This window comes from Argopecten irradians, chromosome 4, assembly GCF_041381155.1.
Source record: "Argopecten irradians isolate NY chromosome 4, Ai_NY, whole genome shotgun sequence".
Classification (NCBI taxonomy): domain Eukaryota; kingdom Metazoa; phylum Mollusca; class Bivalvia; order Pectinida; family Pectinidae; genus Argopecten; species Argopecten irradians.
Genome location: NC_091137.1, coordinates 48,217,290 through 48,361,468, shown reverse-complemented (window position 1 = coordinate 48,361,468; position 144,179 = coordinate 48,217,290). Strand labels below are relative to the sequence as shown.

Genomic DNA, 144,179 nt, shown 5'->3' with positions numbered 1-144,179 from the left:
CTGTATATTATCTCCTGATATCTTAATATTAAACTGTAGCTTGTTTAAAAAAAAAACATCAATATCAGCCCTTCCTTAGCATGAAAGCATAAAACCATGGTTTAAGAGAAATTATAAATAAACTTTCTGCATGCATGATGAGATGTACTTGTTTTATATATCACCATGTTTTGTTATTTTAGTTTTACATGTAGCATTGTATGTTTTAGTCGGTTATAGTATATGGACAAATGTTGAAAAAAAACAATACTGTATTCGAATCAGCATGGTTTCATTCTTTTTGAGTCCTATTCTAACACAATAAATTCTCTTCAAGTATAATTTCAAATGAAACATTTTTGTTTTGTCACAAATGTTCTGAAAACCTATTGAAGAATAAGAAACTTGTAGCTTTTAGCGGTTTCTAATCTATCTTGAATCTCGCAGCAGAAACAAGATTTATGTGCACATTATTACCGAGATAGGATTTCGAGATTACAAACCAGAACCTCTGACGGAAGTGTCATCCATTTCATTTGTAGTAATTCATTAAAACTGCGATTTAATCTTTCCGAAACTTTCGAAAGCTGTCAGTGATGTGAGAATCATGCGATTCAGAACTGTAATTAGCAGTTCGACCTGACAAATACTGCACATCTACCGCGACAAATCAGGTCGGTAGCGGAGGCTGGCAACGCCATATTCTTCAGGTGTCTGTTGATTTATTGATATAGTCAAAAACGAAGGTGTGACGCAGGTGTGGAGCGGAGAGCGGCGAGAATTACGTCACACTAGAGGGGGATGATTTGGACCTGATTAAACAACTCAGCTCCATTATCTGTCAAAAACGACACTTTTTTTTCTAAATGAGTTCATCTGTTTCAGAGAAATATTGCGTGGCTTGCGTTATGGATGAGAATAACAAAATGTATTTCACGTATTTATTAAAAACGAATCCTAAATTAGATACCACATTTTTGTGTTTTTATTTTCAAAACAAATTGCCATATGTTTCCCTCATATTTCATTTTATATCAATGCTGAATATACCGTATAACAGGTAATGTTCGTGGGTTTAAATTCTCGCGATTTGAAGAAAAAAAAACGGTTTTGAATTTTCGCAAAAAAATCTTACTACATGGTTATACACCAACCATTTCACGGTATTTCGCGGTCCATATTTTTGCGATTCTATCACTGTCCCGCGAAATCGCGAACATATTAATTCTGCGGAAATAACCGGCTGTATGGTAATGCCGTGTAACAATACGTCCACTTATATTATCTCTAGTTTCTTTTTTCAGGAACAAAATCGATCATTTAGTTATAAAAGAAATGTCCTATTGCTTAACTATCAAAATGCTTTAGAAGAACAAATTCATACAACCACTATATAATTATATAGTTGGCTATAGTGTGCATGGCTTTGAACAATTTACATTTTTCAATATACATCCGCGTATAAAATAAGAACGTCTGTGTGATAGATAAAATAATGCGAAAATACATTCAATTGTGTCACAAGAAAAATGTAAAAGTGTTCCATTTATCCTTTTTATCACTAGAAAAAATGTAAATAGTGTTCCATTTATTGCCGGATTAAGTGTGTGCCGTTCAACAACCTATGTACCTCCATATATACATTTAATATATATTCAATTATTATGTAGAATGTACGTGCGAGAGATAAAATAGTATCCGGGTATAATTAGTTTTATGACTAGAAGAAATATAAATAGTGTCTTTGTATTTTTATCTATTTTTTGATGTATTTATATCATGAAGATATGTAAAGCGGATATGCCAAACGGCGTTCACACACCATTCTTAGAATTCATTGCCATTCTATACCCTTACGTCTGGGTATTAATAAATAATAACTACCCATGCCTAATGTGATTAGTCTTTACTTCGCCGTCGCGTTAAATGCAGCCAGTCATATAGCAGTAATTATGATCTCTGAAACAGCTTACAACAAATATGGATGTGTACTGTAAAGGGAAAACTGACTTATGTATTATACATAAGAGGTTGGAACAACGATAACTGTTTCGTGTAATATACATATCTTAATTCACATTAACACCGCGACGAAAAATTTGCTCCGTATCTTTCAAGCTAATTAGTGACACTTTATGGATCGTGTTTTTAATTTATGCTGTAAATATCTGTCTGTATGAATTATCGATAAGGTTACAAACGAAGATAAATTGAAGAAACCAGACATGTCATAACCAAGCAATAATTGACTTAATGTCCATATTAATAACACGTAAGGGCTGTTTGTTTGTGTAAATATATGGAACATAATGATGGTAAACGTAGTTGACAAGGGTGTAGAAAAAGTACTCAATTATTCGTGTAATTCTAGGAGAAAACAGCAATATTTGCATAATTATTCTGAACATCCCATTTCCAAATTAAATGTATCTTTGTCTGTGTTCAGTTAAAGCGTCATTCTTTTAACTTGTATAAAGAGGGATGTGACATATTACAATGTATGTATTCGGTATATTGTGTATTTGCAGGAAAAATATCTTATTATGTCATATTAACAAAGGTAAAATATGTAAATAAAACTGACTTATGCCTAATGGATCTTTGGTTTAATTAGTTTAACGTCCTATTAACAGCCATTGTCATTTAATCACGTGCCAGGTTTGTTAGTGGAGGAAAGTCGGAGTACCCGGAGAAAAACCACCGACCAGCGGTCAGTACCTGGTAACTGCCCCACATGGGATTCGAACTCGCGACCCAGAGGTGGAGGGCATTTGCTTATATGTGGAGGGCATGTGGCTAATGGATCTACATGTATTTAATAGTTTAATTTTCGATTATGTTGAGAATACAAATGACTAAATAATAAGAAAGAAAAACGATGTCGTCAACCTCGAGGTCACCAGTTTGAAGCTACTCACACCATGCACTCACCGTAAGTCGGCTGTTTTCTCAGTTAACTACGTATTAATCAATTACAATTATATATAAATCTAGATTGTTTGTTGTTTAATACTATTTCAAAGAACACAAATGAGATACAAGAAACAAAATGTTTTGTACAGTAAAATGTAATCCCACATACAAACATTATTACTAAAATAAATGTATTTTTTTTTTACATCAAATTACATTGCTCTTAAATGTTACTAAATATGCATTGTGAAATATATCAGTTATATTGCAATGGCGTAGTGTGGTCATGTGTCTGATTTGGTCTCAACAAGTGTTTAAGGCAGAAATATGCTGATTTAGTGATAAGCGAGAACATGATTAATTCAGCCTACAAAAATGAATGAAAATTATGATTGAAGACAACTAAGAAAAATATCGTCGAAATATTTCATATAAAAACATACTGCAGATACCCCATCGTAGCTTATATCTTTACTAAAATATTAGAAGTAAACACTATATATTTTGATAACAAAAATATATAATGGTTAGCTGTAGCTCAACTATTACCGGAGTTAAATCTAATAAGGGCGGAAGATAAACTACTGTTAGGTTTAATAGCTGGCGCGTTAGGGAAAGATAAAAAATATTTAACGTACGTAATAAAACAGGAATAATCAATAATCGATGGAAAAATCATTCGAATAAATTATTCTTCCCCTTTTATCGTATGATCGTTAGAGATTTATTATTGTCTAATAGGATCTGGGCCTCAAAAGAAGGGACTTCTTTAAGCCGTCCAGTATGCCAGCTGGTCATATTGTTTTCTATTCAAAAATAAAATTTGAATCAAGTACCAATGAATATTCCATTACGGTAAATGGGGCTTGAATTTGGTGCGCCAATATTAGCGCAGTGGAGGAGTGATCGCTTTTTATAGAATTAATGCCCGAATTATCTCCCAAGAGATCCATGAATTTCATTTACGGTTTTTTGTTGCCCAGTAAGTGGAAAATAACACTATTCTGATTAAATTATCAAGATGAAGTGTCCTGCACACATTGTCCAGTGAACAATGGAATGGTCTGTTGTTTACCGTTGTCTTACCTAACCCGGCTTGATTTAGGAATCTGGTCTTATACACGTGATCGTATGATAGAATAACAATTCAATTTGTGTGTTGTGAGGGACTATTTGGTCTCAAAGCTACCTCAGTGACTTTGGTTAGAGGGTATAAACATGATAACAGGAAGATATGTAGATATAAAATACCGTTAACCACGACGTTTAATGTAATCAAGTCAAGCAAATTATATTAGTAACATTCCCGTCCATGACGTGTCCATCATATCTGCAATTTTGAGCTTTTTACTAAACCATATTCGTCTTCAAACCACGAGGTTTATTGACCAAAGCTGATGTTTTACTTCTGATTGTCCTTTTTAATAAATAGATGAGCAGTTATTACAAATTAAGATAGTTAAATGTGCATAACGCCGTGTTTATTAAATCGATTTTTAATTTAGAACGAATAATGTTGTTTTAATCGTGTAATGAAGCAGGCAGGGTTTTTTTTACCATCAAACCTGTGGTCAAGAGTAAACAAAACTAGAGCAAAATGAAGCGTGTTCAATCCCTAAAAACAATTCAAATATAAGAGGAACCGGAAGTCGCTTAGTAATTATAGACACAATGTTAAAATGATTAATGTAAATTAAACAAAATTTTTGAACACTCCCAGGCATAATCAATAAAATATATATATAAATTTTCTATCGTAAAACTTTTATTATTTTACAATTAACGTGTATTTCAATTATAACATGAAGATGTGTCAAAAATTCAGCAATAATGTTAAGCTTATCTACATTGTGTAAAGAAGTTCTTCTTATTTCATAATTTCAGAAATGAACTATAAAAGTTTCGTTCAAATTCCCTGAAGTAGTTTGAGATATATGGTTTTAATGACATTCAATATTTTGTATACAAAATACATTTCATGGTTCAGTTTACACACAAATAAATCAAGGTTGGTGACTTTTGTTAATTGTCGACAGGCAGTTATGAAAGTAAAAATATCTTATTTCATTGTACATGCATTTCTAAAACTAAATAAAATACTATATTTTCGAAAAGGAAATTAAATTGATTAGAAAGATAAAAAAATATTCATCATTTCTTGCGTTCACATGACTATATTTTCACGCAGACTTTCTCAGCTAGGTGACAGCCGACCGTATGAGATATGGCGATTTAAACAATATACCAACATCTCCAATATCCGTGAAGGAAACTTTCATCAAATTAACAAATGTCTAGAGGCAGTGTTAGTGTGATGGTAATGAAAATGTGTTCCGTCAACAACTGGCCACGTGTTAGTGTCGAGCAGAGCATTAGCGGGAATTGCTCGTGCGCGAGTTGCGTGATGGATCCGCGATTTTACGGCAAATCATAAAATTTGCTGTCGGAGAAATGGCAATCTATTAAAAACAAACGTGAGCTGCCATCGGCCCTTCCATTTGAGCGAGAAAATTTTAAATCTACTTTTATTACGTATGATTAGTGATTTCACTCAGAGACAGTTTCGTATAATTTGATATACAATGGAATACACACCTTTCTAGAAAATACTTTATTGCCACAATACATCTTGAAAACGAAACCCCTTTCTATTTTTTATATTGCTATGCTGTAAGCATTAATGTATTTTTTTATTTGAGAATATTGTTCATGAAAGATACTAAAAATTGTTGCTTAAGAATATTTTTTTTGAAAATTACGATAAAATGTTAAACTAAAAATTGTTAGTTTACTGACATGTAAACCGTTTTTCCACTTCGTTATTTCCACAAATTATCGCACATGTTAATAACAAATAATTTGTTTACATTGTCCGGAAGAATACCATGTTAGAATGAAGTCAATTAATCTTAAGTGTTGCGTTTACCGACAAACGTGCTGCTAATGGACAACCACCGCCTCACACGTGACCCTTAAAATGTCACTTGATATCTTAATCTCGTTTCGGGCATTTAAATAAAGTGAACAGAATTACCATTGTTTGATAGTGTATATATTGAGGAAACCCAATGAGGATGTCTCGTGGCGATTCATCCTTCTTTCATAGCCATACAAACATTAGCAATCTTACACTTCCCTAAACGTTTCCGAGTTATAGTAGAGAGCCGTTTGACAATGCTTTCATTTGCAAAATGGTGTTGTGCCTTCCTGTCACCTTACTGAGTCCATATGGAGCCTTTTTATGTGCTGAGGTTTGTTTGAATTTGTAATAACAGTCGTTAGTGATCAAAGGGAAGTCTAAAAAGGACAAAATATATATTTCTTTCATATTTTGGTGGCCACGTCGTTAAGGTGTCACACAACTATGACAGCTAGCCCTTCACCTTTGGGCTTCTGTTCCAATCCACAGTGGGCAACGACAATACATCTTTTATTTTCTTTTTTTTAAATGTTCTATATTCTCAATAAAGATTGATGGTTTATCATTGCATGATGTTCTTAAATAACCTTGGCCTGTTTAGGATAATAGATTTTATTACATTTAATATAAGATGAATAAATGAAAAAATATATAATGAAATGTAGAAAAACGTTTGCAGAGTTTTTTTGGATTCTCTTTGCTTTGCTTACATTCAAGTGACAGACAAGGGTTCTCCCTCAGTAAGATTAGATTAACCTAGAAACTCGCATATAGGTTTCACACGTTCTTTCTTTCTTCACGATTTAGATGACACAGCTAATCGTATTATGATAAACCGTACATCAAAATTTAGTTCCGTTGGTTGTAAAAAATATCAGTCGCCCACATATGTACAATACAGCGAGTTCAAGTATCGCTCCATAAAATCACAATTCTTTCGCTTTGCACTATCTAATCATTATATGTCATCCCGGGAACTTTTTTTCCAATTACGCAAGCTATGAAATATACATAACTCCACATGAACGGTGAGCTGCATATATACCCTAGCTGTCATTCCAAGGTCGACTATCCGTCAATATGGCCTCGAAATGTCCTTTTTACCATCTTCATATACTCTTAATGTCACTGTGAGTGGTAGTGTTGCCGAAGGTGCTATGTTATTGGTGACCCACATACATGAGAAGATATCTTCTGTTGTTGAATATTTTTGTTTACATTTAAGAATGCGTAATTGTCAAAATTAAATTGATTGAAAAATGAAATAAACATTAAATATAGAATAAGCATAACATGTAGGGAACTATAAGGATAGCGTTACAACAATGGAAGAACAGAAACCGGAAGTGAATTATTTTATTGCTCTATTTTACCGGAAATAATTATTTTACATCTTAATAATGGCTCTGCATATGAAGTAGATTTCATACATATGATTTAATGATATCTTCTCTCTAAAAAAATACAGCATAAACGCCGACTCATTATTTAAATCCTAATGCGAAAGAGCATGTGCCGATTTTGCAAGTAATAAACGTTATGTATTCAAATGGAAACGAAAGAGAGTTTTTTTTATGCTTGACATGGTTATCCGTGGTTGCTAGGTAAAAGATTATAAGACTCTTTCATATGTGGATATGAAGGATAGGGATATTCTACCCGAGGGTCACAAAATGTAGTAAAATCCGAGGCTTGCCGAGGGATTTGCAACAATTTGTGATCCCGAGGGTAGAATATCCCTATCCTTCATATCCACTTATGAAAAAGTATTTTTCTTTCATAACTCGACGTTTTATTGCAATTTTACAACTTTCAACACAAATTCCGTTGTTTGCATCTTTTACAGTAAAATCAGTCATATTTGTGATAAAAACGTCAAAACTTTACCGAGGAAATAGAGATTTTGTTGACGCCGTGACGTCACGAGGCTTAATTGCATGGCAGCCTCAGGCGACATGAGTGTATTGCTCTGGACCAGCCAGTAATACACGTGTACGTATGAAAGAAAACTTTCTCTTTTACCGCGGTAGAGAAAAACAGCTCATACGCGCTTGACATTGACGTCATTGGTACATGCGGAGACTACTGCCAAAGACGATTTTATTTTGTCTGTATTTTTCTTTACAATATAGGTGAAAATAATCAAACATAAGCCTCGGGTTGACCAGCCAAAATCTTTCACTCGAATTGAGATATCCCTTTCCACTTGACAAACCCAATTCTCTTACCCCGGACAGGATCAGGATATCCGCAATTTTACCGGTGTGAGATCTATCTCACAATAGGGTAAAGATAAGCTACACGAGACTTGTACACGTGCTCACATAGGGTAAGAGAAAAATAATCGTTTACCTTCTTTGTGTTAAAGCAGAAGGCTTTGCCTAGTGTTTTGAAACCTGAAGAATTGTATACCGAGGGTTGAGATCTCCTATCCACGTCAGGTTGTACTGTATATCTACGTTAGGTTGTACTGTATATCTACGTCAGGTTGTACTGGATATCTAAGTCAGGTTGTAATGTATATCTACGTCAGGGTGTACTGTATATCTACGTCAGGTTGTATATCTACGTCAGGTTGTTGTATATCTACGTCAGGTTGTACTGGGTATCTACGTCAGGTTGTACTGTATATCTACGTCAGGTTGTACTGTATATCTACGTCAGGTTGTACTGTATATCTACGTCAGGTTGTACTGTATATCTACGTCAGGTTGTACTGTATATCTACGTCAGGTTGTATTGTATATCTAAGTCAGGTTGTACTGTATATCTACGTCAGGTTGTACTGTATATCTACGTCAGGTTGTACTGTATATCTACGTCAGGTTGTACTGTATATCTACGTCAGGTTGTACTGTATATCTACGTCAGGTTGTACTGTATATCTACGTCAGGTTGTACTGTATATCTACGTCAGGTTGTACTGTATATCTACGTCAGGTTGTACTGTATATCTACGTCAGGTTGTACTGTATATCTACGTCAGGTTGTACTGTATATCTACGTCAGGTTGTACTGTATATCTACGTCAGGTTGTACTGTATATCTACGTCAGGTTGTACTGTATATCTACGTCAGGTTTGTATACTGTATATCTACGTCAGGTTGTACTGTATATCTACGTCAGGTTGTACTGTATATCTACGTCAGGTTGTACTGTATATCTACGTCAGGTTGTACTGTATATCTACGTCAGGTTGTACTGTATATCTACGTCAGGTTGTATATCTACGTCAGGTTGTACTGTATATCTACGTCAGGTTGTACTGTATATCTACGTCAGGTTGTACTGTATATCTACGTCAGGTTGTACTGTATATCTACGTCAGGTTGTACTGTATATCTACGTCAGGTTGTACTGTATATCTACGTCAGGTTGTACTGTATATCTACGTCAGGTTGTACTGTATATCTACGTCAGGTTGTACTGTATATCTACGTCAGGTTGTACTGTATATCTACGTCAGGTTGTACTGTATATCTACGTCAGGTTGTACTGTATATCTACGTCAGGTTGTACTGTATATCTACGTCAGGTTGTACTGTATATCTACGTCAGGTTGTACTGTATATCTACGTCAGGTTGTACTGTATATCTACGTCAGGTTGTACTGTATATCTACGTCAGGTTGTACTGTATATCTACGTCAGGTTGTACTGTATATCTACGTCAGGTTGTACTGTATATCTACGTCAGGTTGTACTGTATATCTACGTCAGGTTGTATGTATCTACGTCAGGTTGTACTGTATATCTACGTCAGTTGTACTGTATATCTACGTCAGGTTGTACTGTATATCTACGTCAGGTTGTACTGTATATCTACGTCAGGTTGTACTGTATATCTACGTCAGGTTGTACTGTATATCTACGTCAGGTTGTGTACTGTATATATCTACGTCAGGTTGTACTGTATATCTACGTCAGGTTGTACTGTATATCTACGTCAGGTTGTACTGTATATCTACGTCAGGTTGTACTGTATATCTACGTCAGGTTGTACTGTATATCTACGTCAGGTTGTACTGTATATCTACGTCAGGTTGTACTGTATATCTACGTCAGGTTGTACTGTATATCTACGTCAGGTTGTACTGTATATCTACGTCAGGTTGTAGTGTATATCTACGTCAGGTTGTACTGTATATCTACGTCAGGTTGTACTGTATATCTACGTCAGGTTGTACTGTATATCTACGTCAGGTTGTACTGTATATCTACGTCAGGTTGTACTGTATATCTACGTCAGGTTGTACTGTATATCTACGTCAGGTTGTACTGTATATCTACGTCAGGTTGTACTGTATATCTACGTCAGGTTGTACTGTATATCTACGTCAGGTTGTACTGTATATCTACGTCAGGTTGTACTGTATATCTACGTCAGGTTGTACTGTATATCTACGTCAGGTTGTACTGTATATCTACGTCAGGTTGTACTGTATATCTACGTCAGGTTGTACTGTATATCTACGTCAGGTTGTACTGTATATCTACGTCAGGTTGTACTGTATATCTACGTCAGGTTGTACTGTATATCTACGTCAGGTTGTACTGTATATCTACGTCAGGTTGTACTGTATATCTACGTCAGGTTGTACTGTATATCTACGTCAGGTTGTACTGTATATCTACGTCAGGTTGTACTGTATATCTACGTCAGGTTGTACTGTATATCTACGTCAGGTTGTACTGTATATCTACGTCAGGTTGTACTGTATATCTACGTCAGGTTGTACTGTATATCTACGTCAGGTTGTATGTATATCTACGTCAGGTTGTACTGTATATCTACGTCAGGTTGTCGTATGTTATATATCTACGTCAGGTTGTATATCTACGTCAGGTTGTACTGTATATCTACGTCAGGTTGTACTGTATATCTACGTCAGGTTGTACTGTATATCTACGTCAGGTTGTACTGTATATCTACGTCAGGTTGTACTGTATATCTACGTCAGGTTGTACTGTATATCTACGTCAGGTTGTACTGTATATCTACGTCAGGTTGTACTGTATATCTACGTCAGGTTGTACTGTATATCTACGTCAGGTTGTACTGTATATCTACGTCAGGTTGTACTGTATATCTACGTCAGGTTGTACTGTATATCTACGTCAGGTTGTACTGTATATCTACGTCAGGTTGTACTGTATATCTACGTCAGGTTGTACTGTATATCTACGTCAGGTTGTACTGTATATCTACGTCAGGTTGTACTGTATATCTACGTCAGGTTGTACTGTATATCTACGTCAGGTTGTACTGTATATCTACGTCAGGTTGTACTGTATATCTACGTCAGGTTGTACTGTATATCTACGTCAGGTTGTACTGTATATCTACGTCAGGTTGTACTGTATATCTACGTCAGGTTGTATATCTGTATATCTACGTCAGGTTGTACTGTATATCTACGTCAGGTTGTATGTATATCTACGTCAGGTTGTACTGTATATCTACGTCAGGTTGTACTGTATATCTACGTCAGGTTGTACTGTATATCTACGTCAGGTTGTACTGTATATCTACGTCAGGTTGTACTGTATATCTACGTCAGGTTGTACTGTATATCTACGTCAGGTTGTACTGTATATCTACGTAGGTTGTACTGTATATCTACGTCAGGTTGTACTGTATATCTACGTCAGGTTGTACTGTATATCTACGTCAGGTTGTACTGTATATCTACGTCAGGTTGTATATCTATGTCAGGTTGTACTGTATATCTACGTCAGGTTGTACTGTATATCTACGTCAGGTTGTACTGTATATCTACGTCAGGTTGTACTGTATATCTACGTCAGGTTGTACTGTATATCTACGTCAGGTTGTACTGTATATCTACGTCAGGTTGTACTGTATATCTACGTCAGGTTGTACTGTATATCTACGTCAGGTTGTATATCTACGTCAGGTTGTACTGTATATCTACGTCAGGTTGTATATCTACATCTACGTCAGGTTGTACTGTATATCTACGTCAGGTTGTACTGTATATCTACGTCAGGTTGTACTGTATATCTACGTCAGGTTGTACTGTATATCTACGTCAGGTTGTACTGTATATCTACGTCAGGTTGTACTGTATATCTACGTCAGGTTGTACTGTATATCTACGTCAGGTTGTACTGTATATCTACGTCAGGTTGTACTGTATATCTACGTCAGGTTGTACTGTATATCTACGTCAGGTTGTACTGTATATCTACGTCAGGTTGTACTGTATATCTACGTCAGGTTGTACTGTATATCTACGTCAGGTTGTACTGTATATCTACGTCAGGTTGTACTGTATATCTACGTCAGGTTGTACTAGTTGTATATCTACGTCAGGTTGTACTGTATATCTACGTCAGGTTGTACTGTATATCTACGTCAGGTTGTACTGTATATCTACGTCAGGTTGTACTGTATATCTACGTCAGGTTGTACTGTATATCTACGTCAGGTTGTACTGTATATCTACGTAGGTTGTACTGTATATCTACGTCAGGTTGTACTGTATATCTACGTCAGGTTGTACTGTATATCTACGTCAGGTTGTACTGTATATCTACGTCAGGTTGTACTGTATATCTACGTCAGGTTGTACTGTATATCTACGTCAGGTTGTACTGTATATCTACGTCAGGTTGTACTGTATATCTACGTCAGGTTGTACTGTATATCTACGTCAGGTTGTACTGTATATCTACGTCAGGTTGTACTGTATATCTACGTCAGGTTGTACTGTATATCTACGTCAGGTTGTACTGTATATCTACGTCAGGTTGTACTGTATATCTACGTCAGGTTGTACTGTATATCTACGTCAGGTTGTACTGTATATCTACGTCAGGTTGTACTGTATATCTACGTCAGGTTGTACTGTATATCTACGTCAGGTTGTACTGTATATCTACGTCAGGTTGTACTGTATATCTACGTCAGGTTGTACTGTATATCTACGTCAGGTTGTACTGTATATCTACGTCAGGTTGTACTGTATATCTACGTCAGGTTGTACTGTATATCTACGTCAGGTTGTACTGTATATCTACGTCAGGTTGTACTGTATATCTACGTCAGGTTGTACTGTATATCTACGTCAGGTTGTACTGTATATCTACGTCAGGTACTGTATATCTACGTCAGGTTGTACTGTATCTACGTCAGGTTGTACTGTATATCTACGTCAGGTTGTACTGTATATCTACGTCAGGTTGTACTGTATATCTACGTCAGGTTGTACTGTATATCTACGTCAGGTTGTACTGTATATCTACGTCAGGTTGTACTGTATATCTACGTCAGGTTGTACTGTATATCTACGTCAGGTTGTACTGTATATCTACGTCAGGTTGTACTGTATATCTACGTCAGGTTGTACTGTATATCTACGTCAGGTTTGTACTGTATATCTACGTCAGGTTGTACTGTATATCTACGTCAGGTTGTACTGTATATCTACGTCAGGTTGTACTGTATATCTACGTCAGGTTGTACTGTATATCTACGTCAGGTTGTACTGTATATCTACGTCAGGTTGTACTGTATATCTACGTCAGGTTGTATATCTACGTCAGGTTGTACTGTATATCTACGTCAGGTTGTACTGTATATCTACGTCAGGTTGTACTGTATATCTACGTCAGGTTGTACTGTATATCTACGTCAGGTTGTACTGTATATCTACGTCAGGTTGTACTGTATATCTACGTCAGGTTGTAATGTATATCTACGTCAGGTTGTACTGTATATCTACGTCAGGTTGTATATATATCTACGTCAGGTTGTACTGTATATCTACGTCAGGTTGTACTGTATATCTACGTCAGGTTGTACTGTATATCTACGTCAGGTTGTACTGTATATCTACGTCAGGTTGTACTGTATATCTACGTCAGGTTGTACTGTATATCTACGTCAGGTTGTACTGTATATCTACGTCAGGTTGTACTGTATATCTACGTAGGTTGTACTGTATATCTACGTCAGGTTGTACTGTATATCTACGTCAGGTTGTACTGTATATCTACGTCAGGTTGTACTGTATATCTACGTCAGGTTGTACTGTATATCTACGTCAGGTTGTACTGTAATCTACGTCAGGTTGTACTGTATATCTACGTCAGGTTGTACTGTATATCTACGTCAGGTTGTACTGTATATCTACGTCAGGTTGTACTGTATATCTACGTCAGGTTGTACTGTATATCTACGTCAGGTTGTATATATCTACGTCAGGTTGTACTGTATATCTACGTCAGGTTGTACTGTATATCTACGTCAGGTTGTACTGTATATCTACGTCAGGTTGTACTGTATATCTACGTCAGGTTGTACTGTATATCTACGTCAGGTTGTACTGTATATCTACGTCAGGTATTGTACTGTATATCTACGTCAGGTTGTATTATCTAAGTCAGGTTGTATATCTACGTCAGATTGTACTGTATATTTACGTCAGGTTGTACTGTATATCTACGTCAGTTGTACTGTATATCTACGTCAGGTTGTACTGTATATCTACGTCAGGTTGTACTGTATATATCTACGTCAGGTTGTACTGTATATCTACGTCAGGTTGTACTGTATATCTACGTCAGGTTGTACTGTATATCTACGTCAGGTTGTACTGTATATCTACGTCAGTTGTACTGTATATCTACGTCAGGTTGTACTGTATATCTACGTCAGGTTGTACTGTATATCTACGTCAGGTTGTACTGTATATCTACGTCAGGTTGTACTGTATATCTACGTCAGGTTGTACTGTATATCTACGTCAGGTTGTACTGTATATCTACGTCAGGTTGTACTGTATATCTACGTCAGGTTTGTACTGTATATCTACGTCAGGTTGTACTGTATATCTACGTCAGGTTGTACTGTATATCTACGTCAGGTTGTACTGTATATCTACGTCAGGTTGTACTGTATATCTACGTCAGGTTGTACTGTATATCTACGTTCAGGTTGTACTGTATATCTACGTCAGGTTGTACTGTATATCTACGTCAGGTTGTACTGTATATATCTACGTCAGGTTGTACTGTAAACTACGTATTGTATCTACGTCAGGTTGTACTGTATATCTACGTCAGGTTGTACTGTATATCTACGTCAGGTTGTACTGTATATCTATACGTCAGGTTGTACTGTGTATATCTACGTCAGGTTGTACTGTATATCTACGTCAGGTTGTACTGTATATCTACGTCAGGTTGTACTGTATATCTACGTCAGGTTGTACTGATATATCTACGTCAGGTTGTACTGTATATTCTACGTCAGGTTGTACTGTATATCTACGTCAGGTTGTACTGTATATCTACGTCAGGTTGTAACTGTATATCTACGTCAGGTTGTACTGTATATCTACGTCAGGTTGTACTGCATATCTACGTCAGGTTGTACTGTATATCTACGTCAGGTTGTACTGTATATCTACGTCAGGTTGTACTGTATATCTACGTCAGGTTGTACTGTATATCTACGTCAGGTTGTACTGTATATCTACGTCAGGTTGTACTGTATATCTACGTCAGGTTGTACTGTATATCTACGTCAGGTTGTACTGTATATCTACGTCAGGTTGTACTGTATATCTACGTCAGGTTGTACTGTATATCTACGTCAGGTTGTATATCTATCTACGTCAGGTTGTACTGTATATCTACGTCAGGTTGTACTGTATATCTACGTCAGGTTGTACTGTATATCTACGTCAGGTTGTACTGTATATCTACTCAGGTTGTACTGTATATCTACGTCAGGTTGTACTGTATATCTACGTCAGGTTGTACTGTATATCTACGTCAGGTTGTACTGTATATCTACGTCAGGTTGTACTGTATATCTACATCAGGTTGTACTGTATATCTACGTCAGGTTGTACTATATCTACGTCAGGTTGTATGTATATCTACGTCAGGTTGTACTGTATATATACGTCAGGTTGTACTGTATATCTACGTCAGGTTGTACTGTATATCTACGTCAGGTTGTACTGTATATCTACGTCAGGTTGTACTGTATATCTACGTCAGGTTGTACTGTATATCTACGTCAGGTTGTACTGTATATCTACGTCAGGTTGTACTGTATATCTACGTCAGGTTGTACTGATATCTACGTCAGGTTGTACTGTATCTACGTCAGGTTGTACTGTATAATCTACGTCAGGTTGTACTGTATATCTACGTCAGGTTGTACTGTATATCTACGTTCAGGTTGTACTGTATATCTACGTCAGGTTGTACTGTATATCTACGTCAGGTTGTACTGTATATCTACGTCAGGTTGTACTGTATATCTACGTCAGGTTGTACTGTATATCTACGTCAGGTTGTACTGTATATCTACGTCAGGTTGTACTGTATATCTACGTCAGGTTGTACTACGTCAGTATATCTACGTCAGGTTGTACTGTATATCTACGTCAGGTTGTACTACTGTATATCTACGTCAGGTTTGTACTGTATATCTACGTCAGGTTTGTACTGTATATCTACGTCAGGTTGTACTGTATATCTACGTCAGGTTGTACTGTATATCTACGTCAGGTTGTACTGTATATCTACGTCAGGTTGTACTGTATATCTACGTCAGGTTGTACTGTATATCTACGTCAGGTTGTACTGTATATCTACGTCAGGTTGTACTGTATATCTACGTCAGGTTGTACTGTATATCTACGTCAGGTTGTACTGTATATCTACGTCAGGTTGTACTGTATATCTACGTCAGTTGTATACTAAGTTGTACTGTATATCTACGTCAGGTTGTACTGTATATCTACGTCAGGTTGTACTGTATATCTACGTCAGGTTGTACTGTATATCTACGTCAGGTTGTACTGTATATCTACGTCAGGTTTGTACTGTATATCTACGTCAGGTTGTACTGTATATCTACGTCAGGTTGTACTGTATATCTACGTCAGGTTGTACTGTATATCTACGTCAGGTTGTACTGTATATCTACGTCAGGTTGTACTGTATATCTACGTCAGGTTGTACTGTATATCTACGTCAGGTTGTACTGTATATCTACGTCAGGTTGTACTGTATATCTACGTCAGGTTGTACTGTATATCTAAGTCAGGTTGTACTGTATATCTACGTCAGGTTTGTACTGTATATCTACGTCAGGTTGTACTGTATATCTACGTCAGGTTGTACTGTATATCTACGTCAGGTTGTATATCTACGTCAGGTTGTATATCTACGTCAGGTTGTACTGTATATCTACGTCAGGTTGTACTGTATATCTACGTCAGGTTGTACTGTATATCTACGTCAGGTTGTACTGTATATCTACGTCAGGTTGTACTGTATATCTACGTCAGGTTGTACTGTATATCTACGTCAGGTTGTACTGTATATCTACGTCAGGTTGTACTGTATATCTACGTCAGGTTGTACTGTATATCTACGTCAGGTTGTACTGTATATCTACGTCAGGTTGTACTGTATATCTACGTCAGGTTGTACTGTATATCTACGTCAGGTTGTACTGTATATCTACGTCAGGTTGTACTGTATATCTACGTCAGGTTGTACTGTATATCTACGTCAGGTTGTACTGTATATCTACGTCAGGTTGTACTGTATATCTAAAAGGTCAGGTATATCTAGTACTGTATATCTACGTCAGGTTGTACTGTATATCTACGTCAGGTTGTACTGTATATCTACGTCAGGTTGTACTGTATATCTACGTCAGGTTGTACTGTATATCTACGTCAGGTTGTACTGTATATCTTACGTCAGGTTGTACTGTATATCTACGTCAGGTTGTACTGTATATCTACGTCAGGTTGTACTGTATATCTACGTCAGGTTGTACTGTATATCTACGTCAGGTTGTACTATATATCTACGTCAGGTTGTACTGTATATCTACGTCAGGTTGTACTGTATATCTACGTCAGGTTGTACTGTATATCTACGTCAGGTTGTACTGTATATCTACGTCAGGTTGTACTGTATATCTACGTCAGGTTGTACTGTATATCTACGTCAGGTTGTACTGTATATCTACGTCAGGTTGTACTGTATATCTACGTCAGGTTGTACTGTATATCTACGTCAGGTTGTACTGTATATCTACGTCAGGTTGTACTGTATATCTACGTCAGGTTGTACTGTATATCTACGTCAGGTTGTACTGTATATCTACGTCAGGTTGTACTGTATATCTACGTCAGGTTGTACTGTATATCTACGTCAGGTTGTACTGTATATCTACGTCAGGTTGTACTGTATATCTACGTCAGGTTGTATATCTGGTTGTACTGTATATCTACGTCAGGTTGTACTGTATATCTACGTCAGGTTGTACTGTATATCTACGTCAGGTTGTACTGTAATCTACGTCAGGTTGTACTGTATATCTACGTCAGGTTGTACTGTATATCTACGTCAGGTTGTACTGTATATCTACGTCAGGTTGTACTGTATATCTACGTCAGGTTGTACTGTATATCTACGTCAGGTTGTACTGTATATCTACGTCAGGTTGTACTGTATATCTACGTCAGGTTGTACTGTATATCTACGTCAGGTTGTACTGTATATCTACGTCAGGTTGTACTGTATATCTACGTCAGGTTGTACTGTATATCTACGTCAGGTTGTACTGTATATCTACGTCAGGTTGTACTGTATCTACGTCAGGTTGTACTGTATATCTACGTCAGGTTGTACTGTATATCTACGTCAGGTTGTACTGTATATCTACGTCAGGTTGTACTGTATATCTACGTCAGGTTTGTACTGTATATCTACGTCAGGTTGTATATCTACGTCAGGTTGTACTGTATATCTACGTCAGGTTGTACTGTATATCTACGTCAGGTTTGTACTGTATATCTACGTCAGGTTGTACTTTATACTACGTCAGGTTGTACTGTATATCTAACGTCAGGTTGTACGTATATCTACGTCAGGTTTGTACTGTATATCTACGTCAGGTTGTACTGTAATATCTACGTCAGTATATCTACGTCAGGTTGTACTGTATATCTACGTCAGTTGTACTGTATATCTACGTCAGGTTGTACTGTATATCTACGTCAGGTTGTATATCTACGTATAGGTTACGTATATCTACGTCAGGTTGTTACTGTATATCTACGTCAGGTTGTACTGTATATCTACGTCAGGTTGTATATCTACGTCAGGTTGTATGTATATCTACGTCAGGTTGTACTGTATATCTACGTCAGGTTGTACTGTATATCTACGTCAGGTTGTACTGTATATCTACGTCAGGTTGTACTGTATATCTACGTCAGGTTGTACTGTATATCTACGTCAGGTTGTACTGTATATCTACGTCAGGTTGTACTGTATATCACGTCAGGTTTGTACTGTATATCTACGTCAGGTTGTACTGTATATCTACGTCAGGTTGTACTGTATATCTACGTCAGGTTGTACTGTATATCTACGTCAGGTTATACTGTATATCTACGTCAGGTTGTACTGTATATCTACGTCAGGTTGTACTGTATATCTACGTCAGGTTGTACTGTATATCTACGTCAGGTTGTACTGTATATCTACGTCAGGTTGTACTGTATATCTACGTCAGGTTGTACTGTATATCTACGTCAGGTTTGTACTGTATATATCTACGTCAGGTTGTACTGTATATCTACGTCAGGTTTGTACTGTATATTTCTACGTCAGGTTGTGTACTGTATATCTACGTCAGGTTGTACTGTATATCTACGTCAGGTTGTACTGTATATCTACGTCAGGTTGTACTGTATATCTACGTCAGGTTGTACTATATATCTACGTCAGGTTGTACTGTATATCTACGTCAGGTTTGTACTGTATATCTACGTCAGGTTGTACTGTATATCTACGTCAGGTTGTACTGTATATCTACGTCAGGTTGTACTGTATATCTACGTCAGGTTGTACTGTATATCTACGTGAGGTTGTACTGTATATCTACGTCAGGTTGTACTGTATATCTACGTCAGGTTGTATACTGTATATCTACGTCAGGTTGTACTGTATATCTACGTCAGGTTGTATGTATATCTACGTCAGGTTGTACTGTATATCTACGTCAGGTTGTACTGTATATCTACGTGAGGTTGTACTGTATATCTACGTCAGGTTGTACTGTATATCTACGTCAGGTTTGTACTGTATATCTACGTCAGGTTGTACTGTATATCTACGTCAGGTTGTACTGTATATCTACGTTCAGGTTGTACTGTATATCTACGTCAGGTTGTACTGTATATCATACGTCAGGTTGTACTGTATATCTACGTTAGGTTGTACTGTATATCTACGTCAGGTTGTACTGTATATCTACGTCAGGTTGTACTGTATATCTACGTCAGGTTGTACTGTATATCTACGTCAGGTTGTACTGTATATCTACGTCAGGTTGTACTGTATATCTACGTCAGGTTGTACTGTATATCTACGTCAGGTTGTATTGTATATCTACGTCAGGTATCTTAGGTAAGGTACTGTATATCTACGTCAGGTTGTACTGTATATCTACGTCAGGTTGTACTGTATATCTACGTCAGGTTGTACTGTATATTACGTCAGTACTGTATATCTACGTCAGGTTGTATATCTACGTCAGGTTGTACTGTATATATCTACGTCAGGTTGTACTGTATATCTACGTCATGTTGTACTGTATATCTACGTCAGTTGTACTGTATATTCTACGTCAGGTTGTATTGTATATCTACGTCAGGTTGTACAGTATATCTACGTCAGGTTGTACTGTATATCTACGTCAGGTTTGTACTGTATATCTACGTCAGGTTGTACTGTATATCTACGTCAGGTTGTACTGTATATCTACGTCAGGTTGTACTATTGAATATTAATGAGTGCTTATTTTGTTATGAAGATATCACTTAACCTTATTTGCATATGTCCCCAAATAACGTTATTTTATTCTGGCCTTTTTGTAGATGATTAATTTGTGTGCTCTTTATATGAAATAAATACAAGGATTGAATTGCATTCAGCTGGCAATTATTGGAGCATGAATGCCTAGTGGTCAACGACAAATTTAATGAAGTATTGTTTACAGGTATCCCTGATGGTGCCCCGGACACTGTACAGATGTGCTCAGCTCACCTTTGACAAGAAACATGGATCCCGTCAACATAGGCTTCGTACTCTGTAGCAGAGTAATCGCATCAGGACTCATAGCCCCGTATTGTGAATACTACTGAATGTCTAGCTCATTGGACCTGTAAGGTCGCACCGGTTTATATCCAGACTGAGCCCCAACTAATTACAGGCTAATTAATTAGGCTTATTTTACCCATGTAATTCAGTGACGATTGTGGGCATGTTTCTGATCGCTAGATCCCGTACCTTAGTTCGTCCAAATCCCTCTCAGGGTCTGTGTTTTTTGTTTGTGTCGATCCTTCAATGCGATACAAAATCTCCAGCCAGTTTGGTAAAATATCATACAACATAAATATGACGTCTATGAGGTAATAATATCCCGTCAAAATGTCGTTTGGTTTTGGAAGAGATTTCATATATATAATCTCCAAATACGTTAAAATGATGTTTATTGACAATGCTATAGATAACAATCGATATAAACGGATTCTGGTGAAAAGTTTGCCTTTGGTTTTATAATGGTTGGACACTGCAATGTAGCATCCTACACAGGCAATATGTCTTCACGTGAATTTCATGTAAACCGGGGCAAAAAAAAGTGAATTTCGCGTGAATTTTAGATGAAGAAATATTGCTTGTGCAATGAAGACAAACCAAAACTGTCATTAATTTATGGAAGAATATATGTCCAGTTTTTCATTTAATTTATATGACGAAAGATATTTCATAAAACCTGCATGTACTCTCTCTCTCTTTAGTTTTTTTGTTTTTTTCTTCTTTTATTTTATTATTATTCCTTTCTTTTATTTTTTGGGGGAGGGGGTGGTGGTATATTGAAATTGGTATATGAAAAAAGTGTAAATTGGATTTATCACACTATATCTTTAATGTAGGTTTCGTCAGGCAAAAGTTCCGGTTAGTACATAATATATAACCTAAATTGCGAGTCAGTTCAGGAAAAAAAGCGAGCTAAAATAAAAGGTTCGTTACGTTGGTACTATTAACCACAGGGAACTGGCAAGATTTTTTTTACCAACAGTATATTTACTATATATATATACTGTTGGTAAAACATTCGTGTCAGGTCTCTGCGCTACTAATGTCAATCGTCATTTGTTTAAAGGGAGATAACTCGTCGATAAACCATAAAAGATAGGATCCATATAAAAAAATGTCGGGTTAATTTGTAAACTTCCACAACTTACAACAAGCAATAATATATGGATAGATAATACCAACGGAAATATGCTTATGTCTTTAACTTTTGTCTAGAACTGTTCAAATCGCTCTGACAGTAGTGGTTTACCTTATTAGGTGAATTGTTTTGCCTAAAAATCATTTTATTGCCTCCTCAGTGGTTATGTACTTCATTTGTTTAACGTGCGTGACTTTGGCTCGGGTATGGCTACAGAGTACATACTGTACCTGCTTAATCGTATTGATCAACGATTTGTAATTACAACGGTATCAATTAAAATTCTTAACAATGACTTGGAATTTGTCAATATATTGGGTTAAATGTTTCATAAGAAATGTAGAACAATACATTTATGCCATATTTTACTTTTTGGTTATGTAAAAGAATTAGCCTGAGTGAATTGTTCCTTTAAGAAAATGTAAAATCTTTGTGTAATAATGCTGGTGTTGTTTGTTAATCAAATGTCAATTATGTGATCATATTACGATTGACTGAAACAACTAACGAACAAATTTGCGACCAATTGAGAATAAAATCATACAATTCTGAATATAATGATAAATTGTTTCTTCCATCTAGCAAACATTAAAAATATGGAGCTAGAAAATAGCAGTGAGCCTACTAATATCGTGTACAATTGAAGGGAAATAACTCGTGGAGCCTATTCACTATTCCTCTCGGTACACTTCGTGACGTTCACATTTGTCATTTTTATTTATTTATTTTTTTCTTTTTTTACATTGTTAAAACGACAAATTGATATCAATTTAACAAAGGTTAAAATAAGAAAAGAAATAAAAATGAGAACAGGAAAGATTGCATAGCTACATTATATATATATAAACTTCTGAGTGAAAATTGACCGATCGCCAGGTGTAATATATACACATCTCGTGCTTGCAAACGCAAGTGTAGCTATTCAATTAGGGAACAAACATTATAGTGTAAGCAATACAAAATGCAAAGTCACGTGCGGTTTGATTGACGACTGGCGATCCATCAAACATCGTCTATCTACTCCATGAATTATGGTAGGTAAATCTTGGTACCCTATCAATCCCAGGTAAGAAAATTATATGATTAAAGTTTTCCTTTTTGTCATTTCTGTAACCCCGGCGATAGTTACGTCAATATGTCTTATATATTACCGAGGGGTCAACAAAGGCAAAATACAATGAATTAAAAGTCATGTCATTGTAAATGGCCCACTACCTTTCCGAAACGACTTTAAATTTTTAAATTGGGAATGTAAAATGAAATATATATATATATATATTTTTTTAGAGTTTCTTTAGTTATTAACTTACCGTTAATACTACACTCATCATCATCATCTTCTGAATAATTTAATTAAGATGAATGAAATGTTAATTTTCATAACGCGGGTCGTCTTATGTTTCCCGCCGTCGTCCTAAATACCGCGCGGTTAAATATCACTGCGCCAGACGGCAAAACAGGAAAATGAATCTCCATAGTAATCATATATTACGCAGGAAATCTTGCATATGTTTGGTGTTATTACCTCATCTTAGGCGATCGATGTGTATTTTTATAATAATCTTATTATTGATGTTTTCAGAAACCTTTATATTTTACTTCGGAAAGGTAGTGGGCCTTTATATCTGTTACGTAATACCGTAACAGCAGGATTGACTCAACATGAAATGATTTAAAATGTTTTTTTGATTTATTTCAATCTTGAGCCGATACAGCAATATGAATCGTTATATAGATACACTATAACTTTATATATATTATAAACTGAGTTTAAATTCCTGAATAAATCTGCTGTATAGATATTAACAGTGTGACATAGGGAAGGCATCTGAAAAATTTCTCACTAATCTTATCTTCAATAATGATCCTCAAGAAAAACAGGTTATGAAATACCTAAGGATAAGACACGTGTTTCGTTCAAACGTCATGACTTCTTTGATAACAATTGATCAATACTCATTCTAATTTGTATACAGAGGATATAAAAATGTATGTATGCTTGTGTTTTGATCATATAAGTGACCCATTCAGCCATGTCATACGGCCAGCTCATAAACAACGTAAGATACATGAACTCAGCTTAATGTATACTACGTCAGGTTGTACTGTATATCTACGTCAGGTTGTACTGTATATCTACGTCACATGTATATCTACGTCAGACAACTGTATATCTACGTCAGGTTTGTACTGTATATCTACGTGGGTTGTACTGTATATATCTACGTCAGGTTGTACGGTTGTACTGTATATCCGTCAGGTTGTACTGTATATCTAACGTCAGGTTGTATATATATCTACGTCAGGTTGTACTGTATATCTACGTCAGGTTGTACTGTATAATCTACGTCAGGTTTGTATCTGTACTGTATATCTACGTCAGGTTGTACTGTATATCTACGTCAGGTTGTATATCCTACGTCAGGTACTGTATATCTACGTCAGGTTGTACTGTATATCTACGTCAGGTTGTACTGTATATCTACGTCAGGTTGTACTGTATATCTACGTCAGGTTGTACTGTATATCTACGTCAGGTTGTACTGTATATCTACGTCAGGTTGTACTGTATATCTACGTCAGGTTATACTGTATATCTACGTCAGGTTATACTGTATATCTACGTCAGGTTGTACTGTATATCTACGTCAGGTTGTATATCTATCAGGTATCTACGTCAGGTTGTACTGTATATCTACGTCAGGTTGTACTGTATATCTACGTCAGGTTGTACTGTATATCTACGTCAGGTTGTATGTATATCTACGTCAGGTTGTACTGTATATCTACGTCAGGTTGTACTGTATATCTACGTCAGGTTGTACTGTATATCTACGTCAGGTTGTACTGTATATCAACGTCAGGTTGTACTGTATATCTACGTCAGGTTGTACTGTATATCTACGTCAGGTTGTACTGTATATCTACGTCAGGTTGTACTGTATATCTACGTCAGGTTGTACTGTATATCTACGTCAGGTTTTACTGTATATCTACGTCAGGTTGTACTGTATACTGGTTATATCTACGTCAGGTTGTACTGTATATCTACGTCAGGTTGTACTGTATATCTACGTCAGGTTGTACTGTATTTCTACGTCAGGTTATACTGCATATCTACGTCAGGTTGTATTATCTAAGTCAGGTTGTATATCTACGTCAGATTGTACTGTATATCTACGTCAGGTTGTATTATCTAAGTCAGGTTGTATATGCACGTCAGGTTGTACTGTATATCTACGTCAGGTTGTATGTATATCTACGTCAGGTTGTACTGTATATCTACGTCAGGTTGTACTGTATATCTACGTCAGGTTGTACTGTATATCTACGTCAGGTTGTACTGTATATCTACGTCAGGTTGTACTGTATATCTACGTCAGGTTGTACTGTATATCTACGTCAGGTTGTACTGTATATCAACGTCAGGTTGTACTGTATATCTACGTCAGGTTGTACTGTATATCTACGTCAGGTTGTACTGTATATCTACGTCAGGTTGTACTGTATATCTACGTCAGGTTGTATATCTACGTCAGGTTGTACTGTATATCTACGTCAGGTTGTACTGTATATCTACGTCAGGTTGTAATGTATATCTACGTCAGGTTGTAATGTATATTTACGTCAGGTTGTATATCTACGTCAGGTTGTACTGTATATCTACGTCAGGTTGTACTGTATATCTACGTCAGGTTGTACTGTATATCTACGTCAGGTTGTACTGTATATCTACGTCAGGTTGTACTGTATATCTACGTCAGGTTGTACTGTATATCTACGTCAGGTTGTACTGTATATCTACGTCAGGTTGTACTGTATATCTACGTCAGGTTGTACTGTATATCTACGTCAGGTTGTACTGTATATCTACGTCAGGTTGTACTGTATATCTACGTCAGGTTGTATATCTACGTCAGGTTGTACTGTATATCTACGTCAGGTTGTACTGTATATCTACGTCAGGTTGTACTGTATATCTACGTCAGGTTGTACTGTATATCTACGTCAGGTTGTACTGTATATCTACGTCAGGTTGTACTGTATATCTACGTCAGGTTGTACTGTATATCTACGTCAGGTTGTACTGTATATCTACGTCAGGTTGTACTGTATATCTACGTCAGGTTGTATTATCTAAGTCAGGTTGTATATCTACGTCAGGTTGTACTGTATATCAACGTCAGGTTGTACTGTATATCTACGTCAGGTTGTACTGTATATCTACGTCAGGTTGTACTGTATATCTACGTCAGGTTGTACTGTATATCTACGTCAGGTTGTAACTGTATATCTACGTCAGGTTGTACTGTATATCTACGTCAGGTTGTACTGTATATCTACGTCAGGTTGTATATCTACGTCAGGTTGTACTGTATATCTACGTCAGGTTGTACTGTATATCTACGTCAGGTTGTACTGTATATCTACGTCAGGTTGTACTGTATATCTACGTCAGGTTGTACTGTATATCTACGTCAGGTTGTACTGTATATCTACGTCAGGTTGTACTGTATATCTACGTCAGGTTGTACTGTATATCTACGTCAGGTTGTACTGTATATCTACGTCAGGTTGTACTGTATATCTACGTCAGGTTGTACTGTATATCTACGTCAGGTTGTACTGTATATCTACGTCAGGTTGTACTGTTTATCTACGTCAGGTTGTACTGTATATCTACGTCAGGTTGTACTGTATATCTACGTCAGGTTGTACTGTATATCTACGTCAGGTTGTACTGTATATCTACGTCAGGTTGTACTGTATATCTACGTCAGGTTGTACTGTATATCTACGTCAGGTTGTACTGTATATCTACGTCAGGTTGTACTGTATATCTACGTCAGGTTGTACTGTATATCTACGTCAGGTTGTACTGTATATCTACGTCAGGTTGTACTGTATATCTACGTCAGGTTGTATATCTACGTCAGGTTGTACTGTATATCTACGTCAGGTTGTACTGTATATCTACGTCAGGTTGTACTGTATATCTACGTCAGGTTGTACTGTATATCTACGTCAGGTTGTACTGTATATCTACGTCAGGTTGTACTGTATATCTACGTCAGGTTGTACTGTATATCTACGTCAGGTTGTATATGTATATCTACGTCAGGTTGTACTGTATATCTACGTCAGGTTGTACTGTATATCTACGTCAGGTTGTACTGTATATCTACGTCAGGTTGTATATCTACGTCAGGTTGTACTGTATATCTACGTCAGGTTGTACTGTATATCTACGTCATGTTGTATATCTACGTCAGGTTGTATATCTACGTGAGGTTGTACTGTATATCTACGTCAGGTTGTACTGTATATCTACGTCAGGTTGTACTGTATATCTACGTCAGGTTGTACTGTATATCTACGTCAGGTTGTATATCTACGTCAGGTTGTACTGTATATCTACGTCAGGTTGTATATCTACGTCAGGTTGTACTGTATATCTACGTCAGGTTGTATATATCTACGTCAGGTTGTACTGTATATCTACGTCAGGTTGTACTGTATATCTACGTCAGGTTGTACTGTATATCTACGTCAGGTTGTATATCTACGTCAGGTTGTACTGTATATCTACGTCAGGTTGTACTGTATATCTACGTCAGGTTGTACTGTATATCTACGTCAGGTTGTACTGTATATCTACGTCAGGTTGTACTGTATATCTACGTCAGGTTGTATGTATATCTACGTCAGGTTGTATATCTACGTCAGGTTGTACTGTATATCTACGTCAGGTTGTACTGTATATCTACGTCAGGTTGTACTGTATATCTACGTCAGGTTGTACTGTATATCTACGTCAGGTTGTACTGTATATCTACGTCAGGTTGTACTGTATATCTACGTCAGGTTGTACTGTATATTTACGTCAGGTTGTACTGTATATCTACGTCAGGTTGTACTGTATATCTACGTCAGGTTGTACTGTATATCTACGTCAGGTTGTACTGTATATCTACGTCAGGTTGTACTGTATATCTACGTCAGGTTGTACTGTATATCTACGTCAGGTTGTACTGTATATCTACGTCAGGTTGTACTGTATATCTACGTCAGGTTGTACTGTATATCTACGTCAGGTTGTACTGTATATCTACGTCAGGTTGTATATCTACGTCAGGTTGTACTGTATATCTACGTCAGGTTGTATATCTACGTCAGGTTGTATATCTACGTCAGGTTGTACTGTATATCTACGTCAGGTTGTACTGTATATCTACGTCAGGTTGTACTGTATATCTACGTCAGGTTGTACTGTATATCTACGTCAGGTTGTACTGTATATCTACGTCAGGTTGTACTGTATATCTACGTCAGGTTGTACTGTATATCTACGTCAGGTTGTACTGTATATCTACGTCAGGTTGTACTGTATATCTACGTCAGGTTGTACTGTATATCTACGTCAGGTTGTACTGTATATCTACGTCAGGTTGTACTGTATATCTACGTCAGGTTGTACTGTATATCTACGTCAGGTTGTACTGTATATCTACGTCAGGTTGTACTGTATATCTACGTCAGGTTGTACTGTATATCTACGTCAGGTTGTACTGTATATCTACGTCAGGTTGTACTGTATATCTACGTCAGGTTGTATATCTACGTCAGGTTGTACTGTATATCTACGTCAGGTTGTACTGTATATCTACGTCAGGTTGTACTGTATATCTACGTCAGGTTGTACTGTATATCTACGTCAGGTTGTACTGTATATCTACGTCAGGTTGTACTGTATATCTACGTCAGGTTGTACTGTATATCTACGTCAGGTTGTACTGTATATCTACGTCAGGTTGTACTGTATATCTACGTCAGGTTGTACTGTATATCTACGTCAGGTTGTACTGTATATCTACGTCAGGTTGTACTGTATATCTACGTCAGGTTGTACTGTATATCTACGTCAGGTTGTACTGTATATCTACGTCAGGTTGTACTGTATATCTACGTCAGGTTGTACTGTATATCTACGTCAGGTTGTATATATCTACGTCAGGTTGTACTGTATATCTACGTCAGGTTGTACTGTATATCTACGTCAGGTTGTACTGTATATCTACGTCAGTTGTACTGTATATCTACGTCAGGTTGTACTGTATATCTACGTCAGGTTGTACTGTATATCTACGTCAGGTTGTACTGTATATCTACGTCAGGTTGTACTGTATATCTACGTCAGGTTGTACTGTATATCTACGTCAGGTTGTACTGTATATCTACGTCAGGTTGTACTGTATATCTACGTAGTCTACGTCAGGTTGTACTGTATATCTACGTCAGGTTGTACTGTATATCTACGTCAGGTTGTACTGTATATCTACGTCAGGTTGTACTGTATATCTACGTCAGGTTGTACTGTATATCTACGTCAGGTTGTACTGTATATCTACGTCAGGTTGTACTGTATATCTACGTCAGGTTGTACTGTATATCTACGTCAGGTTGTACTGTATATCTACGTCAGGTTGTACTGTATATCTACGTCAGGTTGTACTGTATATCTACGTCAGGTTGTACTGTATATCTACGTCAGGTTGTACTGTATATCTACGTCAGGTTGTACTGTATATCTACGTCAGGTTGTACTGTATATCTACGTCAGGTTGTACTGTATATCTACGTCAGGTTGTACTGTATATCTACGTCAGGTTGTACTGTATATCTACGTCAGGTTGTACTGTATATCTACGTCAGGTTGTACTGTATATCTACGTCAGGTTGTATATCTACTCAGGTTGTACTGTATATCTACGTCAGGTTGTACTGTATATCTACGTCAGGTTGTACTGTATATCTACGTCAGGTTGTACTGTATATCTACGTCAGGTTGTACTGTATATCTACGTCAGGTTGTACTGTATATCTACGTCAGGTTGTACTGTATATCTACGTCAGGTTGTACTGTATATCTACGTCAGGTTGTATATCTACGTCAGGTTGTACTGTATATCTACGTCAGGTTGTACTGTATATCTACGTCAGGTTGTACTGTATATCTACGTCAGGTTGTACTGTATATCTACGTAAGTCGTGTACTGTATATCTACGTCAGGTTGTATGTATATCAACGTCAGGTTGTACTGTATATCTACGTCAGGTTGTACTGTATATCTACGTCAGGTTGTACTGTATATCTACGTCAGGTTGTACTGTATATCTACGTCAGGTTGTACTGTATATCTACGTCAGGTTGTATATCTACGTCAGGTTGTACTGTATATCTACGTCAGGTTGTATATCTACGTCAGGTTGTACTGTATATCTACGTCAGGTTGTACTGTATATCTACGTCAGGTTGTACTGTATATCTACGTCAGGTTGTACTGTATATCTACGTCAGGTTGTACTGTATATCTACGTCAGGTTGTACTGTATATCTACGTCAGGTTGTACTGTATATCTACGTCAGGTTGTACTGTATATCTACGTCAGGTTGTATATCTACGTCAGGTTGTACTGTATATCTACGTCAGGTTGTACTGTATATCTACGTCAGGTTGTACTGTATATCTACGTCAGGTTGTACTGTATATCTACGTCAGGTTGTACTGTATATCTACGTCAGGTTGTACTGTATATCTACGTCAGGTTGTACTGTATATCTACGTCAGGTTGTACTGTATATCTACGTCAGGTTGTACTGTATATCTACGTCAGGTTGTACTGTATATCTACGTCAGGTTGTAATGTATATCTACGTCAGGTTGTATATCTACGTCAGATTGTACTGTATATTTACGTCAGGTTGTACTGTATATCTACGTCAGGTTGTACTGTATATCTACGTCAGGTTGTACTGTATATCTACGTCAGGTTGTACTGTATATCTACGTCAGGTTGGTACTGTATATCTACGTCAGGTTGTACTGTATATCTACGTCAGGTTGTATGTATATCTACGTCAGTTGTATATCTACGTCAGGTTGTGGTTGTACTGTATATCTACGTCAGGTTGTACTGTATATCTACGTCAGGTTGTACTGTATATCTACGTCAGGTTGTACTGTATATCTACGTCAGGTTGTATTGTATATCTACGTCAGGTTGTACTGTATATCTACGTCAGGTTGTATTATCTACGTCAGTTGTACTGTATATCTACGTCAGGTTGTACTGTATATCTACGTCAGGTTGTACTGTATATCTACGTCAGGTTGTTATATCTACTACGTCAGGTTGTACTGTATATCTACGTCAGGTTGTACTGTATATCTACGTCAGGTTGTACTGTATATCTACGTCAGGTTGTATATCTACATCAGGTTGTACTGTATATCTACGTCAGGTTGTACTGTATATCTACGTCAGGTTGTACTGTATATCTACGTCAGGTTGTACTGTATATCTACGTCAGGTTGTACTGTATATCTACGTCAGGTTGTACTGTATATCTACGTCAGGTTGTACTGTATATCTACGTCAGGTTGTACTGTATATCTACGTCAGGTTGTACTGTATATCTACGTCAGGTTGTACTGTATATCTACGTCAGGTTGTACTGTATATCTACGTCAGGTTGTACTGTATATCTACGTCAGGTTGTACTGTATATCTACGTCAGGTTGTACTGTATATCTACGTCAGGTTGTACTGTATATCTACGTCAGGTTGTATATCTACGTCATGTTGTACTGTATATCTACGTCAGGTTGTAATATCTACGTCAGGTTGTACTGTATATCTACGTCAGGTTGTACTGTATATCTACGTCAGGTTGTACTGTATATCTACGTCAGGTTGTACTGTATATCTACGTCAGGTTGTACTGTATATCTACGTCAGGTTGTACTGTATATCTACGTCAGGTTGTACTGTATATCTACGTCAGGTTGTACTGTATATCTACGTCAGGTTGTACTGTATATCTACGTCAGGTTGTACTGTATATCTACGTCAGGTTGTACTGTATATCTACGTCAGGTTGTACTGTATATCTACGTCAGGTTGTACTGTATATCTACGTCAGGTTGTACTGTATATCTACGTCAGGTTGTACTGTATATCTACGTCAGGTTGTACTATTGAATATTAATGAGTGATCATATCTAAGTCAGGTTGTATTTTATATCTACTTCAGGTTGTACTATTATTTTATTCTGGCCTTTTTGTAGATGATTAATTTGTGTGCTCTTTATATGAAATAAATACAAGCATTGAATTGCATTCAGCTGGCAATTATTGGAGCATGAATGCCTAGTGGTCAACGACAAATTTAATGAAGTATTGTTTACAGGTATCCCTGATGGTGCCCCGGACACTGTACAGATGTGCTCAGCTCACCTTTGACAAGAAACATGGATCCCGTCAACATAGGCTTCGTAGTCTGCAGCAGAGTAATCGCATCAGGACTCATAGCCCCGTATTGTGAATACTACTGAATGTCTAGCTCATTGGACCTGTAAGGTCGCACCGGTTTATATCCAGACTGAGCCCCAACTGATTACAGGCTAATTAATTAAGTTTATTTTACCCATGTAATTCAGTGACGATTGTGGGCATGTTTCTGATCGTTAGATCCCGTACCTCAGTTCGTCCAAATCCCTCTCAGGGTCTGTGTTTTTGTTTGTGTCGATCCTTCAATGCGATACAAAATCTCCACCCAGTTTGGTAAAATATCATACAACATAAATATGACGTCTATGAGGTAATAATATCCCGTACAAATGTCGCTTGGTTTTTGAAGAGATTTCATATATATAATCTCCAAATACGTTAAAATGATGTTTATTGACAATGCTATAGATAACAATCGATATAAACGGATTCTGGTGAAAAGTCTGCCTTTGGTTTTATAATGGTTGGACACTGCAATGTAACATCCTACACAGGCAATATGTTTTCACGTGAATTTCATGTAAACCGGGGCAAAAAAAAGTGAATTTCGCGTGAATTTTAGATGAAGAAATATTACTTGTGCAATGAAGACAAACCAAACTGTCATTAATTTATGGAAGAATATATGTCCAGTTTTTCATTTAATTTATATGACGAGAGATATGTTATAAAACCTGCATGTACTCTCTCTCTCTTTAGTTTTTTTTTTTTTTTTTTTTGTGTTTTTTCTTCTTTTATTTTATTATTATTCCTTTCTTTTATTTTTGGGGGAGGAGGTGGTGGTATATTGAAATTGGTATATGATGAAAGTGGAAATTGGATTTATCACACTATATTTTTAATATAGGTTTCGTCAGGCAAAAGTTCCGGTTAGTACATAATATATAACCTAAATGGCGAGTCAGTTCAGGAAAAATTAAGCGAGCTAAAATAAAAGGTTCGTTACGTTGGTACTATTAACCACAGGGAACTGGCAAGATTTTTTTTACCAACAGTATATTTACTATATATATATACTGTTGGTAAAAAAGTCAATCGTCATTTGTTTAAAGGGAGATAACTCGTCGATAAACCATAAAAGATAGGATCCATATAAAAAATGTCTGGTTAATTTGTAAACTTCCACAACTTACAACAAACAATAATATATGGATAGATAATACCAACGGAAATATACTTATTTCTTTAAAGGGACAATTCAATCTAAGAGAACATTAAAATTTGTACATATATCGGAAAAAAACAGTTATGATGGAAATTAGATCAGTCGGTTTTACTGTGATATGTTAGAAAAGCCCATGGTGGTGAAATGCGTTTGAATTTTCAAACTCACTTGCTGTCCGCCATTACACATTGTGGTCGAACATCTTGTATGCCGAACCCTGTCCCTTGTTCGTAGAGTAATGCAACTTTTGTCTAGAACTGCTCAAATCGCTCTGACAGTAGTGGTTTACCTTATTAGGTGAATTGTCTTGCCTAAAAATCATTTTATTGCCTCCTCAGTGGGGATATATATATGTACTTCATTTGTTTAACGTGCGTGACTTTGGCTCGGGTATGGCTACAGAGTACATACTGTACCTGCTTAATCGTATTGATCAACGATTTGTAATTACAACGGTATCAATTAAAATTCTTAACAATGACTTGGAATTTGTCAATATATTGGGTTAAATATTTCATAAGAAATGTAGAACAATACATTTATGCCATATTTTACTTCTTGGTTATGGAAAAGAATTAGCCTGAGGGAATTGTCCCTTTAAGAAATATAAAATCTTTGTGTAATAATGCTGGTGTTGTTTGTTAATCAAATGTCAATTATATCATCATATTACGATTGACTGAAACAACTAACGAACAAATTTGCGATCAATTGAGAATAAAATCATACAATTCTGAATATAATTATAAATTGTTTCTGCCATCTAGCATACATTAAAAATATGGAGCTAGAAAATAGCACTGAGCCTGCTAATAACTATAAAATGAGTGAAAGAAAAATATCGTGTACAATTGAAGGGAAATAACTCGTGGAGCATTCATAGGAAACAAAATAAAGGTATATTCATTATTACTCTCGGTACACTTCGTGACGTTCACATTTGTCATTATTTTTTTATTTTTATTTTTATATTTAAAATAAGAAAAGAAATAAAAATGAGAACAGGAAAGATTGTTATAGCTGCATTAATCTTCTGAGTTAGTTAAAATTGACCGATCGCCAGGTGTAATATATACACATCTCGTGCTTGCAAACGCAAGTGTAGCTATTCAATTAGGGAACAAACATTGTAGTGTAAGCAATACAAAATGCAAAGTCACACGCGCTTTGATTGACGACTGGCGATCCATCAAACATCGTTTATCTACTCCATGAATTATGGTAGGTAAATCTTGGTACCCTATCAATTCGAGGTAAGACAATTCTGTGATTAAAGTTTTCCTTTTTGTCATTTCTGTAACCATGGTGATAGATACGTCAATATATCTTATATATTACCGAGGGGTCAACAAAGGCAAAATACAATGAATTAAAAGTCATGTCATTGTAAATGGCCCACTACCTTTCCGAAACGACTTTAAATTTTTAAATTTGGAATGTAAAATGAAATATATATATATATTTGTTTAGAGTTTCTTTAGTTATTAACTTACCGTTAATACTACACTCATCATCATCTTCTGAATAATTTAATTAAGATGAATGAAATGTTAATTTTCATAACGCGGGTCGTCTTATGTTTCCCGCCGTCGTCCTAAATACCGCGCGGTTAAATATCACTGCGCCAGACGGCAAAACAGGGAAATGAATCGCCATAGTAATCATATATTACGCAGGAAATCTTGCATATGTTTGGTGTTATTACCTCATCTTAGGCGATCGATGTGTATTTTTATAATAATCTTATTATTGATGTTTTCAGAAACCTTTATATTTTACTTCGGAAAGGTAGTGGGCCTTTATATCTGTTACGTAACAAAGTAACAGCAGGATTGACTCAACATGAAATGATTTAAAATGTTTTTTTTTATTTATTTCAATCTTGAGCCGATACAGCAATATGAATCGTTATATAGATACACTATAACTTTATATATATTATAAATTGAGTTTAAATTCCTGAATAAATCTGCTGTATAGATATTAACAGTGTGACATAGGGAAGGCATCTGAAAAAATTCTCACTAACCTTATCTTCAATAATAATCCGCAAGAAAAACAGGTTATGAAATACCTAAGGATAAGACACGTGTTTCGTTCAAACGTCATGACTTCTTTGATAACAATTGATCAATACTCATTCTAATTTGTATAAAGAGGATATAAAAATGTATGTATGCTTGTGTTTTGATCATATAAGTGACCCATTCAGCCATGTCATACGGCCAGCTCATAAACAACGTAAGATACATGAACGCTTAATTACTACAACATATGTGATGTCCCATGTAATAACGACAATGTTATCAAAATTTGATGAAGATCGACATATGCCACTATTTAAAGACTCGTGGCATATGAAATTATTGAACTCGATTAGTAAACTTCATATTACATTGCCACTCATGAAAGATCCCCTATACTTATAAATATTATTTTGTGCGCGATAAATAATTAAATGTTGAAGATCGTTTTGTTTTTGTCATATCCACATGAACTTGTAAACAAACCAATTTATTATTTGTGTGTCTAGATTTACTGTTGTTGCTCTTTAATGTCTATCCCTCTTAAAGACGATGTCCTTCGTTTTCAAATTCAAATTGAATTATGGTCAATATTTAATGGAAAATAGTTATCATTTTCTGGAGAAATGAAAATGCTCTGTAATGTTGAAATCCTTTGAAGGCTAAATTCTACATTTGAAACTAATTGATTGTACATACCAAATAAAAGTTCTATACACGGTGATCACTAATATGATAGTACACACAGCTACACATTTTTACTTCAAACGCGACTATAGAGAATTTATAATTACAGGCTATGTGATCTATGCAAACAACAGGTATCAACTTACGTATTTTACAGAGGAAATTAGCTCATTCGTTTCAGAATTGATTACCAAACACATATCTTTTATTCGAACAAAATGAAGAGTTGTCGAGTGTTAATTTATCTTATGAGTAGTAGTGTGCCTTTATAATGATCTCGTGATAATGATGGGTCTATAAATCTAACAAATGCTCGTTCTATTCAGTTATGAAATAACGATAACCCCCAGGAACCTTTTCACTCATTCACCCCTCAAAATTCATAATGAACTGTTCTAACGTTTGAAGCAGAAGAGCTCAAATGTGTCTTCAGGGGTGAATGAGATTATGAGTGCTCTGTTAGTCTACCATGCATGTTCTCTAACCTCTTTTTACTCTAGTGTCGTACTTTTTATGATATCCATTGAATCGGTATTTTAATCATATTATTTACAAAAAAAATCAAAGTACAACTTTTGTAATGATTTGATATTAACCTATCAACTCTCTTACTGTCATGACGCTGGTTGAAATCATAGTATGTCAAAACTGATGACGTTATGTCAAGTTCGCGACATGGTTTGTTTTATTTTTTGCAGTTGCAGATGCTATTCAAGGGCCCAGTTTAACTTAATGGAGCCCATTTACATAAAAATCTCCAATAGGAAAGCATTGCTTACTAACAGGAGTTAAGGAAACAGCTCGAACCAATTAAGAAGCCTTCCTGCAATGCTTGTTTGTTTGTTTGATTAATTAACGTCCTATTAACAGCTATGGTCATGTAAGGACGGCCTCCCATGTATGCTGTGTGTTACGTGTATGTTGTGCGAGGTGCGTGGTATAGGAGACTGCGGTATATTCATGTTGTGTCTTCTTGTATAGTGGAACTGTTGCCCTGTTATAGTGCTATATCACTGAAGCATGCCGCCGAAGACACCAAGCAACATACCCCACTTGGTCACATTATACTGACAACGGGCGAACCAGTCGTCCCACTCCCTGTATGCTGAGCGCTAAGCAGGAGCAGAAACTACCACTTTTATAGACTCCTGCAATGCTTTCCTATGGAGGAATGTTCATGAATCTGGGCCAAGTTTGGTTTCGACATTCCAAATTTATGTCCTTGATTAATGGTTTAACCATAAAATTAAAATAAAATAAAAACATACACGTGAAAATTTATTTAGTTGATTGGTTTAAGTTATATGTGCCATAACTGGGTGGAAACTTTGACGAATTAGTTTTTCTTCATTAATCTATTGAAACCCTCATGTTTGATGACTTAAACTGTAAAATCATTAAAATGGACTGATATACATGTATGATGCCTTATAAACGTTAGTTACAACACAGAATTTATGCACTGTAACATTCTTGTTATTTATGCCTGGCGTATGTTAAGATGGACTATATACCTGCAGATATCACTTTACAACTACACTGTAGAAATGACACTGTACACCACAACTTGACTCTATAGTCTGATCGTATGTACTCACTGCTACTCTATAGATATGAATATAATGATTTTTGGCAGAACTACCAACATGATTTTCAGCTTTTACTTTTACATGTACCTGTAAAATAAATCCTATGCATACTGTGTATTGATATTCTCAAAATGTTGGTAAATGTTTGGTGTTGAATAAAATATTAAAAGCTCTTTTTGATGCACGAGTATGACAATTACGGCACATATAACTTTAACTGAATGCTTAGCACATAAAAATGCATGCAAAAACAATATTAAGAGAAAAGAATATGGGTCATTGCAACAATATATCCTGTTTACTAAAAATAAAAAGTAGTCACACTCTAAAGTTGAGAAAACAAATTGAAATGTGTTCTATATTTTCTTCTTCACAATAGTTAATGAATTTGAAAACAATATACCTTGTTCACGAGAATATATAAAATAAATACTTTAAAATTGAGAAAACAAATTAAAAACTGTTTTCCATTTGCGTCTTTCAAAATTAGAGAGTTATTGCAGTAATTGTGTATAATAAGTAAATAATTACAATGTGTAATTAACATAATTCTATTCTTAATGACTGGTTGACAATAGTCTGTTGTGTGATGAATTACATTATATATACCACATAACGGCTAACCATTGTGTGTGTGCTGCGTGTTCAGTGGCCACTAGGATAGAACTCAACAAATGGAGAACATAAAAACTCATTACGATAAGACAGACATCTAAATGAAGCCCATGTGTGCATTTTTAATTTTCTTTTTTTTTATAATTTTATCTTTTTTTTCCCAATCACTTATATGAATATATAGACATATATTGACATGTAAACTCACTCATATTCGTCACCATTATCATTCTCAATATCAGTAGTTGTTTATTTGTCCATTCTTAATTTCCTGTTACTTATTATACATTTATGCTGAACCCGTACATTAAAAGTGTATTACTGACACAAACACACAAACAAACGAGAAAGAGGAGAGATGAATTGTATTCTATAGTTATCAATACAGTCAATGTCTTAGTCAGTAATATAACATTTAAGAAAGGAAATTTTGTATGTAACAGAAAAAAAGATTCGCCAAGAAAGCGGCATTATGTATCATAATTGCATTATCTACCAATAAATAGCACGTGTATAACTCTTTCTATCATAATATTCATAAAGTACTTTTAAACTTCCCTTATATAATAAATATCCCAAATGAATATTACCACGGTATTATTTTTTTTAATTATGAATACAATCATCTATTACATTCACAGGGTGTGCACAATACACAATTATGTGTGTGATGAATCACTGCAAATCTTGATATGTATAGATATACATCATGTATAAAACTTCTAAAATTGTATTATGAACGGGAAATTTATAAATCATTGTGTCTTCTTTATAGATTTATTATGTAGTGTAGCTTGTAGATAATGTAATAATCTGATATCTAAGTATACAATATCAATTTTACATTACCATGCATGTACATTTACATGTCAAAATATATGGAGAATTACATAATTCATTATCCAAAAAGATAAATATATTGCTAATAAAATGCATTTTTAAAGATCGTTGGATTTCATCATGTTTCATACACCATCCTTAACTTAATATCAAACACCAAACTATGGCCAGTTGCCAAACTCCCGCAGAGTTAAAATAGGAAATGAAAAATGAAATGTATGTTAAAGTTTGTCAAAGAAATACAAAGTAATGTTGTATACTGCATTGACGGCATAGGCTTGGGTATAGAAGAATGAGAAATGTTGGAAGCAGATAAGAGATCATCCTTTTACCAGCAAATATAAAATTATATGAAATATTTACAATTGATGGTTAGCCAGATGTTATATCCATGCTATGTGCCTAATCAAAAACACTGATAAATCATACGTAATACTCTGCCAATGCACATCGTATAATTGAGTTTCACTTCGCATTAAGTCCATACTTTATAATACAAACGATTATATCAAGCCTATATAACCGTCATTTCGCAATAAAAATATTTCTGAATGGGCATTAGTCTATCTTATATATACGGTTTTACTGTCACGAAAAGTATTTTCTCTGCAATATCTTAGACAAAAGGGGTGATAAATAATACTTTTAAATTATAAGATTGACAATAACTGTCATTTGAAATTGCTCTATCGGTAATGTTTGTGAATAGTTGATTGAGGAAAAATTTTAAAAAATATATGATAAAACAATCAGGAAAAAATATTTAGAATTTAAAGAAAACATGAAAAATATTTCTATGATCTTATCCAACGGTCAGCCTTAACTGGACCATTATAATGACGTCTAGTTCGATCTTTACAGACTTAACGTAAGCAAATACCTACTAATAACAAAATGTACATGATACCTTGTTGTCAGCTTTATTTCACAACTTGCTAAAGAAACAATCAATAATTTAATCCTTACAGACCCATTAAATAAACATCATTAAATGAAATATATATAAATATATCATTAAGGTGAAAATATGTTTAATATGGTGCCTGGTTTACCTGCAAACCCGTTAAGTATTGTGCTTTATAAAACCGTTCGGTGACGTGTATAACTCCCATACTGATAGCCTTGTTACCGTACAGATCGATATAGATTACGTTTATCGCAGTCATTTATTAAAATAGGTGCGTAGAGTTGTATACCAGTAAAGGAATTCATCAGCTAGTTATGATCTTAAATCGATGTTCTTATCTGTTTTTGGATTTCACATTACACACATTTTCAATAAGTGCAACACATTACTTCATACGTTTACAGTGATTCGGATTGGGGCTAAATTGAAGCCATTTTGCCAGTACTCATTCAAAATGTCCTAATATTTTTGAAAATCCTTAATAATTCCAATAGAGAATGTCATAACAAAATGTTGTAAAATCCTAAAAATGTCCTTACGATTTTTAAATCAATCTGAAACACTGCGTATATATATACTGCTGTCGATCCGCATATTATGGCGACTTGCATTGTGTAGCACAACTTCCTCGGAACTAGCCTCTAGCGGTACTACAACTGCGCATTCTGCTGGTATACGTATGAGAATAATAAAGTCTTTTTACAATTAAGTCGACTTCCTGGGAACTCCGGGAAGACGGGCGGCTACTTCGTTTTGGGGCCGCACCTGCGCTCTTGCACCGCTGAGATTCATCTTTTTCACGAGAGAGCATGCGCTCACGACGTGAAGACGGGTCAGCAGTTTTTGGCCGATACAATCTTTTTACTATCTCATTTATTTGTTCTTTATCTGCTCCTCGAAAAGCTGGCGCTCTGGGAAGGCTGATATTCAGTTCTGGTACAAACTCGTTACAGCGTCGTTCTAAGCTGAATCTCTTCATCTGTCGTTCGAGTTTGTCCTGTTCTCTGACGGCGACGATTCGGTTTGGGATCCGCTTGCGTCGGACGATGGGTTCCTTATAATCACTATACAAGTGTTTAATATTCATGTCATTTATCTGGTGATACGTTGTACAAAAACCTGCCATTTTAACAAGATTTCATAAATTCCTGCTATAATATGTTTCGTGTATAACTTAACCACTTTTCGGAAATCGCAGAACGTTTACATACCCATGCCAATCCAGTTCATACAAAGGTTTGCACGAAAGTCACACATAGTAAAGCTCATCCTTGAGAATAATTTTGATGGTCATACGAAAACTCTCTCCATAAAATACTTCAAAATCAAATTCAGACACAAAATTATATTCCTCACTATATCGAAATCAATATATCAAATTCCATTCGATTATACTGGTATATGTCACCTGTGTGTCTTTCCGGATGAACAAATTACGGGTCCACATGTATAATATTGTCTTCGCCGGAAACCAACAGTATCCACTACGACCTACCCTGAAGCCATGTAAGGCCACAGCTGATAATCTGAAGCTTTTGTGTTAGTCCTGTAACCATTGGGTAGAACAAACAAACCGAACTTTCAAAACATCAATACACTTAAATTGGTCCGTTGTATTTGCCTGTGTATATCAATAAAATGGGAGTATATTTTCCGCCCGTATGCTCCGGTTAATGCCTACTTACTGGAATCAAGTCATTCAGGTATGCCGTAAAGCTCTTTATGTTTTCATGTTGGATTTCATTTCACCGTGTGTATTGTTAGTGTGTTACAGGGGTATGGTGTGCAGGGTCGAGTCTAAAGTCACCACCAGTATCATTGACGCTATACTTTATTAGGTGTACGTACCAACTTTAAATGAACACCATGTGGGTAATGCATTCCTTAAAGGCGTACTGTTTGTTTACTTAAGTCATAAAACAAATAAAGGCTGAACAAACGAATGGTCATTTTCATCGAAAAGTTTCGATGTAATCTTGTATAACTGAATTGACACTAATTCGCTGATTTCCACATTTAGTTTTACATTTGTTATAGATATATATATTTTCGGTTATCTCAACATAACTCTTTCGGTTATGCTACAACCAAGATGAAATTGGACTTTTATGTTGACTGTAGCTAACCAAAAAACGGATGAAATGAAATCAAAGGAAGATGTTTTGTTCAATGGATCATTAAATAGAAACTCACCAATCTCTTCATAGACTAGTCCAAATTTAAAGTATGACATACGTAAGATGTACAAAAAGAACTATACAGGTTAACAGTAAAAGCGAAAATAAATAAAGTTGACATAGAAAGTTACAATTCCACTTACTTTTCTAAGTCAGGTGATTCAAGAAAAAGTTAAAGAATAGAAGTAAAACTTTTGATTCCTTCTCTTTACAAAATAGTAAAAATCCGCTTGGATGACCGTCTACCTAAATTATCATATCAAATGATCATGACGTCATTACTTCACTGATGTCATAATAGTGTTATAACAAGTGCGTCTTATGCATTTTTTTTGACATTTGTTTGTTTGTTTGTTTAATTAATTTACGTCCTACGGCCTCCCATACATGCAGTGTACAGCGTGTATGTAGTGCGAAGTGATATCATATTGACAACGGGCGAACCAGTCGTCCCATTTCTTTAAAGCTGAGCGCTAAGCAGGAGCAAAAACTACCGCTTTTATTGACTTTGGTGTGCCTTGCCAAAGGGAGAGAACCCAGAGCCTACCTCACATGGGCGAGTGCTCAACCAAAGGCCAAAGTTGAGGCGTTAGGAAGAAGAAAGTAAGGTAGGAAAAAGGTAAAGGATAATATCCTAAACTGTGTCATTTTTACGATCATGCAATAGGGGCAGCAGGTACAATTCTTTCGCCATACCTTCAGAGCCATTTTTCCCACGTTATATCTGTTACAATTACAAAAGTCGCCTCTACAACATCGACTTGTGTGCCTTTAACCTATGGTGTTTGATAAAACATATTTAACGTTATACATCCGGTGTGATATTGGTATAAATTAATACGACCTTTGTACTACCGAACCTTCGGTCGAGTTCTCGAGGAAAAAAAAGACATATCGATTTCCGGTATTTCACGCCTCCCATATTTGATGATCTTGCTGATACGAGATACTTTTAAAACTTACCAGTCATGGCTCTAAAAGAAGACCAATACATGTGTTTTATTCTTATAATTTCTGGTACAATAGGTAAGTTTAATGTAAACGCGGAGTAACCTTCCTCTAACGATTATAGTAAGTATATCTAAACTGCTTCAAAGCTGACCTTCAATGTATGCTAGCAGATCAAAAGTGCATAGAATATCGTGTTAAAGCTAATATCGATACCATGAGGTTCATTTTCATTTCACACGTACTGTTTGATATAAATTTCATATTCTATTGCTGTCGATGGCCCAGCTAATGTCCGCGACACAATGATATACCATAGTAAAGTGAAAGCATTATCTAATACCATAATGTGTCTGAGCTTATATAAAAAACTTTAACTTATGGAGCTATTACACGAAGTCAGATTGTACTATCATCAAAATCTAATGTCCTTGTTATACCATAAATCCCATATCCAAGTTAATTACAGTGGCACCCACTTAATTTGAAATAGATTATATTGAAATACTGCTTAATTTTAAATAAATTATAATACCAGTTATATTGAAATGTGGATAACTTGAATAGATTTCCATTCCCCAAAGGCATTGATATAACCGGCTTCCACTGTATTAATTAATGCAATGACCGCTGTACAGCCCGTAATATATTATATTTATTTAATTTTGAAGGGTAGGGGGAGTCATAATGCTGTTGTACTAGGCTTTCAAAACCGACGTTACATTGTACGAAACGCTACGGAAAAACTTGATTACTGTAAACGTATTTCCGCGGCTACATATTTTCGCGTTTTAATGTCTAACTACTGTTTTGCGTAGATTTTTATTTTGCGGTTTTATGGGTCTACTTTATACATTATTGTGACTTGTTTTGCCTATGACTTACACCGCGATTTTTTTCCCACTCGAAAAATAAGGATGTTCATAGTATGATGCATTTTTCGTAGAAGTTTGTATAATGTGTCAATCAGAAGAAAAAAAACAATGGAGCGGTAGGCATTGTATTATCACTGATTTCCTCACGAAGATAAACCTATCGACCTGAACAATTGTGAGATGTCGAGATATGCACAATATCAATAGAGCACATCATTGTTAGGACAACAAGAAAAGTGGTACTGTTCGCGATGTGAAGAACACTCGTCTTAAACGTAATTTACTGTTAATAGTATTTAAAACATAAATACAACATATATTTCTTCATCCATATATTATATCTGCAATTCAGTTACCTGTTATTATAACGATTGAAAATATCAATATTAATAGTATTATTTATATTATGAACTATTTAGTTTCGTAATTTAGTTGCTTTAGTTGATTGTGTTTATGACCTTACATATTTACATGTAATATCTTTTATACATGATTTACAAGGATATTATTATGTTATAGGAACCTTTACGATAACAGAAATTAAATTTCAGTCACCAACAGAGATATCTTGTAGTCTAAGGGAAATAACTCCTGAACTGCTTAACAGATTTAAGTATAATACTATGTATAAACTATAGAACTATAAGTTTACAGACCATTTTGTAGTTCAGATCACGATTCAAAATTATTCTCGTCATAATATGAACTGTTAAAACGTTTTCATTTTTGTGATTCCTTTCGATCATCGAAAATCCCTCGGTTGTATCAAACCTTATGACAAATTGCTTTAGAGGATTGAACAGACAAAATGTCAGACGTAATGCCTTGCTAAACTAAAATGCATTTTTATTTTTTTCTGAACAACTTAAGTCACATTTGTAAGTATGAAAACAATAATTCGTAATTGTATTGGTTTGGATGGAAGTTTGGGTGGTTTTATTAAAAAAAATTGTTTTGTTAAAGTGAACAGTCGGGCAAGGATGGCTAAAGTCGGTAAAAATGGTGTGAATGTATCCAGTATAATTTCTTATGAAATAGAAAAATAAAATCTCTCGCCAAAATCTGTCTGCGTACGAAGAAATTAATTTAAAGTACAGGAATCCTAAAACGTCCTCCCGGCTGACTATGTCCGTGGTTACATTTACACGCAGCCTCGCTTTCAATGCTTTCAACTTTCCTTTACTTTAATGGTCCGAACTGGGAAACGTAAGCAGAACTTGGCCGTCGTATTAATATGTGAGAACATTTGGAAGGCCGATGAACGCATTTAGACTGGTTTTCTTTGCCGACTATTCACTTTAAAATGACTTTGTGTTATAACCTAGTCAGCATTGATATCAACGGGTTTAACCTACATAGCTTTACCACATTTTGCGTTGTTCATTTTGATCTCTCAAAGCATAATAAAATAGACTTTAAAGTTGATAAATTAATGATTTACCACCATAACAGAATAATATTATTATATTTATATAAATTTAATATTATCACTAGAAGCCTGGTCCGAACGGTCAATATAGACAGAGTTTACATTTATATAAGGAACTCAGGCTAGTGTATTCGATAAGAGGAACATTAGCTGTATAATTTTAACAAACAGTCACCGTACCAATTACACACGTGTCTTCATTCATTCCAGCGGCTTACATATTATAGACATATTTTTAGACACCAGGGGATCTAACTCTTCCGTCCATGGACTTTAATTGATTAAAGATCATACGAGTATTATTTAGTGAACATAGCCGAAAGCAATATTAATTATTGTACCGTTCCATAGAATAATATACTTCTATCAATACAAATGCCATTCGTGTTGTTAGAAATTGTGTTTTTCATGTTGTAATAAACATTGTGTATACGTTTTAAATTTGGAAAGATGTTTTTCTAGCGTGGACAAGGTTTAACCTTAAGGATGATATAAGAATAAAAGCACAGAAAAAGAACATCAGGAAATTTCCTTTGTGGTATAACACTAATTTCACTATTGGTGGTAAAACTGTTTTTATAAGGCTTGGTTCAATAAAAACATTACTACACATAGTAAATGACTTGGTGAAGAATAGTGAAACACTTATTTTTTTTATAGTTTTGATGAATTCATACAAATTTATCAGCTTCATACTATTTTTTTAGAATATCGGGGTTTATTATCTGCTATCAGAAAATATCTGAATGAAGGTGACTCAGAAAATGTCAAATAGATTTTTTTTTATTCCTACAAATATAGAATATTTCATGAGGAATGTTAAAGGCTCAAAGGATCTGTATAATATATTGACAAAACTAATATTACTCCTACAGGAAGGAGAAAATGGGAAGACTTAGTTCAGTTAAATCATTTGACATGGGTTGATATTTATAAAAATTCCCTTTACAGTAACGAGAAATTCTAAGCTTCAGTGGTTCTAATATAGGTAAGTACATCATACCTTGACCACAAATTCTTCCATGTTTAAAATAGGATTGTCTGCCTCGCTCTTGTATGTAATCTATGAGTCATGGTATGCGTGTAACTTAGTCTATAAATGTATATGAGAGTTATACTATTAATTGGTGGAGTGGATTACTAATGTATCATAATGCATACAAATTAAGCTTTACAACAGCCTACTTTTTGGCAATATAATTAATTTCAAAGTAATATGTCTTAATGTAAAACAAAAGACATTTATAATATGTGTTAGGAAAAAAAGTTGTGTGTTGTTTATATGTAATATAACTCTGCTTGATAAAACCTTGGAAAAATGAAATAGATACCAAAAAATCCACTTTACATGTTCAAATAATCATTGTATATATCACATGTCAATGGCGTATTATATACACCATACAACCAATTACTCATTCAATAAAGTTACTTCATTCATGGCAATTCAATCTATATAATTCTATATAAAAACTTATCTTATCACGAGGACTTACAGTGTATACATAGCTACCATCGAGACTGTTCACTGTAATATATTTTGTTAATGTTCCGGGTCAGATTTGCCCTAACCACCATACCAAACCTACCCCATTCCCCTTTTTAGATTGTAACAAGTATATCATGACGCGTTTTGTCTTTACACTTTGAAAAATCTGTTCTTTATTATTTTCATTTGGCATACAAATAATCCTTAATTCTTTTTATTTTATTGTCGATAAATACACAAAAATCGCTACAATCATGCCAGAAGAACAAATACTCCAGCCTTGCTAGAATAAATAGTTTGTACAATACACATGTTTGTAAGTTATTCAATCAGAATGTTACAAAGTAGATTTCCGTGTATTTGGATAAACCTCAAAATTGTTATCAATGTTTAACCGACAATGTACGGCTGGCAGGTAAAGAATAGAACCCCTTCCTTAGTAAATGTCCTATACCTACTGAACAATAGCTGTAATATGTATTATTGAATCTTTACATAAACCCAGACTTTTGTATAGTGATAATTGTTACCCAACTAAAGGCCCTTTTATCATATCAATATCTTTTAAAACTATTTTTGTGCTACACTATAAAAGAAAATGTACTGTTAATGTCATGTCGATAATTTGAAATAATTGTGCAAGGTCATGCTTGACATTGAAATACACATCAGGTATACTACTGTATCTACAATTTAAAAAACTTTTCCATACCATTCAAAGTCACGTACAAGGATACTTATGTAGATACTTATGTACGTAAATACATGTGTATATAAGGCACAAAAGCAGCATAACATTTCGATCGCTATTATTTAAAACTAATATGAAAAGTTATAGCATGTTTCAGTAGGTTAGGCTTTACAACGTAAATTACGTATATCAAAATAATAAATTGTGCTGAAATGGATCATTTGGGACCCTAGAAAAGTTATCTTATTAATCAGGTGGTCTTTTTACAGAGGTGGTGGCTAGGGAAGGTTTTACAGTATCTTGACATTATCTGTTATCAAAACATATATATGATTGAAAAAAATAATTAGATTGTCTCTTTATTTTAACTACATTGCTGATGACTCATAGCCAGCTGTTATGTAATGGCAAATAAATGACATTTAATGCCATGAATGTTTAATAGTGTGAAGTACCTTATGTAAATACTTCAATGAATATATAACAGTAATTTACAATGATAATAAAAGTGCATAACCATACAACTATCGAGTAGGCTGTAAATTTCCGGCCTCAACATGGGTCGGAGAGCCATCCTACGTTCATCCTTACAAAATTTACCTACTCTATCATGGACAATATTATATTTACGCTACTGAGAGTCATCTACCTCCCACGATATAGTACTAGAGCGATCTGTGTGTATGTACGCTCTTTCCCATAACACGGGGTCCTGACATTGGACCTTTCTAGGGTAGTTCACTCTCCTACAAATCGGTTAAATCAGACGCGTATATCCAGGAATTGAATTTCTTAGGCCAGTGAAGCCATTTCACGTAGTATTGTTTGTTTTGACCTTTTCCTTTTGTCTTCAAAATGGTTTCCACTTTCCACATGTCGTCGTCCCTGACTCCCACTTTCTGTAGTTCAGACTGGTAGAAAGTCCCTTTGATCTCGTCCCCATCATAGTCTTTGACTCTATATAGAGGTAGACCTCCTCGAAGTACCTTTTGAGAAATGGAGAATATCTCTCCGGTCCATCTTTGATCATATTCCCTTGTGAAAGGATTCTTCAAATGAGTCAATCTCACTTTATCTCCAACCTTGAATTTGAACGGTTTACGAGTCTTCTTCGTTTTTGTCGACACAGGTTGTTTTTTTCGGCCAATACATCCTCCACCAGATAGAAGTTTCCTTTGTTTCGGTTACATTTGCCGGAGCCATACCGATCGTCCGGTGATATGACTGATTGTAGCTATCAGCAAACGACTGTAGTTTCTTTACGTACTCGTAGTTTCTATTGTGTGTGAAATATCTATACAACCTTGTTTTGATAGTCTTGATGACACGCTCGGCTACAGCAGCTTTGGTTTCGTTTTGTGCGTATAGATGCGTGATACCATATCGATTTAGTAGAGCGTTAACGTCCTTGGATCTAAATTCTTGGCCCTTGTCACTACGGATACGACTGGGTTGTCTCCCTTCGCTGAGAATGTCTTGCAGTGCCTTTGACACAGACGTTCCCTTCTTGTTTTTCAGTGGCCTCAACCACAAGTATTTTGAGAACACATCAATCACGACAAGTATATAAGAGTAACCATCGTTTTCACTCTTAAATTTGACCATGTCCATGAGGTCAGCAGACCACTGGTCGTCGATGCCAGTTACGAAAATTTTGTTTCGTTTGAATGGATGTCGGATTGCTCTCTGCAGGCTGTAGGGGTTCTTGACGTTGTAACCATTTTCTTATCTTATATTTACTTATGACGTATTTCCCAGCTTTCTTTACGTATCGATACAGCTTGTCTGGTCCAGAGAAACTCCCTGCATTTGCGGGATTGAAGTAAATGTCTTTTAAATAGTCTTCCCAAGACGACATCCTTCTTCGTCGAGTACTAAACTTTATAATGACGTCATTAAGAAAAAAGTCTATTTATATCAGTTTTCATCCTTTTCAGATTCTTCATCATCATCGCTATCTTCTTCCTCCTCATCTTCATCACCATCACTATCTTCACCATCCCACATCTCATCTAAGACATGACGGTTCTTTTTAAGAGCCATCTTGATTGCCTTGCGATCGTCATAACCATCGTCTATGAGCTCCGTGACATCGTTCATGACCTTTTCGTGGATCTTACCATTTTGTAGCTTAAGAATGGACATAATAATCGATCCATAATCTTTGATAAATTGATCCATATCTTTGACTTTCATCTTTTCCTCTGTTTTCGCTTTGGCTTCGTCATCAGACATGCCTTCATTTACGTATTTGTCATACTTTTTATTCCATTCTTCTTCGTTTACAGAGTTTGCTTTTGTCATAATGGCATTAAAAACCACGTGTTCTTCACTTTCATTTTCTTCGTCTTGTGATTCTAAACTCTCTAAAGACAACCATTTCTTGACCACTGGTTCATTCTCTTCATTTGATGGTAGCTTCCTTTTTCGGGAATCATTTTCTGGACACCATTTCTTTACGTGTCTCTGTAAATCGTGAACGTCTTGAAACATGATACCACAATCGTCGCAGGCCGACATATTTTCTTGATCTGGTAATATCTGCTGCTGCTGCTGCTGCTGCTGCTGCTGCTGCTGGGTATACGTCTGCACGGTCGGAGTGTCAGTCTCAAAATGATCGTTGATGTGCTTTGTTGGTCCTTTTATAGACCGCTCGGAAAATATGCCATTGCGCATGCTTGATGGTTCGGGTGTTGATGGTTTTAGATCGATGAGTAGGTAACCATAAAGTTTATCAGTAGCCTCACTAAAATGTCTCATCAAATATTCATGATTCCCAGGGTACATCTGTCTTGCAAGAGTCATGACCTGCTGTTTGTCGATAGGATTGTTGAATAGCACTAAGTAGTGACAATTCCTCCTCTGTGTTGGGTCTTTATTGTAGTAAAGGTTTTGATTGATAGCCAAAAACGGACAAATTTCTGTGATGACTCCCCTCCGTAAATAATTCGTTGATACGAGGATCTTTGCTTGCTGTCGACATGAGATCATCCAAGATCACCAAGTTTCTCACGTTTGGACTAATGAAAGAATCCTGGTCTAAATCCAACGGAATCCCTTGGATGAATTCTACCGCTGGTGAAACCGTTGCTTTGATGACATCATAAAGTGGCTGCCACCGTTTGTAAAGCCATAAAATACGCTGAGGAGGTGGTGATAGTTTTGTCATACAAGATTGAAGCAGTGTTTTGACAAAATAAGTCTTCCCACATGAGGTCGGTCCCGAAACAGTTGCGGTAAATGGATGTTTAAATACAAACTCTTGATGCTGCTGCTGCTGCTGCTGCTGCTGCTGCTGCTGTTGTTGTTGCTGTTGTTGCTGCTGCTGCTGTTGCTGTTGTTGCTGTTGTTGCTGCTGCTGCTGCTGTTGCTGCTGCTGCTGCTGCTGCTGCTGCTGCTGCTGCTGCTGGGTATTGTTCTCTCCTTCCATATGTTTATGTTTTATGTGACGTTTTAAATCATGTGGCCAGATATATTCACTAAAGCAAATTTCACACTGGTGCTTCATATCGATGTGTTCTCGTCGGCGTCCAGATTACTAAATGAGAGTTTTACAGTTTGTCCCTATATATATACCGTGTCAATTGCATTGTGGGTAAAAATAACTCGACCAATTATAATAATATTTAATATTTATAGTCCCTGTTAATGAGACGGAACACAAGTCAGGGACCCATCTTGTGTCCATCTGTACGACAATCTATAATGGACAATGTATATTTACAAATAGTCGAGAGTCATCTACCACCCGAATGATGGTACTCGAATAATTTGTGTATATGTACACCATTTCCCATCACACTATGTCTTGACATTAGACCTTTCTTGGGTAGTTTACTCTCCTGATATTCTCCAATGCCCGTATGCATAACTAGTGATGCCATCGGCAAGCAAATATCGTTTGTCGTCGAATGGCGAAAGGCCTCTTTTGGTTAGAGATACATTAAAAAGTTGCTGTTTGTAACTTCTGATCTGGTTCTTTTTTGACATTATGATTTTCTTTTGCAGAAGGCTTTCTTTGTAGTGCTCGAAACGGGTATGGTTTTCGATGACATATTTTTTTATGCCCTTCGCTTTTTTCGATTCTACGTTTGTTTCTAACATTTTCCCATCTTTTTCTTTTTTACAATTGTAAGTGTAGGCATACATTTTCGCTTTTAATCCAACAAAAGCATGAATCGGGTTCCCAAAGGTTTCGTCCTTCATTTTCCCTAATACCTTTTTATTTTCCATGCTGTAGAGAGGATGGGATGTGCAATATTCTGAGGTGTCAAACAAATGTTTGTCTTCCGACATATCTTGATAAATGTCCTCTGTCCTGATGACGTAGGCCAAACTGTCGGTATCGGTAAAGAGGAGACGTGCATTGCATCCATATTTTCGTTTCATATAATTATAATGAAAGTCATACATCAATGTTTTGGAGACATCGAGAATACTGAATCCCACGTATATAGGTCGGTTCAGATATAGTTTTGATTTTAGCATGTGGACACCAACCAAATCCTCCGAAAAGATCCTAAACTCGTGGAAAGTTGGTTTACATGTTAATTTCATGGCCTTCTTCTCGCTGTTGACGAGTTTAACATCCATTCTCTTCCTTAAATTTTCCATGGTCTTCCCAAAAACGCTATTATTTCATCAGCTTATAGAAATCTTTTTCGAAGCTGTTTCGCGATTGCTTCCTTTTTTGGGTGTTGTAATCAATATAAGGCTTCAGCCAAGGCGACTGTTTGAACACTAATATTCTGTGAACATTTGTAAGCTTCATGCCAAGAGAAAGATATTGCTTCAGATTTCGATAATGTATGACATAATTCTCCTTGTTTTTGAGATTTGGTATGAGTTTTTCGGATGAATGATAATGATCTAAGCAGTCATGCTGATTTCCGCAGTCTCCTAGATCCCGCCATAATGTTTTACTGTAGTATGACAAATCATCCTTTCCTACAGTTATTCGTTCAGGAGCCAAGGGGTATTCATTGTGTATATCATGGAGATCTGTTGAATACTCGAGATTTACTTCTAATATGTATCCCTCACTTGCGTCATCCGGAACTGTCGTGACATCAAGCTTGTCTTTGTCGGTATCACTCAGCCAGAAAAAGTCATGAGTGGGTAGGGATTGAGACATGGCCCATCCATACAAATTGTTTGCATCTAAGTAGGTGATGTATTCTTTTGGTTTCATTGGATCATAACCTGGTACGTATGGGTTGTTTGCCTCTGCAAACCGATGACTGATCATGGATATACCCCCTCGCAAGCCTTTTTCGATAAACAGATGTTGATCGATGTCTGTGAGTAGCTCTAATTGAACTCCCGTCATTTTCAATGCTGCTTGCCACGCTAACCCAGGGGCGGTGTAAAAAGTGAGCTGCATCGAGCCCGTATGACTCCAGACATAGATTCCTAAAGTTCTCAAACACATCGGCGAGCCCGAGCACATCAGTTAGCACGTAGAGATCCGAGTATTCTCCAAGATTGTTTATTCTAAATGTTTCCCATACTCGGAGAGCGTGTTCATACTTTTCATTAGATATGTCTTCTCCAGTCAGACTGCTCTGGAATGCTTCTTTTGGAGGAAGACTGGCTTCCTGAAACCTATGCGGACCATCGAAATAGTCATAGGGATACACCTGTTTTTGTAGGAGAAGTTCTATATCCTCTTCACCAAAATGCTGTGTCATGTGTTCAAACTTTTCTTTACCGTCTGCGGATAAATTCACGATGAGTTTTTCCAGTGATGTCCCCATAAACTGAAAACTGTCTATGAAGTCCATACAGCCCATGGAGAACGAAATGTATTTCTCCATATTGTTGGGTATACATTTGATCTCTTTATCACACACCTTTCCAATGGCCTGCATGATTAGATGGGAATCGTAACCGCGTAAATTGTGAAATACAACCGGAATGCGTCCCGTGAACTTAAAGTTGATGTTGCACTCGTTGTGAGCAGCTCCCCCTAAATTTTCCGGTCACGTGACAATGGTCCCTTACTCTGTCCTCACCTAACACTTTTCCGCAAATGTGACAGTTAGTTGCTTCATCGAAGGCTTGCCAGTCAGTCCCCGTCATATCCATTGGCTCGACGTGTTTGAACCTTTGCTCTATTTCTTCCTGTTCTTTTAGCATGCATTCAACAAACCTTTCCGTGACATCTGGTCCTCTGTAGACCACGGGTTCCTTTGATGTTTCTTGTATGAGCCCTACGACTTTATAGGCGAAGCTGGATGGTACATGATGTGTGGTTTTCTCCGTGTGGGATTTGTCTGGGTCGACATCACATCTCTTTATAGGCACCTGGAATGACTCGAAATCCGCATATATAATGTAAGGTACCTTAAGCTGCTTTCTCATATCCTTATAGAACAGCCACTTGTCCTCTTCTGTTGGTAGTTTAATTTTTTGAGTACCATGCTCTCGGCAGTAGGATATGTGATCTTCTAAAATTCTTTGTTTTGTAAATCCTTGCAAACAGTAGATACAGAAAAAGTGACGGTGACTGTCACTCTTTTGATTGTTTAACAGACGATTCAGATCTTTAATCCAACAAAAATGTGACTTTCGTCCATCTGATATCAACAATAAATCGACGTGTCTCTCAAACCTTTGCTTTGTCACGTGGATCGGGAAAAGCGAATCTTTTTCGTATCCTAATACGCTGATGCTGATTTTGTTCAGTGTTTCAAACTTGGTGATGTCGGCTACTTTGACGGGAAAAGTAATGCCTGTGAAATCGAGTTCATCCTGGTGGATACTGTATTTACTGACTCGCTGGGAATCTCTCTTGGCCGAGTGTAATGCAGCAAGCACTGACCACATGAAACATTTCTTGTCTTTGTTTTGAACGTTGATGATGGCATGCTTTGATCTCAGCTTGATCGGTAGAGGGATGTAGCTAGAGCCTTTAAGAGGTTTATAGCGGGCAAAGTGTATCTGAATTTGAATCACCTTGTCCAATGTCCAATTACTTCCCTGACGTTGGTATTCGATGAAGGAACTTTGCATCTTTCGGATAGATTCCTTCATACCTTCATCTATATCCAATGGCTTTAAAGTTATTTGACACTTTCCACGGAAATGTGGTGTGACGTGCTCCACTGTTTCTCCTTTCGGTTTTGACAGCTGTACTTGTATGGATAAGTACCACTTGACACCTCCACCGACAACAGCTTGCTCTATTATCTTCTTAATGGGATCGTATTGTTGTTGTATAAAAGTAGTTGTGTCTAATTTAGCTTGACTCTCGGCAGGAATGGCTACTACTTTGAAGGTTCCCCCGAGCGCTTCTTCGGAGCATGCATCATTCTGTTGGCTATCATCAGCTTGCTTTACAGCAGCCTCTGGGACTAAAGGTGTGTTGTTCTCCTTGTTGTCCTGCCCGCCTATTTGGTTTGATATGTGACTTTTCAAATGCTTGCGGTACTTGTCATTTCTCCAAAATGATTTTCCACAACAGGTATGCTGAGGTTCACCGTGTATCTTCTTATGTCTTGTGAGTCTATCTTTTCGCCCAAAGTCTTTATCGCACACATTACATTTCCATTTCTTATCTCCATGTTCGGCCATATGTCTGGTAAGAGTTTTTTTGTGTTCAAAAGATTTATTACAGTCATCGCAAAACCATTTCCCCTTCTTAGCCTGAATATTATCGTGATCCATAGCTTTCCTTTTCTCCATAGTTTCTACAATAACAAAATATACCGATAAGCTCCCTACGATGTATCCTGAATGAATGATGTTTGAAAATTACAAGCCCGTCCATTTATATCCTACAAATCAATGACGTCATCCCCTCAATTTGATTGGTTAATATTTTTCAGATACTATTAGTATTAGTAGATTTTTTAAGCTTACATACGTGTTTTAACGACTGATTAAAGGACCGGAGTCCTATGGCGTTCGTGCGAAGAACACAGACTACTGTCACCAGTAACTGGCATCACCCAATGGGTCCACATGAATTATTGGTCGGAAAGAGCTTCCTGGATATCGCGGGGACATGTCACATTATAGCGCCCTCTTTCCGTTGTGGACTTGTGACATCGCCCTAATCCAGTACACCTAATTCATGCGTGACAAACACCTCAGTTGTTCTAATTACTTAATATCGAATTATAATTTTATGTTTGATTAATTCCTACTATGCAGTATAATTGTGTCTGATTAAAGGACCGGAGTTGATCTTGGATGATCTCATGTCGACAGCAAGCAAAGATCCTCGTATCAACGAATTATTTACGGAGGGGAGTCATCACAGAAATTTGTCCGTTTTGGCTATCAATCAAAACCTTTACTACAATAAAGACCCAACACAGAGGAGGAATTGTCACTACTTAGTGCTATTCAACAATCCTATCGACAAACAGCAGGTCATGACTCTTGCAAGACAGATGTACCCTGGGAATCATGAATATTTGATGAGACATTTTAGTGAGGCTACTGATAAGCCATATGGTTACCTACTCATCGATCTAAAACCATCAACACCCGAATCATCACGCATGCGCAATGACATATTTTCCGAGCGGTCTATAAAAGGACCAACAAAGCACATCAACGATCATTTTGAGACTGACACTCCGACCGTGCAGACGTATACCCAGCAGCAGCAGCAGCAGCAGCAGCAGCAGCAGATATTACCAGATCAAGAAAATATGTCGGCCTGCGACGATTGTGGTATCATGTTTCAAGACGTTCACGATTTACAGAGACACGTAAAGAAATGGTGTCCAGAAAATGATTCCCGAAAAAGGAAGCTACCATCAAATGAAGAGAATGAACCAGTGGTCAAGAAATGGTTGTCTTTAGAGAGTTTAGAATCACAAGACGAAGAAAATGAAAGTGAAGAACACGTGGTTTTTAATGCCATTATGACAAAAGCAAACTCTGTAAACGAAGAAGAATGGAATAAAAAGTATGACAAATACGTAAATGAAGGCATGTCTGATGACGAAGCCAAAGCGAAAACAGAGGAAAAGATGAAAGTCAAAGATATGGATCAATTTATCAAAGATTATGGATCGATTATTATGTCCATTCTTAAGCTACAAAATGGTAAGATCCACGAAAAGGTCATGAACGATGTCACGGAGCTCATAGACGATGGTTATGACGATCGCAAGGCAATCAAGATGGCTCTTAAAAAGAACCGTCATGTCTTAGATGAGATGTGGGATGGTGAAGATAGTGATGGTGATGAAGATGAGGAGGAAGAAGATAGCGATGATGATGAAGAATCTGAAAAGGATGAAAACTGATATAAATAGACTTTTTTCTTAATCACGTCATTATAAAGTTTAGTACTCGACGAAGAAGGATGTCGTCTTGGGAAGACTATTTAAAAGACATTTACTTCAATCCCGCCAATGCAGGGAGTTACTCTGGACCAGACAAGCTGTATCGATACGTGAAGAAAGCTGGGAAATACGTCATAAGTAAATATAAGATAAGAAAATGGTTACAACGTCAAGAACCCTACAGCCTGCAGAGAGCAATCCGACATCCATTCAAACGAAACAAAATTTTCGTAACTGGCATCGACGACCAGTGGTCTGCTGACCTCATGGACATGGTCAAATTTAAGAGTGAAAACGATGGTTACTCTTATATACTTGTCGTGATTGATGTGTTCTCAAAATACTTGTGGTTGAGGCCACTGAAAAACAAGAAGGGAACGTCTGTGTCAAAGGCACTGCAAGACATTCTCAGCGAAGGGAGACAACCCAGTCGTATCCGTAGTGACAAGGGCCAAGAATTTAGATCCAAGGACGTTAACGCTCTACTAAATCGATATGGTATCACGCATCTATACGCACAAAACGAAACCAAAGCTGCTGTAGCCGAGCGTGTCATCAAGACTATCAAAACAAGGTTGTATAGATATTTCACACACAATAGAAACTACGAGTACGTAAAGAAACTACAGTCGTTTGCTGATAGCTACAATCAGACATATCACCGGACGATCGGTATGGCTCCGGCAAATGTAACCGAAACAAAGGAAACTTCTATCTGGTGGAGGATGTATTGGCCGAAAAAACAACCTGTGTCGACAAAAACGAAGAAGACTCGTAAACCGTTCAAATTCAAGGTTGGAGATAAAGTGAGATTGACTCATTTGAAGAATCCTTTCACAAGGGAATATGATCAAAGATGGACCGGAGAGATATTCTCCATTTCTCAAAAGGTACTTCGAGGAGGTCTACCTCTATATAGAGTCAAAGACTATGATGGGGACGAGATCAAAGGGACTTTCTACCAGTCTGAACTACAGAAAGTGGGAGTCAGGGACGACGACATGTGGAAAGTGGAAACCATTTTGAAGACAAAAGGAAAAGGTCAAAACAAACAATACTACGTGAAATGGCTTCACTGGCCTAAGAAATTCAATTCCTGGATATACGCGTCTGATTTAACCGATTTGTAGGAGAGTGAACTACCCTAGAAAGGTCCAATGTCAGGACCCCGTGTTATGGGAAAGAGCGTACATATACACATATATACATATTCAGATCGCTCTAGTACTATATCGTGGGAGGTAGATAACTCTCAGTAGCGTAAATATAATATTGTCCATGATAGAGTAGGTAAATTTTGTAAGGATGAACGTAGGATGGCTCTCCGACCCATGTTCATTCAATCGCGACGGGGAAAATAAAACATGTTGGTAAATATATCACCTCCTTGTTATTCGTTATGTAATAATTTAAAATGATGCAATCATTGCCGTTATCAATAGATGGATTACCCCATGACGATATAAAATAGATGGGAAAACCCATATCGATTAGAACCCCCCTCTTCCCATGACGTCATCGATCGGTACCCCCCTCTTGAAGGGGGGTGCCATAGGGAGGTGCCAGGGGGTGGTAAGGATTATATAGGAGGTGCACTGAGTGACCCTGCGCCAAAACCGGTACTTTTGTACTACTTATCGAGTAGGCTGTAAATTTCCGGTCTCAACATTACTTTTTAAAATCGTTTGAATAGGACGTATATGTTTAGGTAGTGTATTGTCGCTCTCCTGGCCAGTGAATTGTAAACGTATTACCCTAATGTGCACTAGTATTACTGATGATATAATTGACCCAGTAAATCGAGTGATATGAAAGGTAAAACTATAGTCTAGTTTAGACAAGGTAAATTCCGAATCATATAATTCCATACAGTATATATCTTAATTATATACATACTTATATTTTTATTGAAAGCAAAACATAACACTTCGCTGGATTATATTACTGAAAATGAACAATCGATGTGGGAATTGAGATATATTTTTCATACAATTCTACTTAAGAACTACTTTCCTTGTCTATATATGTCAATAGGAACTGGATGTTGTTCTTGAGTCTAACTACTGAATTCATATCACTTCGAATACATTAATTAACGACAATATTTTACGTATATATATTATGAACATTAATTATGTAGGTCATAATACCCTTATAAAGGTACCATCCTCTACCTTTCGATATTGTGTATTGAACATTTAACGCGAACCCCTCGAGCTTCTCTGCTTTCAACTTTCCATTAGACTACGGTGTCGTTTTAAGTGGCTCGGTAATGCAATAGGTTTGAGTGTATCTTAACAAAAAGATTTGAAAGTCGGTAATGGAATAGTCACGATTATCTCCCAATGTTAGTGAATGTAAATCGGAACATTCGGCGACTATACTTTCAACGTACAATTATTACTAGTACCTGTTACATTGCCAACCATACACTAATTATGTGGAATACCTATGCGGGATACTTTAGACCAATTCATATTAGCGACGATTCGATTTGACGTTTTTATCCATTTTAAAGACTTTTTCACATCGTTTTCATTTTTTGGGATCTTGAATTCTAAAATGTAAGGTTTTTGTCACTCGTTAAATACACGAAGTTCAATCCCAAAATTAAAAAAAAACAAAAAAAACATGATGTACAATATAGATTTTTGTTCAAAATATTTTCACAAGTGTATTCAATAATTTGCCAGGGTCAGTGATAACAGGTGCAAGGGTATTACAAGCTAAATTGATCATTTATACGCTAAATCTTAAAAGAATCATTTGGGAATCGTAACATTTATTATGGAATATTATGGAATAGAAAAGAGCAATGCGTACATAAACTGCAGTAAAAATCAGTGAAAGAATAGTGCACAGGCGCTACAATATCTTACGGAATACACATTGTTTATTTCACAAAAGTCACACATGTAATTCGGACTTGTAACCCCGGGTTCGATTACTAGTAGTTATAATTACATGTCGGAACAGCTCGGTCACCGGTACCTCCCTTATGATTCAAAGTGTGCAATTAATAAATGTAAGGTTGCTGTCTTTCCTCATGTAGTTACTTTAATCAAAATGTCTCCACTTTCTTCTTTACCTCTCTTCTAAAGCTATGGTCATAATTGAAACATGACACAGATTTCTATGAAAATGATTATTACTCCTTTATCACTGTTTAATTGAAATGAAAAAAACACCATCATATTTTATATTTTCTAAAGAGAAGTCAAAATGTATATACATGTACATATAAGCTGGTACAGTAAATTTGGTTTTGAATCTGACCTCATATGCATAAAAATAAAAATAAATGAAATGTGGAAATAACTCATAGGTGTAGAAAGCGCTTGGGCGTGTCTCGTATACCCTATGTGCACCGTGATGTGTACTCGATAGCAGCTAGTAATCGCTGTGGATTTCAATCCATGCCAAGTATGTCAGGTTGTGATTAGTATATGTTAATTACATTATATACCTGTGTGTCCTTAGGACGTGTGTATTACCACTCATTCTACCTACCTAATCCCTCAAGGGATATCTATTACCTCACGGGGACGAATGTGGTACTACAGAGAATATACAGTATGCTATACTAATATGGGACAATACTATACGACGTTGCATAGGAAAGAGGGACACGAAGAAATTTAATAAAAAAGAAGAGAATACACAGCAAGTGATAATCATTTGTGACAATAAAATGTAACTTTCTATAGGACAGAGAGACAGGATTATATTTTATAAGAAAACAGAGGATACACATTCCAATCATTAACAGAAATATGCTCAAAAAACCTTAATGTCATTGACAATTCATTCATAATTAGCCTCATTTATACTTTAAATTCATGTAGAAGCAGTACACAATGATAATTATCCTCCCCTATATAGCACTACACAATGATATGGCTAGTTATCACACCAACCATAGTGTGCATCTTTTAATAAATCGTATAAGAACCCATTATTTTTGTTCGTCTTTTGGATGATAGTCCGAAAGCATTTTTTTCTGTAGTTATACAGCAACATTTTCCAAACTTGAACTTCAATAAAAACACTCCATCTAAGACTGATCAGTATTTTCTTTTGATCTATGATGATATCGATTGTATTTATCGATTCCTCAAAAAAAGTTTGTTATTGAGGGTATTCAAAAACTAAAAAAATACCACGACAGAAATTAATATTTGTAACGTTATGTAATATATCAAACAAATATGTCCCCAGTCACGTTCGAGAATAATAATAGAACTAATCTTTGCTAGAAGCTTTAGGCATAAAAGACCTATCAATTCACAGTCGTAATTGAACGAATTGAAACCTAAAAATAAAAAGAGATTTGCATTTCGATAGTATGGAGGTATACCTCAAGCTAAGTTTTTATTTTGATGGCTTAGTCATCATCTCAAAAACGCATTACAAAGACAGCGGTAATTCCTTTCATTATTGTTATGATAAATGAACATCCGAAGTGCAAACCTGCAAGACATTAAAAAGCTATTATGATGGTATCAGGTGTACCATTTAGGTCTCGAAGGGACAGTATTATTTGCTTAAATACCCACAACTGATAATTAATAATCGATAGAAATAACATATAAAACTTGTCATACAAATATATATTTTAGATCGGAGGGCATTTTGTAGAACGCCACACACCATTTTAAGGATTAGTTTCCTTTGTACAGTCGCATGTACAGTTTGTGTATTGAATAGTCGCCTATTATCGCCAGTTCCGCCGCCAGACAACTTTTGGTGTCCGTGAATCGAGGTAAAGGCCAAGATCAATGTTGACAGTACGAACATTTGTAGTTAGCTATTTAAATTAGTGGAGCAAGGTGTACGTTCGTTATATGTGTGTTGAACATTTGATAAGTAAACTCTGTCTGTGTGGTTACTCTCAAGACTTGTGAGACGAGTGAAGGTGTCGCACACCAGGCTATCTTGTCACTGTCGATAATAAGACGTTCGGATCACCAATGTGTTTATTGGATAATTCTATCGGAATGAACAATATTTGCTGGAAGTTAAACAACAGTCATATACAAAGTGAAACTTAACAGAACAGTTCTAATTTAAATTCACCTTTCTTGAAAACTTAATACATACAACACAAGGATAATGTCATTTTGTGTGTCGTACGGAAGATTAACTGGAAGTAATATTAAACATATTTATTCTACAAAAGAGTTCAGGCCTAGTGTTAGACGTGTCCCAAGAATATACAACCCGCCTCAATCTCGCCATCTCTCGGACAGTTATCTCGCTGCTTCTCTTAAGAGAAGACTATATGCAGACGATGATGAGTATGGTTACATCCCACGAGCACCAGCCTTCCGACAAGTCTCCGAGGAGGAAGTGAACAATGTAGTTACCAGATTAAGTCAACCAAATCCGATAAAAGTAAACCCTCGGAACTGTAAGCAATATCAACGGGGATTCGCAAAATACAAACACGAGGAGGAGGATCCGCCCGAGGAGTGTCTAAAGACCCCCCGCGAGGTCAAGGACATGGTCGCTAGGTTACACGCTCCTAGTGTGTGCAGGAAAGTCCATTATCGCCGGGCAACACATTCAGCCAACTATGAGGACGATTTCGAAGAAATGCCACCCGTTTCTGACTAGTCTATTTCAAACAATTCATGTTGTTGGATATTGAATTACTATGGTGCGATTATAAATGCAATGATTCCTTATTGACAACAGTAAAGTTTTAAAATCAGACTTGGTGAAAGTACGTGCATGGCTTCTCTACAAGATACAGCATATATTTAGATGTCACATTTTATCCTGGGAAACGTGCTCAGTTATATTAGATTTGTCATTCCTATTATTTTTTACAGGAATTAAGCGTATAACATTTTATGGTATGTGTGTATATGTTGGTCCCGTTGTTTTCTTCGTTATTTTCTGTGCAACAGTTTCGTTTCTTCCTTTTTCCCCAAAAAATTTTTTCTTCATTTTATGTTTCTAAACATAAATATAAATCAATTAACCTATTTAATATCGATGTAATAGTTTATTAGTTCAAATTGACTTTTCGCTATCAAACGCAATTTATGTTTGAATTTCTCAAACTATGATATATGATATATACATGTAAGATTTATTCATGTTAGATTTAATAAATATGCCCATATTCTACTATGAATGTAGTGAAAAAGACACGGGAGAGGTACTAGGATAATTGACTTATTGACTGATAAGTGACTTTTGAAGTCATCTTATGGGTTTTTTTCGTTAATTGTTTTTCAAACTTGCAATATTTTGACTACAGCGAGACTTAAGGGTCCTGTAGGAGTACATTATATACAACTGCGAGGATAATCCAACCAATCCCCCCTAGTTTGTCATTCCGAGTGCTTATTGAATAGAAAGAGGTATACTGGATGAATATTATTATCATTATTCGTTTTATGTCTGTGGGTTGCATGATATATAATTAAAAGGTGTTTTATTATTTTATACGGAAATTACTTTTATATCTAAACGGATATTGACATTATTTCTATTTATTTATTTATTTTCTGAAATATACCTATGTAATTATACAATTTATAAAGCATATGGATACAATTATAATTTTCTACAAAATCATTTTATGTTACGTTGTGATTTGTTATAATTGATTGGTACACAGACTAAATATCTTCAAGTCAATTTGACATCAAAATATTTGACCTGAAATTCACCTCAAATCTCCCTGAAAATAATTTGAAATTGAGATCAATTTCATATAAAGAAAACTTCAGGTCAAATCAAGGTCAGGTTTTGACATTAATTGACCATTGTGCTCTTTCAATTGAATTTGTCCTGACCAATTCCACATGAAATTTACCTGAATTTACCTGAAGACTATGTTAGATATCTTTTGCAATGCTTCGTTCGCAATCAAACTTCGTAGGCAGTTATAAGTATGGAGAAAATCATGAGTGAATAAAACGGGTTTATACCGAAGCCAGTAAAAGAATTTATATGCAATACGATTGAATTACTAATACTGTGTTTTGTGCGGTAGCTGAGATGTCCAGTTGTCTGACATACATGTACATATACATTCTACACTTCTCGCTCACATTTGGATCGTGAGCTCTAAATAGGTAGTAGGTTGCTGATTTGTCTCAGCATACTCTCGTCTACCACTTAAAACTGTCCTGAAAATTAAAAACAAATTACCCACAGTTTCGTTTTGAAGGCAATACTAGGTTGGGCTAGTTAAAACAAACAGACTATCAGCATCTGTTTTAACAGTTTCTTTGTTTTATTTAAACGCACGGCGACACAAATGTTTAGTTTCAGTTTTAAACGACCACATCAACTAACGATATTGATCATAAACTACTGTATGTTATAACAAATCATTGCTTTAGCTCTATCTTGTAATCTATTTATAACACCGATAAAACATCTACGTATGATAATAGACTGACCTATGCCCAGTATCAGCTTAGTCTATATCAATTTACTTATGTGTATTATTCAAATGTATTAAAGTTTCATATGGACAAGTAAATCTAAAATGTTTGGATAGTAAATATACTCGTTAATGGAGCATTAATGATATTTACCTATCACCACAAGCTCTTCACCCCAGGGTCAATAGGTAGAAAAAAAACACATGGCAGTTGCTGACCACAGGTACTCAGTTTTGCACGACCACATCAACAAAATATATTGATGATAAATTATACATACAATCAATGTGGTACGTTTATTGATATTAATAGCCTGACCGTTGTCTCCCTAGTTTATGATAAATTGCTTATGTGTGTTATTCAAATGTATAAAAATTTGATATTGACACAAATAAACGTAAATTGTTTAAATAGTAAATATACTATTTAATGGACCGATGATGATATCTATTATTATATCTTAAATCAGAGATTTAAATATCCTTGGTTAAATGTACAATAACATTGTTAGTAACCATATTCAATAGAGCATACCCTTTGTGCAATTATTTAGAGCATACCCTTTGTGCAATTATTTCATATGAGACTATATTATACGGGTGACGTCACTGGATATAAGGCAAATTATTGTGATAACTTGTGTCCATTGATACAAATAATTCATATACATGTAATTGATTTCGTTACTCTCGAATGAAATTAAATCTTGTCAACATATGAATTATAAAAATAAAACATGCGAGAAATCTCTATAGTGACAAAATATAAGACATGCTGAAAAAATATATGTTATGTGAATTGCATTTTAAAATAATTACTCCAAAAGACCAAAGCAACGTTAAAACATGAATTTAAAAATTGATTTAGGTTAACTATAACTTTATTTCTGCTTGTTTAATATCAAATTACTTTATTTCTGCTTGTTTAATATTAAATTACTTTATTTCTGCTAGTTTTTATATTAAAATTACACGTACTTTATTTCTGCTTTTAATATAAAATACTCTGCTTTTTAATATTAAAATACTTAATTTCTGCTTGTTTAATATTTATATATAGATGATGTTATATCACTATCGTACCACCTCATTATTCACGTCACACAGTAACAAATGTAACTTTGATAAAGGCATATTTATCTAACATGTCATTAGTACGTACTCGTTCTTATCATCGCCTACCTGAGCGGGTAATGTAAATCAATTAGGTGTTTTTATCAATTAAGGTTAATTAATTACCTGTAGAGATCACATAAGTTACCTGGACTATTTCTATTAGGGTTATCTACTCCGGTCTCTAGCTAGGTACTTACGATACGTAGATAAATCTCAAGAGATATTGCATGGTTAAAATGGTATAGGAAAATGTATGCTTATTAATTCTTTCGTTATGAGACCATATAAGACCAATCAAAACCCGGCAATTAAAAGCGTACTCATTTAGCCTCCTTTAACAGAGATATATTCATCTTATCTGAGTCGTGACTGGCTCATTACAGTACTGGTTTATCTAAACTTCATGTTAAACATAGTCATAGTCAGCATGATAATTGAAAGAATATATATCAATTTGTTTTTATTCTTTTTTAAATGTCTTTCAGATCTTATCTCTTAGCTTAAAGTTATATGTGTCGTAAATTTCATACTGACGAATCAATGCGAGCTTTCAGAGTATTCTTCACTACCGAAAGTTAACATTTTGAGAATTACTTAGGCTTTTTGTTTTAATTTTTACACAGACAAAACAGACCTCAAAAACGGATTTTGGCAATACTGCCAAAAGTCATCATAATTACGTCCAATTTAATTAAGATTAGACCTATATTTCCGCTTAACTATGATGCTTTACAATACTCTTCAATACTGTACAATACTTGAGCGTATTGTAGAATATCACGTTACAGGGCTCATTTTGGTTAGATTGAATTGCAAAAGGTACAGTGTAGTGAAATGAGTACATATAGTCAGAACATCAAACGAAATTGTAGTCTTTCACTTCATTTCACATTTTACGGTGTTGTTAGTAGTTTTAAGGTGACTCTTGCATAATGTGTTTATCTAAACATATAAAATACCTAAAATCAAGAACTTTAACTATGAAAAAACAACTGTTTATAAGGCAAAATACCTGCTTGACCGTGCCTTTGAATGTTTTTTGTAACTTCATTCATCATTTTATGGTTTTCTATTGCATACATAACTTAATTCTTTGTTTTGTCAATGCTGGATAAATGGGTTCACGTTAAAGATAGTGCCGTGGATGGTTTGGCTCAAAGGAGAACGAGTATTAGTAGTTGCGCATGAAATTTGGCTGAGAGTATAAACATTGTTTTCAAGTTTATTGATTACATCAAAGAAATATAAGAGAAAAGATGACATACTTTTTTTTAGGAAAACATAAAAAAGAAGTGGTTTAAACCATAATCTTTATAGCTTTTAATTTTTACTATTAATCTGTTTATCCGGTAATAAATTTAATTTCATAATTACATTTTTTTTTTGAGATTATTTTTCTGTAAACCAAAATAATTGTACGTAAAATATTATGATCGCTTACATAGAGGCGGCATAATCTTGTGCCAAATTGAACTATTGGAGATTGATGCCGTATTAGTACATGTACTTGATTGAGTTATCTAAATTACATAGACATTATAACCATTATTCCCAATAGCTTTTGGTTTTATGAAGTCACAGACAAAACGGACATTCATTTTCATAGATGCTTCTATCACGAATGTCCTTCTATATTTTGTCTATGAATGCATAAACCCAAAACTATTTTGAGAATACCGTTTAAATAGATGTGCTTTAATAATTAAAAAATGTTTATGTCCATGATTGATTATGTGTGGTAGACATTTTAAAAGGGACACAACTCAAGTTTCATTATTGAATAAATCAAGTAAAAACGAAACACTGAAAATGGTATAGTGACAATGTTTTGGATCAACGTAAAAATTACAAACTATCAACCGGAAATTTGTTAAATTATTTATTTCAAACATACCACAATAAGAAATTTTGCATGAATATCCATATTCCTGCAATTACACAAACAGACATGTACAATACTGTAGGGAGTAGCTATATGTATAAAAATCTTGATAAGATTGATAACGTCAGTTTAATATTGTTAACGTATTACTACGAACTTATCCATTTCAAACGAGTATCATAATGTCAGTAATTAACTATCACACAGGTTTAGTATTGGCATAACTCTATTTCTAATGATTTCTAATGATGAAAGCAGAACAAACTACCTTGGTGATATGAGAAAAGCACCACGTAAATCTTTGTGATCCTTGAGACAACGGTAAAAACATGGCTATATCTAAAACTCGGCAATATATCTGACACTTACGTTTCCTATCTCATATACTAGACAGATGAATCATATGTAAAAGGAGCGGGTTATTGTGGCATGCATGTACATAGTGTTAAATACGGTCTCCGTCGCTGAGCTGACGGAGCATGCTTTTTTCCACAGTCAGTAGAGTCCTAGTTTTTTACACCGGAGACCGGGGTTCGATTCCTGGTCTGGGTAGTCGACAGAACTGTATTTGTTCATGCACTTATAAACATATGATTTTATTTAGTTACATTGATTTACGATAGTTTTATAAAAACAACTTAATGTGTATTTCTCGTAGTAATGTACTTTAAAGGTGATACAAAACTAAAATTTAAACTATGGATATCATTTAATATATCAATTAATGTCAATCACCGGGAAATGAAAAACGTTCTCTCCATGTAATATTTACAAATTAACATCAATATAGTCGTCACCACAGAGTTGCGCTGGCGGTGTGTTGATTGCTAGAGAAACCCTAGAGGAATCGCCCTCCTGTGAAGACTGTCGGATATAAGGTAAAGTGTTTTGTTGATTAGGATCACTTAAGTTACCATTTGGTTCAGGAGGTAATTGGAAATGTTGGTTATCAGAACGACAAGTTTCATCAGTATCTTTTTGCAAGTGGTCATTGTTGATTGGCAAACAGCGATCCAAATTAATGTTTTGAATCAAGTCGGATGGATTTGATCCACTGGCACTCTCGATTTGTTTAGATTTGTCATTCTGTGGACATGACACAGAGTTTAAAACAGTTTCATCAACAGGCACAAAATACGGATTATCAAACACTTCATCTTCATTATCTATAATCATGGACTGCTCCGACTGATGCCAGGACGAAGTCGACTTCCGGGCACTCTCTAAAATGCTTCGACGTTTTTTCCTCTCTTGTTGCACAACCATTTCCTTATCAGAGACTGGCTCTGGATCAATATAAGGATTCGTCTGCGCGTCATCATTTTCATCTTCCATTGGTGGAATATAATTTGAATCTAACTTAGAGTATGCTGGCGGGAGCTCAGCATAAACATGATCTGGCGAAGGACATCTCGCTCGTCGTTCTGGCGGTTGGAGGTAAGCGGGATTGATTATGTAGTCTTTTTCAGTTCGACCAGTGGACGCTACTGGATGACCTACAGCACCCACAGTGTTCTGGTTCATATTGTACTGGTTCGGAGCTACTGTTGGTGTGTTCATGTTGTGTATAGTACTCCAATACGTGTGATCCTGGCGCTGTGTTGGTTTGCTACAACAGAAAATAACCTTTCATCGAAGTATATCGTTACAATTAAAATAATTACTTAATATTATGTGATTCATGGAAACGTGAATCCGACATACACTGAATAGAGTGGTAGGAAGTTTTATTTTAAAATAGTTAAATTCTGTAAAGCCATGCAAGGAAAAGGGCGATAACTCATGGACGGAACATAATGATATTCTTTATAACTATATATATATATTTCTCTCATTCGTACAGTAAGTTTTATATTGGCTGGTCTAGAGCAATACACTCATATTTTATAATTCTCTTGGAAAAGCATATATATACAGTATATCACATCTATTAATAATATGTATACATAAATAATTTATTTAAACGGATTCACCTGGAATATTGAGTTTACAGGAAAAACCAAGAAATTGCAATGAATGTCACTCATGGGCAAATGGTTTGCGTCAATAGACAAGTGTCTACATTCTTACCGTTTCCTTTTACACACCCACATGAAGACGATGATGGAGATGAGGATGATAAGGACTGCAGCTGCCACAACCCCGGCGATGGTGGGAAGAGACGATGTGTCAGTGGGCGGAGAATCGACTGTGTGTAAACAATGGTCTATTATTGACACTCGAAAAATGACGGGAATGTTACATATTGTTACTTCACATGTTGCTGAGAAGACAGCTTTAAGTTGAAAAAGAAACTCAAAGTATTAGCCCTGGCTCTGGCATCAAAGCGTTTACCTACTCCAGGTTTTAGTATACAGACAGAAAATAAAGCGCTCCGCTTTGATGCGAGAATCCACAACTAAAATGATTACCAGTGAGAAATGTCACATGATATTTCAACGTATTCTTCTTAAGGCCAATAATTTCAAACAAAAAGTAACACAGAACAAAATGTACCTATTTCTTATTGGTAAAAGATCTGTGGACTATTAACTTACCTAGACATAAATTGTTTCGCTCAGTTGACCAGATTCCAGTCGGTAGACAGGTAATGGTATCATGTACTGGGTTCTTAATGTATCCAGAATTACACGTATAGCTACAGCTCTCACTTACTATCCCTAGACAGAAGGACGACATCAAACCATTGGGTATTGTCTTTCCGCAGGTTACACCTAAAAACGATTACCATTACAATTCCACATAAGATATACCAATTACACCTAAAATGTACCATTAATAGTATGCCTAAATAAAATATACCATAAACATTGTACATGCACCTTAAATATACCATTAACTTTACACATAAAATATCATACTTAACATTGCACCTAAAATATACCATTAACATTACACCTAAAATATACCATTAATTTACACCTTAAAATATACCATTAACATTATACTTAAAACATACCATTAACATTACACTTAAAACATACCATTAACATTGCACTTAAAACATACCATTAACATTGCACTTAAAACATACCATTAACATTACACTTAAAACATACCATTAACATTGCACTTAAAACAGACCATTAACATTACACTTAAAACATACCATTAACATTGCACTTAAAACAGACCATTAACATTTACACTTAAAACAGACCATTAACATTACACTTAAAACAGACCATTAACATTACACTTAAAACAGACCATTAACATTACACTTAAAACATACCATTAACATTACACTTAAAACATACCATTAACATTGCACTTAAAACATACCATTAACATTACACTTAAAACAGACCATTAACATTACACTTAAAACATACCATTAACATTACACTTAAAACAGACCATTAACATTACACTTAAAACATACCATTAACATTACACTTAAAACAGACCATTAACATTACACTTAAAACATACCATTAACATTACACTTAAAACAGACCATTAACATTACACTTAAAACATACCATTAACATTACACTTAAAACATACCATTAACATTGCACTTAAAACAGACCATTAACATACACTTAAAACATACATACCATTACATTCACTTAAAACATACCATTAACATTACACTTAAAACATACCATTAACATTACACTTAAAACATACCATTAACATTGCACTTAAAACATACCATTAACATTACACTTAAAACAGACCATTAACATTACACTTAAAACAGACATAACATTAACATTACACTTAAAACAGACCATTAACATTGCACTTAAAACAGACCATTAACATTGCACTTAAAACAGACCATTAACATTGACAAACTTAATAACACTTAAAACATACCATTAACATTAACTTAAAAACATACCATTAACATTACACTTAAAACAGACCATTAACATTGCACTTAAAACATTACACATTAACATTGCACTTAAAACATACCATACCATTAACATTGCACTTAAAATTATACCATTAAACATTTACACACTTAAAACAGACCATTAACATTCATTAAACAACCATAACATTAACATTACATTTTAAAACAGACCATTAACATTGCACTTAAAACAGACCATTAACATTGTACTTAAAACATACCATTAACATTGCACTTAAAACATACCATTAACATTACACTTAAAACATACCATTAACATTACACTTAAAACATACCATTAACATTGCACTTAAAACAGACCATTAACATTGTTAAAACATACCATTAAACTTAAACATATACCATTAACATTACACTTAAAACATACCATTAACATTGCACTTAAAACATACCATTAACATTACACTTAAAACAGACCATTAACATTGCACTTAAAACAGACCATTAACATTGCACTTAAAACAGACCATTAACATTACACTTAAAACAGACCATTAACATTGCACTTAAAACATACCATTATCATTACACTCAAAACAGACCATTAACATTGCACTTAAAACATACCATTAACAGTAACGTTAAAAAGCAAAGTGTAAGGTGTTTTCGTCACCTTTGTAAACCGAAGACACTGGTCTTAAAACATTAGGACATAAATAAATTCGCACAATCAGCATAATGACTACGTCAACGACACAGAGCAGATATAATAAGCACAATAATATTTTAGCACATTAGTTTTGGAGCAATACTTTTACATGAATTCTGGGAGATAGAACAAAGTAAGTATATATCAATCTTCATTAAGAATACTCACTTGATCCACATGTCCGTCCGTCAGGTTGCAAGTGTACACCATCCGCACATGCGCACGTCTTCCCATTGTGTGTTGGAAGACAGAAAACCGCGCATAAGCCATTGTTAATACAAGCAGCATTGCCTTGAAAAGAAAAATGTACATCGCTGTATTAATACATAAAAATATGTAACTTTCTAATGAATACTCTAGAAATGCATTACATATCAGAGAAACATTTAGCAATGACTTAACTTTAAAGAAAATATCAGACTTAATATAAATTGTATATACTATAACTGGACATTTTTAAATCATTTTGGATTACGATACGAGAAATACTTGGTCAATATTGTGTAAAATGCCATTTCAAACTGCTCGACCGGATAATTTGCTCGTTTGTGGTTTTTATTGTATGAACTTCAAAAGATTTGAGCGATAGTCTACCTTGCTGCTGTTGTCCTTGGTAAATATGGAGGGAAATGACGTTGCCAACTTCTGGAGTACTATTCAACCAAGGTATATTGGATCCAGTGTTCTTGTCGATCTTCATAATATTTCTACAATGTAATATTTTTGTGAAAATGATCAATGTATTGCATTTAAAGACGGTTGAAATAAGTAAAATGCATTTCTTTGTAATTGTTTATTTTTTTCAAATTAATGCTAATATCATTCATCATTATCATCATCATAAGCCATTTTGAGTTTTAAAACTAAACAAATACTTGTACTACTTAATATTCACTTTTTTTAGAATATTTCGTCAACTACAGTCCGTATGACGATGGTTCTAAAACATCCAGGTTGTATTTTGATTACCAGTCTCACCTTGTATTTCTACCTGTGTAATATATGACGTCATTGGCTAACACTATGTCCGTGAGGTCTGTACTCTGTATCAATGTACCCTTGTTTCCCAAGAGGTCCGTGTATCCTATCCCACCGTACGCCGCCCAATAGACTTTTTCAGCTATACAGCAAATAGAAAACTGAAAGTCTGTACACCTTGTCGTTTTAAAATCAAACTAATGATATTATATTTATTATGGCATTATAGTAAAATAGCAAACGCAAAATAGCAAAAAACATAAGGAAAAATATGATAATTAATGTACAAAAATCAAACGAATGATATTAGATCTATATGTATAATGGCATTATAGTAAAATAGCAAGCACAAAATAGCAAAAAAACATGAGGAAAAAACATGATAATTAATGTACAAAAATCAAACGAATGACAGTATACATATTAGAACTTGATAATGAAGTTAGCTTTAACAGCTGGGTTATGTTGCAGCTATTTGGTTTGACTGCGCGTGGCAAATATCATGCTATGAAGTACGATTTCAGTGAGAGGCTGGGAACCTCGCTTTATATGAAAAAAACAGTTTCAAGTCTGATTTATTTTCTTTATTAGCACGAAAGTTTTACAAAGGGGACTTTTATATTTGAATTACCTCCCTTTGACCAGATTGTAATCATATCACACACAAACACAAATCATACTTGCGAAGTCCATGGCGAGTCCCTGAGGATGATACACATCAGATACCAGAACAGAGACAGCCGTTCCGTCCATGAACGACCTATATATGGCTCCTTCAGCTGTCGGGCCGTCAAAGTCTACTCCGCTCCAAATTAACAATCTAAAATATAACATTACGTTACTTAGTGATTGTTGAAAAATGTTGTAATACGAAAACAACGAGAAAAAACAAAAGGTTATATCGAGCTCAATCAAACATTGGCGAAATATTAAAAATTAAACGATGACATCACACTCCTCTAACCTCTATTGGGCCTCGTTCCAACTGTCCAGGATTTCAGAGCCAATATATATGTATATTATTATATATAATATCCACCTTCCAAGCACAGAAATGATGCTTTTCAGTAGATTAATGAAAGATACCTACGCCTTTTTAGGATAAATAAGGAGTCCCTGCATATAATCGGCGGTGCCATCGGTCTGGACCAACACTTTGTCGTAAACACGGTCCTCAGTAGCTCGTAATACTCCTAGTCTACCGTCTCTCACAGTAGTATCACCAGAGGCTGATGTCGTATAGTACAAATTTCCAGTACCAGCATCATAGGCTAAACGTTCTGGGTATTCTTGTGCTGAAGTAATTGATTTATGAGCTAAATGAGTAGATCTATTGAAGTTGAAAAACATAATTACAGTTATGATTTAAGCATCGGTTTTCATATTTTTGACATGCATTGGTGTGTAATATACATGTACATCGGGTGGTCTAAAGACTTTTAGACAGAAAATGTTGTCGTCTGTAGAGCTACAATTGGTACCTATTACTGCTAATGGAGCAAAGTAATGGTTTTGTAAACCATTATTTAAAAGTTTGCATGCATTTTATCGTACTTGTTTTACATCGGTTACCTACTAGGCAATAAAACTGAACCATATAAAATATCAAATTCTCAGCGAGAAATTTTGTTTTTTTCATATACACATATGAAGACCTTTCCGCAGTGAATTTATACAGCAAGTCTACAAAGTATGAATTTGACGTTTTGTGAGCGGTACGGTAGATATTAAGAATGGTAGTTATGTTTGTTTTCGACAAAAATAATATATAAATGCTTGTATACGCACAAAATAATTGGAAACCTACAAAAAAAGTATAGAAAACTGTGCCCGAGTGATTTCCGGAGGCACTGCTCCACTAGAACACATAGGGACCAATTCGTACCCGGCCGAAAGGTATATTTTTGACATGCATTGGTGTGTAATATACATGTACATCGGGTGGTCTAGCATAGCCAATGATGCGCGATAGCGCACCATGATAGATATGCTAGAACACCCAATGTATGTTACACACTAATGCATGACAAAAATATGACAACCAATGCTTAGATTTACATTTATATAGGCATTCCCTTTATAAAAAAGGGGGTGATAAATAAAGTATGAATATAAAAGTTATAGGTTTGTATAGTGAAAAATATCATTAGATGGAACAACAAATGATTTGGCGGGAAAGGGTTGAGTTCTTGTAACTTCCAGTGTGTTGTCACGGACAACGGACTTAAAAATAACAGTGGATGAAATATTCCCATCGATTAAACGAGATATACAACCATAAGCACAACATTTCAAATATTTTTGAAAGAATATATTTCCATATTGATCCATTTTCATAATATGTTATATTTTGGAGGGAATTATCGTACTGATGTAAAACCCAGTCATTTCTTGACCTTTTAAACTCGGTTTGTAGTATTATTATGTCAGAGCCTAACTACATGTACCAACGTTAATACTGGAAAATACCATGGTATCAACATATAGATACTGTGCAGTAGTAATGTGAATATAGAACAACAGTATGATGGAAATTTACTATTTCAATACAGATAAAGTAATTATTTATGCCAATGGAAATGCCCCTTACAATGTACAAGAAAACAAAGAATTACATAATTATACATACAAAATGTTAGAATAGTTTGGACATCTGAACCATCCAACTTTGCCCTCTTTATGGATTGGAGATTAGCCTCTGTCCAATAAATATAGTGATATATATGGTCGTAGACAGCATCCACTGGTCTATCTACTGGTACATCCAGAGCCAGAAACTCGGGGGACGGTACAGGGCCCAAGGACAGTTGATACAAGCGGGCGTGGTTTAGGTCTGGGAGCAACAGAAACTCATTTGTCAGGACTGGCTCTGAAATATACGTATTGGCAATGTTCATGCGCAAGTAGTGATGTAAAAGTATTGTGTTTAAAAGGTACAAATAACAAAAACTTTATATTATTTTTTCTTTTCTTCTACAATTTATAACTTGGTATCTATAAATCCTATTTTGCATGATTATTGAATGCAACAATGAAGACACACAACCAGAATATTAAGAATATATCGCAAAGCAATATTAAAAGACAAAATGATATAGGAATAATGTAAGAACACATATTGAGACTTCAGTTTTCTTGACTCATTCTCACCTGGAATTTCATAATGGACTGGTCTATATCTCGGATTAAGAACAGTCTAAATGTGTCTTCAAGGGTAAATCAGTACATTTGTGATCACACATTCTTATACTTACTGCTTTTGCAGGATGTTTGGTCTGGTTGGAGTGTGAATCCAAAGCTGCATGCACAACTCCTTTCTGTGTCAGACGTTGGAATACATATATGAGAGCAGCCACCATTCAACACAGCACAGGGTTCTGTGTATAAAAAAAAATATAGTTTCCTGTACATGATTGTACCGATTCTACAAAATATCATATGATTGTAACACCAGAAAAAATGAAACAGGAGTAACGGAGGTTTTCATCATCTAGGAATCCTTTGAGATATTATTTGTGCATGATTATGCTTTAAATGGTTTGAATGTCGTTTTCCTTTCATGTATAGTTTGTATTGTTATTATATTGACTACAATTGTCATTTTGCGGCCATGTTGGATTTTATTTGTTCTCTTTTTATTTTAACTGTTTTTCTCAATTATAAACGTCATTCCCTTTCATTGTTGTATCTCATTTGTCACATTTGAACAAAAAAAGTTTTGTCATTTGATTTCATTTTGGTTAAAATTCACCGGCCGTTTCCGCTATCTTGCATTGATGACACCATTATTGGACATGTTTCGGAGTTTATGTTTCCCGTTGATTTCGTGATCTGTGGGTTATAATTTGAATTCTGAAGACAAGCATTGCTTCCTTAAGATGTGTGTCTCTAGGAGGGGGTGTACTACCCCGACTAATACAAACCTGGTTGTGACTGTTGCAGAGATTTATCAAATACTGCCATCCCCGTAATCTCTCCAAACCCGTCGACTTCGTGGGCTATAATTTCGTTGTTTTCCATGGACATGGTGTGGATATGGGAATTCTCAAAGGTCCGCCAAACAACGTACATCTGGTTTATAATAACGTAATAATTAGTGACAATGTAGCAATGTTTGCAATATTAATGTTGTAACCCGCAAACAAATCAGAATGTCGACCTTGCCGTGGTGATATAATGATTTTCTTGTTTAGTTATCTTTGTCTCCAATAGAAGATATATCAGATGTGAGGATTTTTCATTTACATTATAGTGAAACTTTGATAATCTGGACACCTTCATGCCCAGCCTAATATAAATAATCCGGAGTTTTCCCGACTGACAACTCTAAGTCAAATTGTTCGCTCTAGTTTACGGTTATCCGGTCGATGATATTTCTGTCCTAATGAGTTTTGCGGAGTATTGGCGTCCGGATTTCAAACCTTATTGATGTTTTATCATTACAAATATAAGAAGAAAAAATTCGAACGATATCTGTTTGTATTTGAACAGTTTTCTTTTTTAAGTAGAGATTGTGTCCCCTTAATTGATATTAGCAGTAGAATGCAGGAGTGACCTTATAGACAATCAGCTGTGAGTGATAGTGTGAGGCTATCGTGCTGTGAGTAAAGACGTCACTCCCATCGCCTACAGAACTCTTCAGGACCCCGTCCTCTACCCAGTACAACCTGTAACCCAACAAACAGATGTTAGGAACCTATGTGAGACATCCCCAAGGATGCTAAAGAACTACATACTGTATAGTTGTTAAGTTTCGGGACAATTCAGTCTAAGAGAACATTAAAATTTGTATATATATCAGATAAAACAAGTTCTAATGGAAATTAGATCAGTCAGTTTTACTGTGATATGCCTGAAACGCCTATGGTGGTGACACGTGTGTGAAATATTCAAACTTGCTCGCTGTCCGCCATTACACACTGTGGTTGAACTTCTTGTATGCCGAACCCTGTCCCTTGCTCGTAAAGTAATGCAACTTTTGGCTAGAACTGCTCAAATCGCTCTGACAGTAGTGTGTTTACCTTATTAGGTGAATTGTCTTGCCTAAAAATCATTTTATCACCTTCTCAGTGGTTATGTAGTTCATTTGTTTAACGTGCGTGACTTTGGCTCGGGTATGGGTACAGAGTTAATATTGTACCTGCTTAATCGTATTGATCAACGATTTGATATTTCAACGATATTAATTAAAATACTTAACAATGTCGTGGAATTTGTCAATGTTTTACGTTATATGTTTCATAAGAAATGTAGAACAATACATTTATGCTATATTTTGCTTATTGGTTATGTAAAAGAATTTGCCTGAGTGAATTGTCTCTTTAAGTTTCGTGGGTTTACAATTTCGCGATTTACTGTTGGGAAAGCATTTGCGAAGAACTATTTTTTGCGAATCTTCTTTGAAGTGTTTGAAAGCGTCATTTACATGACAATGTTTGATGTCTAAACTTTACTTTTTGGAAAATTTCGCGATGCATGAAATTTTGAGAATTTGGGTTAATCCGTGATTTAAGTGAAATTAAAACACCTTTAAATATTAGCTACTTTCGAGTACTTTTCATTACGTTAAATAATTGATCATTTATCTGGAACTTTAATATATAAAAAATATTTCATTTTCGATCTTTAACGAGATGATTTTAAAATCAGAAATTTCTTAAAATATAAATTTATGCTGAACATTTATTTTCTTATATGTGATTTTGCAGTATATACGGCCTCAACACAAGTGTTATTTCATATATCTTCAACAACGTCGTAAGTTCGCCATACTAGTAACCTACCTGTGTGCTGAACTGTCGTAGAACAAGGCTGTTAGAGAATTACTTGTAGATACAACAACAGAAGGAGCCGAGCTGCCATCCATAGATACCGTTTGTATTGAGTAATATGGTGTACCCAATCCCGATAACCAATACAGCATTCTGTTGTTAAAAGAATCTCTTCTAAACAACACAGTGGTACATGTTACAAACACTCATCAACAGAAACACACAAAACCAAAAGAGACATCTAATTTCAAATGAAGGGAGATAACTCCAATATGATAATTAAAAAAAAATAAAGAGAGTAGCAGACAACAAAAATACAACTATTTGTTTGTAAAATGCATATCTTGAGATGATCATTCATTTACTGAATCAGTTCACTGTTTAGACTTATGAAAAGTTTTTTATCAATAAATATATAGAATAAATAGAAAATTGTTGAAAAAAAAATATTTATTGATTTGTTGTCACTGATAATTAAAGTGAGTTGGCTATCGGTTGATAAATTATTGTCATTGTTGTAATTGTTTTTGTTCGACATCGACTAAATATTGATTATGTAAAAGTTCCTATTCACCTGCTATGTGGATCTACTACTAAATCTGACGGACTCCGTGTACTCAGTCCAAGTTCACTTGAAGAGAGTGTGTCCACGTTCACAAGTTTAATGTTCGTTGAGTCCTCTTCAGCCCAATATAAGTTTCGGCCTACCCAGTCATAGGCCAAACCTGATATCAACAAAGTGCGACAAATGATAATATCATGTTATAATTGGTCATCTCATAACTTTAATGTACATTTTTATCATCGATGACCAATATATTATGTGAATAAAGTCTATATTGGTGACATAACACCGAACCACAAGATACAACAGACAGTGACAATAGACATAGCAAAAATAGAAGAAAAAGTCCGATAGTTACTAACTACCCTCCTTATACAAAAGTCGTAACAAAGAGAGCAGATAGTTTTCGATAGTCTAGTACTAGCTACCCACTTCGTACTGTTTCACTAGTTTAGATGGTTATTTGTTTACTTTTTGTTTTAATTAATTAAGAATTGATTGTCATATTGTACATATATTTATGTGAAACATATATTTAGCAACCGCTGTTGGACATGTTGATCACCTTATATAGGTTACGATCAAATGCATGTCAATTTACATGATTAAGATAAGATAACTGAAATATATATAGATTTCTGTAAACAATTTTATAGGTGTAATATAGCCAGCCTCGTACTCACAAACGTACGTATTTCTATTCAATGTCGGAGCAAACATCGTAGCACACACATTACAAAATACAAAGTCACGTGCGGTTTGATTGACAGCTGGCGATCCGTCAGTTATGATAACGATTTATCCATATTTTAACTTTAACAGTGTTAATCAACTGTCGGCTGGTAATGGAGCAAGCCGGCAAATCACTGTTATCACGTCATAAATCTATTGACCACACAAGGGACTTAATGTTATTGCACAGAAGTATTATGCAAACCTTTGGGTTCGAAGAGATAAGGAACATTAGAAAACGTACAGTGTTTGTGTTTGAATTTGAGGAGTTTTGTACTCATAGCGATTTAAGTGATATTTTGCAATCTTATACATGCATTACAGCTTTATAAAGACCGCCTGCATTTTAAGACCAATTCATAGGGTCCCAAATGGCAATTTATTACACAATTTGTTGGTTCTTTTTGTTGGTCTTTTTAGAAATGTTTGACTGGTGTTCTCAAGAGAAAATCGATACCAAAGATCTTACCTGTTACTGTCCCTGTCTGTGTGAGCGATAGTGTACTCCCTGATAACAGACTGGCAGCAATAAGATTCCCTGATCCAGTGTCGGCATAGAACGCAGTACTGGTCGCAACATCCACAGATAAAAACTTCAGATTACTGAGGTTTTCTAGGAAACAGGAGTGAGGCTTCGGTAGGGTTGACATCAACTCCATAAAGTTTATCATACAGATGTGAGTGTAATTTCCCAGTAGAAGGCCTTTAACTGGTAAATCGTCGTTAGCTGCGAGAGAATATAAAAGTTAAATAAGTTTTATAACAATTTGTATATCAGAAGACCTATTATTATTAAACTAGAATAAAACTCATCAGCTTTTGAGAAAAAACCAGATCGCTCTTCGGTAGCTCTACTCACCTACACATAGACTATGCTTTGTTATCTTAACGATGATACATTTGTTAACTACATTGTTCTAGTGGTCGAAATAGTGGTTACTTAAATGTCATATGTCATTTGTAGTGAGTGAAGTGGTATTTGTATGTCTTTCTTTGTAACTCTTTTATATTGTTTTGATTATTTGTGAGGAATATGAAGAATATGAAAAAATAAACAGAAACTCTTTTTATCGATATCTCGAAGTATTCCTAGTTTGCATACGTGGAATTACACGGATTGTTATAGTTCTTACCTGTACACGATGTTCCGTCCGGCTGGAGGGTGAAACCATCCTTGCACAGACAGGCAGCTCCGATGGGATTCGGAGCACAAAAGTGTTGGCATACCATAGACATACATTTGTCTAAAATTAAAATAACACATAGAAATAAAGACAATTAAAATAACACATAGAAATAAAGACAATACCATATTTCGTGTATGTATTACTGAAAGTATAGCACAATGTGACAGTTTTAGAAACTGTTCCGTTGTATATCGGGTAACTATGACATAAATGTATCATTGGTACTGGTAGACTATTTGTAAACAGTGGTACGTTTTTAGAAAAGAAGCGTGTGCAAAGGTTAAAAGGTCACACGCGCAAAGTTAATATGCACGTCTTGCGGGTGTCAATGTGCATTACACATGCATAATTACTGATAATGTGACGTCATTTGAGTCTCTGCAGTCAAGCACGACAAATTGGATATTGCTTTTGATTTGGTAGTATAGGCACATGTTTTTTACATTGTTAAATATTGTTCCAGGTGTTCAGATTTCACAATACACCCTAGATGATTTACGGAGGCTTTCCTCCACCAACAAACCTGGCACGTCCTTACATGACCCTGGCTGTTAATAGGACGTAAAAATAAACAAACCAAAAACCAAATTTACGGAGGAGGATGACTTGCGTTGCGCGTATGCCATTGTATTGTATTATTTATATTGACCGAAGTATCTGGACCGTATCGGGCTACTCCCATATAAAATAATAAAGAGTTGTCGGGGTTAAAATAAGATAAATGTTTTATGTTCGGTTGAACAAAGTGATTTAAAATATAATAGTTAATAGCAATCATCGAAAAGAGTCATTATAAGGACTTTTTTTCATAATAATTAATAGCTAACACATCACAAGATCAATGGCATATGCACCTGTCGTATGGATAAAAAACAAAACATAACGGTGTTATATCTGACAATATATTCCGATCAACGAAAGACGATACCCATGAACATTTCATCTTATAGAGTAACCTGTCGTAAGTGAATTATGATAACAATAACGATAAAATCTACACTTACCTATAACTGGTGGCTTGAGAGATTTATCGTATATCTCCAGTCCGTAGGGTTGTCTGGTATATTTCTCTGAAATGACATCCTCGTCAGTTCCTTTGTACTTACATATCAATAGATCCAGAAAGTCTTCCGTCACACAAACGTGGGTCTGAAACCATCAGGTTATATTAGGTCTTTATATTAGATGTATGAATGGTTAATTATCATAAACGTTTTATATATGGCATTGTTCCGATAAAGAATGTGTTAGACCCATTCAGTTTCGTAAGCTAACGTGTTATCAGTTATCTTAGTGAAGTCCAAGACTGTGTGATGTGTATCTGTACATTATCATTGCCTTTCTGAATTACAAAAGATCTCACATCAGACACCCCATACAGACTAACGAACCAATCTTCATGTTTTCTTTATTACTTAGTACCTATAGACGACAATGGGGTCTAGATTTTGGCCCAGTTTCACAAACATTCCTTAACTTTAAAGAATCCCTTAACTTAAAATTCTCCATTGGAAAGTGTTTTAAGGATTTTAAGAAATGTTCTTCGACTGAATATTTTTCCTGAACTTTTCCTGTTGGGAATTTTAAGAAATCCTTAATGTTAAGGAACGTGCCCAGGTACATCGGCCATACATAGGCAATTGTTCAGCAGTACATACAGCTGACCATTAGACAGTGGCAAGGAAGACCACATATATTGCTTTCTATGTTAGTTTTATATATATTAATCATATGTAATCGTGTTCGTTTTGTTTGTCTTGATAAAGGGGCAGATCGCCTCGAAATATTACAATTTTGTTTTGTCCACACGGTTGGAATTACTTCCTTGTCCCACATTTTATAAATAATACATACTTGATCGGTCATGATGTAGGAGAAGTAATTATTATTTCGACGATGAAATATTTCCCTGTTTTGTCCGTCGTACGAGCAGCGTTCGATGGTGTTTCGAATTCGGTCCGTCCAGTAGATGCGTTTTTCTTGGATATCAGTGGAGACGTCACCGATATTCAATACACTTATGAATACGATCACTCGTCGTCGTTGGCCGGATAGGTCTGCTCGCTCTATTCTGTGAGATCCTTTGAAGGTGTCGGACCAAAACATGTAACTGTTGGAAATCAGGTTTAAATTAAAATTTTGTTTCAAAAGTTTGCCCTTTGATTAAATTAATTAATTAATTAAAATTATTAATTAAAACAGCATATTACCATATTATAGGCGTGTTATAACATTTTTATTGTAATTAAACATTTGTAACTAAATGACTTTATAAAAACTGTATATAAAATTCAATGTAAGTGAACCTTTTTTAGCGACCACCTCTATATAAAGACCACCTGCATAAATAAGACCATTTTCAAGGGTTCCAAACACATTCAACACATTTCAACTTGTGTATAATGACCACCTGACTATAAAGACAATTTCCTCTCTCCCTTGGGTGGTCTTTATTGACAGGTTTGTCTGTCCATTATTCGCTTACACAATTTAACGTTTTAAATGTTGTCTTTTTTGTTTTGTTTCGTAACAATAATGTAATATAATGCTTACCCTGAGGTTGGGTCCACTGTGATTGATTTCGCCGACTCCATATTTGTATCCAGTAGAATTCTACGCATGTTATTCGAACTCGCCAAGTTTATAACAAAGATCAATCCAAGGAGGCCATCAGTACAGTATAGATTATGGGATATCCAGTCCAAAGCAATGTCGGTGTTAATGGACCGTGACGCATGATAGACAAGTACCGTCTGGCTGTCTTGTGGGGACGAGAAAGGTGACATCAAATAGATACCTTGGGTGTAGTAATCGTAGAAGTAAAGAGTATCATTCTCGGGGTCAGAGGTCAGACTGGTGATGGTGACTCCTGGTAGACTGAACGATGTAATTTCAGGAGTAAGTTCCGAATGTATGGAGAGTTGTTGGATTGTCCCTCGGTATGTATATAGCGATCCATTGTTACTAGTGGAGGCTTGGAAACTAACAATCAGTGCCTCTGAAAAAGATAAAATGGTATTACTGTAATAGTACTGACATGTGTTTTAGCGGTTGTTTAATTTTAGCGCTTTCGCGTTATCTTTGAAGCGTTAATTCATGTGCAACGCTAGATTTTTTAAAAGATCAAACCAAAAATAGATTTCTGGAAATCCCCTTGTGGGTTTCGGAGCATGCTGACTGGGTATTAATTATTAATGGCGCATCAGTTTCAAATGTTTGATATGTGGGTATATGTAGATGTGAACTAGGTACAGAAATTATGGAATTCTTTAAAGTCTGTTTCTGACAGGGAAGATAATCAAGATAGGGATCTTATGGGAACTTTTGTGTAATTTTAGTGCGGAATTCAACGAAAGATTGAACCCCCTCCCCCTCTATAGAACCACAGAATTGCGATAATGTACATCCGCGCTAGTGAATCGCAATTTACATTTTTCGCACATTTGCGACGACTGGGATAAAATAAGCACGTTAACAGTATTAGATATCTCTCGAAAGTTTAACATAGTTAAGTCAAATATGCTGCTATTCGTTATGCTGATCTCTGTTGTTGTATGGAAATTAGAAACTTACTTCATCCACATTTATTCAGCTTAAAGCGCTCTATGTGAAGACAATAAAATTTTCATAAACCAGTTAAACACCTACAAGTTAAAATGCTTGATGTGACTATATACATATATGTGGATCACATCTTTAGCGCTACACCTGTTTGCGTCTTTTTTTTTTTCTTTTTTTTTTGAAAAGTTGTGTGATGCTTTTTTTACTTGAAAATAAAATGATTAATTTATTGCACATGTTGTAATTAATAAAGTTTTAAAATTATGACTTAAACTCTATCAGGATGTAATATCTTCAACTTGAAGGTTAGTAGTGAGAAATATCTATGCAAGGTTTGAATTACGTCACTATTGTCAATGTGTTATGGAATTTATTTACAGCTTTCTCCTCCTTTTTGTGTGTATGGAAATTACAATACGATTGAAGTATATGCATATTAATATTAACTTCATTAGTAGGGAAATTTTCTGTCACATGCAATGATTTCTAGGACAAAGACTACTGGGTCACATAAATAGTCTGATATCCAATGGTTTCGCTCGTGTAATATTGTTTGCATATGTCTATACCCGAAGCTATTTACATTGCCTTTGCGGAGCAGAATGTATTGTGACGTCATAATAGAAACAACAATGTGACGTCTGGAAAAAATAATGTTTGGACTTCCAGACATTTCTTTATGAATTTAGTGATAAAAATTATTTTTAGTGTAGATTTGTTTTAGTAATGTGATAAAAATTACCGTAAATATGTTCATTTTATATGTGATTTTATGAAACTCCTAACATATCTGTAGCTTTAGGCAACACTAGGTGTAACACCCACATTATATGATGAATCAATAGATTAATGCCACATGGATGTTTTTAACAACATCTTAAAAACGTAATAAAATCCTCCTACTAATTGTGTACAAGGTTACACTAGGTATTATATATATTCACAGTATGTGCTCTTAATAATCTTTTAGAGTCGACCATATGAACGATTTCACTTGGACTGATCACAACTCATCTCAAAGATCAAAGAAATACCGGGAACAAGTATAATAATAATGTACAAGTTTGAATATGTGCATTATAGGTTTAGGATAAACGCTTTATTAGTGTTTCTATTATTTGTGTTGCAGGTCTGGAAAATCATACATTAAACAAAATAAATTCTTCATGAATATTGAAATTAAATAATTAAAATTTTGGTATAGCGTCAAAAAACTTTACTGACAATACTCATCCAGCATTTCTTTCCTTTATTGCATGTAATCTTACACAATGTGCCTGCTTTGTTACACTAGTATTAATGGTATCGTCAGTCTCTGCCTTTGTCTATATTTGGTCAATATATCCTTCTCACAACCGACAATAAATAACTCAGTTTGATAGAAGGTTATTACAAATGCAATCGATGATAATAGTTTGAATCTAATTTTTGATTTGTTGCTATTTTAACGATGATGATAATACGTTCTCTTGTTTATTTATTTTTTTTTCAAAATTTGTGTTATTGTTTTATTCCTTTTCTCTTTCCCTCTTTTGTGTCCTGCTTTAATATCTTCCCTATCATTCGAGACCATCGAGTATATCTTGAAAATGAATCACGCTATTGACAGTTTTCCGGGAACATACTTAAATATGGCTTTCAGAACTAAAATGTTTTCTTTTTAGACATATTTTTGTGACGTCACTCATGCGCTTATCAAAACGATAACCCCTTTTCAGCAAAACAATATTGAGTCCCAGTGGGCAAATCCACTACGATCGCCAGAATGATATAGTATGCTATGATATATATTGACGTTTCTAAGGACCCCATATAGTGATGAACCTTTACACATGTTTCATAGAATATATTTTTCTTCTTTTCGATATAAAGTGTTTTTATATCTTAAAGTATTCGATACTGAGCAACATTTTTTTTTCATTTGATACCTTACAGAAAAATGAAAAGGAATGTAGGTTATACGTAAAATGAAATCTGATAAATATCTTAATAAATATCTTTACATAGTGAGTAGAGTAAATTTGACAGAATTTATTAAAATGACAAGTTTTATGGGTAGGGACCAATCAAGCACCAGTTAGTACCATCTCCGTTACTTTCACCCACTGAATATACTTACGCATTTCATTTAATGTTTACTATCCAGCAAAAGGCTTTTAAACAATAAGGAGTGGATGTTATGTACACGTTCTATCAGTACAGGTAGCATTTTAATCAAATATTCCTCTTAGGAAAGTCATTTCTATAAATTGCAATGATAAAGCGTTTTCGTATTCATCGAGTACAATATGTAAATTTAACGTGTTACTAACACGTTATAATTCACAAATCGATTACAGTCCTTTTCTTAATCATACTGTTTGATTCTTTTTAAATGATATTTAAAATTTATCCAGTTGAAAAAATAATGCACATAAATGCTGATTTGCTACGTGAATACGGGCAGCACAAAGAAAACTCCATTGGTAAAATCAATTTGTCAGTACTATACATGTTGGGCATTCAAACTGTATGGATCGACTCAGGTTTCAGGATATCATTATGTTATCCTAGGAACACCATGTTGAATTTAAACTGTGAATAGAACCCTTTCTTAAGATTTGAGAAGACCGAACAATACTTTGCCGCATGCATTGGTTCCGAGAACTCCTTTCATATTTTAATGCAGTTTTTAATGCATGTACAACCAAGGTACCGATACGATAGAACTAGTCTTAAGTATACATTGTTATTATTCTGACATGCGAAAAGTGGTATATAAAATTTAAAAAAAAGTAAACTGAACACATTCTGTTAAAAATTATCTAATTTGTTTTCCTTATATATTTTCGTTTTATGTTGATTGTAAGTTGTAAATATGTGTCTCTATACACTGTTTTTTGTAAAGAGACTAAATAAAAAGTTTGAAGAGCCGCCAAGACATGTCGAAAGCGCTCAAGGGTGTGTCGAGTTTTCTTTATATGAATATTTATACTTAATAATGTTCGGTTTCATGAAATAACCATTAAGTGCAGAAACATGCAGATCTTGTTATGATAAATATTTGTATGTGTTATTTATTCTGCAATATAACTGGAGAGATGTATAGTGGATTTGAATTCGTATTGAATTCTTTAATGAAATATTGTGCGTACGTTTGGTTTCTTTCACACATAGCCACCGAATATGCTTTATCAGTTGAAAGCTACAATTCAAGGTGGATAAAGCTCTCTTTCTCATTATGTATTATCATTTTAAAGTTATAAGTCTCTATTTTATACTAGTAATATTTTGCGTGCTTATATATCACTTTTAGTTTTAACAGTAACATTTAATGTCCCGAAATATACACGCTTTTTATTAACTAAGTTATATTCAAGTACGCCTAAGCCATGTATAGACATACAAATCATCATTAGTTTAAACAAGGGCTTACACCTTATCTGAACAAAGTATCCAATGTAAATGAGTAATAATTTAAATAAGTTTGTGCCTAGATACTAGAAATATCATATACGACTATTGAACATAATATCACTGAAGAGATCGACGAGTACGAAACATCATTTTCGTCCCATATATGAGATATTGGTGTTATGATCGTTTGATCCCTTGATCGGTCGACATTATACTCAATCTCATCACTTTTTGGATGAAAGGAAGTTTTTACACTTCATATTAGGGACGGATTGAAGAGCTCAAACGAGGCATAGACGATAAGATTTATACAACGTATATTTAGTATAAAATACCTTATGGCAATACACTCACCTTGCGCAAAGACTGCATTAACATTCAGAACGAGGACGAACCCGGTCACACACCAGGACAGTGCCATCTTGCTTGTCCACTCGTAGTGGCATCAAGGAAGTGAATTAAAGTCTATGTCGAGAGTGTATTGACCGACGTAAAGGAAAATCAAACAGGGTGGATCAGTAGATACACCTGTGTTCAGTGTTCAGGGCGAATGACTCTGTGACACATATATTTCACACAACGACAACAAACGTTCGGGATGAGTTGATAATAAAGAAGTTGGCGTCTTCACAAACACATATGTTCGGCTGTCAAGGTTCACTTTCGTTATTAAAATGTGTCTATTATATTATGACAACATGTTGAGTTAGTATAGTTATACTGTACGATGTTTTTGCGCTTAGTGAAGTTTGAAAGTTTTCTGGTGTTTTGCCTTGATATGTTAGTCATTCAAGCTTCTACACCTATCATATCTATAAGGGAGTTTTAGGACACACATATTAAACTTGAAATCCTTACAAACCGTCTCTGTATAAAGACACCTGCTTAATAAGACCATTTTTCGATGGTCTCCATTGACCAATTTCAACACAATTCAACCTGTATATAAAGACCTTAAAGTAAATGGTCGGGCTACAGTAGGCTAAAGTCGGTAAAAATGGTGTTAATATATCCAGTATAATTTCTTATGAAATAGAAAAATAATATTTCCCGTCAAAATCGCTCTGCATGCAAAGAAATTAATTTATATTATAGGAATACTAAAACGTCCTCCAGGCTGGCTATGCGCGTGTTGACATTTCCACGCAGCCTCGCTTTCAAACAGTAAGGTTCACTCAATATTGAACTGTGCTATATTCACACGGGGCTTTTCCAAAATTTCACTGGTCAAAACTGGACAATGTAAGCAGAACTTGGCCGTCGTTTTGATATGTAAGGACTTTTGAAAGGAAAATGAATCAATTTAGACTGGTTTTCTTCTTCTGACTATTCACTTTAAGAACAAGTTTCCCTCTATCTCTTGAATGTTTTTTTATTGAAAAGTCTGCCTGTATAATTAACAGTATTGTACAAATAACTGGATTAGTTATCCGACTCTCAACATGAACACACATTTACCAATATTGACTTTATTCCTGAAATAGATTACAAACTTTTGCTACCGACAAATCAACTCAAAATAAACTATGCACTCGCCTGACACTGTGTCGTAGACGGGAAGGCTAGCCTTTATCAGCTTTATCCTTAAATATGACCTGGATGATAGAAAAAAAACTCCCATTTTCACATTGTAATATGCACATGTTGCATTAAATGATGATAAGGAAAGGAAAAAGTTAGTTGAGTTATCTAGCTTGTGTTGCGCTGCGTATACATGTACGCGTTCAGAGTTGAAATGAAAACCTGTTTCAGGGCTGTTACATGTACTGTATTATCGACGTATAATGACACCAGTTTATTAAAGGGAAAATGTTCTTAGAAACGATGGCCGAAATAGGATTCACTAATATAAAAATGTCATATTAACACGAATTTGTTTAACTTGTATTGTCAGCTTTAAGATCTTAAATAAATTGAAGTCTAACATTCGTCACTGCTTATTTGTCATCAATACAAAGCACATGTGTTCTCATATTCACCAATACGAAGTATGTAACCGTGTGTTTTTTTTATTAGATACGTTGTGATTTTCCATAATTCGTATTGGTTACTACATGGTCACCTAAGGTTCAATATATAGTATATCGACTCCGTGTACCCATTTTTAGATGAACTTTATTGCTCAAATGTTGGGCTCTTCACGGCGACGTCCTATGACCGTTGTTTTTTGTTGTTGTTTTTCTGTGTTTTTTGTTTTTTTTTTTTTTTTTTTTTTTTTTTTTTTTTTTTTTGTTAAATTAATATGCACATCAAATAATTCTTTTGACACAGTCGTCGAAAAAACTTCATATCTAATATAAGAACTAAAGGACCTTTGGCTCGGTTCATATGGTGTTAAACTGCTCTGAACGAATATAACATGATAACATCAAGCTACGCCCGCGGTTTTCATTCAATTCTTCCGGGGTGGTATAACATCATATGAACCTCAACAAAGGTCCATAATGGAATTTGTTACATGAACAAACCACGTGAAACTTTCCTAAAGTTAATGTTTTATTCACATCAGTGCAATCGTGTAACCATTTCAGATTTCCTGCAAATAAAACATTTTTGTTTGAGATATATTGAGAATATTCATAAGAGTAAATAATTGATATGGAAAGCATGAGTGATTTGCCTGAAGTATTTGATAACCTACACGAAATAACCTGTTAGCAGTTGTTCAAATGCTGATATGGTTAATCACAGTCCAGTATACTACAATTTTCAAGTCAAGGCAAGATTATTTCTTACCTACATTTGTATTTTCTACCTACTGTGTAAAATCTTTTAAATGCAAAATTTAGCGAAAAGCTGCGTGCATAATGTACTTTTAAACTTTACGGCGCATTTTATTTAAGATATAATAGAGTTTTGACAGCCTCTTGAACTCCTGACGGAAGAAGAAATCTATAAATAAAGATGATACCTAGTTAGGTGCTTGTAGGGTCACACGTGTTTTGGTTACATCCGGGTTCCGTACAACAGTGTCCACATAATACCTCGTGGTGAGCATATGGGTAAATCCAGCCATGCGTGTGGGGGTCAAAGTTCGCCGAGTGTATACATGCCTTCACCATGGAAACGAAAGAATTAAAATTAGACACTTCCAGGAAGACATGTGTTTTGATCATAGATTCATGCACCATATGATAAATAATTGTCTGATTCTGACCTCTTTTACGGTTTTACAGTACTATATCCGAATACAGAAATGACCAAGCAATGAAGCGGTTTATCGTTTATGCATGTCTACGTCGAATATAATGACATGGTTAAGCATTCTTTCATTAATAGGTGCTTTTTGAGAGTTAGTTCTCTTTATACAGAGCACAATTAAATATGATGTCGCTTAGCCTCACTTTGACCTTGAGCTGAGCGTTCGTTCCTGTCAGAAAGGCTCTAGTATAAAGGAGTGGGACGAACGGTTTGTCTTTTTTTAGAATAATGTGGCCAGATGTGTGCTTACTCTGTGTCTCGGGCGACATGCTTCAGTGAGATAGCACTAAAACAGTTCCAATAGCAATACACTGCATACACCGAGGACCGCTTCGCTGTATAGGACACATTTCTTATGAACTTAGATTTACATATTTATGCATTGAATATGAGAAATTCAACGTATAATTTCGTAATCGTTAATGATGCATCGATTACGAAGATATGTTTTCTTGAAAACTCCTGGTTTAACATCATACTTGGAAAACACTTGTCTAAACAATTAAATGTACAAATGGCATTTGTTTGTGCCATAGATCGTGATTTCACGGTCCGGATATGGCACGAGTCATACAATTGTCATCCTTTGTCATTTGTATTACGTAGATTATATATTAAAGAGTAGATATTTTCTTGTTTTTAAATGTGAATCTTTACTAACTTATGCAGCATTTTATTTTCGCTACGACATGATTTTGAAATATTCTTGCCTTCATGGCGATTTTGTTACAGTATCCGATTTAAAGCCATATGGCTCTACTGTTCATGCCATTATTATGATTTATTTATTTATCTATTTATTTATTCGCGGTGATTATTTTCCGCGATTTCTTATCAATCGCCTGTAAAATAATCCGTACTCTAAAATAAATCGCTCTCGAAAATAAATTGTTTCGCAGTATAATGTATGGCTTGTTTATATATGTGAAGATAAAATCACCCCATGTGAGGCACATCCTAGATGGTAGTATTTCCCTCCGTCAGGACCAGTATAGTAGGTTGTGAAGCATTCCTGTAATCAAAACAGACCTCATCAATACAAATTAACAATTATTATGTAGTAGGTTGTGATGCAATCCTATAATCGAAACAAACCTCATTAATAAAATTAAGCGATGACGTATAATATAATAAGTTTTAAAACATTCTTATAAAAAAACCCAGACCTCATCAATACAAATCAACAATGAATATTATGTAGTAGGTTGTGAAGCAATCCTATAATCGAAACAACCCTCATTAATAAAATTAAACAATGACGTATAATGTAATCAGTTGTAAAGCATTCCTATAATCAAAACAGATCCCATCAGCACAAATTAAACAAGGAATTAATGAATACACAAATAGAAGATTCATTAAACTTTTATATTCCTACTGAACAGTAAGTGATTTTATAAAAACTATATGTCAATAACGACAGCTTATAAATAAATATGAATTACAAAGATGATGATAAGACTAGAGGATAGAACTTTGAATACATCTGGTTCAATGCCACCTTCCTGAAATACTTAAATTCTACTCATATCGTCTGCTGGCCCTCTTCGATCCGCCATGTTGTTTCGGAAGCGTTTAAGTGTCATTATGTTTCAAAGCTTCTGAATGACAATGAATCATCCACGGATTTTTTTATGTTTAAACGACGTTAACCAATGTTCCTTTCTCATGACAAGTTTAATTGATTCCTAAAATTTGCAGTTCAACCAAATGAGATTCATTATAAAATTGTTATGACGGAAACGGAATTTGGGCAAAAACGGGCAGGGTCAGATAGAATTGGACAAGATCGGGGTAGTAAAAAGACAAATATGCAATGTATGTAACTGAAGGTTATCAAAGCTTTAATTATATCAAATTATTTAATTTTTTGGTTCAAATTTAATTTGCCTTTCAAAAAGAACGGCATATGCAAAACAGAATTATTGACAAAAGTTAATTGATTCAGTGTATCTTGCTGTAATACTGAAATAGAAGATATTAATACACATGTATCCAAAAATCAATCTTACCTTTTTTCGTATATTGGTTATATACTCAGACCCATGTTAGTTTTACTTATGCTCAAACTATGACCGATTTCTCAACAAATCTCTGGTTTTGTGTGGTTGAATATAAAAAAATTTCTTTACTTAATCCTTTCACCCATCCTTTTTCTAACAAAGCACTATATAATAAGCACTGAGAACTCTTAGAAATAATCAGTATTGTCATATTGCTTACTATAAGCACATTGTATTTTGTATTTCTGTATCCAACCTATTATGACATGTAACTTGCACTGTATCGTTATTGGGTTGAATAAAATATTGTTTAAACCAGATACTGAAATACTGATTATTCAATTTTAATGCATAGTTATAAAAACGAGTCAGTCTCATAATCAGATTTACATAAAGCGATCTGAAGGTCGTGAGATCGATTCTCACCAGTTTAAACTAGATACTGAAATACTGATTAAGTAATTTATGCTCATTGATGAAGTATATATTTTGTCTTTGAAGTACGAACAAGTGATTTCAGTGAAATTGAACATTGTAACAGCGATTATAAACATATTATGTTATCGACTTTTGTTGTTTGCTGGGTAGTTTTTTGGGGTTATTTTTTTACATTATGAAATAAATTGAAGATGAAAATGTTCGTTATACAATATTTTATTAAAAGAATATAAAGAAGCAAGGGAAGCCTTTCTGCAAAGAAACGCTTCGTTGATATATGCGTAGCACTATAAGAAAATATACGAGTTCCATTATTGTGTTCCAATAAGGAGACATAATGTATTATATCATCAACACAATTTAAGGAACAAATAGAAAGAAAAAAGTTAACATAAATTAAGGCAGACGCTATAGGTCATACTGTTATTGTGTATATAGATATTGCAAAATGATCTGCTCTTGTAGGCAATTATTGTTTGTTAGGTCATGCATGTCGTGATGTCAGATTTTAATCAACTTGTTGGCAATTATTGTTTGTTATATCATGCATGTCGTTTTTTCAGATGTTAATCAACAAACATCAAGATCAATACCAACATACATGAGTAGACACATATTTGAAACACCGTGATACTCTTTGTTTAATGAAGATTAAAGGTATATTCAATGAGTTCTATCATGTTATTTACCAAACCTTATGCAGCGATGTATCAATCTAGTCACCCTTCACTTAAATCCAAATTAATTACGATACACTGAAGCCTAAAATCTGAATTTATTACGTTACACTGGAGCCTAAAATCCAAATAAATTACGTTACACTGAAGCCTAAAATCCAAATTAATTACGTTACACTGGAGCCTAAAATCCAAATTAATTACGTTACACTGGAGCCTAAAATCTGAATTAATTACGTTACACTGAAGCCTAAAATCTGAATTAATTACGTTACACTGGAGCCTAAAATCTGAATTAATTACGTTACACTAGAGCCTAAAATCTGAATTAATTACGTTACACTGGAGTCTTAAAATCCGAATTAATTACGTTACACTGGAGTCTAAAATCGTAATTAATTACATCTGTACGTTACACTGGAGCCTAAAATCCAAATTAATTACGTTATACTGGAGCCTAAAATCTGAATTAATTACGTTACACTGGAGCCTAAAATCTGAATTAATTACGTTACACTGAAGCCTAAAATCCAAATTAATTACGTTACACTGGAGCCTAAAATCTGAATTAATTACGTTACACTGAAGCCTAAAATCCAAATTAATTACGTTACACTGGAGCCTAAAATCTGAATTAATTACGTTACACTGGAGCCTAAAATCCAAATTAATTACGTTACACTGGAGCCTAAAATCCAAATTAATTACGTTACACTGGAGCCTTAAATCCGAATTAATTATGTTACACTGGAGCCTAAAATCTGAATTAATTAATTACGTTACACTGGAGCCTTAAATCCGAATTAATTACGTTACACTGGAGCCTAAAATCCAAATTTATTACGTTACATTGGAGCCCAACATCAGAATTAATTACGTTACACTGGAGTCTAAAATCTGAATTAATTACGTTATACTGTCTAAAATCAAAATTAACATAAAAAACGAGTCATTTTGCGTGCTAAAACACCGAACATTAATACCAGTCTCATACAATTTGTAAATAGAAAAATTATTTTTTACTTTGAACATAACCGGTAGCCATCAGCAGAACAGTTCCAAAAATATCTGCAAACAAGAACGTCCAAAAAAAGAAAAGGTCTAAAGCAGATACAACATCGCTCCATTCGATGTTTTCGTCTGATTTTTTGTCGAAATGATTTGTGTCGTCAAACTCCTTTCCGGGATCCATTCCTTTCGTACTGACGTCGGAAACCTTTGCAGATTTTGGTTTTACATTGATTGTGGTAAGTCTAGTTCTCCTACACCGCTGTCGGCAAAGAATTACTCTGCTTGTCTTCAGTAGAAATTTCAGCCATTTTGGAATTGGAAAACTTTGTGCGTCTCTGTAGTTGATCCTGAGTTGCACAGCCGTTATTATGGTGATAAGTGTGCCCATCACAACCAGGAATACCAAATATTTACTGAGTAAAGATTGACTCGAACTCGCCGGAAGTTGCGCACTGACAATGGTGATAAACACTGCAAACGCCAAGAACATTGTTATGCAGAATCCCATCTTTTCCCCACTCTCGACCGGAATCACGAACGTAAATACAGCCAGAATTGAAAGCAGTAGTACGGGTAACACAAGATTGTATATGATATATCCTGGTTTCCTCCTAACGTGAACAGTGAATCGAACAACTGTCTCGTCTGCAGCCGTTATTTCAGTTTTAGATGACGTTCTGAGCAAATCCCACTCTCCATTTTCCTGATACTCTTTAAGGCTTACACCTGTTTGGCCCCTATGGATTAATATGTCACCAACTAGACTCGTCCAGATTCCTATTTCAATGTCACAAATCTGCTCATCAAAAGGGAAGTAAGTGATATCGATGTTACACTTTGTTTCAAATACTTCCGAGGGAAACCATTGCACTTCACCATCATATTGAACATAAGTCAAAATCATATCGTTTCCCAACTCTTTCATTTTACTGTATCCATTGACCAAAGCAAGGTCAGGTTTCCATATCTCACTCTGGGGAATGTAAAGATGATCAATGCCGTTATAATATCCAGGGTGCCATGAGAGGTAGTAATCTCCCCATACCATATGTAGATAAACAGCTGATGTCATCTTCTCCTTAACCTCATCAATGTCGGTTACACTGACCAAGAACATATTAACCCATAAAAGCGTGGGAAGCGAGTGGTTGTAACTAGGACGGACGAATTTGTTGTATCCGTCGATGGTAAACAGTTGCGTCATTAGCTGTTTGACGTCATCAGCGGTCTGACAAGAGCCGGTGTGACAAAGAATGGAAAAGGCTAATATCAGTACATGTATATTCCTACATGCCATTGTCTCCTTGTATCTAGATGAGAGTGAGCGGACGCTTCAGTTCTGACACAGACCGTGTTCTGTTGCTGCACCAGCCGTTGTACCCACTAGACCTGTTCGTTCCAGTGATATAAATGTCTGTCTAACACACAACCTCGATGATTTAAAATTCTAATTAAGTAATTGTATCAACAACATTTGACTAAAACGACTTAAACAATGAGGATCGGTGATTGTATTGATTCCTGCCATGAAAAAAATATTAGCAAAGACTGTTCCAGTATCATATTTCAGACAGCAACTACAAAACAAACAGACGCTCTCGCTGCATTTTGAATTTTCCTGGGTATTATATTTACCGATTGTTTACACGATTTATGGGGTTACTCGCTAATGAATCCATTGTTATCTACTCATTATTAACCATTATCCAATACTGTTACACAAGCAATAGGGAGCGATACCAACCCCCTCACCTCACTGCACCATAAAGGTGTGATGAATCGTGTCATGAATAAGTAAACAATGCTGTTACATATAGTTCACCATTATCCCGTAATTGATATAACAGATAAACGTGCTTACGTTAGTGCAACCAAATCTAACGCAAAATTGATTTTGAACAAGCTATCGCAATGGTGAGTTCGTGCATTCATAATACTATTTTTTTTTAAATTGCGTTTTCAAAGACACGCAGAAAATGCAATTAGCGCAAATTGATTTTAGCTGAAAATTTCTATCGCGAAATGCGCTAAACTTTTATTACTGTGTTAACATGAACATTCACAGTACGTCTAATGAAAATAAAAATGATAGAGAAATGAAGATTTTATAACAGTTATAAAAACTTACATGCTGACTCTTTGAAAGTAGAAATTAAGAGAAATCAAAGATATTCATCTACGTAAACTCGACTAAAGTAAGATAAAATGCATGTAGTTATTTACAATTAAGATCAAGTAAATTTTGTTGTTGATATAATTGAAATCTTGATACAAAACCAAGATATGATATAAACACTTAAAATCGGGTATATACTTTGCTAAAGGCCCACTACCTTTCCGAAGCAAAATTTAAAGGTTTCTTGAAAACATTCATAACATTAATAAGAAAATACATATTGGTCGCCTAACATGAGGTCAGTACACTAAACATATGCAAGATTTGCTGCGTAATATATGATTACTGTGGAGATTCATTTCGCTGTTATGCCGTATGGCGCAGTGATAGTCAACTACCGCGCGGTATTTAGGACGACGGCGGGAAACTTAAGACGACCATTTGCAACTCTATAAAATTATCGATCATCATTTTACATTCCCATTTTTAAAAATTTAAAGTCAATTCATATTTTCCCGAATGATCACAATATTTTTATTTATATAATAAGATAGGAAATGATTTTTTTCAATGATTAATCATAACGAGTTTTGTATGTCCATGTAACGACCGTGTGGCCGTGTATTTTTCTGCTCCTCTTATATTGTGTCATCCTCAGTCCCAGATGCAAATCCTACTTTCGTCCATTTACGCCATGGGGTCAAAGGTCACATTTCCTGCGGTATCATTAATGATTCATCACTCAAATTCACCTCATTTGATTAGTTCCGTCATGTGTTGATCAATCGAAAACATGTGCATACTTGTTGTGTACTACGATTTGAACGTGGCACCGCAGTTACGTCTACAAAGGTTTAGTACATGATAACTACTAGGAATGCGATTGGATAACATCCATGGTCTATTTTGCATCAGTTCCCTGTCCTTCTTGACTACGGGAGACTATACCTGACTACGGGAACTATACCAATGTATATTCCCCCGGGAATGGAAACTGTTCTCCTATAGTGTTGTCTGGCGAGATTTAGTCCCCTCGTCTTCGACTCGGGCACTATACCTCGCCACACAACACCATAGGAGAACAATTTCCTCTGGAAAGGGCCATAATAGAATATTAACTCATACACCGCACTAGATATGGATTTTATTCTGCCTTTAAACATGATAGGGTCTCGATATCATGAATATTTTGCAGTTTCGCTTACTCATCTACATGCATGGCCTTTTTCTTGGCGCGCGATTTAATGAATATTTATAAGAAAACCACAGCGAATACGACCTTTGTGCCCAGAGGTAAATGAACGACAGTGCGGTTTGCATTCGGGACGAAGATCGCCAACGATCATGTAGCTCGGTAGATCCAGAGCAACCGGCTTATATCGCGTGTTCTGCGTTCGAACATCGGTCTAACCGTTCAAAGTTCTGTTCAACTAATTGGACTAATTCATATATCACGTGATACCCGATAAAGTTTGTGCGGGACTAGTACCTCCAGTAGTGATGGAGCGCATGTTGATGGAACGTAATTCTTTGTAATCTTCCCACTGAAATGACGTTAGCGCAAAACATTATCTTTTGACGTCATTCCAGCACCAATAGAAAAAAATAGTCCCGCACAAACGGTATCATGTATCACGTGGTACGTGAGTTAGTCCCATTTACCTTTCCATGGGGACAGGATAGCATATCCGTGCAGTCATGTGGCGAGGTGGCATGGAAACAGTTGTAGCAGTGATGGTCATTATGGTGATCGCAACATACCAAACCTGTAATACAACAACGCACAATTATTTTTCCAGGCGCTTAGACACCGCGGGAATTGATTGCCGTAGAATATTCAAATCAGGTACAATCATTGTCTAAATCGTAGATGCGTATCGCCGTGACAAGGTCATTGGGCAGAAGAAATAGAGAAATTGTTTTGATTTTCCAGCCTTTTCTTGGTGGGGGGATTTTATGGTAATCTTGAGCTACTAATACCATTTAATCTTTATTTTTATTAAAAAAACACCTTATATCACTGCAAATTAGGGATCGAGGTTGACCTTTAACGGTGTTCCACAAAATACACACCCGGTGTACGGGGAAATAAATACCTGGAATATTTTCCGTGATAACAGTCACTTTGTCAGCTCATAATCACGTAACATAAACCCATATTTGGCTTCGTTAAACTTTTATGTAAATGAAGTCAAACAAAGTATGGGTATATCGTCAGCCATTGTTATCCTGCACGTGTTCACGTTATTATTTTTCATAATTGTGCAAAACAAAATATGAATATAATATTATTTCTCACAGATATCATTTTTCCTCAGATTATCGTGCAATTTGCTGTACAAACTTGAGGATCATCTGTGTTTATTAACGACCAATAGTGTTGACAATAAACATGATAGTTTGTTTGATGGTTAAAATATTGTCGACCTAGAAATGCAGGAAAATCCTTAACACATTAATATTCAACACTGACGATTACAACGCACATATTGAAATGAATTTACGATATCAGTGCTTCAATGAAAGCATGTCAGGACAACATAAAAGGTCATTCCAAATATCAACAATGATGCTCCGATTTATTATGTTAGGACCTTTATTCATAGGGACTTAAGCCCAAAATAAGTTGATCAGCCTTCATATGCTTATTGGTGATTTCATAACAATGATCGGTTATATAAAACGTCAGGAAAAACGTGGGAAGTACTAACCAAAACATTTTAAAAATAGACTGTCATACATGTATTTTATTTTCGGGTAACACGATACTGTGGACCTTTCGTTTTCCATATTTTTAGAATTTTTTCATATTTAGGATCGCTTCCATATTCGTTTTAAAACAATTAGTCTTCATTGGAAAGAATGATATAAATCGAAAGTCAAATGGAAGTTTTAATCCGACGGGGCCTCGTGAAGGGAAATTCTTAATTGCGCATCGCACCTCTGTATATAACGCAAGTATAAAGTGGAAAGTTGTTCACGTCTCTTCCATTGCAGCGATCCGTCTATATTTACAATTTTTCCAAACTGCGCGCGCTACCAACCCTTATCACATTGTCATATTCGTTTTACTGTTGTTAGAATATCGAAATTTGATTGTGAACTCGCTTCATCTACGCTGTCGACCCGCCATTTTGTTATCATTCACTTAATATGGACAATGCATTGTGGGAGGTCATGAAAGTTCAATGTTACATGTACTATAATTTATTCTTATCGCACTCAACTTACAAATCCCGATCGGACCGATGTATAATATAGAAAGAGGGTATTTCCTTTTTAATTATTTTATTCGACATATTTGGACAATATTTAGTATGTATTACTACATGTATATGGTACGGTATCTACCTCGTCATAAATATATCTTTTTATCAAACTTACAGTGTTTATTTATGTTCATGCCTGTTTCTCACAACTATACGTTTTGGACTTAAGTTTGTTTCGAGAAATCGGGGCCTGGTGTTTAATTAATATTATTTGAGCATTTTATGAATTCTTTATGTTGATCATCAATAACTAACCAAAAATTAATATGTATGTTTTTGTAAAGTCAAATCCGGACAAACTAATGGAAACACTTCTTGCTACAGATACTCGGGAGCACTATATAGCATAATTGGAATTATGTAACATTCTTCTCCTGTAATATGTAGATTCCGTATTATTTGCCATTTACAAGCATATCAACAAATCACATTGTTGCAGTTTTAATTACTCGTGATGTACATTATATATTTCGATTTTTTTCACGTTAAACGCAACTATTTAATATGTTTGTTTCTAAATATCGACAAAAATTATAACAATATTACTTACCAATCAGCACTCCAAACAACACACATGTAAGTATACTGGACATTTTTGGTTATGTGAACGACTTATCTCCTTATCAGTTGTGACGTTCTTAATGCCCTATTCTCTTGTCACGACCTCTGTTCTGATGTTCTGGTGACGACGGTTCACGCAATGATATGATTTTTAATCAGATTGACATTGGCCAGGATTGAGTTCGACATTGGAGTCGCCGGGCAGTGATGGTCCACTCTAAAGCGACCAGGTTGTATTTAGTATAACATTGGAGTCCGCGGGGCAGTGACGGTCCACTCTAAATTGACAAGGCTGTATTTATAACATTGAAGTTGCCGGGCAGTGCCGGCCATTCTAAATTGACCATGCTGCATTTACTATGATATTTGACAATAGTCGTAATTTTGAATATATCAAGTACACATACAGTGTAGAAGGTAAAGGTCACACCAAGATCACATTACTATTTAGCTAAAACGAGCAGAATCTGCCGCTTGCTTAAAACATTACAATCTCACGCGATGAGATGAGGTCGAGTAAAGCAATACATGTTCGTGTCACCTACCGAGACAAATTCGGTCTACAAATGCGTATTCTAATTTATATTCCATTAAGACCTTACACAATATATTTTTGAAGATCTATTTTACATGTATATAGATTACTATCCACCGATCATTTGTATTTTGTCAATTTATATTCACCGCGAGTCATTTTGTGTTTAAGTACTTAAGATAATATTTATAAAGAAATTATTTAACAAGATAAACTATCTTTTAATGTCCAGTTTAGCACACTGCCTCTCTCGGTGGCGATATTTACAGCGGTTGGTAGTATCAATCACAAGTTCACTAATAAACATCCTTGATATGCCAGGGGTTCCGGTCACTGACGACATGTACACCCCTGGAATATATCATAGTAAAACTGGAGGCAATAGAAAAGGTAATTTAGTCCTTTGAACACATCAGAAGAGCCGTAATAAGGTACACCGTGGTTGACTGTGACGCTTTGAAATTGGGCGTCACTCTCTCTGTAGTCTTCAAAGGATTTTTTTTGCTAACAATAAGCATGTGATTGGTTCAAGCTTTTTTCCCTCTGAGCCGCCTTCAATTTGACAATGAGATAGATATCGCAAGTGATCGCAATCCCTGGAGTATCGAGAATGGCTAAAAGGGTGACAAACTATAAACTCTATGATATACAATGTACGTTCATACATGGATGTCGATATAATAAGGAGATAAGAGTTTCCGGAATTATTTGACAAAGAAATAAAATAACATAAATCAGACGCTAGACATCGTAATAAATAATATTCAAGTTACTTAATTCAAAGTGTGTTGCTATGACAGTGGATGTAATGAATGACAATAAGTTAAGTTAAATCAAATGGAATCTATTCTGGTTCAGGATTGTGAACTAATTACTTATTCGATTATAATTAGACATCTTCAATTTTGTCTGACACGGAATACGACACCGACACCGACAAGGACTTCGAAATACGGGGGCGTTTGGAAATGTATTTTAATACACCGTATCCATTATGTTTACATTGCGTATTTATCAATTACGAACCTTTCTTGAAGTCAATACTACCAGGGTGGCGAATCAAAGGTCCTTTTTTATATTAGATATGGAGTTGGTTTTTTTTTTAATGTGCGTGTTACTTACATGAAAAACGATGGCCATAGGATATCACCCTGGTGAACTCCACGTTTGGTCAATGGAATATGGACGGCTATGGCGTCACAATAGTACATACTTACGTAATACTACGAGTTTATATGCTACATATCTACGTCCACGTGACCAAATGTTATTTGATTTAATCATATTTTATTGCAAAATGTGCAATGGGATTGGGCACAAGTTATAAAACTTATATAAAGCCCGTTCCCAAAAATAATAAAACATTCAAATTACATAGACAAGATGGCATTTACAAGAAAAGATATACATAATATATAAAGTTGTATTTGAGACAGAGAGAGAGGGAGAGAGTGAGGGAAGAGCGAGAAAGAGAGAGGTGGGGGAGGGACAGAGCTATTTTATAACAAGTATGCTCCTCAAGGTGTTAGTTTCAACTCGTAATATACTATTATTTTAAAATCTAAAATCTACCCCTCCGATAAAGACGACAGAATTTCTAAACCTCTTTTCTTAACTTTCGACTTCTCAATGTTCATATTATCCGGCTTCGGTTTGTCTTTCTCCTTGTCACTCTAGGCTTTCTTTGAATATTCGTTTCTCTTCTGTCGTCAGTATCGGAGGGTTATACAAATTTACTTGTAAATACAAAACCAGTAAGGAAATATTTGATAATAATAGAAGGACGAAGTTAAAATCTATGAGTATCTTTGATATATTCCTGAGTGTGCATGAAGATTAATTCATTTTCTTGTGTACTTAAGTTCATATTTCCAAAAAGTAATAAATTGACAGAGAGTGGAATAAATGAGTTTAGCTGTCCAAATAGAATGATTCTTTGGTCATTATATGAATTACAATTAAAAAAAGAAATGCTGTGGATCTTCAACTGGGAAACCGCAGTGACATTTTTGATCTGTTACAATTTTTGCTCTGAATAAATGGCTACGTAATGAACTTAAACGATTTCTTAAGTATGTATATATAATGGTTAATTTTAAACACTCTCTTAGTAAGTTAAATGACATAAATAGTCCCTCGTATTATTTGTTTGGAGACAGGAAAACTAATATTTTGCATGCTAGATATGAAATGAAGAGATAGAACGACAACTCTGTTACAACAGAGTTTTCGTTCTAGAACGAAATGTTAACACGGCTAAATAAACCTATCAACCCGCTTATTTTCGCGATTTGTGTAATAAGGAAACTAACCGATATATTTTGCTGAAATTTTGAATGTAAGTTAATCTCAGCGTGATCTATCGATTGAAATAATCGTGTCAGCTACGAAAATTCATTAAAGGTGATATTTTTTAGGTCAAACAGGCAAAAATCGGCATTTTGATCACTGGTTTCTGTTTAATTCGTCCTAGTGAAATAATTAAAAAACTTAACAATCTGAGACTCTACATATAAATAGTCCTTGTAATTCTGAACAAAACGGTATGTCTGATTTTTGGAAATGTTACATACAACGACCCCAATACAGTCTTGAATAATGGTGGTATTTCGCAGGTTCCCGGTAAATTTCCACAACAGACGAGATATTTCGGGGTCCCAGGCGCCTTCCTTCGGAGCTATTCTGAACGATTGGACCGGCAAATGTACCATTTAAAAATGAGTGATATTTATGAAATTTTCTGTGGAACTAACTAAAAATCTTAAAATGCGTAAATAATTTATGCACTGATCATCACATTAATGTTACAAAATGCGCTCAAAAAGTGCAACAATGAAATGGAGCTGTGTGCACCGTCTCGAATGCACAAAATCATGGCGCAGACTATCGCGCCCCCTGTGAGGAATGTGTATTGTTTGTATCCGGTTGAGTAAAAACGTTGAAGCCGCCTTGATGTTCAAGTTAAATCCGGCATTATCAGGTAAGTAATTGTTCATTTTACTTGTTATAGACATCAATATCGTTATCGGTGGATATTAGTATTATCATATATATTTGATTGTTTTTGTAGGCCTGAAATATAACGTTAGGTAGGCTACTGTTTACAATCTGTTTATGATCATCATCGCGAGTGACTGTCTGACAACAGGACCATGCATGCGTTCTAAATCGTGGCTTAACAGCACGTAAACTGACATTTGTACTGCCTTTGAGGCTTATGCCGTTTGAATATATGTATCTCCTAATATATTGTTTGATCATATGATTAAATTGCTAGTAGTTAAACCATAAAGTAATGCACATATCGTTTCGTTAGTGCGTAGACTCACGTGTAGCGTACACACACACACACAGTAGCTTCGTTACATGTCATTTCGGTACATGCGGAAGTCTTTTCGGTATCATAAAGTAAACATGGCGAAATGACTTTCAGAAGGTACCGAAACGCCTTTAAGTAATCTGAATATTAGACAACTAAAGAAAACAAACCAGAAAAAATAGTAACAATGAAGTTTGACAATGGATATGATCAACATTATTACATGTAGATACATGTACATTTGTATGCACTGCAGTTTTACATGACACATAATAATTGCTTAGGCTTAAGTTACTGTACAGACTGGGTGGGTGAGGTCAATAATGTTAACAATGAAAATTCATTTCACAATTTTGCTGTGTTGTGTATAGTGATAGTCAACTACTGCGTAATAATTAGGATGCCGACAGGAATCTTCAGATTGACCCGCGTTGTGAAAATTAGCATACCCCGGTACATGTATAATATCACACTGACCCATTTAGCAATGTTATATACGGTCATGTCATAAATGTTGTAAGACGAACACTATTGTGGCGTCGTAGATATTAATGACGTCTGTGATGTTGTATGATTATCTCGGTCGAATTCAAGCCTGATTTCGCCACTCTTACATAAAACAGAATTGAAAGTAATCCAAATTTTGACCCAGAGCTTAAGCCCTGGCTATTCTCTCAAGGATTCAATAGGTCTAGAGTTAAATCAACAATGTTCAAGAAAATTTGTAAGATTTTTCCTTGTAAAGGAAGTTGTTGATATCTTCTTGGTGCCCCCTGTACTCTGATCTGGTGGTCATTTAATACATTTATTGAGGTCAAGGTGCGCTTTAAACTAAGCACCATGGATGCCCTTTTTTCCTGTCAGAATTACTAAAATTTTGACTATGTTTTGATTAATACGAGTTATGTGATGAAAAGAATCTTACACTCATGGCTACATCATTTGAAATTTATGAAATTTAAATTGATAAAAATTGATATACCACGAGCCTTTAAGGATATTTTGACATTTTATTTCCAAGATAACAACAGTTTTTCTGGGTTTTTTTAATATCATACAGTATCTAGGTAAAAGGCGACCTAGTTATAACACTCACTATACAGTAGTGAATGTCAAACTTGTAACAGCCTCATCAGTTTTAAGCATTTTAGAAACAGATAAATTTTGAATTTGAGAAATTTTTTCAATTTTTTTTCTAAATCAATTTTTTTTTTTTTTAAATTAATAAATTGAAAGCTATTTCGGTTAAGGTATAGACTTTTAAATATATGTATATGATTTGCTTGCTCTTGACATTTTTTTCATCTGTAATGAATAACACTTGGAAACAGTAACTATTTTAAATACTAGTACCTACATGTATATACAAAAAAATGTGTGTATATATAGGTAATCTTCCTCAATATAAAAAATAAATATGCTGTGTTATCTATTCATGTAAATGATTAATAAAACAAAAGAGAAGCATGAAAGGTATACCAGGTAATTCATTTCTGCGTATGTATAAAAGCTACAAATAGATCCTTAATGTGATGATTTATTTAACTGATTTTCATATCCTTCAACAGTATCAAGGATTTAAAATAATTTAATTACCTGGTACCATATGTGTTCCAATTCGGATGTAGAACAGAGTTCTCTTTTTTTATTAGTTTAACATCCTATTAACAGCCAGGGTCATTTAAGGATGTGCCAGGTTTGATGGTGGAAGAAAGCCGGAGAACCCGGAGAAAAATCAACGACCAGCTGTCAGTACCTGGGAAATTCTCCACATCGGATTCGAACTTGTGACCCAGAGGTGGACGGCTTGTGGTAATATGTCGGGACATCTTTACCACTCGGCCACTGTGGCCCCACGAATAGAGTTCATATAAAAGGTCTCATAAATGTTATGATAATTAGAAAGATTGGCACTTATTAAGTTATATAACCCATTACCCTAATTGCCAAACATGAAATTCCAATTAGCATTATACATTTCCAAGGCATTTGTTGATTAAAGCATATTATATTGTTAAATATCTTATGTAAGTATGATCAGATGCATGTACATTTGTATACCATCAAGGGTTGAAAATGACAACTGACTTAAAAGGGTACGTGGGTTTTTAATTAAAAACTTTATATTCTTTAAATATTCACATGAACAGTTTTCATTTGGATTGGATAAAGGGAGGTAATTGGCTTATTTGTTTATTTTTTAAGGTATTTTTTCTAGCAAAATGCTCAATATCACTAAAAGAATTTGCGAAAACAGAGAAATGTATGTTTTGTTATGGATTGAGTATTCGGTCAGACCAATATTGTCTATATTATGACAATTTTTTTTATCTACATGAGGAAAAACAGTTTCTTATTGATAAAATGGGGGTAGCAGAGACTTTTACATGATTATTCGTGTATATACATGTATACATGTAAGTACATGATATTTTTCAAATCTTTGATGCCATGTCATTATGAAACGAAATAGTCCATATTAAATGAATTCTGGTTATTTTAGCTTGATTATAGCAGTAGTTTTATTTTGTTTTTTTTTTTCTCTGTAAAAAACTGTTTAACATTTCTTGTTCTCTAAAATGTATGTGTTTGTAAGAGAATGAGTGTCCAGCTAGGCGATATTGTCTATTATTACCAATTTTTTTACTTATTTTTCGATAAAATGGGAGTAGCTAGCAGAGACTTTTACATGATTATTCATGAAAATGCATATTCCAGGCAGCAATAGCAATTATGATGAACTCCTTGCTTAATTGTATGTCATAGGGACAATTATAAAATGCCACATTCTTTTATTTAAGAAATACCTTTACTTAAGAAAAGAGCCTGCTCAGAGTAATAGCCTAATCCTTCTCCATACGCCAGGGGTTACTATCACTGACATACTATCTATCCCTGCACTATTTCATATTAAACTGATCGCCAGCTGTCAATCAAACCGCATTGTTTGTTTCGACATTGAATAGAAACACAAGTGTTTGCGGGTAGAGGCGTGGCTATATTACACCTGACAAATCGGTCAATGAAACTGCAGGCAACAGAAGACACAGGTAATCAGATCATTTAACGTACATCAAAGAAATTGTATAATGTGGTTCACTGCACATGTACATATGTGTTGGTTTGAAGTTGGGTGCCACTTTCTCTGTAATCTTGAAAGGAAGTCTATGCAGGACTCAGTTTTGAAGTCACCCGAGATGACGTCTCCAGTGACCTAATCTAATTTTGCGGAGATCTTTCATTGCCAAAGGTCAATCAAATTTTGAATTATATGGTCTCCTAGGGACCTGAGGGGTGGGGCCAAAAGGGCTCAATTAGGCTAAAAGTTCAACAATCTTCTAAAATTCCGGAAATAGTGGACTCAAATACTCGTCACAGATGGATTCACGTTTCCCCCTGGGGAGGGGGTCAAGTTTACCCCCTAGGTAAAACACATTTTTGAGCATTATTTGGTCATTTGTAATAGAAAATGAGTCAAATGTTGTCAGAATTATCAGTTTGAGATGGTCACACGGGTCAAATAGACTAAAATCCTGATATGACTTCAAACTCTGGTATATTTTCCATTACCTAATGAAATTGGTCCCTTTTAAGAATAACAACAAGAGTTATCTCCCATTTCTCTTCTCTTCATTTCATCCGCGACACTCCTTCAGGTGTCGCCCAACTAGTAAGAACTAATTCAAGTTCTCTAAACGATGACTTATTTCATGCTAATTTAATTGATTTCCAACTTTGTCATTGTAGACATTCTATTGAAAATGCTTTTCACTTTTTTTTTGAATTGCAATAAGTATGTAGATCAGAGAATAAAGTGGTACCGTGAGTTAAATGACTTCATCCCACTGGACCTTCAGCTGATTTTACATGACAGTCAAGAATTATCTAAAGCAGACAATGAAAAAATATTTCTGCACACTCAGAAATATATTAATGATACAAAAAGATTTTGATTTTACATCTGTAGATTCTCTATCACCTACCTCTTTCTATTCAAGTTACAATTGTGCAAGCCTTCCTATTTTTTTCCAACATATCTCTCTTCAGTACTCGATACATTTGATATATTGTGTAGTCTTTTTACCTACTTTAACTTTATCAAATACTGCGTCTTTTATCTTTCTCGACTCATATGACACTTGCGACACGGAAATATCAGAAGGAAAGGAAGAAACAAAGTGAAGGAAAACCATGGAAGGAGATACGATGAACATTGATAAGCCGAAAGTTGTGCGTAGTGGATTGTGTACTTGTGCCATCTGGGTCGAGAAAGATCATTCACACAGTCTTAAACAATGCTTCTTTTTTTAGTGAAAATGTCTTAACTATAATTTATGATAATATAAATGAAGGCCTCTGTCACATTCTTTTCATATACCTGCACCTTCTTACATCCTATCTTTACCCTTCCCTTATCCACACTTTCACAAAATATACTATTTTATTGTTAATGTCATCTTGTATAATTTTGTAAGTGTTACCTAATATTGTATGGAAAGGGCTTAATATAAGTTGGAAAAACTTGTGCCCAATCCTATTGTACATATTTGATACAATACAATATGTTTAAACTAAACATTAATTGCATCCCAAAAAAATCCCGCTGCACTATATCCTATACGGAATGAAGTACTGGGCCCGGCACCATAAAACTATTCTCAGACAGATTTTTTACTCAAGTATATGATTTTCCATAGGTTTGAGGAAAAATCTGTCTGAGAAAATTTTATGGTGCCGGACACTGATTGCGCATGCACTAAAAATAAAATATTTTTTTGTTTGTTTATTAGACATACATATATATATACACACGATTAAACACCAATTATTGTTCAAATAATGAATATTATTTATGCTCTGTCGGCGGTGGAGCATCTTTAAAGCACTTTAAATTCGCTGTAATATAATGTGAACACTGCAGATTTGAAAGAACTATATGTTCCTCAACTTCAGATTATCTTATTTTCCGTAATGCTTTTCTTTTGGAATTTAGAGTTCAAGGATTCCATGAAGCAAGGAATGTTTGATTTAGACGATAAAATTTTAATAAAATGGATTTCCAACAATATAACGCCAACCTTCATACAAAATGAACTGCACATTTCGACATCTGCTGGGAACTATGTATATCAATGGTAGATATTTTGGCGATCGACGGACTACTTTTAGCTGGCAGATACATTAAATTCGATTATTTACGATTTCTAAATATTACAGTTTGCGGTACAGCTAAAGAGAATGGTCCTATATATCTAGTTTACACGTTACATGTATCAGTATTTTCTCTAAATTAAACTGGAAAATGGCCAGTGTGTATGAACGGGAGTCTTAAGAAGGTGATGGTAAGTGTAGTATTAACGGTAACTTAATAACTTGTGTGTCTCTAAAAAAATATCAGTTTCGTTTTACATTCCCATTTTAAAATATGGCGTTTCGGAAATGTAGTGGCCCTTTAGATTGTTACTTTATACAGTTTTGCTTTGATTGAAAGGCCCACTACCTTTCCGAAACAAAACTCAAAAGTTTCTTCAAAGCTATATTAACATCACGATACATATATCGATGGCCAAAGATGAGGTTACAACACCAAACGAATGCAAGATTGTCTGCTTAATGTAATCTAACACTGAAGATTTATTTCACTGTTTTGCCGTCTGATGTAGTGATTGTCAACTAACATACGGTAATTCGGACGACGGCGGGAAAGATAAGACGACCCGCGTTATAAAAAATAACATTTTATGCCACCCGAGTAGAATCTAAAATCAATGCTACGTCCTCGATCGGTGACCGCCTTATATCCCTACGGCCCAATAGTCCGAAGGCCCAATAGTCCGAAGGCCCAATAGTCCTAAGGCCCGATAGTCCGGAGGCCCAATAGTCCGAAGGCCCGATAGTCCGATAACAGATAATGTATCTGGAATTTAAATGCGATCAGTACCCAAAATGATACAAATATTTATAACAGTTTTCCATACAAAAATCTCTGCAGTAAACTAATCTGCCTATTTAGATTTGACACTATAAATGATTATAGACAACGAAATGTAGCGAATTTAAAAATAGCATAATCTTGAAATACATATTTGATGTTAAAGAGTATATACATTTCATATTTTAACACTGCAATCCTGTTTAACATATTCCCTAACAAATATCATTATGCGAACAATTTCCATCATTTAAGGAGAGAATAGGTCAAAGAAAGGAGGAGGGAAATGAAGAAAAATAAGTAGTCCAGTACAAACATGTATTTATCAAATATGGACCTCAACAAGGTGTTATCATGGCCGAGGATGTAGACTGAGATCATTAATTTCTATATTAGATATGTAATGCCTTTGAAAAATGTCGAAAGAATTTTCCTATTTATATATTAATTACAGGTTACAGGACGTCACCCTGAAGATTTGATGATTTATTTACATCATAATACAATCAAATTACAGTGCGCAAAATGTTTACATCTGGACATCTTACTTGTATATTTGTAAGATAATTCATAGAATGTATGCTTTTGAGATATTTTATACAATGTGATTCTTTTTTTTCTTTTTATGACTTTTTAAAAAGTTTTATGTAAGTTTGATCATGCAATACTTCATAAAAAATGACAACTTGTCGTCCATATACATTGGCTGATCAATTACTTTAATGCATTGCCAGAAAACGTATGCATCAAAACCCATCGAAAACCTACAAAACTATAAAAATAACGTGAAGTATAACAACGGTATAGCATGCAATATTTACTTATTTTCGGACTATCGGGCCTTCGGACTATTGGGCCTAAGGACTATTGGACCTTCGGACTAACGGGCCTTCGGACTAAAGGGAATTCGGACTAACGGGCCTTCGGACTATTAGGCCGTAGAGATATAAGTGTGTCACCCCTCGATCATTATTTATTCTGCCGCGGTGATAGAATACATGTATGCACCAAAACAAATTAAAATTATTTATGAACCTTCTTTGAAAAATATCAAAAAAATCTCTGATGTGCATATCAATTGCTAGAAAAACGTTAGCCTTTAGACATCATCTTGAATAACTCAAGGAGGGGCAATGAAGTTCACAGAGGAATCCATGTTTCTAAAAATTGGAACTCCGAGTTGCAGGCACCACATGCAGGCATGTTTCAATCTAAATTTAAGAGTGCATTAATGATGTTTGTTGTAACTAGTGGGTTTTTTTTAACAAAGAAACACAATTTAACAAAGCATGACAATTTATTAACTCGTGCCCTATCCGGGCCTCGAACTCACGATCTTCGGCACCTAATCGCCTAGCAAAACATAGCTGCGCCTTCTACCACTGCGCCACATCCACATCCCCAAAAAAGGATTTTTCAATGACGAAGTGATAGTCGGTTCGATATGCTGACATGATCACTGTGGAAATTGTCAAATTAAATCTTTGGATCAACAACACATAGTGAATATGATACATTGTGTTTAGTAAATATTAAATATCAAAGAAACACAATTTAACAAAGCATGACAATTTATTAACTCGTGCCCTATCCGGGCCTCGAACTCACGATCTACGGCACCCAATCGCCTAGCCAAACATAGCTGCGCCTTCTACCACTGCGCCACATCCACATCCCCAAAAAAAGGATGTTTCAAAATAAATAAATGATACATATATATCGTAATGCTGACAAAGCAAGTTAAAAAGTATTCAATCAAGATTTAAAAAAAATAAGTACACTTGTATTTCAAGAATCGAGACATCCCCTGTCGAGGTCAGCCTTTTTTTCTTTTTTGTCTACCGGTATTCCGAGGCGCTCACCGGCAAAATGAGGACTGCACTAACTTAGAAACGCACGGGATTGTCTCAAAAACTAATCTTGAAAAAAATATTCTCAAATGCATACTTTTTAACTTGCATTGTCAGATCTTATTCATCAGAACTGATGATTTCTACTAGATTACTGTGGGGAAAATTGTTACAGTTACAGCACATACATTTTCAAACAAAATAAAATTTTCTATTTCCTATATCCTGGATTCTACCTTGAAATGACAACACTTGAAACTCCGATGTGCATATTTTTTCTTTATTGGAAAACAGGAGCGAAAATTCTGAATACGAGCAAATCAAAATCTGTGGTTTCTTTTCGGTGGTCAGGTAAACAAGTTTTATTCTGCAAATCAAAAGATATTCTTAATTTCTTATTAATTGAGAATAACGAAACTTTAGCCCATGTGCTACCTATAGTATTTTTTCATAATGAAACCATTCTACAAATGTATTAGGTTGTTATAAACATATATATAGACGATCTTACATGCGTGTATAATATGTAATATGATAGTTATCAAACGATTTCAATTTTCACAGCTACCTGTGATATTTTTAAGAATAATTTCTGTGATATTTTTGTAATTGTTTATAAATTTGCTTAATTTGTCTGCTATTTTAACTAACAAATGAAATTGTGTTTTACTAACAGGAGGACCATGAGGTAGATAAGCCTTTGGCTTAACATGTAAATCCATCCTCAATAAATAAAGTTTATTATAATTATTATTATTATTCAATGATTTGATAAAAGTGAGTGGCACATCAAATTATTTTAAGATTTTGATAAGTTTTATTTTGTAAACAATGCCATATTTTCCATCACATTTTATCACTATTTTTGGAAGTTCGATTTCCCTTTTTTTAGAGACGGAAAGTGCAATCAATCTATCATTGGTATTATGGAGATTTTGATATCTAGGCTAATTCACGATAAGATTTTTACGTTTTCAGTATGGGGTGAATGATGGCGGAGAACGGATCACTCTTACCTGATGCTTATTTGTCGTTGAGAAGGGCAAGGAGGACAACTGAAAAATAAAACAAAACAAAAGTTATTTTCACTGTTTCAAATTATTGAACTTTTTATGGTGGATTACTGTGGGTTTTTTTTCTAATACTATGATATATGTATTTTTATTAATCTTTTGTGAATGAGCACACAAGCATAAATCATTGCTTACTTAATCCGAGGATAAGCCAGATCCAATTGAAGCCGCCTGGTCGATAGCCGCCGTAGTTGAAACCTGATGCGTACACTCCTCCTCCATATCCTGCACTACCTGGACTTAGTAAGTACGGCATCCTATAATATCTATATCCATAAACTGGCGGTCTTGGTGGTATGTATGGCCTGTACGTTTGTGTGTGTCCATAGCCTCCCGCGGATACGCCAAGTGAGAGACATGCCACAATGGCGATTACAAGAGCAGCTACCAAATAAGTACGCATTTTCGTCCTGTCTAAAAGAAAGGAAAATCATTTTTCAATTAGCAATGAAACTAATTCGTGTACCATGTGATACACCATAATGTGTGTACAGTACTAGTTTCTCCAATGGTGATACCTGTTAGTTAACCTCCCATTGAAATGACGTTACCGCGCGATATCATCTTTCATCGCGATTCCATCACCAATAGAAACAATAGTTCCGCACAAATATTAACATGTATCGTGTGGTACACGGATTATTTCCATTCTAATATGACACAAACATTAAAACTCATCAACATATCTCATATCTCTAATATGTTTTACATAGCAATCCTTTAGTTTTATGTAAGCTTATTCTGCGAAAGAAGATATGCGAATAAGTGAAGAAATACCATGTCGTTGATATTCTTAAAATTAAGTTGCAAGTCCATACTAAATTAAAATGCATATTTAGAAATTGTTTTCTATTGCTAGATATAAAATAACGGAAAACAGGCTTCCAATTGAACAATCTGGATCACTATTGTATAATTGCGAAGATTTGCGGGATTTGATGTCCATTCCTTGATAATATATTGTAATATCGGCAAAATGCTCTCTCAACATGACCAATACAGACAGAAAAAAGATGTAAAAAAGTAAAAAAAAATGTATTATTAATCAATCGATATTAAACGATCAATTTCATTCGGGATTTAGAAGTTTTTGGTCAACTAATCTGGTCGTAGACAGAATACGTCTTGTGCATTCGAATATGTTTTTCGCAAAGGAATCAAATACTTGTATGTCTATTATCATAAACGTTTTGTCTATGTACATATATTCAAGACCTATTCGGATTCCATTCAATCGTTCATCTATACTTCCATCTAAATTAATTCATAAAATGACATTCAATAAAACTTATCGACACAAGTTCTGTATGATTCTTTCTTTCATACCTACACGTGCAATACTGGCTGGTCTAGGGCAATACACTCATGTCGCCTGAGGCTGTATTGCATAGCTACCCATGCAATAAAGCCTCGTGACGTCACGGCGTCAACAAAATCTCTATTTCCTCGGTAAAATTTTAACATTTGTTTCACAAAATTGACTGGTTTTACTATAAAAGATGCAAGCAACGGAATTTGTGTTGAAAATATGTTGAAAATATCACGTAATTTTTCATGTATGGAAATTGACTTCCAGTCGTGGATTTCTTCGAATTTATTTCAAAATGCCGGAATATTATAGTTGTAAAATTGCAGTAAAACGTCGTGGTATGAAAGAAAAATACTCTTTCATAAGTGGATATGAAGGATAGGGATATTCTACCCTCGGGATCACAAAATGTTGCAAAACCCTCGGCAAGCCTCGGGTTTTACTACATTTTGTGACCCTCGGTAGAATATCCCTATCCTTCATATCCACATATGAAAGAGTCTTATAGTCTTATACCTCATTTGACAGTTTACTTACTTTTTATAAAGGAGCCCAGATGTAAGAATCCGCGAGATCGGCACGAGCTGGTGCAGAGAAACCACGAATCCCTTTTATACGGGTCAAATTAATATGCATCACGTGATCGCATTCGATCACCCTCAAACGAATGAAAGAGGAACTGGTTTGAGTTAAGGAGTGGGGGACGTACTCTTAGCTGATCCCAGAATTCTTGTTGATGGATTATACCCTAAAGGTATTGGCAAGTGCCAGGTCCCTGCGTGAACACCACCGAGAGATATCCCCAGGCTACACCATACGTGTTAAAAGGAATATTTGAACTTTGGAGATACAGCATGTATTTTGTTTCATTTGCCGGTAAATGCGCATTGTAAATAATAATTCATTAGTCAGTTGTTGTGTTTAACATAAATACGATAGCTTATTACATAAAGTTATATGATATCGCAGAAACGTAAAATGTTTTACAGCAGTGGAAATGTTGTTTATTCAAAAAGTCAAATATACTAGAGATGCATGCCCTCGTTTTTTCAAAAGATGGAATTATTTATTGCAGTAAATCTCAGGTAAACAAATATTCAAGAGTACACTTTTGTTTCGATTTTACACCAAACCTAATTATGAGTACTATTTCGTGAGAAATAACTTATCATTCATTAATTTGCAAATTCAGTTTTTTGTATTTATATTTAATAAATGGAATTAAATAGAAAAGTTTATGACATCACCGAAATGTAAAATGTTTAACAAGAAGGAAAATGGATTTAATAAAGAATACTACATTTTCGATTTTATATAGAATACATACACTAGTTTTGACTTTCTTAACGTTTTCACTGTGAAGGCGAAGAATGAACCACACTGATCCGAATATTATCTTTTAATATAAGTAAATGCTGTATCGCTTAGAATATTTTAGCGTTATATGGTAGAAATAAAGTTTACAGGGTTCGAAATTTACACTCGCTAACTGGCCAAATGCGAGTTGATTTTTGATTTGGCGAGTTGAAAAATATTTGTAACCTTGTAATTTTTGGCGAGCGGATGAATCAGTTGTTATTCTCAATATACAGACAGTCAGAGAATCAGACGTGATACTTTAATTAAATTTAACTATTTTTCATTTGCATAAAATGTCACATTCTGAAAATAAATGGTTGTTACACTACACTACAGTAACACTAAAAGTGTCCAACATTTATTGTTACCTACAATAAATCAATATAATTTTTATTTTAATTTCTAATTTTCAAAGCGGCAAGCAAATTTCTGTTTTGGCAAGTTGAAATTTTACCAACTTGTCGAAAATGGATAGTGGCTTTAAAATTTAAATTCTACCCCTAGTTTAAACATATTTTTATTGTCAAAATTTAGCTACGAGGATTGGGCACTAGTTTTCACAACTAGAAGTTATCTGGTTAAGTTTATAGACACTGATACGTTTCGAAAAGTCTAGTTATAAACTTTTCATGTAGATTCGATGCAAGTGTAAATTAACGGAAGAATGTTTTTCATAATTCATTTCTTTGAAATAATAATCCTTTGATTATGGTTCTGTTATATATTAACATTGTGTGAGCAGTAAAAACTTCCTTCCATGCGTATAACCGCTGAGTTAGCAATAACGTACCGCCTCTGTTTTTCCGAGTTGGAATCCCAAATGGGACAATTGGAAGGTGGTACCAACCGTAGGTCGGTGTGATTTCTCCGTTTACTCTGAAAGTAAAGCAAAAACAAACAGTGCAAATCATACGAAGTCAATCCAGCAATTGTAATTCGTTAAAATTTTAGCATATTAGGAAACATTGTCTTTATGATTATTCAACTTCAAGCAATTTCGAACTTATATCTGAAATCGACATGTGTTGAACTTTTTTTTATATATAAATGACTACATTAAGCGTTTAAATTGTGTTCATCGGTGTTTTTCTCGGGGTACTCCGGCTTTTCTCCATCAACAAACCAGGCACGTCCTAGCATGATCCTTGCTGCTAATAGGACGTTATACTAACTAAAGATAAATCCAAACGACATTGCGTTCTAGCAAAACATTCACTCTAAATAAGTTGAAAGGAATTTAATAATCACATTATATTGTAAAGAAATCTTGGCACTACCGAATATGATGTAAAATAAAACAGATAATGTTTCATTAAAGATGCTCCACCGATAACAAATGGGTTTTTTTTTCACTATTAAAAACAGAAGCAGACGATTTAGTATTTTTCGTCAGTTACAAAAGTTACTGACTTTACACCATTACCACCATTGAAAAGTTTGAGCTTCTAATTTTACTTCAAGTGAAAAAATATTATAAATAATTAATTGCATCCCGAAAAAAATCTGTGGCTCTATATCTTATATGGAATGAAGTACTGATTGCGCATGCACCAAAGGCAAAAGAAATTATCTTATATTATTTTTTGTGTTAATTAGACATATATATACAAGATTAAACACCAATTATTGTTTTAATGATGAATGCCATTTATGCTCTGTCGGCGGTGGAACATCTTTCATAAAAAGGTTTGCCTCCCATTGGGCATTAACCATTCTATAATGTTCAAGCTATTTATGATGAAGAATATATATATATATATGCATAAAAAGAAAACACAACTATAAAACATGCCGAGAAAGCGCTAGGGAGGAAAAAACTGTTTTATAGTTGTGTTTTCTTTTTATGTATATGGAAACCATCACATGGACACGGTTCTTTTTTACTTATATACATATTTAAGTAAAGATAGTAAATACTGCATAGTACTGCCACGTACCTCTCCATGGTACAATTACCAAATGCAAAGTGCTTACCGTTGCGAACAAAAATGATCCGGAAATGATGCATACGCACAAATGCGTGTAAAGATATATGTATAGTATTCGCAAATACACATGTGGTTTTTCATTTAAAATACCCCAGAAGTATAGTTTGTTGTTCGTGTGAAATTTAAAAGTATGAGGCTATACAGTAATTTCAACAATACAATCAAGATTATTTGTCTTTTGTTTACAGTAGTCGGCTCTTTACAAAAACTTTACAAAAAAGAACACAAATAAAGCTCCAACATCGCATAAATATGTGAACAATATACAATAAAATTATAAATTATCTTAAGAAATGGATGAGACTAGCAAAAATAATCTCGGTGACTTCGTGTCAAAGTCAGCCACGTTAAGCCGATGATCAGGTAAAATATGCCAAATACTTAACGTGCAATAGAATTCAACACCGTTTACGCAATTTCTTCAAAACTGAACATTATGTATATATGAGAACTAATTACAAGATATACACTTAAACTTAAAAGAAATTGTTTTCCATAGAGATAAATGAATATAAAACATTTCAACTGACGCATAATTTAATAGGAAAAACAATAACTGAAATTTAGGATAAGAAGCAGCAAAAAAGGCAACAAATTTCACTCAATGGAATGCAGATTTATTGTTCTAAACTGAAGCTTTTAAATCTGAATACTGAAGACTTTTATACATGTACATTGATCAATTTTGTTATCCATATTATCAACTACTCTTTAATTTATGAAAATAACTTCAAAGAAAATCATTGAAAATGGAGGAAATGACTCGATCTCGCAACACTTTACCTAATACATGGACATGTATATGCAAAGGGCTATGTGCCCCCTCGTCTCGATTCAGGTGACCTTTTTATCTGCCGCTTCAACAGATTTCTTTTCCTGTTACTGTATTACTTAAGATTTTTGTCAAACAGCCCCATGTTTTTTGGGTTTTTTTTGTGTGTGTGTGTGTGTGTGTGTGTGTGTGTGTGTGTGTGTATTTTTTCAAAATTAGGCAGTATTAGCGAGATCGACTTATTTCGGTACATCAAATTGTTATAACTGTGGGTATCGATCTTAGACAATAACTTGTGCTCTCTTTACACCTTTACAGGTGCCTCAGTGGTCATTTGTCTGATGAAGGTTACACAGCCAATATTTCCTAACCTGAAATTGATGTGAAATTGACCAGAATTTCTGGTTAAAATTCTGACTTGAAATTTACCTGAAAGGAGCAGAAAAGTCAGTTTCACCTTTCACCTGAAATTGACCTGAATTTCACATTAAAATTCGCTAAGGTCAAATTTCGCTAAGGTTTCAAATTCAATGGCAATTTCCTGGTCCTAAATTGACAAATTATATATCTGAAATTCTGGTCAATTTCAGGTTCTGGTCAATTTCAGGTTAGACTTTTAACCTTAAATTGACCTCAATTTTCTGAGGTCATTTTCAAGTGAATTTCTGGTCAAATTCATAAGAAATTCTAGTCAATTTCATGTGAATTTCAGGTCAATATTTCTTGACCTGAAATTCAGGTTAAGAAATATTGGCTGTGTACAGTGTAAATATACATATACTGTACATGAAAATGTCACGAATAAAGTATCCATTGATTGAAAAAAAACCACATCTTTAAAGCTTCAAAAAACAAATGGGGAGCGTTTAAGCAATCTTTTCACATATCTTTTTTAAATTTCACAATATTGGAAAGTAATGTATTAACTCTACTCATTATTAAGTTCGGCCCTTTTCATGTGCGTAATATTTATCATCTTTGCATGTCGGGGTGTAAACGCTCTATTGCTCACATAGGAGAGTCTCTCTTATATCTACACTTTCAAAAACAGAAACTGTACTTTTCTCAAGAAAAAGACATATATTCAATCCTGATATTTTATTTGCAGATGATATTGTAAACTCTGTTCTATTTCACAAACATTTGGGGGTAACTTTCAGTAGTGATGGTAAATGGTCCAAACATTTTAATAATATTTATACTCAGGCCTTTAAAAGACTAAATATTTTAAGATTACTAAAACATAATGTAGATAGAAAGAGCCTTTTAAAAATTCATACATCCTTTATAAGACATGTTTTAGAATATGGTGATGTCATCTGGTACAAACCATGATAAAGACTTATTAGAATCTGTACAAATAGAAGCAATAAGAATTATAACAGGCCTGAGAAGAGGAACATCACATAATGAACTTTATGCTGAAGTTGGACTTGACTCACTTGCATTCAGACGAAAACTACATAAATCAATATTGATGTTTAAAATTGTAAATAATGAATCCCCTGGATATCTTACTAATTTGATTGAACCATTCTTTAATGATAATAATAATACTCCTTACACATTAAGGAATAACCGCCTGTTTAATCCCCCCTCTGTAGAACTGAATTATACTCCAACAGCTTTATTCCCTCAATGCTAAGAGAATTTAATCAAACAGATATAGAACAATTTTAAAAAAGTATTAAAATTGAGAATGATATTTCTACTACTGAAATTTCTAATATTTTTAAATATCATGGCGACCGTAAATATAATATTATTCTGTGCCAGCTACGAAACAAAGCAAGTAATTCAAACTCTGATCTTTATCACGATCATTTAAGAGAATCTCCAGCCTGTTCCTGTTATTATACCAATGAAAATTCACATCACTTTTTCTTTGACTGTAGGCACTTCTATGAACAGAGAGCAGTTCTTATACAGGGAATACCGAACTTAGGTTTACCAGATAATCATAATCATTTAAACATTGAAACATTATTATATGGATGTAAATTTTGCAATAATGATATTAACAAAGATATTTCACGATGCGTGATTGAATATATCCGCCATACTAAAAGATTTGATTTCTGATAAACATATTTTATATACATGTATCATAGCCCTCTGCTTATATAAGCAAATAACAATTAACAAGTACCCATATCTAATTACTTGATAGTCATAATACTATCTAGCAGTGCAATTAAACATTTAAACTGTTGTATATGTTAATATTTATTTCTAATTTACTCTAAACTATCCTGGCTGGATGGATACTGAATACTGTTTATCGAATATTGAGAATCTTCGATACTATAATAATTATCTAATTGAATAATCAAACTATGTACATATTAGAACCATAAATGTTGGTTAACTCCAATTGTAAAAAAACAACTGCATTCAATCTCCTACCAATTTTTTTCTTCATATTCAACTGAAGACAAAATGCTCATTTGTTGTCAGACTCTCATACATATTCCAAGGGGATGGGTCATTGCGCATAAGCACAGGGACGTTTTTGGCCTAATATCTCATTGTGTGTAGGTATGTTAGTCTGTCAAGAAATGAGCATGATTCTTATCCCTATCCAAAAACTACAATCTTTAGAAATATGAAATCCAAATAACTAAACTTGTTGTGAAACATTTTCTATTAAAAATAAAATTGGAGTTATATCCCCTTAATTAATAATTATTAACTTTACTATCACTATACTGTAACTAATTCAATTTATTTGTATATATAAATATATGTATCAATGAATTGCAGAATGAATTCATGTTTATACTTTAAAATATGATCTGGAGAGGACTTAAATAGGCGTAGCCTGATGTCCAATCCTATTGATGTACATAATACCAATAAAATATTGTTGAAATTGAAAATATCTACAGTATAAATATTTCGATTATAGAAAGGCTTATCACGTTAATAAATATGAAAAAATATGAATGAATGTGTACATGAGTAGATTTCATAGGCATACATAATTTCAGGTAAGAGAGTAGTTCGAAAGCAAGAATAGAACTTAAATAATATAGTAAATTTAAGCCTAAGGATGTTTAGATTGGGATGAAAGATATATGTGACGCGTGAGAGTCTCCCTGTGAGGGGACATTAGTGATATATGAAGGCTTAGCCTTCAACTTCTATAGACACGATTTAGGAATAAAGAAATAAAGAATGTGTTTTTTACTTTTTCAAACAAACAGAAAAAAAACCTTATTCAAAGTAAAAAAAAAACAAACAAAAAACCGTATCCATTGATTGTGTAACCATATTATTTCAGAGAGACAATATCACCGTTAACTTTCGCGAATTTTTAGCAAATTTCGTAATCAACGTTTGCGCTTTCTTGGAAATAACGTGAATGTAATTTGTATGTTAGACGGATAAGTTTACAATAAGAACCCTATATCGTGGACGTATGTACATGTGTTCGCGATTATGATGAAAACAATGACACAACATGTTTACGCGAAATAAATGTGATTTACATTAATTATAACTGAAGATATCTTTGATTAAATTTAATTTGACAATTGTTCCGGATGGTATTTTTCAAGAAGTCTAAATCTAAATAGGTTAATTTCCCAATAGCATGAACAAATTGGCTGTTCTGAGCTGACCTTAAGGTCTTAAGGCAAAATATTTTACTTTTCACGGAGACCCTCCTTTAAAGGGACTATAACTTTAGATTTAATCGTTGAAAACAGAAGCCAAGCGTTATGCAAATTATGATATATAAAAAAAAACATACACTTTCCCTCAAAAAATTAAAAGTATCGACAAAAAATTAAAATTATATATATGAAAAAATGCAAAACTAATCTTTCAGGTCTCTGTAATCTGAGCGTGCGTGGGAAACAGAAACTAAAACAACATGGTAGATTATCAAAAGAGAAAATTGTGACTTGACAGATACGTGCTACATACATGCATTAAATGCAGTCGTGACAGTAAACAGGAAACGGTAGATCTAGAGACACCAAGTAAATGAAAAAAAGACCTTCGAAATATCCCCTGTAAGAATGAGCACAGAATAGAATTTTCACCCGGCCGCTGATTGCAGGCTAATTATGAATTTCAAAAGTAAAAATGTTTTCTGACAGGTTATTATTCATAGATAACTATGATATGAATTTGGCAACTCATATTGAGATTTACGTTCAAAATACCAATTGTGATAAAGAATTGGTAAAAACATTAGAATTTCAGGATTTTTAGTCCAAAATGCGCTTGATTTCAACATGGCTACCCAGGTTGAAGTTTGAGCTGAAGGACCCGAACTTTTTTCTATCAAGTGTTATGTGATAACCTAGATTTTAATTATATAACATAATAGCTAACTAATTTTTCTTTTGTTTTCATATTACAATACAAGACTTAAACAAACTTTAACACTGTGGTCTATATAACATTATTTAGTCGTTTGTTCTCTCTACCCTTGTTGTAAAGTGTGATATCATCAGATTATCATAATTTAGTTTCTTTATAGAGTTGGTCAAATTCTCTATTTTACTAAAAAAAGGTTCGTTGTTCTGACCAAGTACTGTATATGTGGTTGGGGCCGAATGGGGGTAATTTGCGATTTTCTTAAAATAATATACCATATTATGGCTTGATCCCTTCCTCTTGTCTGTCCCCGCCATCGTTCTCGGCCACGTTCATGTCCGCGGCCTCTTATGAGCAGAGAATTATATGACAAGTTACATTCATGATCACGACGCCGTCTTATAAAAGCTGGTGACAGTGTATCAATTCAATTATCTTTTATTATTTAATTTCACAGGTCTTCACGAATATACTGAGGTTAGTAAACGAAGTGAGCCAATTGGCAACATAAGCGAAACATATTGTTAAGGTGCACGGACAAATTGACATTAAAAATCATTTCCCCTAATTAATCTCAATACTGGTGGTTAGGGTTAGGTAAAGGACATCAAATGTCCAGTTAAAGAAGCAAGGACTAAAATAACCCCACATGTGCATATAACTAAAAGGGAATTTCGATGCAGTATGTTTGTAAGGTTGTTCTTATCACTTATGGAATACCTATGTCTTCTTGGAATAATTGTTTTAATAAAATTGAGATATTCCATTCACATACACCCATTTTACTGGTATTCCTAATAATGATTCGAAAACCATCCAAACGAGCTCAAGCGCTGACGCTCTTACTTAATTGCTTTGGTTGATGATTGAGAGAAACATCTTAATGGCACCACAATCACATACATAATAAAACATTCCCATAACTCTTTGACCCTTAGAAAGCTGTTGTTGTTAGCGAGACCAGTCTATAGAAAGACTTCAGAGGCCATGTTTCCTACCGAATACGTCGTCGCCTTCCTAGCGGTTGGCCATTTTGGATGTTACAACTTCATGCCAAATAATCCAAGTTTTTCTTCAATTAATTCTGGTTATCGATCTTATCGTCAGAGTACCACAATGAGAACCAACATTAAACAACTTGAAATCGAAATTGACAAGGGCTGTTAGAACCAGTGAATGGTACACTTTATAGATGTAATGTATGTATATCCGTTCCTGGCACACCGTATGACTACAGGCTAGCAAACGAATACGGGAACTGTGATTGAATTGTGAAGTAATCTAACTACAATTAACATATTGCAACTGTTCGGATTCAGTTAATTATGCATTCTCCTTTCGGTTGATGGCATACATTTTTAAAAATTAAATATATTGCTTGTCGGTACTTTTTAATTTTGTAAACGCGAGAAAGTGTACGTTTGAGGATATGTTATAAGATACATAACGCTAAGCATCTATTTTCAACGGTGAAATCTAAAGTATAGTCCCTTTAAGTTCTGACCAGGTATTTGGTAACACTATGACTGATCGCATATCTGTGAAATATGTTCCAGGTTTGCTGTCCTATTCGTGTAAGAATCCTTGTTGATCATTGGATCATGTCTTTGCTGATGGCTTTATTGCTTAATCTTAATTCATTATTCATTCCATTCAAATTTACTGAAAAAATCCCGCCCCACCCTTGTCTTTTCCGATGGCTTTATTGCTTTATCATAATTCATAACTCTTTTCAACCAGATTAACTAACATTTTCCACCTAAAAAATCTTGTTTTTCCCTATGTCAGTTTCCACCTGGAATGAGATATCTTTATGGCTTTTTAAAAAAAATCTTAATAACGTTTGTCATGGTTTTGAGGCCTCTTCAAAACGGTTAAGTAGATATCAAGATTCTGAAATCCATCCGAAAGAAATCAGGTATCATACCACTAATGTTTCTGTTATATTTTTATTACCACGTGCCCTTTAACTGTAATAAGTGCGTGTATAATATTTCCTGCTCTGATTCAACTATGAAAATTTAGAATAAAAGTAATGATGAATGGTTTAAAAGATATCTTAACAAAATAAAGACCAATTGTGCTGAAACATAGGTTGATCATGCCAAAATAAAGACTAATTTTGATAGTACTACAAAATGCGTCCATTGAACATTTGATTTGGGTTAGAATCACAGTTTTAATATATTGACGGTCAATTACATTTAAGCACGGTGATATCGAGGAACAGCAGTGGAAGTGACCTATTTTGTCTTCAAATTAATGAATAAATTGCCAGCTTTATGGTCATAAGTCCGATTAAAAGATTTGTCTTAAAAATAATTTAAATAATAAGTAGAAAATTAATTGAAGTCGCTATGGTTCATGGCAAAAATTATAATACACATATTAGAATCCAATTCTTATAATAGCTAAAAAGTTTTTAAACTATCCACAAAGTTAACTTTTTCTAAAAACAAATCCAAAGAAATCAAATCAAATTTTTAAAATCTATAAATACAGGTAGTTTAGACATATAGTGTGTAGGATGATTTTGTAGCCACTAAAGCTATGCCGGGAAGATTTTTTAGTCTCGGATAACTTTTCACCCTTCTCGTATTATATACCATGTAAAGTAGGTTTTTATCCTTATTTTACCTCGACACACTAAGACTTTCAACAACGGTTTATGAGAACTCCGGAGCTCATTTATTTTCGCTGAAAAGTCATAAATTTTTCGATTTGCTTTGACACGTCTAAAAGTAGGCTTTAGCATCATTTAAATGGTGAAACAAACTTTTTGGCGATTTTCAACTATAATTTGAAAAACTCGTTGATTTTTGTTGAAAAGTCATCAAATTCATTTATTTGCTCAGAAATGTCTGAAAGTAGGCTTAAGCAATTTTTTTGACAATTTTCAACAATAATTTGAAAAACTCGTTTATTTTTGTTGAAAAGTCATCAAACTCATTGATTTGCTCTGAAATGTCTAAAGGTAGGCAGGCTTAAAGATGTTCCACCGCCGACAGAGCATAAATGGTCTTCATCATTCGAACAATAATTTATGTTTAATCATGTATATTAATGCCTAATTAACACAAACAAAAATATAAAATAATTTATTTCGCCTTTGGTGCATGCGCAATCAGTACTTCATTTCATATAGAATATTGTGCCAGGGATTTTTTTCGGGATGCAATTAATTATTTTTCTTTAACTTGGAGTAAAACTGGAAGCTCAAACTTTTCAATGGTGGTAATGGTGTTAAGTAAGTAACTTTTGTATTAGAAGAAACGTACTAAATCGTCTGCTTCTGTTTTTAATAAAAAAATGATTTAGTGAAAAAAATACCATTTTAAATGGTAAAATAAGATATTGACGATTTTCAACAAAACTTAAATACACATTTATACCCGTTGAAAAGTTTTCAAACTCATTAATTTGCTCTGAAACGTCTAAAAGTAGGTTTAAGCATTATTAAAATGGTAAAGCAATTTTTTTGACAATTTTTTACTGAAAATTGAAAAACTCATTTATTTCTGTTGGAAAGACATCAAATTCATTGATTTGCTCTGAAATGTCTAAAAGTAGGCGTTAGCATCATTTAAATTGCAAAATAAAATATTGACGATTTTCAACCCAAAACTGAAAAACTAAATTTCATGTAACAAAAATTTCATGTAACAAAACGAGTGGAAATTAATCTCGAAAGTTGATGAGTATGTCAGACACTTTATAATGAATACCTGCTGTACAGTAACAATGAACATGTCCTATTTTTATATAATATAGGTACGAGTGAAGTGTGATTTTCTATCAATATGAATGTATTCCATCCCATAAACGGATGATAGATGTATGATAAATGATCGAAGAACACGGCGCCAAGCTAGACATTTTCACAAACCAGGAACAAATTTTGAGCTTGTGGCTTCGTGAGCAGTGGTTCGCCCCGTCATAGCATTTCCTGCGGCAGATCGATGTTCATACTTCCCCCAGTATCCTGGTTAATACCCATCCCTTTCGCTATCAAATGATGATATATATAAATATATATTATATACGCTACGGTCTGAAGTAAGCTTATAATGTTGAAGAAAAAGAAGTGTAGAGAAACGTACTTTGATCATATGTAAAATAATATATCTACACATATTTCATGTGTAAGATATTCATGAAAGAAAATATCTCTTATACTGTTATTCACGAGATGCTACGGAACCGAAATTCTGACTTGCAAATTCAGCTATTGATTAGGAGTGATCAAACTTTTGTTCTTTAAACCTGACAGAATTGAAATGTAGCATATTGTCAGAGGAGCTGCTTGGTGACATGATTAGGTCCAACTAACTTAATACTTTTAGACCACAGTGTTTGAGTTGTGAAAGGTATTGAATTATTGATAGTTAGCATTATGTTCTAATTAAAGTCTAGGTTCTCTTATAACATAAGAAATCAAAAAGATGGGATCCTTCAGCTCAAATTCCAACCAGGTTAGTGATTCATTTTCATATTGAAATTTTAAACCGAAATTATCATTTGTATTTCCAAATTCATATCATAGGTCCAACCAACTAAATACTTTTTATATAGACTACAGTGTTTAAGTTGTGAAATGTATTACATTATTTACACAGCTCAATAATAGTTAGCTGTTATGTTCAATAACTAATGTCAAGGTCCTCATATAACATTAGAAAGGAAAAAGATATTAATTATCATTTGTATTTCCAAATTCATATCATTGGTACCAGTAATAAGCAACTGCCAGAAAACAATTTGAAATTCATAAACAAGCAGCCAACTAGTGACTGGATCTTGTACACACAAGGGTCATTTATGAAGGTGTATTTTCCATTTAGTTTGTTGTTTCCAATATATCCTTAGGGTACTGCGTAATGAAGATATCATACTGAGAGTTGTGCAGCGTCGACCCAATATTTTTATTTATTTTTTTTTTATTTTTTTTTGTTAAAAATGCTCCACTGCCGATATAGCATAAACGATATACGTACATCATTTGAAAAATAATTTGTGTTTTATCGTGTATATATATGTCTAATGAACACAAAAAAATAAAACAATTTATTTTTTTGTGCATACACAATCGCTATTCTATGCCATATTTCGGGACGCAATTAATATTTTTTTAAATATTTTTATGTTGAAAAAAAAACAAGAATCTGAACCTTTCCAACGGTGGTAGTTGTGTGAAGTACGTACCTTTTGTCACTGGAGATATATACTAATTAGTCTGCTCTTGTTTTTGATAGAAAACAATTATATTTGTCAGTGGTTTAGCATCAGTAAAGGATCTGTGACACAAAGGAACTTAATAGGGTATCAATGTTGTATAGTACGCCTAGATTTAATGACTCATAAGTCCTTTTATCACATATTCCGCCGAATATCCAGTGATTTCGCCCGTGTTATATTTTTGCGTGTGTCACTAGTGTAATATGACCTGGAGCTTTTTTAATGAATGGAAATTCATTGTCACGTCAGACAGAGGCAATAAAATGACGTCAGGAAAAATGACGTGACGTCAGGATTACGAGGACGGCGGCACAAAATGGCGATCTCTGCTGGATTTTCGAAATACATTTTGATGTTAAATTCTTAGTTATGTAGTTATTGGAAGATATGTGATAAAAAGTATCTTAAATTTGGATTCATTTCATATGATATTTTATGAAACTCGTCTTTTAAAAAACCTTTAAAAAGTTTTGGCTACTAAATTCGGTATTATTGCATCAAAATTTGCCAGTTGGTGATATTGCCAACAATTTTAGTCACCTGTTCAAAATAGGCCTATCAGGGGATCGGCTGATATACTGGACACTGTAGACCTACGTCAGATCCAAATTAACGACTGAACTATAAAGATTTCATACATACATGTACAATTAATATTGTAAGTGGCCCATAATTCAGTATTTTTCTTACTTTTATACAGAAATTCAAAATTATCCATTAGAAAACATAGTAAGCCTCAAATTTTGTGATCTAGGCCAATCGATTGTAGAACAAACTCCACAACAATTTCGGAGGTTTCGTCGATGTTAGAGACAAATACTATAAAATTCCTCAAATACAGGCGTCTTGGAAAGAGCATATATTCTTTAAGAAATCACCGAATCGGTAATGCCGCGTTCGGTGTCATCTTAGAATGACCTCTCGGGTTAGCCAATCAGCGTGTCGCTTACGGGATTTCCGGTGTGGTTGATTTATTCGGAAGTATAATGGGCTCAGAGTACGTCCCGAGATGTTCCGATTCTAGGCCAGTGGTCATGCTGAGGTGACCTAAAACGGAGTGTCGTTAGAACATGTATTGGAGCGTAACGTAGAGCTCGTTTTTGATCGGAATTTCATTTCTAATTTTAATTAGATAGCGGTAATTCTGGTATTAAATGCTGCACTTTTTTAATCACATACCACATCTCAGGATTAACAATTAGATCAGTTAGGGGAAAATTCACAGTGGGCAGAGCTTTGCGATATCAGAATGTAAGGACGATTTGATTGGTTAATGGGAAAGAAGCGGGGTGATCCAAATTTTCTTTTCAGATGACAGTTTTTTGAAAATTTGTAATTAAGAGGGTATACGACATGTATACATCACTACATCCTTAATTCCTAGAATGGGGATAGAGTTCATGTAATTTTTATATGAATCTAAAGGAGATCAGATTACGAATTTTGCTGGTTTAACACTCGTCACGTGATAAAACTAAAGTTCGTGATCTGATTTCCAGTAAATCAATGAAAAATGACTTTATATCCCCTATCGTAATGATTCGAAAATGAACATTAGATTATTCTGGTCGTATCCAATGAAAACCCATTGTTGCTCTATTTCTTTGTTTAAAAGAAAGATTGTTCGCTTTTGAACACATAATTATCTGAATTTTTAAAGGGACAATTCAATGAGGCTAATTCTGTGACATAACCACATAACAAGAAATATTGACAAATTTCACGACATTGGTAGGAATTTTGATTGATACCGTTGAAATTCCAAATCGTTGATCAATAGGATAAAGCAGGTATAACGTATATGTTGTATCCATACCCATGCCAAAGTCACGTACGTTAATCAAAACAGAGGAGTTATATTTAGACAGGAATATGCACCTAATAACGTAAACACACCACTTTAAGAGTGATATGAGTAGTTCTCGACAAAAAATCTTTACTACACTGGCAAGGGCCAGGGTTCAGCATACAAGACGTCCGACTACAATGTATTATGGCGGACAGCGAGCGAGTTTGAGCATTTCACATACATTTCACTACAGTAGGCATTTCTGGCCTATCAAGTAAAACTAACAAATCTAATTTCCATTATAACTGGTTTGTTTCTGATATATATGCATTTACTCTTAAACTCTTGTACAACGAACTATATATGTATTATAAATTGGATTCACGGGTCCGTTTCAATTTGTAATAAGCGGTTTTTTTTACTATATACGATGTCAAGCTCCACCACGAAAAACCCACAGAATAACGAAACATCTATATATGCCACAAGACTAATGACATGACGTTACGTTTTAGGATAAAAATATATCTGCCATTGCAAGAACACTTGCAACTTGATTGGATAAAATTGAAAAAAATAATAATTTAGAACTGCCTAGGTTCTTTGGTTAAGGGATAAAAGTATCTTTGTGGTCATTGTGATAAAAAATAGTTTCACTTTGATCACTTAGCAATGCTCGTAAAATAAAGTCTCATGTGAAATGTAAATGGATTTAAGATTGTTTTTTATCAACTACACTTTGTATAATTTCAACGTGATATCATTCTGCAAAATTAGCAAATTATTTCATAATACAACTCGGATAATTCGAATTCGGAAAACTCGAAGAACTCGGATAATACGAGGTAAATTTTGGGTCCGAATGACAAAAATTATACATAAAACCTTCGTATAACACGAGAGACATCCATAGATTACGCACTCTTTAAAATCGTATCCACATAAATAAAAGCAAAATTAAGACAATTGCCAATTTGAAAACAATCTTTGGACATTAAAGCAGAATTTTTTTATATCGTCACATTAAATTTTCTGCATTCATTCTCCAAACTATTTCATACGATACAAATATTAACAGTATAAATTTGGTCTGTGAAATATAATATCATTGATTGTTTGCACTTGACGGAGCCACTCCAAAAGGTAGATACTTACTGTGATGTGACCTGTTGGATAATGTAACTTAATTTTCAGATAAAAACTTAGGGGGTCTTTTAGATTTCAAAGCTTAAGTAAGATATGTTAGAAAATCATTCTTCAATACGTCATCTGACAAAGTGATGAAGGAGGGGGATGGTCACTAAGGACCGGATTATCCAGGCTTAGCTAAATGCTATGGATCCATTCTATGGTTGAAAAAATTACCTATTTGCATGACTCTATAATATGAATTGAAATGAAATCTTATATGCTATTACGTTATTATTTACCTTGTCTATCTGTGTTTTTAATACGTTGATAATGCCGGGCCCATATTTGAGATGTTGACCTACCTCTGTTGCTAGTTTTTATTAAGTCTTAAGAAAAGTTATTATGAGGTAAATTCTGCTAGGGAATCTAATTATGAACCACATTTATCATTCTAGAACATGAGTGTACATGTCATTTCTGAAACGGCGTTATGCAATGGAAGTGGTACAATTTAGCTTGTCAATTTTTGATAGATTTTTGGGTTGTATTATTTTGTCATTCTTCTGTCCTAATTTTTATTTACTTTAATATAACTTTAGTTTTATTACTTTAAATATTGCTTGACTTTCCAGTCTCTCAAATATCTAAATATATGCAGCATGCCCAATATGTCAGTACCTCAGATATCTAAATATTTGCCGCATGTCCCATATGGCAGTATCTCAGGTATCTAAAGTATCTCAGGTATCTAAATATTTGCCGCATGTCCCATAAGGCAGTATCTCTGGTATCTAAATATGCCATATGGTATCAGATGAATTCATGTTTTGGCATGCAATTCTCTCATCAGTATTGTATTGAAAACCATCAGAATTGATGCATTAAGCTATGAATATCATTCAGATACATAGACAAAACAGATATGATGCCTTGTAAGTACAACACTGAATTAATACATTGTAAATATCTAACTTGCTTGCCTTATATATATTAGATGGAATCATACATGTAGAAATCAGTCTACAATTACTAATTACACTAAATAAATGTGAAATGAAATTGTAGACCACAACTTAGCTTCAGCGTTTGACTGTGTGCACTCATTTCACTTCACTATAGACGTAACTATAATTATTTTGAATCATTTTCAGCTCTTATTAGTTCTTGTAAAAATTAAAACCTATCCAGTATAGGCGTTGTAATTCTCAAAATGTTGGTAATTTTTGGCGGAAATAACATATTAAAAGCTCTTCTTGATTCGTAAGAATGGGAATTACGGCACATGTAACTTATCATTATAGTCATCAGAGTCATCTGTCCAGTATTTGTTTGAATGGGACTAATTCACGTACCACGTGATACCCGATAGCGTTTGTGCGGGACTAATATCTCCAGTGGTGATGGAAAGTAATCCTTTGTAATCTTCCCGCTGAAATGACGTTATCCCGCGATAACGTCATTTGACGTCATCCCATCACCAATAGAAACAATAGTCCCGCACAAACGTTATCGGGTTACACATGGTACGAGTCCCATTTATCAAAATACGTATACTATAAATATAAATGAACGAAACCTTTGTGAATGGTGAATGCCTCAAATTGATGCCGTCTTAACAACGGGCTAAATAGTATGACTAAGTAAACTGTACTATCCTAGTTAATCTGAAATAGTTGATTTGCGGTTAGACGATGTAAGGTCGACATACCCGTCCAATCCTTAAACGTCACAAGTCACTTGTAAGGATGCCATACTGACATTTTGACCTCTGGCACTTCCTTCTCATTGGTCAGTTGAGGGCATAAAAGCAAGGAAATGAACTTCAGACAGTATCATTCCTGATCATGAGGTCGTTAGTAGTCGCCTCGTTGGCAGTTGCCATCATAGCCTGCCTGGCTTCGACTGTTTCAGCGGGAGGATATGGCGGAGGAGTAGCGTACCGACAATACCAGCCACCACAATATGCTTATCGAATGTATAGACAACGTGTTCTGCTCCATCCTGGAAGTGGTGGGTACCCTGGAGGTGCCGGTTTATATGGTGGTAACTATGGAGTTGGTGGTTTCTCAGCACCATTCGGTGGAGTTGGTGGTTTCTCAGCACCACTCGGTGGACTTGCTGGAGGAGCAATCGGTACTGGATTTAACCTCATCTGGTTAATAGTCATCTTAGGTACGTATAGACATTATACTAAATTGACACCATTTATGTAATCAGTTATTAAATTGTCTCATTGTATCATATGCAGATTAATAAACTCTCAGCCAGTCTAGGTCAGTGTTTTCTTTCCGGGTACTCCGGCTTTCAATCGCCTACAAAACATGACAAGTTTTTCTTGGTTGGCACGGCGGTTGTTACTAAGACGTTTGAAAAAATAAACTAAACTAAACGTTAATTAGTATTAATTTGTTAAGTTTAATTTCCTATTAACAACCAAACCATTGTAGGATGTGGAAGTTTCATGAGGTAGAGGAAAGCTAGCTAGAGTACCCGGAGAAAAATCACAGATCTTAGAATACATTTTATTAATCTACAAATAGAACAACCGAAAAATAGGATAACTTTACAGGCTTGTATCATTTAATAACTAATATTTTGAATACAATTGATCTATAAAGAGTTTTCATTTCATATGAGAATTAATGACGACCGATAGTCGTCCAATAATTCTCCAGAAAACGATATAAATCAACACAATATCAAAATACTTTCCTATCATATAATATCAGGAATCTACATTCTTAAGGATTTTACATTAACTGAGGCAGCCATTTTGTTACAAATTCTAAAACGATGACGTCACGACAAAATTTCCTGACATCACTATACGCTGTCATGACAACAATTAATTTCCTATTCCGAGTATTTGTTAGTTTTACTTTTCAGTCTCTTGTAGTGTAGTTACAAGTGGTATAGTTGATGCTATGTCCCATAATGTTTCATTTCATGATAATTGTGAAATACGGAGACTGATACCTTAAATGTCTGTATAAGCCAAAGGGATGAAATCTGATGCAGATTTTATAAAACAAAGCAATATCGGCTAAAACTTATTCTGGTTTTTCCTCTACCGGTGTTCGTTCAGTCTTGCAAAGTGCTACTAAATGTTCGTTGTTATTTATGTTCCGTAACTCGCCCTAGATTTGTATGATAGACAGCGATGACATATTCATATCAGCCATTTTGATTCAAATTTTGTACTCTGTTTCAGCTGTTCTCCTACTCCTTCTAGACAAGTAAAGTGAGTATTGCATTTCTGTAAGCAGTCATTTGCTACTCTACGTTATCAAAATATGACCGTTTTCTGAAGTTGTGGGATCTTGTGAAAACGAACGCAATTCCAAAATGATGGTAGTACATGTTCTATTAAAATAATACCAAATAGTAGAAGGGGAATCTAGAATATCATGCTAGCATACACTGTTTAATAAATAAACAGGGGTAAGGCGATATTAAGTCGAAAAAGCGTGTGTCCAGTCCCTATGGTAACAATTTATGACAGTAGATATTTAATAAATAAATAAATCCACATCTTTATTTCAGTAACATGACGTCGACCGGCTGACACGAACTCCCAACAACGCTCCGTATTTGCACTACATAATCATTGCTCCTGTTTTCCAATTAAACCTTATGCTGTTATGACCTTACTTGTTGGGTTTTATTGTATTGTCTTAATTTGCAATTGATTTCGGTAAAGTTATAGCTTTGGAAACAACACCCTTAATATATACAAATGCATTGGAAGCATCAATAAGTTTAGTTTACTTGAAACCTTCTACTGATTTGGTAAGTTTTAGTTTGCTTAAACCAATATTTAGTTCAAAGTTGTTCGCTTCAAAAAAGCCTATCTTTATCTACATGTAGTTACCCCATATGCTATCGAAGGGGGATTTTCACTATCGTTTTAAACTGAAGAAGGCAGTTCAGGAGAAAACAACTGATCTAGCAAAGGCCAGCAGAAACCTCCTTTCAAGATTACAGAGAGCATGCTTCAAAGCCACAAAGTCAACCACGATGTACCGTTATTCGATGTTTTATGTTTATCTGTTGTCGCAATCAGAACCTCCAGTTTTGTTAAGGCATAATTCAGAGGGATGTCCACTTAATAAAATGATATTCCAATGACAGAAGATTTGTTTCTCAATACCGAACAAATTGTTGATGCTATATGAAACAAGCAAAGAGAATGAATTTCATGAACTTTAATATTAAATCATATTCTAAGAGAACTTTATGCTTATGATATCCTAGCTGATATAATGTCATGGCAGCCAATTGTTTAAGGTCTTGATGATACCTATTTCCGCTAATGATGTTTATACAGAAGAAGATATATGTTTATAAAAGAGTAAAACCAGTTAAATTAATTACAAGTCGAGCTGTAGAGCACGTTTAATGAGGAACCTCCAACCATTCTGTGAAGTACATGCAAAGGAAGGCTGTTTGTGGGATTTATAATAGTATAACATTAATATCAACATGAAATTATGAAATTAACACAATTTAATCGGCCACACAATACGTATTCTGTTCAAAAGACCATCTCATTGCGCAATCGCTTAAAGTTGTATGCACCATAACTAGGCGAAACGTTTGACGTGCTATTTGTCATCACATAATCTGAATGATTCGAATAAAATCGCTAATCGGTTAAATACAAATAAGACCTTAAATGGGTATTCATTCCATATGAGATTAAATGAAACGAGTCTTAGAAGTTGTTACTTTTATTTTTCGTACTTTGATCCTTCTATCACCTAACTGCAACAAGATACATTTAAAAAAAAACTACTTCAACGCCTAACCGTACTACAAAATAATCCAGCGAAGACAGCCATTTTGTCCCGCTATCCTAGAAATCCTGACGTCACATCATTTTTTCTGACGTCAATTTATACTTTTTGTCATAATGTCACAATGGCATTCCGGATCGGCAAAGCCATTGGAAATAGCCATGATCTATCCGTTCAATGCGTTTGGCATCAAATTAAAGAAACGGTAAACATTTAAAAATTGTTGTCTCCACTAGTAGCAAGTTGCGATATGAAACATTAGTTTTCTAATAGATTTGTTTATACAAAATACCATTTTAACATTAATATAAAATACGCTTTGCGGAGGGTCATTCACATTTCATTGAAAATTTTCACTGAGATAAGAAATCCGTTTGATTTTATAAATATCGGGTTCTTTTATAATGTACATCTGTTGAAAGTTGACTACGGTGAAATAATAACCATTTAAATGTGAATATTTATCTTTTTTGCCATTCATATTTTTACATTTTAGGTAAAAACGAGAAATGTTGTAAAAATAGCAAACATTTTAATAGGACAAAACTCAAATACTGTCATCAGAATATTTGTATAAAGCACTAAATCACTAAATTGTGATCAACTGTATACAGATAGGAGTATGGTGCTATTCTGACTATACATAATGGATTCACTGTTAAAACACTGGTTTTGCAAATCTTCAATACACATCATAGTGATTAATTAAAAAATTGAAGATATTTTCCAACAATCTATTAAATATTAAAGAAAGAGTTAGTCAATTGAAAATTTTGAATTTTCAGTAGAGAAGATCATTGAAATGAATATTTTACTATCCTATCTCTGACAGTAGTGAATAGCTTATAAGACGTTGTCATATGTTGTTGAAGGATATTCTATCCGAGGGTCACAAAACGTTGTAAACCTCAAGGGTAGAATATCCCTATCCTTCATATCCCCATATGAAAGAGTATATTTTATCTCATACAGTATCGTTTGATTGCAATTTAACAACTATGACTATCCACCATTTTGAAATAAATCCGAAAAAAACCGCGACTGTAAATCAATTATCCATACATGAAAATAACGTGATATTTTCAACGCCTTTCCCGTTGTTTGTATCTTTTAAAGTAAACTTAGCCTTGTCTCTGAAAAAAATGAAATTGTATACTTAGACAATTGAAATTCTGTTTACGATGTGACGTCACGAGACTATATTTTCAACGGCAAGTTCCGTTGTTTGTATCTTTCAGAGTAAACTTAGCCTAGTTTCTGAAAAAAATGAAATTGTACCTAGAAAATTGTAATTCTGTTGACGATGTGACGTCACGAGGCTATATTTTCAACGCAAACCTGTTGTTTGTATCTTTTAAAGTAAACCCAGCCTAGTTTCTGGAAAAAAAAATGTTCAAATTGTCCCTAGAAAATTGTAATTCTGTTGACGATGTGATGTCACTAAGCTATATTTTCAACACAAACATGTTGTTTGTATCTTTTAAAGTAAACCCAGCCTAGTTTCTGAAAAAAAGTTGATATTGTCCCAAGATAATTGTAATTCTGTTGACGATGTGACGTCACGAGGCTGTATTGCATGGGTAGCCATGCAGTACTGCCTCAGGCCCCATGAGTGCATTGCCCGAGACCAGCCAGTATTTCACCTGTAGGTATGAGAGACCAGCCAGTATTTCACCTGAAGGTATGAGAGAATATTAGACTTATGTCATGTGTAAGTATAAGAATGGAGATGATCTGCCGAAGACTCATCAAACGTGGTAACACGGAGACTTCCCAAGGAATTTACCAAATGTTGATACCGACAATACAACACACTTATACTTCATATGCACATATGAAAGAATAATTACAAAATACATAGTCACACCGTCTAACATCAGTTATTTTGTTGGGTTTTTTTTTAAATTTTTTTTAATAGCTATTAACGGCCCACTACCTTTCCGAAACGGCATTTTGTTTTTTTTTAAAGATGGGAATGTAAAACGAGATTAATAATTTTTTAGAGTCGCAACTGTACATACTACATTTATAATGATCCTGTGAGTCGTCTTATGTTTCCCGCCGTCGTCCTGCGTAATCTGAATATTAGTACGCCAGACGGCAAAACAACGAAAAGAATCCTACCTCTTAACATACATGTATATATATTATACAGTCATTTGCTTTTGTTTGGCGTTGTAAACTCATTTTAGGTCATCTATAAGATGTATCTCATGTAATTATTGTTTTTAAGAAACTCTTTTTTTCGGGCCTTTAACTATTTATTTTGTAACACACGATGGCTAATTCCCGTTTAATGCAAGTTGTGTAAGATCACAATGTATCATTTGTGTTCTCCATAACCTCAAAAGCAGTCATTCATAAAGTGGTTTTTCAACTCTTGACGACGGAGAGACTGCCATTTGGTTGAAGCTGCGATATAACGTCATTGTATTTTATTGTGGCATTGAATACTAATACACCCGAATATGTGAGGGAAACTGTGTATTTTACAAGTGTCAACCTAGTTTAGATATATTATCCAGCAGTATATTTAATCATATTTAGATAAAAATACTTTCAATTGTATATATATACATTTAATAACTTACAATTACAGCTGTGTGTCCTATCTAACAGTTTAACACAATTCAAATGGTTTCTCTTTTTTAACAGCATACGCTTTCAACTCATAACTCACTTCCGTACATAACATCTTGCACCGAAGATACCGTATAATGTGAAATGTGGTAAGAAAAAAATGCTGCCGGCGCACCTGCCCCATCCATAAATGTCATAAATTTTACAGCACTGCACCATGCTGTCATTGTCTTACCTTTGACCTCAACGGTCATTGGCTTGTGATCTGCATATAAGCAAAGCAGCGAATTGCAAACAGTATCATTCCTGATCATGAGGTCGTTGATAGTCGCCTCGTTGTTGGCAGTTGCCATTATAGCCTGCCTGGCTTCGACTGTTTCAGCGGGAGGCTATGGTCAGGGACATATCCAATCCTATGCTCGCTACACTCCACCTCGATACGGTTACAGATACCTACGACAGAAATTCCTGATACATCCAGGATCCGGTGGATATGCCGGTGGTGGATATGCCGGTGGTGGATATTCGTACGGAGTTGGAGGACTTGCTCGAGGCGCTTTTAACACTGGATTTAACCTCATCTGGCTCATAATCCTTATATGTATGTATATACAAAATACCCTATTCCGTCTTTGCATATTACAGAGTTAGCTCCCTTGTTAAGTCATTATTTTGTGAGCGCAATTCACGTCGTTTTCGCCGAAACGTATGACGTTACGCTCGCAAACACATGACGTCTAAATCAATACCTACCCGAAAGTGCAGATAACTCTGTAATATGCAAATTCGGAAAATGATATTATCCGTATCATTAATTTATGTTATGTCTATAATTGCACTAGCCTTTCTATTTTTATTGTATATACCTGGATGAACATCGATATAAATAATAGAATTAAAATATTAGATACATGTATGATTATGTTGTACTGGTACATCATATGACACTTTAACAATAATGCTATAATTTGTGGTCATTTGTTAGTCTACCCTATGTAAAACAATGATTTCACGTTGTAGTTTTCTTATGAGAAAGTTTTATACACAACTGCACCTTCGTTTTTTTAAGTTTTATTCACATTTTTCATTTGTTTATTTGGAAAATATGAAAGCAACATTTATATTTTTTGATAAATTAAGTGAAACCATGCGATTTAATTTTATTTTCAGTTTTCGCCCTATTCCTGATCAATCTGAAATAAAGTAAGTATTTCATGTATCAGCTTGACAATCAAACATTATCTTAATGATTTAGAAAAGCATACCATGTAATAGGGGGTTCAATGTATTAAAGTATTAATCAAATTGAAATTTGAAATGTCTATTTCTTGATTTAAAATATTCATTGATGCCAACGCCTAGCTTTGCTGTTTTTCACTTATATATACATATATAGATGATCAATATTTTCGTATATGTTGTAAAGATGTTTATATTTAGAATTTTGTGTCGCCTGCAACGCAAGGGCGACATTTCGGTAATACTATATCGGGGTCGGCGTCGGCGGAGTTGGGGAAACGGTTTCCGTGCGATAACTGAAGTATTTATTTTCCGATTTCACCCAAATTTGGTAACTTACTTTATATTAATGTGACCTCGGTTAAGTTCGATATTGGTCAAATTTGTCAATATTTGCATGGATTACGGGACTTTAAAATTGTCAAAACAGATAAATCTATGGTTTCCGCTAGATCACTTTAAGTATTCATTGTCCATTTTCAACCAAATTTTGAATACTGCTTTATATTAATGAGATCTCGGAATGGTTTGATACTGGTCAAAATCCATCATTATTTGGTAGAGTTACAGGTCTTGGCAACTTCACCCAATTATTAACAATATTTTAAACTGTAAATAACTATTTTTTTGTGATGCTGTGCAGGCGACACATCCACTTCCGTGGAATTCTTGTAATGTTATATCTTCATTTGATAGCACTAGAAGAACTAGATATGACCTTGATATGGTTTGACTCAGGTATTAAATCTATGATGGCATTAATTATGGTAATGAATACATAGTATCTACTAAAAACAACCGCTCAGTTGATAGGTATTCCGCCTTTACATAAAACAGAATCATCTCCCCTGCTGGTAGGTGTCCATGGTGACGTCATTGTTTGTAAGCGAAACTCACGCCCTTTTCTCTGAAATGCATGACGTTATACTCAAAAATACATTACGTCACAATCAATACCTACCAACAAGCGCAGATTAATATGCAAACATAGAATTGAAGACACTAACGCATACAAATGACAATATATCATACCATTGATTACTGGCATATAGGAAGGGCAAGTTAGGATGAGATGTAATTTGTATTGTCATCAATTGTAACAATTTACAATGTAAACTTTAACTTTACTTTTTTTCATGTACCACGTAATGCTCCAAAATGTTTGTATGGTACGAAAGTATATATGCACTGGTGATTGGACGTAACGTTCCCCGCTAAAATTATGTTAACTTCAGTCACTCACCATTATAAACAATAGTCCCGTACATACCTTATCAGATATCACGTGGTACGTGAAATAGTCCCAATTGACTTCAGAAAACATACCATGGTGCAGTATTCCTTCTTAACGGTATTTCAACCCAGATGCATCCGGCTTAGAAGTAGAAATATGACACATCATTTGCGCACAGACTCGTATTTTTCTAAGTTCTGCCTTTTTGCAATAATTATTTCGCATATATTTGTATGTGACTTTGAGTGTTCTGAAAGTGTAAGTTATATATAATGTAACAACTTTGCATGGTTTTACAGTAGGGTGCGCATGCGTCGAATGTGTTCTAAATATTACCAAATGATACAAGCTTAAATATGAGGGTCTTCTTCTCAGACATGCGTATAGGTATATTTCCGGCAGTTTTGTCCTGAAATTTTAAAAGGGATGGGTTTTTAAAAGATACATCAACGTGTCATTTATCAAATGTTGGTTTTGGTAATCTGAAACCTCAGGAAATATTTGAATTTCAAATGAAGCTAAACACATCATTTCGTGGAAATTTTGTTTATGTATGTTTGTTACAATGTCTTTCTTTCTCTACTCTATAGTTGCTAAATTTGCGGATCCATCCAAACCGTCGTGAAATTTATCAAAATCACGGCTTGACATATTAAAACATGTCCTCTTATACGCGGATTCGAACAGTTTGCAAACATAATTTCTTTCATACCCAGAAGAAATTAAAAAATCGTGACTTCAATGCTTATCTAACATAATTTGCGAAAATATTACCCCGCCAATAAGTCCATAAAAGTAAATCGAGAAATTTTACACCCGCGAAATTTAGCAACCATACAGTTTTCAATGTGAACAAGGTTATTTAAACTCCGTCACTTAAAAGGAAAAGCATATTTTATTTATAATAATTTGAAATAAGTATATGTATATAAACTGAGATTTTAATTTTTTTATTGGAATGAATTATACTTATAATGGCATTATTGTAAAACAAATGCATATGATTATATACTCGTACTATATTTTATATTTTCGTTGGAAATAACAATGACCTAACTGTCTTTTTTAATCTTTGTTATAGTGATATGATGATTACTGGCTGACACGAACTCTCCCAACAACGTTCCCGACTTGCTCTTCTTCCTAACCGTTGCTCCTGTTTTCCAATTAAACCTTTTGCTGTTATAATTAAATTTCCTAACTCGACCTCGATTGTATTGTTTTTCTGTGCTTGCTTTTCATCAGAACGGCCTTTATTACAATTGGATTAAAATAATTTGCCGATTGCTTCATTCACTAAGAACTAATGCAACGGAGGAAACGGGTAAGATATGAAGAGATGGTTTTAGTTAGAGAACCGATAAGGCGTCATTGTTTACGTCGAAATCTACTACTGATAACTTTACTAAATACCTAAATAAATTGATTTTAAATAAATGTCTACCATAATATTACATATTGATGTCTTGAATGTTATATCTAGTTAAACAGCTCTTTAAGCTCCATGTTTTTAGAGGTTTCGTAAGCCTATGGTGCATGCATTTGCTTAAAGGTCCACTACCTCTCCGAAATGGCTTTAATTTTTAAATGGGAATGTATCACGACATTGATCATTTTGTAGAGTCCCGAAAGTTATTAGCTTACCGTTTATACTACACTTATCATCACCTTCTAAACCAGTTGATTCTAATGCATCAAATATTAATTTTCATAACGCGGGTCGTCTTATCTTTCCTGCCGTCATTCTAATTACCGCGCGTTAGTTGACTACCACTGCGCCGGACGGCAAAACAGTGAAATGAATCTTCACAATTTACATGGATGACGAAGAGAATCGTGCATTTGTTGATATTGTAACCTCAGTTTAGGCCATCAATGTAATATTTGTGTTGTTTTTTAAGACATTTAAATCTTTTGTTTCGGAGGTTCGTTGGACTTTAAGAATGATGTGCCTTTGAATATTATCAAACCGCACAGTAAGATCTTCTGAATAGGTCAGTATTGAGTATTGAAAAATAGAAATAAGTGTACGTTATACCTGAGTAATGTTAGAGTAAATTGCTTGGTATTTAAGTGTAGTT

The 144,179-nt window shown here is 34.8% G+C and overlaps 4 protein-coding genes and 2 long non-coding RNA genes across 7 annotated transcripts; 3 read left to right on the top strand and 3 right to left on the bottom strand.

Annotated features, from left to right (window-relative positions):
- Positions 1 to 56,117: 56,117 nt before the first annotated feature.
- Positions 56,118 to 57,179, top strand: LOC138322333 (uncharacterized). Its single transcript, XM_069266369.1, has one exon. The coding sequence runs from the start codon at positions 56,118 to 56,120 to the stop codon at positions 57,177 to 57,179; it is 1,062 nt and encodes a 353-aa protein (XP_069122470.1).
- Positions 57,180 to 67,615: 10,436 nt separating this feature from the next.
- Positions 67,616 to 89,044, bottom strand: LOC138321870 (low-density lipoprotein receptor-related protein 4-like). Its single transcript, XM_069265873.1, has 20 exons — positions 88,707 to 89,044; positions 83,949 to 84,393; positions 83,250 to 83,505; positions 82,400 to 82,544; positions 81,342 to 81,452; positions 80,678 to 80,935; positions 79,486 to 79,636; positions 78,924 to 79,064; positions 77,696 to 77,807; positions 77,064 to 77,211; positions 76,395 to 76,517; positions 75,770 to 76,009; positions 74,231 to 74,435; positions 73,821 to 73,960; positions 73,141 to 73,282; positions 72,757 to 72,869; positions 72,331 to 72,453; positions 70,159 to 70,335; positions 69,692 to 69,809; positions 67,616 to 69,230 (listed from the first exon to the last, which is right to left on the bottom strand). The coding sequence occupies exons 1-20, from the start codon at positions 88,771 to 88,773 to the stop codon at positions 68,390 to 68,392; spliced, it is 4,056 nt and encodes a 1,351-aa protein (XP_069121974.1). The 5' UTR covers positions 88,774 to 89,044; the 3' UTR covers positions 67,616 to 68,389.
- Positions 89,045 to 89,835: 791 nt separating this feature from the next.
- LOC138321869 (uncharacterized) lies at positions 89,836 to 101,759 on the bottom strand. 2 transcript variants are annotated; one of them, XM_069265872.1, is made up of 5 exons: positions 101,618 to 101,759; positions 99,461 to 99,564; positions 92,494 to 92,565; positions 91,264 to 91,405; positions 89,836 to 89,947 (listed from the first exon to the last, which is right to left on the bottom strand). In XM_069265872.1, the coding sequence occupies exons 1-4, from the start codon at positions 101,658 to 101,660 to the stop codon at positions 91,268 to 91,270; spliced, it is 357 nt and encodes a 118-aa protein (XP_069121973.1). In that variant the 5' UTR covers positions 101,661 to 101,759; the 3' UTR covers positions 89,836 to 89,947; positions 91,264 to 91,267. The 2 variants fall into 2 exon arrangements, with proteins under 2 accessions (XP_069121973.1, XP_069121972.1); XM_069265871.1 differs by lacking the exon at positions 89,836 to 89,947 and adding an exon at positions 90,831 to 90,888.
- LOC138321868 (neuronal acetylcholine receptor subunit alpha-3-like) lies at positions 94,033 to 97,680 on the bottom strand. Its single transcript, XM_069265870.1, has one exon. The coding sequence runs from the start codon at positions 96,977 to 96,979 to the stop codon at positions 95,684 to 95,686; it is 1,296 nt and encodes a 431-aa protein (XP_069121971.1). The 5' UTR covers positions 96,980 to 97,680; the 3' UTR covers positions 94,033 to 95,683.
- Positions 101,760 to 134,104: 32,345 nt separating the features above from the next.
- Positions 134,105 to 135,895, top strand: LOC138322542 (uncharacterized). Its single transcript, XR_011208421.1, has 3 exons — positions 134,105 to 134,421; positions 135,461 to 135,490; positions 135,793 to 135,895. It is a non-coding gene; the product is annotated as an uncharacterized lncRNA (long non-coding RNA).
- Positions 135,896 to 139,928: 4,033 nt separating this feature from the next.
- On the top strand, positions 139,929 to 143,304 carry LOC138322541 (uncharacterized). Its single transcript, XR_011208420.1, has 3 exons — positions 139,929 to 140,226; positions 140,796 to 140,828; positions 143,180 to 143,304. It is a non-coding gene; the product is annotated as an uncharacterized lncRNA (long non-coding RNA).
- Positions 143,305 to 144,179: the final 875 nt, after the last annotated feature.

Bases quoted from the DNA above. Each gene is read 5' to 3' on its own strand.
- LOC138321870 (XM_069265873.1), bottom strand. From the start codon at position 88,773: ATGGCACTGTCCTGGTGTGTGACCGGGTTCGTCCTCGTTCTGAATGTT. The intron at 79,065-79,485 runs GTGAATAGGAAC...TTTTAACAACAG, and splicing joins GTAGTAGATCCACATAGCAG to AATGCTGTATTGGTTATCGG. The intron at 72,454-72,756 runs GTAGACTATCGC...TTTCTTTTCAAG, and splicing joins CCAAGGACAACAGCAGCAAG to GCAATGCTGCTTGTATTAAC.
- LOC138321868 (XM_069265870.1), bottom strand. From the start codon at position 96,979: ATGGCATGTAGGAATATACATGTACTGATATTAGCCTTTTCCATTCTT.
- LOC138322333 (XM_069266369.1), top strand. From the start codon at position 56,118: ATGTCGACAGCAAGCAAAGATCCTCGTATCAACGAATTATTTACGGAG.
- LOC138321869 (XM_069265872.1), bottom strand. From the start codon at position 101,660: ATGTCCAGTATACTTACATGTGTGTTGTTTGGAGTGCTGATTG. The intron at 92,566-99,460 runs GTAAATGGGACT...TTTTGATTACAG, and splicing joins TATCCTGTCCCCATGGAAAG to GAATGCTTCACAACCTACTA. The intron at 91,406-92,493 runs GTGATTTTATCT...TCCATGGTGAAG, and splicing joins TAGGATGTGCCTCACATGGG to GCATGTATACACTCGGCGAA.